Source organism: Papio anubis, chromosome 6 (assembly GCF_008728515.1).
Source record: "Papio anubis isolate 15944 chromosome 6, Panubis1.0, whole genome shotgun sequence".
In the NCBI taxonomy this organism is placed as follows: domain Eukaryota; kingdom Metazoa; phylum Chordata; class Mammalia; order Primates; family Cercopithecidae; genus Papio; species Papio anubis.
This window is the reverse complement of record NC_044981.1, coordinates 39,393,433-39,512,953: the sequence shown is the minus strand read 5'-3', so window position 1 is coordinate 39,512,953 and position 119,521 is coordinate 39,393,433. Positions and strand designations below refer to the sequence as shown.

Below are 119,521 nucleotides of genomic sequence, written 5' to 3'. Positions count from 1 at the left end.
AGCCCAGGCCCAGATGGCTTCACTGGTGAATGCTACTAAATATTTAAAGAATTTAAAAACCTACCCTTTACAAATTATTCTAAAAAATAAATGAGAAGGGAATTCTTCCTAACTCATTCTATGAGGCCAGTATTACCTTAATCCAAAAAACAGACAAAGAAATCACAAGAAAAAACAAAAACAAAAACACTACAGACCAACATCCTTTATCAATGGAGATGTAAAAATCTTCAACAAAATACTAGCAAATAGAATATAGTAACAGATAAAAAGCATTATACACCATGCCAAAGTGGGATTTATCCCAGGAATGCAAAGTTGATTTCACATATAAAAATCAGTCAATGTGATATTATACCATATTAATAGAACAAAGGACAAAAACCACGTGGTCACCTCAACAGATGCCAAAAAAACATTCGACAAAATCTGACACCATATCATGTCAAAAATACTCAACAAATAGGAATAGAAGGGAATTTCCTCAAGATGATAAAGGCCATCTATCAAAAGCATACAGCACACTTAAAGGTGAAAGACTGAAATCTTTCCCCCAAGATTGGGAACAAGACAGGAATATTCACTCTTTGCCACGTTTATTCAACATTGTACTAAAGGTTCTAAGAAAGAGAAATTAGAAAGGAAAAAGAAATAAAAGGATTCCAGACTAGAAAGAAAGAAAAGCATCTATTTTTAAATGACATGATCTTGCATATGTAAAATCCTAAGGAATCTAAAAAAAAAATTTAGAGCTAGTAAGTTCAGCAAAGTTTCAGGATGCAAAATCAATACACATTATCTAACTTGTCTGAGAAAAAAAGAAAACTGTATATACACAAAAATCAGTTGTATTTCTATATATACTTGCAATGAACAATTCAAACATGAAATTTAGAAAACAATTCCATTTATAATAGTATCAAGAAGAAGATGATATTTAGGCATAAATGTAACAAAAGAAGTCTAACATTTATACATTAAAATGACAAAATATTATTGAAATAAATTAAAGAAGACCTAAATATATGGAAAAGATATCCCAGTTTCATGGATCAGAGGACTTAGTATTGTTAAGATGGCAATTCTTCCCAAATTAATTATAGATTTGATGCAATCCCTATCAAAATTACAGTTGTCCTTTTGGCAGAAATCGATAAGCCAATCCTAAAATTCATATGTAAACACAAAGGACCCAGAATAGCCAAAACAATTTTGCAGAAGAAGAGTAAACTTGAAGGATTCACACTTCCTGATTGTAAAACTTACTATAAAGCTACAATAATCAAGACTGTATGGTACTAGCATAAGGATAGACATATAGACCAACAGAATAAATGGAGAGGCCAGAAATAAACCCATTCACTTAAGATCAACTGATTTTCAACAAGGGCATCAAGACAATTAAATAAGTGAAAGAATATTTTGTTTAAAAACAAATGGTGCTAGGACAACTGGATAGCCACATGCAAAAGCATGATTTTGTAACATGACCTCACATGATATACAAAAAGTATCTCAAAATAAATTGAAGACCTACATGTAAAAGCCAAAATAAAAAGTCGATTTTTCTCTCCTGGAAGAAAACATGAGTAAATCTTTGTGACCTCAGATTAGTTGATAGTTTCTTAGATATGACACTTAAAGCACAAAGATCCAAACTAAAAAATAGATACATTGACTTCATCAAAATTAAAAACTTACATTTTGCAAAATGATTTCGTCATGAAAGTGGAAAGACAACTTACAGAATTGGAGAAAATATTTGCAAGTCAAACCCAATAAGGGTCCAGTATGCAGAATATATTTTTAAAACTTGTAATATGCAGCAATAAAAGGCAAAAACTCCAATTAAAAAATGGGCATATAATTTGAATAGACATTCTCCAAGAAGATATACTAGTGTCCAGTAAGCTCATGAAAAGATGCTCAACATCATTAGTTACTAAGGAAATATAAATCAACATCATAAGATACCACTTCATACCCACTAGGATAGCTATAATAAAAAAGACAAACAAAAGCAAGTGTTGGCTAGGCTATGGAAATTGCTGGTGAAAATGTAAAATGGTACAGAGGCTTTGGAGAACAGTTTGACAGTTCCTCAAAAAGTTAAACACAGAATTTCTGTATGACCTGGAAATTCCTGGAAATGCCAAGATAGGTATATACTCAAGAGAATTGAAAGCCTATGTTCACACGAAAACTTATACATGAATGTTTACCATAGCATTATTTATAACAATAGTTAAAAACTGGAAACAACCTAAGTGTCCACCAACTGATGAACAGATAAATAAAATGTGGCATCATGTGCCACAATGTGGTACAATGGAATGTTACCTGGCCATAAAGAGTAACCCTACACCATAAATAAACCATGAAAACATTATGCTAACTGAAAGAAAAAGCCATGTATAATAATTCCATTTATATGAAATGTCCAGAATAGGCCAATCTTTAAAGACAGAAAATATATTAGTGGTTACAAAGATTGGGGAAAGAGGAAATGGGGAGTGACTCCTAATGGGACCAGAGTTCCTTTCTGGGGTGATAAAAATGTTCTGGAATTAGATAGTGGTGATGATTGTACAGTCTTACAAATATACTATAAAGCACCGAATTGTATACCTTAAAAGGGTGAATTTTTTCTCAATTAAAAAAATGCCAAAAGGGAATGCCAAAAAAAAAAAAAAAAAAAAAAAAAGGATGAAGTACTGCAGGGTGTTATTACCTATCACCACCATTTGTGGGAAAGAAGGTTGCAGTAACTATATACTATTGCTTACATGTGCATAGAATAATTTTGCTAGGGTACACAAGGAAGTGGTAACACTGATTATCTCTGGGGAGGGCAACTGGTGTCTGGAAGACATAGATGGGAGAGTTTTTCACTGTTATACACTTGTTTCTTTTGAATTTTCTACCACATAAATGTAACATCTACTTTTAAATATAAAAGCTGAACCAATAATAATAGCTACCAGTCACTGAGTGCTTACTATATGCCAGGTGCTTTATAATCATTTAATCTTCACATTGACAGTCTTTTGTCCTATTTTTAGGACAAGAGGATATTTTATCTCCATCTACAGAAAAAGAAACTGAGGCATATAGAAGGATAAATTATATGCCCAAATGAATGCAGCTAATAAGCAGCAGAGTTAGAATTTCAACCGAGCCTATCTGGTTCCAGAGTCCTCGTCTGGATTGCTACTCTATATTACCTCCCAGAAATTTAAAGGAATGAGGGAGGAGGACAGAAAGTGGGTGAGAAGAAGAAAGGAAGGAGTAAGATGGGAGGAATGCAAGGGGGAAGATGAAGGGAATAGAGGGACAGGAAAAAGAAAGGTAGCAAGAGGGAGAAAAGTGGAAGGAGGAAATGTATAGATTGCATGATTTAAAGGGTAAGTGCAGGCCTCCCTTTCATAAACGTCTCCCCTCCTGTCCTTAAAGTTCTGATCTTGGCCATTTGAAGAGAACAGTAAAGACTGGGTACAGGAAAGCCTAGTTCCCATGAAAGCCTGCATAGCCTAGCATAATCTCTGGAATCAAATCTGAGTTAGAAGCTCAGCTCTATCATTTTGTGGCTATGTTTGTTGGGGTAAACTCTTTCTAGGCTTCCATTTCCTCATCTGTAATATGGGATAATAATAGTACTTGACTCACAGAATTGATATAGGATTTAAACAATGTATTTCAAGCACAAGTAAGTAAATAACGAATTGCAGCTATCATAACATTAGCAAATTCACTCTATGGACACTAGATGATTGAGTTACAAAGTGTAAGAAATCAATGGGAAGATCATACTCAGTGGAAGAAGCACCATCAAATAGATAAAGGCCAAAGATGGCAACTCCAAAGAGAAGAAAAAGGGAGAAAGCTAAAGTTACACATACTTTGGCAACTTCGCAGTTTTACCTGGGAATGGCCAAATCACACAGCACAAAGGAGAAATGGATTCCCACAACCCTTTGTACCTCTCAAGACTCCTTGACTTCTTAGGAGCCCATCACCAAATCTGTGCCAAAAGAGGGCAACACGAAGGCACTCGCACTACCAGCCCTCCTTAAGTAATGGCAATTTCTTTATTAGGGTCATAGTTTTTCATCTGCTAATGGATCTCACCTTACAAAAGATGGAATCAGTTCATCTTAAAGCCTTCCAGGCCTCCTGTCTACTCCTGGTTTTAACTTCTGGTAGAGTTGTGCTAATGACTTTTAAGAGTTAAAAAAAATCTAAGTGGCACGTTTTAGAAAAAAATAGTCTTTTATTTTGATAAACATATAGATAGCAGTAACTATAAAGGCTAGTATACTTAATATGTACACTATATATTTAAAAGGAGAATCTGGGGCATTTCCTTGTGTTATATACAATAAGAGAATCATGGTCCCTTCAGGTTATTGTTCTTTTAACACATACATCTTGAGTTTCTTCTGCATCCTTGTTCTCCTTGACATCAGCCACTCTGTTAAATCCTGAAAGAAGGAACATAAAGAATGTGATAAATACAAAGAATGTCCTCAGCAATTACAAAGTTAATAGTGGCCCTGGGAAAGAAGGAGATTTGCAGGGCTCTGAGGAAAGGAACTATATTCTTTCCTCTCCTTTTCTTGCCTAATGTTATCATTCACCTTCACAGACATTACATTGTGACTTCTAAGACCTTTTTCTCTCCTTAGTGACCATCCAGTTATTCCAAGGAAACAACCCAATTGCTTTGGCTAAAAGCAAGGAAGAACTTTCTATGCCTAAGGGTTACCAATACTGAAACAAAGAGCTGAGAGAAGCTGAAGAAATTGCTGTTTAACAATAGAAGGGATTCCTATCTGTCCAGGCAGGGCCTAGCATTAGGAAGAGGATTATACTTACCTCTGGAGCAAGGACTAACTCCTTACATCTGTGTGTCCCTTTTTACTTCAGAAGTGCAGCCTTTGACTGCTCATGAGTAAGAATCTGAGACTGTCTTTATGTCTCTCACACAAGGGTTCCAGGAAGAAATGCTTACTCTGTATTCCTAAATTTCTTTTCTAAGAGTTATTTTCCTGCAGAAATTCTCCTTTTATCCAAATCCTGGTCAAGCAAGTGTCAAAAGGTCTGATGCTGTTAGTCAGGGACATGAATTCTCTCTTTTCACATCTCATTACAGAGGCCTTAAGCTCAGATACCCACTGGTGATAGACAGGGCAGGTCACACATCGAGAGAAGAACTCCTTAAAGTACTGAAAGGAAAGGAAGGTCCATTAGCTCTGGGATTAGTGCATCATTCTCCTAACATGCCACTTCATCAGAACTTACAAAGGTCCTCATTCAGCATATTCACTCATGGCTGAGGGAACAGGGAGGAGTTACTGATGGCAAAATAGGCCTGGAAAACTGGTTTTGGGATACAGAGGAATTGCAATGTGTTTTAGACTCAGAAGGGCTGTAGGGAGATGTGTCAAATTACAGACTGAACCATAGAGTACAGGTCCACTGAGCAAGGCTAAATGTTAATATTTTAATGATACTGGGTAGTAGCTGGCAAAGGTGGAAAGAAACCCAGTCCAGGAGTAGATACAATAATATCTGGCAGGATACATAAGGTAGGTGGAAACTTTCTAGGTGGAGAAACAAAGGATTCAAAGAGTAAAGGAAGATAGAACCAGTAAAAGGGAAAACAAGGAAGAGATGCAGGTGGTAGAAAGAGCATCACAGGGTAGAACTAAGTGAATTAGGTGTTAGTTGAAGGACAGCTGAGAAACAGGTACCTCAAGGGTTTGGCTGCGAAGCTCTAGAGGAATATGCATGAAGATACCCTCTGGTATTTTCTGTAACATTAGCACATGGCACTCTAGGAATCGGACAAAGCCATGTGCACCAAATAGCGAAGCATTGGTTCTTTTCACCAACTGGCAAGCCTTGGAGAAATAGTGCTCAAACAGGCCCCACTGTGATTCCTGGGCAAACCTGGAGGAAAAGAGTAATAGCTCTCAGCAATATCTGCTGCTTACCAACCATGACTTTTGCTTAAAATCGTCACTTCTTTAAGGCTCTAAGACCTTCTGGACAGTCAGAATTGTGATGCTAGAAAGTGATCAAGGCTACTAACTCACATACAAGGAAACTTAAAAAGAGACCAATTATATTCAGCCTTGCTATGGGTTACTCTAGCAGTTAAGTGTAACCCTAAATGTAACCCTTGACCTACAGGCCAAAACCTGTTAAAGGACAAAAGCCCTTTTAATAAGATGGGAGGGTATGGGAGGTGAATGGTCTTTAAAAGTTGGTTAGAGATGTTCAACAGTCCTGTCAGGTGGGGAGAGACAGCTTAAATGACTTAAATGTCTATCCTTTTCCACAACCCTTGAGTAAGACATTACCACATGGCCAGGGAGGAGTGGACCCCCAGCATGACATTGCTCTGAGAGAACAGAACACGGCTGTGCTCGTAGATTTGAACGAAACGCAGACACTCACTAAAGGGCCGAAACAGCAATCCTGTGGACAGAGAAGGTAACCATGCTAGTATATACTATCAGTGTAGGAACCAGGGTATAGAAGATATGTGATACAGGGAAGGAAACAAGACCCCAAAGGCAGACACCCCTGAATCACAACATGGTTCCGAGACTTTAAGGAGCCAGAGGTCAGGGGCAGAGGCCATGCCTGAGGGACAGGTTCATGACTGCCTGTATTCCAAACCTAGAGCCCCATCTGAGGTCTGAATCCCTCAGGAGTACAGCAGAGACCTGTGCAAGATTTACCTTTTCCATAGAGCAGCAGATCTAAGCAAGCAGAGTAAAAGCAGGCCAGGCCAAGGACATCATAACCCTGAGAAATGAGCGCCCACTGACTCTCCAGTACATGGACACACAGACCAAATCTGCCGAGAGACAGAGCTAGGGAGTGAGGGGGACCAGCTAGGGAGTGAGGAGGATGGGTAGGAAAGGAAGGGGTCTTACACCTTCAAAGCAGCCTAACATCCTTTAGATCTCTTCATAGCTCTATTTATATAGAGAACATCTATGCCTGGGATCAGACCTATCTCTAGGCAAAGGAGGTGGGAGGCTGCCACTGAGGCAGTTTCCAGGGTCTTCAGCTGCTGCAATTTTCTATCTCCCTGCAGAGTTTTTTTTTTTTTGAAGAAAGTTTGTCCATGAGCCCCCAAGTGCTGAGGAATATATAGTAGCTCTGACTCTGCATTTCCACTCCTGATTCTTCCACACTTAAGAATGTGGCTGGAGTGGCCAAGGGAAGGATATCCCGGGGTGTGGAAATGGAATAGCATCTCCCTCTCCACTCCAAACTTCTCTGGGAAAATATACACACCCCTCTTAGGAAACAAATACAAATGACAGAAAATGATCTTAATACTTCTTCTTCAGAAATGCAGATCTGAAGAGAACTGAGAGAACCAGATTCTCCAGAGCTGGTTTCTTGAGGTGTCTGCATATCTCACGAGCTTGAAAACCTGAGGAGGTTCAAGAGCACCGTGTGAGGTCCAGCTGTGAACATGTACTCTCTAAAAGCCCTAGACCCACCATCCCTAAGTCCCTTTACCCAGCTTGATGGAGAAGTCAAGATGGCCAAGGCAGAGCTTGGTGTAGGCCAGGGCCTGCATGAGCTGAGCTGTGGCCAACAATCCCTCCCTGGAGAACCAACATAAACTGCTTTTCTGAATGGCCATCTGCTCACAGTGCAGCCACTTGTCCTTGATGCCCATGCTCTGGGAGAACTGAGAGAGCTCCACATAGGTAGAGACAACCTGCAGGGAAACAAACACAGGGCAAAATATTCCCATTGTACATTCATGTAACATTTCCATTTTGTTCCTTTCCTATGTAAGAGCCTATTATGATGCCTTGCTGCTCACTCAGTCTAAACTCCTGGTATCCCACAACTTGCCTCCAACCCAGCTAGAAAAATATGCTCCTTCTCACCCCTACACTTCTAACTGGATCATTCTCACTGCCTGTTCTTTAAACAAACCACTTTCTCTACATGCTCCTGCTTTTCCTCTCCAATCCATGACTTTCCCTTTCAAAACACTGATTAAACTACCTCTTCTTTGTTTTCTAATTTAAGACCTCTGATATTTGCTCCATAGAGCTCTTCAAGGCTGCTGCCTAGATCTCTATGTAACTATGTGCACATCTGAAATAGTGTTCTATATAACTATGTGTGCACTTGAAATAGTGTTCTCTTCTTGGAACACTGTCTTCCCTAGCTTTCCAGCATGCCAGGCTCTGTTGGTTTTCCTCCTGTCTCCCTGGCAACTTATTCTCAGTTTCTTTTGCTGGTTTCTCCTCACCACTCTGACCTTTTAACACTGGAGCTGTTAACAAAGTCCCTGGAACTTTTCTATACTAATTCCCTTGGTGTTCTCACACAGTCCTGTGACTTTAAACAGTATTTGTACACTGATGGTTCCCATATGTCTATTTCCAGCTCAGACCTCTCCCATGAATCCCAGACTTGAATATTCACCTGGACTCATATTCACCAGACTTGTCTCCACCTCGATGTCTAATGGGCATCTCAAATAAAATATGTCTAAAGCCTAGCTCCCAAATCTTCCCCCAAATCTGTTCTTCCTACAGACTTCCCTATCCCAATTAAGAGCATCTCTGTCCCTCTAGAAGTTCGGGTCACAACTTTTTGGATTATCCTTGACTCTTCTTTCCCTCACATCCCAGAACTGATCCATGAGTGAATCCTATTGCCTCTAAACCCCTAACCTTTTTTCCCCACAATAATCAAAGCTATCACCATCTCTTGCTTAGATTACTGCATTAGCTTCCTAACTGGTCTCCCTGCTTCCTCCCTTGTCCCCTTCATGTTACTTTCAACACAGCAGACAGAATGATCTTATTAAAATATAAGTAGATACTGTCACCCCTCTTCTCAGAACCCATTAACGGCTTCCCATCTCTTTCAGAGTAAAAGCCAAAACTCCTACAGTGGCCTATCTAGGGTCTGCACCATTTGCCACACCACCCCTTCCCGGTCCTTCTGACCTCATCTCTTGGTTCACTCTCCTCCTCTTCCTCCCCTCCAGTCACACTGTCTTTCAAACACAGAGGATATACCTTGAGCATTCACTGTGCCCTCTGCCTGGATACTCTACTCCCAGACAGTCTGACTTTCTCGCCTCTTTCAGATATTTACTCCAATGTCACCTGCTCAGCAAAGCTTTCTCTGACCACCTTGTTCAAAACTATACCCCACCCCTCACCTCACAGAACTCCATATCCCCTTGCCTCCACTTTATTTTGCTCCACTGCATTGATTATCACCTAACATACTGTATATTTTACTTATTATATTTCCCTGGAGTCAAGATCAGTGCCTGGCATATAATAGGTGTTCACCAAATGGTTCGTTGTTGAATATGTGGATAAGACAGAGAGAAAGGTAAGACACTAAAATGAGGAAGACACATTTCCTTTTGTTTTTTTCCTAAATCAGCAGTTTTAAATCTTTTTTAGATCACAGGCTTCTTTGAGAATCTGATGAAAGCAATGACCCCTTTTCTTCCTCCTGCCAGCCCCCAAAGGTTCTTTTGAATATACACATAAAATTCTGCATTCCGTTCTGGGAGTTCACAGATAATCTTATACCTGGAAACCCATCTATAAACTGCAAACTGAGAAACCTCACTTGAACACATGATCAGCATTGTCTGGGTTATTGGAGAACCATGCTAAACCAGGAACTTGGTTTCTGAGTGAGGTCCAAAGGTAAAGCAAGGATCTGCTTACCTGGGCTTCATTTGCAAACTCCTCAGCTGAATTCTTCTGCATAAGAGTAGCCAGGCAGGCAAACCTGTAGCTACTGGCTGTGGCCTCCAGGTTATAGAGCTGCCAGAGTAGGGACAGGCAATGCACCTGCTGCTGCAGAACTGCCAAATTCTTCTTACTGTTGCAAGGCACAGGGTGGTTAGCACACCCTTATTCTTTACTAATGCCCAAAGTTCCCTCCCTACAAGAGCTCCAAGTCTACTCATCATGGGGCCATCTACAGATGTCCAAATTCAGAAATAGTCCTTGGCTCCCACTACTCCTAACTGCATATGCCATTTTAATTAATGCCTCTTGATCAGGAAAAGTTCAGAGAGAGGTTTCAAAAAAAGATTCATTCTTTAAATCCCTATTTGCTACATGTAATTGGCTGGGGGAGTAAGGTGGAAGAGTTAGAACTGTATGTTATATACTTATTTGTTACATGCATATACATATATGTTATATATCTTGTTATATATCTTGTTATCTGTTATATATCTTGTTATCTGCTTGTCTGTTAGATGCTTGAAGATTATTTGATAGAAAAAGAGTAGTTTTAGGTCAAAAAGGCAAAGCTCAGGCTAGTTAACTACAGTCTTAGGAAGCCTTCTCACTTCTCACTAGGGTTGTTTGGAGGTTGGCTCAGGGTACAGGGATGCCAATACTTTTCCAGGAATGTCTGGAAAAGGACACCAAACCAGGTCCAAGGGAAATTCCTTTTCAGCAGCCGAAGGGCTTTCCTAGCCAATTTTTTGGCTAAAGTGATGTGTCCCATGTTGAAACAGACCTGGAGATGGGAAAACAAGAAGAATTAATGTAAATACAAGGTTTTGGATATAACACACTGGCTCTTTCATTTTGAGATGTGCAGTTGGGGTTACTGAGGTGCTAAGAGTGAGCTGAGCTAGAGCATAGCCTGGTTAGCAGTCACCCTAACAAGCACCAGTATGGCCATAAGTGAGTAAAGGGTTGAGAAAGTAGGATTATGGAGAAAGTATCCTCCTTTCTCATCTCCCACACATTTGTCAGTGGGCAGTAGAGGAAGGCTGTGATTTAAAATGTGATGCTGCTAGACTGAGAAGGGATTGTCATTTGAGTGGAGACTCAGATGCTCTCACATGACATAGAAAGCATCTATAATATCACCAAATCCTTTATCTCTCTTCCAAAATAGGTTGACTCACAGTAGATGTGGGGTGGGAGCTGGGGAACTACCTTGAAGTTATCCTATATCTTCACATTCTAAGGCTGAATCCCTCAAGAAAGTGATAAAGTCTATGTGATTCTAGAACAAAGAACAATCTTGGGAGGACTGTACAATAACTCTCACTTATAAAGGGAAAGAATAATTATTTAACTTTGCTCTGAAGACCTCTTGGTTGAAGCATAAATAATGCAACAATGTGACAACTCTAATACTCCCTTTGGCCTTGAAGACATTATGTACCTTAAGTTTACTATCCTAACCAAATTATCCTAAGGTTTACATTAAAATTAGTTTACATATACTCCAATGAGCAAATTAGTTTATATCTACTTCAATGAACATGAATGGATAATTCACAAAAAAATACAAATGACCAATAAACCTAGAAGAATGATGTACCTTATTAATTAAGAGAAACACATTAAAACAATATAACTTTGTCTAGGAATTAGCAAGGTTAGAAAAGACTGGTAGTATCTGATGTTAGTAAGGATATGAGGAAATGGGAAAAACTTGAGTTGATACAATATTTTTGTTTGGCAATTTGGTGATGTATTTATGAATTTTAAAATTGTGTCTTAGCATTGCCACCTTTGGAAATTTCTCTTACAAAAACACTCTCACAAGGAGAGAAAGAGATACTTAAGAAGAATATTCACTGTAGCAATGTTTATAATAATCCCCAAAATAGAGATAACCTAAATGCACCCGAAGAAGGGAAGAGCTAAGCTATGATCTAGCCAATGGAGTACTTGGCAGTTGCAACTATGTGGTGGATCGGTATGCACACCAATATGTAAATAGGTTCTGTCTGTACTATTAAGAATAAAAGCAAACTGCAGGAACAAGAAAATGTAGAATATGATCCTATTAAAAAATAATGGAAAACAATGATATGGCTGTGTGTGTACAGTTGGTGGAACATGCATACAATTATTAATTATGGTGGGGGGGTGTAGGATTAGTGGGAGCTCTTTCACTTTCTACCTATTATATATTTCTATATTTTAAATGTGAATAAACCTTTTATCACATTATCACATTTATAATCATACACAAAAAACAATGAAGAGATTTTAAAAGAAATAATAGGGTAACCCTCAAGGAGAAATAGCCAGCACTTCAAGGTCACCCCTGTCCTCACCTCTGACAGAAGACGGCAGAAAGTAGCCTCCTCAAACTGACAGATCTTCACTTTGTGTTTTTTCAAAAATGAAAATGCTGAGGGTTGGCCCAGAAGACTGCTTGCCTTCCTTAAATAAAAGAAGGCCTCCAAACAGGGCAAGGGATAAAGAAACCAGATTAGGATTAGGATGATGCTGGTGTGATTAGGGCAAAGGCTGGAGTAAGGTTATGATGAGGGTCAAGATCAGAATTTGAAACAGAGTTGGACTTCAAGCTAGAAACAGGAGCTGGACTGCTTGTGCAAGAGTCAGGGGCAGTGCCAGCATGGGTTGGTGCTATTCCACTACCATATTCCCACTTCATGTTTTTTCCTAAATCCTTTCTAGCTCTTCTCTCTCTCCTACTTTCTTCCACTTTTCACTCATGGTTATGATTGTAAGAGATCTCAATCAAATTCTCAAAGTAAAAGGCTCAGCTGAAGGGCAGATTGCAGAGCCTGCTCACCATATAATTGTCTGACAGGTCCAAGGAGGCAGCCGCAGCCTCCAGCAGGTAATAAAATGCACAGGTCGTTTCTCCAATGACCAAGCAATGCTGGGTGAGGGGTGAGAGCACTAACTTCAGGATATCCTTACAGTGACAAGGCTTTGTGGTCAACAGGTCTTTCTCAGGGCTGGTCTGAGCCAGCTTCCTCTTCACTTGATCTAGGAACTCTTCCTCTGTTCTTTGTGGAAAGAAAATGAAAAACTGAGAGTGGCCACCTTTATTGGGGCATTACCAGGTCTCAAAGTCACTTTTTCCAGGAAGCTTTCCTGTATCATTCATTAATTATTTGTCTATCCTTCTCCTCAATTACTCCATAAAATTTTAAAAGTCAGGGACCAGAGCTGTAACTGCAAAGCTCTATTAGGAATTTTTAAAAGCTGAAAGCCAATCTAAATAGCTCAATCTAAATGGGGAAATACCACACTTGAATAGTTAAATAACAATCTAAATGTTAAATAAAACATAAAAATGATACAAAGCAATAATAATACATTTTTTCTGATAGCATATTTGAATTTTCTAATACCACATTTTAATATTATTTTATATATCATCATCTAATCCTACAACAACTCTCTCATTCAGGCAGGCAAAAATTACCTCTTTTAGGTCATTGAGGCTCAGAGAAATTACATATAGCTTCGTACTGAGAAGTAGAACCAAAACTAGAGCTTACCACTTTGACTTCTAATCTAGTGTACTTTTCACAGGCACGCTGAGCTCAAAAGTCAGATCTCTCTAAGCTATAATGATCTAAAAAAGTGGAGACTGAGGAGGGCCTTGAAGGATGGTCAACATACTGATAGGTGGAGAGATGTGGAGGTCACTCAGCATTTTACGAGGGAGAATTGTGTGAGCAAAGACACACAGGTTAGTGTGTCTTTTTGTTTGTTTGAAAACAGTAAGAAATTTTTTTTGATTTTTTTTTGAAATTTTTGTTTCAAAACAGTTTTTTGTTTGAAAACAGTAAGAAATCAAGTTAGATAAGTGGGATGGGAAACTGTATATAGAGTGGCTGGTGCACTCCAGGTAGGGACATTGAAACTGAAAAGCATTAGAGATCCAGGAGGTACATGGTTACGAAATGTATGTTCATTTTAATATCATCTGGGCTAAAATAATTAAGAAGACAAATCTATAGCTGGAAATAAAAATGCTACATATAAAATGCACTTAAAAGCTATTAAAAGGCTGGGTGTGGTGGTTCACGCCTGTAATCCCAGCACTTTGGGAGGCTGAAGCTGGTGGATCACCTGAGGTCAGGAGTTCAAGATCAGCCTGGCCAACATGGCGAAACACTGTGTCTGCTAAAAATACAAAAATTAGCCAGGCGTGGTGGCATGCACCTGTAACTCCAGCTACTTGGGAGGCTGAGGCAAGAGAATCGCTTGAACCTGGGAGGCAGAGGTTGCAGTGAGCCGAGATGGTGCCACTGCACTCCAGCCTGGGCGACAGAAAAAGAAAAACGTGTTTTTAAAAAGTTTTTCTCAACCATTAAGAAATAATTTCCCACCAGGCGTGGTGGATCATGCCCGTAATCCCAGCACTTTGGGAGGCTGAGGCGGGCAGATCATGAGGTCAGGAGATCGAGAGCATCCTGGCTAACATGGAGAAACCCCATCTCTACTAAAAATACAAAAATTACTAGGGTGTGGTGGCATACGCCTATAGTCTCAGCTACTCGGGAGGCTGAGGCAGGAATCACTGTGACCTGGGAGGCAGAGGTTGCAGTGAGCCAAGATCACGCCGTTGCATTCTAGCCTGGGTAACAGAGTGAGACTCTGTCTCAAAACAAAAAACAAAAAACAAAAAACAAAAACAAAAGAAAAAGAAAAAAATAATAATTTCCCTATAGAGAATCAAAAATTGCCTTTCCAAATATTCTCTGTTAACCTTAATACTGGGCTTAGTACAAGAGTCACCACTCCTCAACTGCAAGTGACATAAGTGGCTTAGTTTAATGGTCATCTTTCTGTCACTTTTGGTCCCTCCATGTTCATCCTCAGCATTTCTATCTACCTGCAGCATTCACTTGAGAAGGCCTCCTGAGTTCTGGATGGTTTCATCTGGAATGGAGAACTATCTGTAGGGAGAAAAAAAATATGATTAATTCTCCATGTTTGGATGAACTGAGGACATTTTAAATTCTTGACTACCTTTCTTCTGCAGTTTACAACACAAAATTAGGATGGTAGTTTGTAAATTCCTTCACAACTACTTGTGATTCAAATAGTAACTCTCATCATTCCCAAACCTTCAAACTAGTTCTGATTTTGAAGGAGGCACTCAGTATTTTCAAGATGAAGGAAAAATAAAGAATGTGTCCATCCTGGTTTGCTGGCTATTTCTAGTAGTGGAAATCCCTGAATACATATGGATCAGGGTCATGACCAGATCAGAGTGAACTGTAAAGGCTAAAACCAAGTGGAGAAAATTGTGATAGTATAAGATACCACAGTTCCCTAGTCAGTGACCAAGAGAGCTTTCCAGCTTTATGTAGCAGGCTTTAAATAGCCTTTATCCTACAGATTTGATTCTTGTTCTGAAGCTGCCTTCTAACAGATAACAGCAAATATTAGGAATGATGTTGAGATGTTACCCATTGCAACTCACAGCATGGATGGTGGGACTGATAAGGAGTCTAAGAGGACTGTTTTAGGGAGAACTTGGGTTAAGTAAAAGGACTGGCTTGCTGATGATAATGTTAAATCACAGCTAAGATAACTGAGGATATTGGCAGCTCTACTGCAGTACACAACTCCAAGAGGCACCCTCATATCATAGCCTCTGTAATAGTACCCTCTGGAGTCAGGCAATGCCAGGTCTGCAATGGCAATGCACAAAGGCCTCGGGTCTGGGAAGCCTCCTCAGGGTTCTGCTGGGCTGAGAAGGTCTTGAGCCTTTTTCCTATGGATGGACCAGGCTGTCTAATCCAAAGCAAAAAAAAAAAAAAAAACAAAAAAACCTGACCTTTTTATTTATTTATTTATTTATTTTTTGAGACAGAGTCTTGCTCTGTTGCCCAGGCTGGAGTGCAGTGGCTGGATCTCAGCTCACTGCAAACTCTGCCTCCCAGGTCCACGTCATTCTCCTGCCTCAGCCTCCTGAGTAGCTGGGACTATAGGTGCCCGCCACCAGGCCTGGCTACTTTTTTGTATTTTTAGTAGAGACGGGATTTCACTGTGTTAGCCAGGATGGTCTCGATCTCCTGACCTTGTGATCTGCCCACCTTGGCCTCCCAAAGTGCTGGGATTACAGGTGTGAGCCAACAGGCCGGGCCAAAACTGACCTCTTAAAAGCAAAAAAGTCACACAGGAAATATGAACAATAGCACAGTTTCTTCACAATACCAGACTTTGGAAAGCACAACAGGTACAAATGCACATAGAGCTCATCAACCAATGACTAATTGCTCCAAGTCATTGGTCCACCTTCACAGTCATGATGTTATACCTAGAAGAAGAATTGTATCATACACCAAATCCCTCATTTTAGCCTTTTGTCGACAACTATCTACCATTTTCCACATACCATCACCCCACCCCCAATACCAAACCAACTCCCTTTTATCAAAGTAGGGAAAGAGGATTTGGTTGGGTCTTGATAGCTATCTTCAAGTATGGAAGAGGGTATAACTATGAAAAATGGATGAAGCTACAAGGAGGCAGCTTACATCCTGATGAAAGAAGAAACTTTCTGACAGCTGGAGACGATGAGTTGTTCTGTAAGGTAAGCTAACTGAAAAGGCTAAACAAAGAGGAATGACCTCATATGTTTAACAGGCTATGGTGAGTATCTATTAACCAATAAAACCTTCTTCAGGTAGCTAACTCCTACTTATCCCTCAAGACGCAATTCTGACATTATCTACTTCAAAGGAGAATCTTCACTGACATATTTCCCCAGCTGAGTTAATGGCCCCGTCTCATTTTCATTGCTTTTACCATGCCATACTAGAATTCTCTATCTATATGTGTGTAGTAACCCCCAAAACAGATAGCTTCAGAAGTGCAAAGAGCAAGGCTTATTCACACCATATTCCTTGGTATAGAATCTGACACACATAAGGACTCAATATGTGTGTACTGAGCTGAAAAATAATAGTAATAATCAAAACAATAGCTAAAGGGTATTGAGCAATCACCGTATGTCTGGCACTGTTCAGAGCACACTACATATTTTAACTAATTTAATCCCCACAATGTCCCAGTAAAGTTGATATTATTATTAATTAATTAATTAATTTATTTTGAGACAGAGTCTTACTCTGTCGCCCAGGCTGGAGTGCAGTGGCATAATCTCGGCTCACTGCAACCTCCGGCTCCCGGGTTCAAGCGATTCTCCTGCCTCAGCCCCGCGAGTATCTGGGATTATAGGCGCCCACCACCATACCTGGCTAATTTTTGTATTTGTTGTAGAGAGGGGGTTTCACCATGTTGGCCAGGCTGGTCTTGATCTCCTGACCTCAAGTAATCCGCCCGCTTCAGCCTCTCAAAATGCTGGGATTACAGGTGTAAGTCACCGCACCCGGCCCGTGAAGTTGGTATTGTTACTGTCCCCAATTGATTGAGGTTAAGTAACTTGCCCAAGATTGCCAATCAGAACAAATATGATCTCTAAGGTAGTCTTTAACTCTGAGATTACATTTTTTTAAATCTCTAGTACTTAAAGAATAAATAAGTGGTTCTTTCTACCTACTTTTCTCCTTTAATCTGATTTCAACTTTTTGATGAAGAATTCCAAGTACATGAATACCCATATATCCTCTTTCTGCCTCCTGGGTTTACCTTGGGGAGATGGCAGCTGCAATTTTTCTGTGATCACTTGTGTTAGCACTGAGCCAGTATCTCTGTAAGGACAGAATCGAGAGGTCCCCTTGGAATTCTTAGTAGAACAAACTGCAAAACGGTGAAAGGGGACAAAGTCTCCTCCATGGCAGCTCCCACAGCGGCAGGCCAAAACTTGGAGAAAGCAGGCACATTCGAGGTGTAAAGCTATCTGTTGTTCCTTGGGCCAGAGCTCCCAAGCAGCTGCCTGTAGTAGAGGCACTCCAAATTCCAACACCTCAGTTTGAGGTAGGGATAATTCTTCTTTTAGCCTGAGAAGAGAGGCTGAACCACCATCTGAAATTTAGGAAAATCTAAGTGAGATTTTCCCTTATAATCCTTTGTGCTTCAATATGGCAAACTCTCAAGCACATGGCTGCTAGTGTGTATGAAAATTCTATTTACAACCCTAGGCTAATATTACTGCCTCCTTTGTATAAAAAATTTTGTACCATTCTGAGAGAGATACTGACCATATCTTGTATAAAGTACAACAGAGAAGAAATGATCAGTGGTACAAAAAAATCCTGTACTTCTATACCACTGATTTCTTAATTGTTTCTCCTAAATTGAGATTTTACTTCAAATTATTACAAATGCCAAATCATAGGAAATGCTCTGTTCAAATATAGGGCCCAAACATATTTCAAAGTCAAAGGGAAAGTATTTGTGAATTATATGTGCTTTGGGTAGTCCATGTTACAATCTTATTCTTTCATATGGAGAATTTGATATTGCAAACTATTTATATCTTGCTTTGTTCATGTCTGTTTCAATTCCACATGTGTTTGTCTTCCTTGTGAGTTTCTAAAATTGGGGATGGTTTATTCTTTTATCTCATTCTTTGTACCTAGAAGCCAATAAAAGATTATGTCAATATTTTCTGAACCAAAAATCAAAACACAAATACTAACACCTGGGTTAAAAAGGAGATAGAATTCCTGAAATGAAGACAAGTCTGAAAAATACAGGATATTTTTTCACTACATCCATGTCTCCTTCATGGTTTAAATGATAATTTTCTTTCTGTTTCTTAGCCATAGGCTTTGAGAGAGAGACCCTCAAACTGGGTGTGGTGGTATGCACCCATTGAGCTCAGGAGTTACAGCCTGGGCAACATAACAAAACTCCATCTTTAAACAAACGAATGAGAGAACCCCTTGATATATGATATTGATGGTCTTTCTGAACACAGATACCCCCACAGGGACTCTTTGTTCAGACCTGAGTAAAAGGGAACAGCCCTTCCTTACCTAACTTTGTTTTCTTCTCTTTGGTTTCATCAATTATGTCGATAGAGGAAGGCACTAATATGGGTTCAGCAGGAAGCTCTTGGCTCTTGTCGGGCCAGCAGAGCACATGTATATCCACAAGAGCTCTCAACACCTGAAGTAGCTTATTTTTATCCCAGCCAGGCAGGAGGTGCTGCAGCAAATCTATATGGAAGGAGTGCCCAATGATTGCAGCACACTTGACCAGCAACTGTTCCTCTGGGCTCAGTTGATCCAGTTGGCTTACTGCTATTTCTGCCAAAATCAATCAGTCAATCAGTCAAGCAGCAGTGAACAAGATTTCTACAAATCTAGAATATATCATGTTGAAAGTCTGTACAGTTTTTTTTTTTTTTTTTTTTTTAATTTATTTATTATTATTATACTTTAAGTTGTAGGGTACATGTGCATAACGTGCAGGTTTGTTACATATGTATACTTGTGCCATGTTAGTCTGCTGCACCCATCAACTCGTCATTTACATCAGGTATAACTCCCAATGCAATCCCTCCCCCCTCCCCCCTCCCCATGATAGGCCCCGGTGTGTGATGTTCCCCTTCCTGAGTCCAAGTGATCTCATTGTTCAGTTCCCACCTATGAGTGAGAACATGCGGTGTTTGGTTTTCTGTTCTTGTGATAGTTTGCTAAGAATGATGGTTTCCAGCTGCATCCATGTCCCTACAAAGGACGCAAACTCACCCTTTTTTATGGCTGCATAGTATTCCATGGTGTATATGTGCCACATTTTCTTAATCCAATCTGTCACTGATGGACATTTGGGTTGATTCCAAGTCTTTGCTATTGTGAATAGTGCTGCAATAAACATACGTGTGCATGTGTCTTTATAGCAGCATAATTTATAATCCTTTGGGTATATCCCCAGTAATGGGACGGCTGGGTCATATGGTACATCTAGTTCTAGATCCTTGAGGAATCGCCATACTGTTTTCCATAATGGTTGAACTAGTTTACAATCCCACCAACAGTGTAAAAGTGTTCCTATTTCTCCACATCCTCTCCAGCACCTGTTGTTTCCTGACTTTTGAATGATCGCCATTCTAACTGGTGTGAGATGGTATCTCGTTGTGGTTTTGATTTGCATTTCTCTGATGGCCAGTGGTGATGAGCATTTTTTCATGTGTCTGTTGGCTGTATGAATGTCTTCTTTTGAGAAATGTCTGTTCATATCCTTTGCCCACTTTTTGATGGGGTTGTTTGTTTTTTTCTTGTAAATTTGTTGGAGTTCTTTGTAGGTTCTGGATATTAGCCCTTTGTCAGATGAGTAGATTGCAAAAATTTTCTCCCATTCTGTAGGTTGCCTGTTCACTCTGATGGTAGTTTCTTTTGCTGTGCAGAAGCTCTTTAGTTTAATGAGATCCCATTTGTCAATTTTGGCTTTTGCTGCCGTTGCTTTTGGTGTTTTAGACATGAAGTCTTTGCCCATGCCTATGTCCTGAATGGTACTACCTAGGTTTTCCTCTAGGATTTTTATGGTATTAGGTCTAACATTTAAGTCTCTAATCCATCTTGAATTAATTTTCGTATAAGGAGTAAGGAAAGGATCCAGTTTCAGCTTTCTACTTATGGCTAGCCAATTTTCCCAGCACCATTTATTAAATAGGGAATCCTTTCCCCATTTCTTGTTTCTCTCAGGTTTGTCAAAGATCAGATGGCTGTAGATGTGTGGTATTATTTCTGAGGACTCTGTTCTGTTCCATTGGTCTATATCTCTGTTTTGGTACCAGTACCATGCTGTTTTGGTTACTGTAGCCTTGTAGTATAGTTTGAAGTCAGGTAGCGTGATGCCTCCAGCTTTGTTCTTTTGACTTAGGATTGTCTTGGAGATGCGGGCTCTTTTTTGGTTCCATATGAACTTTAAAGCATCCCCATCAAGCTACCAATGTACAGTTTTTTTAAAAACAAAGATGTGCTTTTCATCTACCCATGTCTACTGCCCCCACCTCAATCCTCCCTACTCTACTTAGCCAAACTTCTTTGCTTATGCTAAGAATAACCTCTGCTTGGGAAATTGAATTTGGACTGGTAAAACTGAATGAACTGGTGGTAAGCCACAGATTTGGGCTTCCTTGGGTATAATCATTCTTGTAAAAGGTCATGCCTCTTGCAGAGCCTGAAAGCGATGCCTGTTTGGGCCATTATAAGAGATACGGCCTTTAGTGGGTCCATGAGGCCTCTAAGCACCCATGAGTCATAGTTTCATTCCCCACAGCTGAGCTATTACTTGAGGCTCCAGAGAATAGCCCCTGGAGTGCTATGCAAACTCCTGTGAAAACTCTCACTGAAGAAGAGTACCTGCTGCTGTCCTGTTAGCATCCTGTATTTCCTTCTGAGTAAGAAAAGCCATTGCTAAGCATGGTCTATCACAGCTGTATCAGTGTAAACTGTCTAGTTGAACCTGAAACCTCCAGAGTAAAGAGCTTATAATATAATAGCTAACACTCATGGAATATTTATTATGTGCCATAATTTATTTAATTTAATCCTCAACTAGCCCCATGAGGCAGGGACTATTATTGTCCTCATTTGACTGATGAGAAGTTGACTAACTTATTCAAAGTTCCATAGCCAGTAAGTGCAGGAGTCCATGGTGCCCAGGGTTTTCTGACTCTAGAGCCCTGGCCCTTAACTACCATGGTGTCCTGAACTGCTGTTTCATGTGTGTGTCTTATTTTCTCAACAAGACCACACTGTACTTGAAGGTATGCTTGTTCATCACAATATTCCTCGAGGGCTTAGTATTAGTACCTTGCCCACCAAACACTTGAATAAAATATTAAAATAAGAAAAATTCATTTCTAAGAAGAACATCCCCTCTCCAACTATGCCTACCCAATTCTGATAGCTTCGTTATTCTTTATGGCATCAGTCATTCTACTTTGCACTCTTCCTTTTTATTAAACTCTTGCTATGTGCATAACACTGTATCTTCACTAACACCATGGATTTTCTTAAATCTTAGCAACATCATCTCCTTTGCTTACTGTCTACTCTGGAACAAGAATATGCACAAAGGGAAACTCTGGACCTATTTTGTATTAAATAATTGGAAAACTTTTCTGAGTCATCAGTCAGCCCCAAAGAGAACAATAAGCTCATTTAAGTAAAACCTTACTCAAGTAGCCTTACAAGTCTTCAAAGAGCTCTTCAGGCAATGCCAGAACTTATTTCTAGAAGGTAGATTTCTTTTTTAGAAGAAATGAAGCCAGAATGATAATGAGAGACCTACACTCAACTACTCACCAAATTACTAATTGCAATGATATCTGTAATTGGTTCACTTGAGGTCTTCAAGGGACTTACCTTTCAGAAAGGGTGGGAGAAGTACTGTATCCAAGTTCACATCATCCTTGACTGTGCAGACATAAAGTTCCTGGCCTTCTTCAGAGTTGGCAGGAAACATACTATACATTATGGATTTCATGGCATTGGCTATAAAGAAAACAGGCTATGACTGAGGAAAGCACCATTCTCAGTGACTGCAGTTCCAAAGGCACAAAAATATAATAATTTAGTCAAAAAAAAAAAACCTAAAGGATGAAGATGACTGGAGTGTACCATGGTTTAAAGTGTTTTACCCCACCTGTCTGCCTGTTCTCTAATTTTCTCTTATAAACTAACAACATTCTCTGTACCAATCAGTATCTTACAACTAATCACTATTCCTGTTCACCTTATAACAGCTCTTGCTTCTATTACATCACAGCTCTGGGATGCCTTTCTGCTTTTATACATACTTCTACCCTTTATTCCTCTCATAATTTCCTCCCTTCTCCCATCCCCCATCCAAATCCTCAAGTCAGCCTTCTCATCAATAGTGTACAATTCTTTTTTCTGGACTTTCATGTTTATAAATCCTAATTTCCTAGTCCCACCTCTTGGGCTGCTTATAAAATGAACTATTGTAGATTGATTGGATTAAGTTATCCAAAGCAAGTCTTGAGTATTTTCACCCTAATTGTATAAGATTTGTACAGTGTGCTTATCTGGGAAGGCCTAGTGTGGCCCACAATGTTAGCAAGGAAAAGGTATGTACCTTGTAAAGGCCAAGTGATGTCATGCTGGAGAATGAACTTCAGCAGCTGGACCAGCGTAGAACTCTGGGAAGCTAAGCTTACCTGAGAGGGTTTCCCACTTGCTGTTTTCCTCTTCCTCCTTTTGTAGGTCATGAAAGAGCAACATGTCCTTAGAGAGAAGGTCCTGGCATAGGACCTCGCAATAAAGGGGATTTCCAAAGCACCTGTGAAGGTAGCTGCAGGGAGGTAAGTAAGGGATTGCACATTAGAGATGACCACTTTAGGGGAGCCAAACGTAACGGTACTTCACTCTGAGGAATCTTCTTTTGTTAAAGTCAGCTCCTCATGACGTACACTAACAGAGGGGGACAGAGGCACAGAAATAGAAAAAAGTAATTTCTGATTGGCCTTGAAATGCATTTCGGCAATAACTTTTCTTTCTCAACTATTTTTCTTTTATTGATGTTGAAAGGAACTAACATTCCCTTGCTAAAGGGTCCGGCAGAAAGGGGCCTTATCACATATAACTGACACATAAAGCAAGCCACCCAAGTCCTAATTGTCTTGTGAAAACCTGGGTGGATAGCCCAGGGAGGCAGCCCCTTACTTGATTACAAGAAGACTGTCTCCCTTAAATCTAGTCTTGGGGCCTCATCATGGTTACTGATGCTATTCTCTCCCCCAACTCCAGTAAGACCTGTGCCTTCTCATTTATGTTATGGCACTGGTTCCTCCCTTAATGAAGTGCTCAGTTAGTCCTAGCCACTCACATCTGCAGCTCTTGGGGGATGCTCACCACCCCTAGCTCCCAACATGCCATTCTCAACAGCGAGGTTGTTGCCAACTTCGTAATAGGCATAAGGATAGCTTGAGGGCTCTGCAGGAAATGCTGGGCCCAGCCACACAGGGTGAAGATAGGGGTCAACGTCATCACCATCATGATGGGCATACTGGAGAGCAATGTTTCCAAAAACTCCCAGGAAGCTGCATCCATATACTGGGCCTCATCAATGAGGAAAATCAGTGGTGTTTCCCTCGCTGCCTGGAAAGAACAGCAAAGAAACAATAACCTCTGATTAGAAATGAAGTCACCTGGTTTTCAAATCTACCATAAATTTCCCATCAATAATTTAAATAAAATGTTAACACAGGCTAGAGTTTTCGGAGTAAAATATATTCTAAATCCAGGTAATATTTTACTTTATAAATATAAAATCTAGTTCCTAAAAAAAGTACTGGGTTTCTGTGGACAAGAAAATATTCTACCTGAAACATGAAATACGCATCAAAATATTCTCCAAATCAAACTTGAAGCTTTCAAATATTTCATTCTGGCAAAAGCTTCATTTGTGTGGGAACTCATAATACCTTAAAACAGCAATTTCCAAATCAGGCTATGCACTGGAATCACCTGGGAGTGCTTGCCAGCACTCCCAATCACCAGGCCCCACTCAAACAGACTTTAAAGATCTATTTACTTTTAATCACATTTGGAACTCCCACTCCACTCTCCGCTACCTCAAGTGACCATTCTAATGTGTTCATTGCATAGTTCTTTGTTTCTATGGTGTTCTTATAAAACATGCATTGTTGTTTTGTCAAGTAATTGTTTTTAATGTAAATGCAACTGTATTACAGATCTCATTATTTCTCTCTCTCTTTCTAACCAGGACTGTGTTTTTTAAGATCATTTCATATCACTATGTTTTTATATATTCTCCTGTTTCTAAATTCTGCATTTTATTCCATCATGTTCATGCATGCATTCATGCCGATACCTCCCTGGCCTCCACACTGTTAAGAACATACTTGTTGAGATATATACCCAGGAGTAGAATTGCTGGGTCTAGAGGATACATGTTATTAAAATTTGACTAGTTGCTTTTAGATTGCTTTCCAGAATGGTTATATCAGTTTCTACTCATACAGATTTTTGATTCCATAATCCTAGGTTAGAACATGAGTATCTGCATTTTTAACAAATACTAGATAAAATAGCTATATAACTGCATTTAGAAACTACTATTTTAAATTAAACTACTAAAATTTTATTTAGAAACAGGATCTGGAAGAGCAAAGATCTTTTCTTGTATGCCATGCTGTGTTGTAGGATGAATCTAAGCTTAAAAGTAGAAAATAACAATGAAGATATTGGCAAATAGGCAGGCCAAGAAATGCCTGAATCAAAGTGTGATGTGGACAGATTAAACATAAACTATCTCCACATATTAAGAGTTAGTGACATGTAGTGAAAGTACCCACCTCCTGAAGTACTTTAATAAAACATGCTTTAACCTTCTTTTGTCTGGCCACGTCATCCATGTGCGAAACTTTGAAGGACAAAGGAAACTGACCAGGAAAATTATTACATGTTAGCATTTAAAATGAAAATCCAATAAAAACATGCAGGTTCTCCAAAGGGAACACAAGACAATTCTATTTTGACTGAGAATGGGTTTCTGCAAGTTTGAGCACAGAGTTACAAGGGCCAATCCAACATTAATATATAGTTCAAAGGATGAGACAGAAAGTTCATGAAGGGTTAGAGACAGATATCTATCTCCTTTCCATACCAGACTCTAGTAAAACCCTTAAAGGGTTATGACTAAGGAGTAAATGACAGGTTGAACTTAGCAATGCCATTTTGGGCAGCTCCAGTATCCCAGTTATTCCAAGTATACCAGGATGAAATCTGTACGTGAGACTTGTCAGAATAAGATGCAACAGACATCACATAACATTGTTTCCTGTGCTAGGCTGAGGCACATGAACTACCAGGAACCTGAGAGCCAAAGTGAGATGACTGCTAATCTACGTAGGCAAGGGTTTAGAGACCCAAGCAAGGCCTGTCTTAAGAGAGCGATATGTTGAGGGATTAGACAGATCTTAGGGTTCCATTCCAAAATACTCTGCAGGGTGGGTAGATTAGGAGAAGTGATAGAGGATAAATAAAACAAATTGTGGACCAGTGAATTTTTAGCTTGTTCACTACTGGATACCCCATAAATCCTAGACCTCTGAAGGCTTTTGAGATCCAGATGCTGGTTTCAAATGATATATTCTGTGGTAAGGGAACAGGAAGGTAGGGTTAAAAAATAAAGAAATTGTAACCAACTCAAGAACACATGGATATAATTCCTGGGGATACGCCACTGGTGAGGGCCACCTTAATGTATTTAGCACTTTAAAATATACAATGCAATCTCTTAGATACCATCTCCTTTAAAATTCACATAAAAACATACAGTACTATAATTGTTATTTCACAGATGAAAAAGCTATGACTCAGAGAGGCTAAGTGATTTGCTCTAGGACATACAACTACCAAGTGTCAGGTTCAATACTAGAATTCACTCTCTTCAAAAGGAGAAAGCCTGAGTTTTGGTGTCAAAGGAATTCCAAATCTTGGCTCTACTATATATATATAAAATATGTATATCCGCAGGTTACTAGGTTAGAAAACAATCCTAGGTCTGACTTTCCACAAAATATAACAGTAACCCAATTCAGAAAGCCACTGCCTTCATTACCTTCACAAATAAGAGGTCATTAAAAAGGCAGTGAAGTTGTTCTTCCACTATCCCACGAAGGTGTCTTTGTAGGCACTCTTGCCGGTAATAGGCTGGGCATGTATCAATTTCAAAGAAGATGGCCATGAGGGTCTGGATGGCATAGAAGCACTGCTTGGAATCTGCTTCCTTCAGCATCAATGGCAATACCCTGGTGAATATTACTATGGTCATCAAGAGTCCCCTGTATGACACGTAGGTTACTCACTTCACCAGTCCAAGAATGCTGAATCTAATGACACGAGAGTCTCGCTAACAAGGGAAAGAGGCCTCAAGAGAAGTAGGTTCTGACTAAGAAAACAGGAGTCTTTACCTATGCCCTTCCTTCTGTGTCAGGAAGTTTATTTCAGCCAACAGCTGGCTTTTTCCATAGCCTTTTCCACCTTCATACAGAACTGCTTGTCCCTTCTTCTGGTGCAAACACCTCTGCTGTGCCATTTGGAAGGCTTCCAATTCTTTCTCCCGGTCTGTAGAGAAACAGGGAGTACCTAACACTCCTGGATATCAATAATCAACATTATTGATTGTTGCAGGCTTTTTGGTAGATACTCTATTGATTTGAATCAATTTGCAAAGCTAACTCTAAGAATGGCTTTTTTTCTCCAGAATTCCTGGAAGAATCTCATTCATTGATGGGGCTTCATATCTCCTTCCAGAAAATCAATTCTGAGTTAATATATGCTGGTCTTGAGGGCTTATTCCAGAGCCTAAGTAGTAACATTCAGAAAAATTAGGCACCTTGTGGACACAGGTGTCTCTTAATTTTTTGTAAAAATTTTCTTAGTAACAATTTAGTCTTCAAAATCTGTCACTACTATGTAAAAATAATGGACTAATAAGTATAGACTAAAATAAATATAAAGATAGGGGATATACAGTGTGGGTGACAACAGTCTTGGTGCTATTTTCATTATTCTAAGGATGATGAATTTTTCTCTAAAGATGATCCACAATAAGCTGTCTGATCTTAATAACTAAACTCTAACTTACAAAGATTAAATATTACTAAATGTTGGTGTTTCTCAGGCAGTTATAGGACTTCACCTGAAATCTGAATACTTGACATGGAAAAGAAATAGTAAATCCTCTTCAAAATGAATATAATTTCACTAAGAAAGTTGCTCTCTATTTTTTAACAAAGCTTAAAAGCATTTAGTCTTACACTGTTTTGTTTTTTTAAATCACATTTAGCTGTCTATAGCTGAAACAAATATGATTTAAGTTACAAAAGAAAACATACCTAACAAAGGGCGATTTTTGTTTCTCTTTCTTGCCAAATGTCTTTTTCCAAACATTCTGGGAAAAAGAACAAAGTGAAATGTATCTGTTAAAAATAGATTAGGAACAACTATCTTCATAAACAAATACTTTCAGATAATTAAGAAAGTACAGAGTTCTGAATAAAAAGGTTTTTAAAAACTAAAAATTTGGGGGGAGAGGGAGTAAAGAGGGAATATTATTGACTGTTCCAGGCTCAGGGAAGTAAATGAATGGTGAAGTACACAAAGAAAAAAAGAACAAAGATCTGGGTTAGTGACCTATTGCTATTCTCTTCCTGTTGGAGAACAGGATATTCACTGAAGAACTAGCTAAGAGCTAAACATAAAAGCTAAATCTCTCAGACACTAAACCCTCCTTTTGTGTGTCTTATTTTAGCATGCCAGTACTAGCAGCATCTTTTTTTCCAATTTTATGTAATCAAAAACTTACTGTTCTGTAAGAGATGAGAATGAACCTATCACACAATGATACTCACATACATCTTCTGTGGCCAAGATATTCATATATCTTCCCTGGGTTGGAGATGTTTTTCATCATTTTCTCTGGGAGTTTCTTGAAGTTGTAAGCAGGTAGCATGGATCTTAGATATGTTATCTCATCACAGGACACCAAACCTGGATAAGCAGTTATCATTCTGGCCGCAAGACTCACTTTTGGACCAATAACTGTGTCAGAAAGACAGGTGGAGAATTTTTGGACCATGTCTTCCACCTTCCTCCCTTAACTCACAAAGATAACAGTCCAATGTCCTATTCTACCTGTGTATTCGTGTCTTGCTACTGCTCCAACCACGCCACAGAATACTGGTCCATTGGTGATACTGATGGAAACAAGTCTAGAGATCAGAAAAGCAATAATGGATAAACATACAGTCAGAAGCCTCCAAGTCAGGCACTAGATCTGCTGCTCCCTAAATCCAGAAGTCTAGTTTTAGAGCTTAGAGCTTAGAATGGAAAATGCCAGAGGTTGCTGTCAGTCTATATAACATGAGGGGTACAAAGTACTGAATATTACGGAGAGAACCAAAAGAAACAGAATGGTTCCCCTAATTCAGGAGTTTTAGTTTTAGTTGGGGGTTATAATTAGTAAAATATTTTTTCTTTTTTTGACAGGGTCTTGCTCTATCACCCAGGCTGGAGCGCATTGGTGCAATCTCAGTTCACTGCAACCTCCGTTTCCTGGGCTCAAGTGATCCTCCCACCTCAGCGTCCCAAGTAGCTGAGACTACAGGCACACACCTCCACATCCAACTAAATTTTTTTTTAATTTTTGGGAGAGATAGGGTTTCATTAGTTGTCCAGGCTGGTCTCAAACTACTGGGCTGAGGCAATACACCCGTCTTGGTCTCCCAAAGCACTGGGATTACAGGCGTGAGCCACCACACCTGGCCAGTAAAAAATTTTAAAAAATTTTACATCTGGGCCAGGCGCAGTGGCTCATGCCTGTAATCCCAGCACTTTGGGAGGCCGAGGCAGGTGGATCACAAGGTCAGGAGATTGAGACCATCCTGGCTAACACTGTGAAACCCTGTCTCTACTAAAAATACAAAAAATTAGCCGGGCGTGGTGGCAGATGCCTGTAGTCCCAGCTACGCAGGAGAATGGCGTGAACCCAGGAGGCGGAGCTTGCAGTGAGTGGAGATCATGCCACTGCACTCCAGCCTGGGTGACAGAGCGAGACTCCATCTAAAAAAAAAAAAAAAAATTTACATCTGTGGTAGGGCAAATATTTAAATACCATTTGAGAAAAAAAAATTGAAGGGGTTAACTTTCCCAGAGTTATATAGCAAAAGCCAACAGTAGAGTCAGAATGAGAATCCAGGCCTCTTGCCTCTTAGACTGATATTATTTTTACTATATACCATGTTGCCTCAGATAAAACTGAAAAATGAAAGTAGATCAAGAGATATCAATACAGGGTTAATGGATCAAATAATGCTAGAATGTCATAGTTAAAGAATAATCAGAATGTCAGGACTGCAGACAGAAGGCTTTCTGAAGTAAATTTACATTTGGAACAAAATTTTTCTAATAAGTAATATTTTAAAAATTCATTCATGCATACATACATTCATTTCATTCACTAAGCACTGAGAAGTGTGCAAAGTACTGAGTATTTGGCTGGATGTTTAAAATATCCTGCCCTAGAGAAGTTAAGTTTGGGAAGGAGGGTGGTAGGTTTGAGGGAGGTAAAGAGATACTTATATATTACCAAGACAAATGCTCCATATTAGAGACTGATATAGCACATTAGCAGAGCAAACAGAACAGATGCACTAATTCACACTGAAGAGTAGATACAGTATTCATAAAGGAGAGGACATTTGGTTGGACCTTGAAAGTTGAAAAAACTGATAAAGTGGGGGAATGGTACTATCTGGTGGGAAAAGGTAAAGGCTTTGAGATGCCTTGTATGGTCATGAAAAACTAAGTGCTTCAAGATGGCTACAGCACAGATATGAACAGAGGTGTTTGGAGTAGAGAGAGGTAATGGGAGAAGTAGTCTTACCTCTCTAGGGACGGAAGAGTATTAGATAAATGAATTATTTTAAAAGAGGGCATATACTGTTCTAGGTGAGGCAAAAGCCCAAAGGTGGCAAGGAGCAATTCATACATAACAAAATAAGTAGATTTACTCACTGACATGAAAATTTCATGTGACAGGTAACAAGATATGCAGGTGGAGAAAGATATGCAATGACGCATAGTCTCATATTAAATCTATAAACAATTTTCAGTGGTTCAGAGAGAACATGAAAAGTAGCAATCATGTTAACACTATTATCTCCTAAGCCATCAAAATTATTTGTCTTCCTCAAAAGACAGGATTAAGGGCTCTTGGCTGGGTGCTGTGGTTCATGCCTGTAATCCTAGAACTTTGGGAGGCCAGGGTGGGCGGATCACTTGAGGTCAGAAGTTCGAGAGTCCAGTCTGGCCAACATGGTGAAACCCCATCTATACTGAAAATATAAAAATTAGTGGGCGTGGTGGTGTGTGCCTGTAATCCCAGTTGAGGGATTCTGAGGCAGGAGAATCGCTTGAACCCAGGAGGCAGAAGTTGCAGTGAGCCGAGATTGCACCACTGCACTCTAGCCTGGGCAACAGAGTGAGACTATGTCTCAAAAAAAAAAAAAAAAAAAAGTATCTTACCATTTATTCACTCAGCTCACTGCCCCCAGGGTGAAAAAAAGAGACACTTAAGACAAGAAGACCATGCTGTCAGTTCTGCTGCCATATGAAGAGCAAGACTGAAAAATTTTTAATATTTCATGATGCTTCCTCTGCCTAAATACCCTTTCCCATCTTCTCCATTTGCTGAACTACTTTTCTTCTCAACCTGTCTCAAAAGTCATCTTTATAGTCAAGATTTCTTTGGTGCCTCTGGGGAGAATTAACCATTTCTTCCCATAGCACATTGTTGTAACTCCTACAGCATTTTATTTCTGCACTTCAATTTCATTGTATTAAAGTTAGTTGTTTACTTAGCTGAACTGGTAAAATCTTACTTCTCTTTATGTCCATAGCACTAACACAGTGCCTGGCTCATAACTGTGTCCAAGGAATGCTTGTTGAATGAATGCATTTATGCATGCCAGAAATTCAGCTATTAACAAGTCAATCATGAACAAATAATACTTTTATCATTTAGTTATTTCTTATTTCTTTCTATTATACTTTATAATTCCTCCTTGCTTTTCTCAGCAATCCATATTCCTTCTTTCCTTTAAAACCTTTCTGCACTGATAAAGAATGTATTCTTTATTTGATACATGTAATTGTATATAAAGTATTTCTGGTACTGAAAAACCATAATAATGACATTCTGAGACTGCACTCCCTATGTCTCAAAAATATCCTGAAGAAATACTCAGGGAATCATCTTTCCTCTAAATGAGCTAAAAGCTGAAGCTATTTCTCAGATTAGAAAGAGGAATTCAGAGGATGTCTCAAGGTGAACAGGGTCTTTGAAAAAGAAGACATGGAAAGTAGTTTTGGGTCTGAGAGCTGATGTGATGCAGAGAGAAATGAGCAATGGTATCTGCTACCGAGGCCATGTAGGTACCTCTGAAGCTTTAGCGTCTGCTCAGCATTTCCAAAATTATCTTCCTTAGAACATTAGCTCCTCTGGATGTTTATAGGTCTTTCTGGAGAAAAGTGTTTGATGACCAAGTAAATTTGGGAAATGCTGACTAAAACTAAATATAACACATTTCTTTCCCATAACACTACTCAGAACCTTTGGTATGTTAATGTTCATTGTGAACCTTGAAGAAGGAAATATAATTTGCGACACTTCCCAGACATATTTGGTCATGAAAATCTTTTCTTTTTTCATGAGCATATTAAGGGATTAATAACATTCTAACAAACACACTTTGGGAGATACTGAATTAGTAATTATCTTCAAGGAAAAAAATCACTGACCTTGAAACTTAGCTTTGAGGCTTTGACATCTGTTTGACTTAGCAGCATAACCTTTCTGGATCTTAGTTTCTTTAAAGAGGTCAAATTTGATGAACTCTAATACCCCATCTAGTTCTTAACATCTATTATATTCTAAACTAAATAAGATGGAAATGACCAAGTTACAGCCTAAGAGTGACAGAAGACATTCTTAAGGGCATTGTAAGACAGTCTCTAAAGGCCAAAGAAATGACTCTTTTAAGAGTAAGGGCCAAGGGTGGGACCCTTGAAGGCCACAGGGCAATACAAACTTCAAGAACAGAACAGACCAGCACTGGAGGGGATGGCCCATGTGATGGTTAATACTGAGTGTCAACTTCATTGAAGGATTGAAAGTATTAATCCTGCATGTTTCTGTGAGGGTGTTGCCAAAAGAGATTAACATTTGAGTCAGTGGGCTGGGGAAGGCAGATCCACCTTTAATCTGGTGGGCACAATCTAATCAGCTGCCAACGAATATAAAGCAGGCAGAAAAATGTGAAATGAGGGAGACAGGCCTAGCCTTCCAGCCTACATCTTTCTCCCATGCTGGATGCTTCCTGCCCTCAAACATCGACCTCCAAGTTCTTCAGTTTTGGCATTCGGACTGGCTTTCCTTGCTCCTCAGCTTACAGACAGCCTATTGTGGGGCTTTGTGGTCGTGTAAGTTAATACTTAATAAACTCCCCTTTTTTATATATATATATGTTCTATATAATATATAACATAATTATATGTAACTATATATATATATATATTAGTTCTGTCCCTCTAAGAGAACCCTGACTAATACTGCCCAGCATATCCACACTAGAGACAAGACTGGGAGGTAGGATGTAGGAGTATCTGCAGATCCCACCAAACCTGAAAGAAGTGTTAACAGTGTTAACATGTATTTGCCTTGGGCAAAGAGTCTGAGCATCTATTAAGCAACTGTAGCATCTTTCTTATTTCTAAAATAAGGCTTGGATCAGATCATCTCTAAATTCCTTTCCAATATTAACATTCTATGAGTGTGTATCTATAATTATATCACATTAATAGCATATTTGATTCTTTTGGGGAGCATTTGCATTTTATAAGAGGCAGCTGGGGGATAAGTAATGAAACAACACAGGATTTGAAGACTGAAGATCTGGGTTTCATTAAAAGCTCTGCTATACGCTAGTAACTTCTCTTCTGTGACCTTAATTTCCTTAATGTATAAAAGAGGGGCTGGGCATGGTGGCTCACACCTATAGTCCCAGCACTTTGGGAGGCTGAGGTGGGAGATCACTTGCACTCAGGAGTTTGAAACCAGCCTGGGCAACATAGCAAGACCTTGTCTCTACTAAAAAAAAAAAAAAAAATAGCCCAGTGTGGGGCGTGTGCCTGTAGTCTGAGCTACTTGGAAGGATGAGGTTGAGGATGCAGTGAGCCGTGATTGTGCCACGGAACTTTAGCCTGGGAAACAGAGCGAGACTCTGTCTCTAAAAAACAGCAAAAAATAAAGAGGGATACAAATTTTCACATTGGTAGCATATACTAAAGTATTCTATAAATGTTAAAGCACTATTTACATGTTTGATACAATTTTTATCCATTTTGAATTAAGTTATGGCAAGCAAACCAATCTGATTCAATGTTAACACTGGAAGTAACTATTTTAAAAATTCATTCATGTACACACTTTCTCCATAGCTTTCTATTTTAAAAAGTCAATCGAAAACTTCCAACCAACTTTATCATAATGCAACTAGTGGGAAAATAGATTTTTCTATACCTTCATCTGGGTTAGGTTTTGTGAAAGGTGGTTCGGTGAGGGGTGGATGTGGAAGAGGGAGATCAGTTCAGTTTAAGGGCCAGAAAAGGCAATAAGATCTGTGAAAGACCCAGAATGAAAGCCAAGACAGTGCTAACCAGCTATGGTTCCTTACTATCTAGGTAATCTCTCCACAACTTCTCTCATACTCTCTCTTGTAGACAGGCAGCCTTTATTCTGTATCCTCTCCACCGGGATGTTATTTGCATCATATTAATTTACACATTTGCTTGTTCCTTTGCAGTGTTCTCGAATCTTGGTGTGTTTGTTCTGTTTCTCTCCTTTTCCTGACCCGCTGAATGGGAATGTATCTTTATTTCCCCTGGGTATTCAGTACAGAGATCTGTATCTGGTGATTTCTTAATAGATCTTGTTTGCTCACTTTCCTTAGCATGTTCCCTTCACATTAGGCAAATTCTGGACTACTTGAATCCCTGCCACTTGTTACTGCCTCCTACCCTGCCTGAAGAGCCCCTGGGGCCTGAGAAGCTCCTCTCTGCCCCACCTTCCTCCTTACTTGGTCTTAGCAGGATTCTCCCAGCAGAAACTAAAGATGCTAAAGGAGCTCTCCAGGGCATGTGCACACTCGTCTGGCTTCTTATCACCAGGAAGGCCGAAAACACAGAGGAACATGCAGCCCTGGGATAGATGACAAACAAAGAAATGAGACACTTACCTGGGAAAGGAATATGGCTTGCCTAAACTAAACCAGCTCCCCTGAATGAACCCAGACCCTATCCTTGAACACTCTCCTGTTGGAAATATAGGATTCTACATGATTCATAAAATGGAAACTCTGGGCCACAGCAACATAGACTTTTTTTTTTTCTTTTTGAGATGGAGTCTCACTCTGTAGCCCAGGTTGGAGTGTAGTGGTGCGATCTCGGCTCACTGCAAGCTCCGCCTCTTGGGTTCATGCCATTCTCCTGCCTTAGTCTCCCAAGTAGCTGGGACTACAGGCACCCGCCACCATGCCTGGCTAATTTTTTTGTATTTTTAGTAGAGACAGGGTTTCACCGTGTTAGCCAGGATGGTCTTGATCTCCTGACCTCGTGATCTGCCTGCCTTGGCCTCCCAAAGTGCTGGGATTACAGGCGTGAGCCACCGCACCTGGCCAGCAATGTAGACATTTAAAAAATCTTGATTTCACTATTCAAAGAGCTGAAATTTAAAACACAAGAAAAACTGCTATCAAGAACTTTTCAAAAATTTAATTTCTAGTATATACCTTGAGCTAAGTCTATCTGCCCACATTTTCATCACTTATAACGTCAAGTATTAAGATTCTGCTTTTTTTCAAGATCCTTAATTATCTGAGAAAGACCTGATTACATTTACTTTACTAATAGAACCAGAAAAACATTCTTTATGCTTCACAAGGATTCTTCAACAAGAATTCAATAAAAAATGACATGGAGAGTAACCCTCAGTAACCCTGAAAATTAAACTAACAAGAACATCCCATTTCTTAATTAGCATTAGTTGAAGTTTTAATGTAATATAGCTTGTTACAAAATAAGTAGCAGGGAATTTGACTTACACTTGTGTTATGTGGGAGGACATCACTCCTCACTCACCTTTAATGCTGATGGGTCAAGTTCCCTTGTACTTACTTTCTCAAACATAAAGATCCGACTCAGCTGGCCACCCCCTTTCTCAATGACTGTGGAGATGTATAAGGCAGACTCCTGGATAAGATGACACAAATGCAACATCCAGGCTGTCTTGTGGAACTCCAGGCTGACCAAAACCAGAGTCACCGTACGGAATTCAGATACATACTCTACAGGCTGGCCTTCATCAATCTGTAAAGACACATTGAATTACCTACCTGTATTTTCAACTATCAGCATCATGTTCAGGCATTTTCATTATGTATTTCATGGTATATATGAGAAAATAACTTAAGGGTCTCAGCAAAAACTTAAAAGAAATTTCAGTATAGAAGATATACAACCCAATGCACTTGGAATTAAAACTGACTAGGCAGAATTCACTGATGAAATCTGTCAAGATTTACTCTCTAAGAGTTAATTTGACACATCCATTAGTCATTACACTCTTACTAAGGAATTCACATATATGCATATATATATACAATCAGTCAACTTATATTTACCAAACATACACACTATACCCTTCTTACAGTGTACTAAATTGTTGAAGAACAAACTAAAAAACAAATATGGTTTCTACTTTCTAGGATTGAGAAATCTAGCTAAAGGTTTAAGACATGTTCATCACCGTATTATGTTGGCACAGATGGGTAAATCTGCTGGAATTACAATGGGGTGCTGGAGATTAACTGGGTAATACAAAAAAGTTGTCACTTACAATTGTACACCTGTTTATATGTACGCGTGCACACACACACACACACACAGACTATACGAGGATTCAAGAACTAGGAAATAACCTTCTTCAAAAGGTTTTTCATTATGTGTTTCCGCAGCTTTTGGTCAAGATCAGAGTGTGGATCCAATTCCAGTGCAGTTCTTAGAGTCTCTGAGAAAAGAAAAATAAAAGGTCCCTGGCCATGTGGAAAATTAATGTTTAAAATTTGGGGCTTAGGTAGAAAGGACAAAGTAACTTACCAGCACTTGTACGGTAATGTGGTAGATAATCGAGGCACTTGTCAAAATGCTCATCAAAATCAAATGGGTCAATGATCCGCATATCTCTTAACTACAGAAAGGAAACTGCTTAATTCTGTGCCCCCACACAAGAAAGGCTGAGGATTCTATCACCCTTGTTTGCCTTTTATCTCCTCAGCCTCACTGTTCTACCTCATCCATCTTCACAGGAGAATATTCCCAGCCTCCCTCCTAAATTGAGTTCCAATGGTCGTTGGTTTGGCCAGGCAATATGTGAACACTATCAGAGCATTGCCCTGTGTAATAGGAAGGCCTTTTCAGGATGTGAATAGATGAAGCTAGCCTCCTACCTTCACAGCTTCATCCTCCCTCATGATTTCCACTTCAAACATATACTGCTCGCAGAGCATCCAGCAGTTCCAGGATAGGACAATCTCATTTGCCTGAGCCAAACGCTGAGCTAACCGGACATCATCTACATCCCGCCCAATCACCAAGAGGTATTGCTGCCGCTCATCTCCAACAATAACCTGGGAAATCCGACCCGCAGACAGACCTATCCAGAAAAAATGAGATAAATGGAGAATAGTCAAACTCAATTGGGAAACTATGCAACAGGAGGGGTCTGGAATCCCCACATGGCTTTATGCATCATGCCAATCTTGTTATTGCCCTCAGCTGCAGAAGTCTTAGGCGAGCTAACTTTTAAAAATAATACCTTACGGGACAAAAAAACCAAACACTGCATGTTCTCACTCATAGGTGGGAATTGAACAATGAGAACACTTGGACACAAGAAGGGGAACATTACACACTGGAGCCTGTTGTGGGATGGGGGGAGGGGGAGGGATAGCATTATGAGATATACCTAATGTAAATGACGAGTTAATGGGTGCAGCACACCAACTTGGCACATGTACACATATGTAACAAATCTGCATGTTGTGCACATGTGTCCTAGAACTTAAAGTATATATATATATAAAGAAAAAAAGAATGGAAAAACAAAAAACAAACAAAAAAATAACAATACCTTACGACCAGGTGCGGTGGCTCATGCCTGTAATCCCAGCACTTGGGGAGGCCGAGGCAGGCAGATGACCTGAGGTTGGGAGTTCGAGACCAGCCTGACCAACATGGTGAAACCCCGTCTCTACCAAAAATACAAAAAAAAATTAGCCAGGCATGGTGGTGCGTGCCTATAATCCCAGTTACTCAGGAGGCTGAGGCAGAAGAATCGCTTGAACCCTGGAGGCAGAGGTTGCAGTGAGCTGAGATCGCGCCACTGCATGCCAGTCTAGGTGACAGAGCGAGACTCCATCTCAAAAAAAAAAAAAAAAAAAAAAATTCTTCCCCCAGATTTCCTTCTCTTATATAATACACCTGGAGATGGACATTTTGTCTGTCTGGAGATGGTGAAGGAGAGTAGTGGAAGAAGAATGTACAAAGGGGCACAAGGAGACTTTTTGAGTGATAAGTATGTTCACTATCTTTATTGTGGTGATGGTTTCAAAAGTGTATAAATATGCCAATGTATAGTATCAATTATCCTTAATAAGACAAAAACCAAAAGAAATGAAATATGGCAGGACAAAAGAGATGCCATATAAAACAGAATATAATTCTTTACCACTGCTCCTCAAAACATAAAAGAACAGCTGGAGCCAACTTTTGCCCTTAAAGAGGTTTCTGAACCCTTGTGAAGGAGCTTTGTGTATTGAACTTCCCCTCCAATCCTGACTCTGCCGTTGGTGAAACTTTGGCCTCTGTATATAGCTTTTTTTAATTATATTGTGTTATATTTTTGATTCTGTCAAGCACTAACATAGTTCAAAAACTAAACTATAAAGAATATATATTTTAAAATCTTGCTTTACCTACATGCCCATCTTTACTATTTTCCTGATATTAGTAATTTTATTAGTTTCTTGTATATTTTTCCAGTGTTTCTATTTTCCTCCTTACACAGATGGTAGCATACTAAACACGCTGTTTTGTATCTTACTTTTTTTCACTTAACTATATCTTGGAGATACTGCCATGTCAAGACATCTTATTTTTTTTAAAGTTGCAGATAATCTTATTGAGTATACATATTATTTACTTAACCAGTCTCCTATAAATAAGTTGTTTTCAATGTTTTAAAATTACAAACCATATTACAATCAATAACCTTGCACGCACAACATTTCATATGTGTGTAGGCATACCTATAGGATAAATGTCCAGAAGGATTGTGAGGTTAAGGAATAAATGTACTTGTAAGAGTAAATAGTATAGATGGTATGTAAGTGAAAACAAGACTTTTTAATATATATTTTTATATGGTTTAGTTTTTCTTGATATAAAAAGTACAATAAAGACAATAAAAATAAATATAACAAAGATTGCCAAGTCACCCTTATACCATTGTTCACTCACAGTAAGAAAAAGCTCATTCCTCAGACTCACCAGAGTACATTGTCCAGCATCTGAAGTTTTGCCTATCTATAGGTAAGAAAGGTAGTCAGTGTACTTCCAATTGGCATTTTTCTTATTAAGAATGTTGATCATCTTTTGACGTGTTAAAAGACATGAGTTTCCTTGTCTATATACAATTTACTCATGGCCTTTGTCCACTTTTCTCTTAAGAGTATTATTCTTGATTTCTAAGTGCTCTTTCCCTAGTAGAGCAATTCACCCTTTGTCTATATGAATTGCAAATATTTTTTTTCCCAGTTTATCATTTATCTTGAGGTTTTTATAGTGGGTTCCCCCTCGCCCAGCTGGATCACTCTTTTAGGAGGTACTACCTATCTTTAACTGCAGGTCCTGGCCTTCTCTGGTGTGATAGATCCCAAATTTCTCCTGTATCTCCAGACTGCATTTTGCCACCAAGGTAATGATGTCACTCAGTTGATTTTGTTCTACTCTCCAGAGTGCCAGGAGCATGTTCCCTGCAGAGACACAGGATAGGCTGACGGGGACCAAATATCTAGTCTTACTTGGTCCAGGGCAAAGTCCCAGTAACGTAGAAGATCAACTTGACCCAGTGTGGATATTATGTAAGTTATCAGGCAAGGTTTCTTGGTTATATACATTATGCTAGGTTAAAATACTGCTTCAGATCCTCAAAATCATCCAGTACATAAAAACATAACTAGGTAGAAGTTTAAATGATCCTAAGGATATTTTTGGTAATCTTCCTTCCACCAGTATACTAACAGAGGAGGAGAGGTACTAGCAAAAGGTTCATAAAAAGTGGGTTCAAGTTCATATCTAATTTGATGGCTGGTTTTATTATGTTTAAATAAGAAGACAGGCCAACTCCGGGGCATACAGCTGTTAGTGATCTTGAGTTCTCCAGATAGGACATGCTTGACTCCTCCCCATCTCATGCTTAGCTTCTGCTATTAATGACCAAGTTTCTCATTAGTTTTCTCAAGAATGCTTTATTGGCACTTATTTTGCTGTCCTTCAATCTAAACAAAAATGCAAAGCATGTGAGAGTTTAATTTGGGCAAAGCTTTTCCATTAGACTGGGGGATCCTTTGAGGCACAGACTATGTCTTCCTCATCTTGGTATCCAGTACCTTTTAATCAAACAATGCTGAATAAACCAATACGCTGAATTCCACCTAAATATAGTCCTCCTCACTCACAGTCTTTTAAGTGTTTAGAAAAACTGAAAAAATACCTGTGATATTTAGGATATCCCCTCCAAAACAGAGAACATCTGAAATCAAGTAAGAAAGAGAGAGGAAAATGAGTCAAAATCAGATATAAACCAGATCAGGGAAGAATCATATATGGTCAAAAGAATGGCCTACTGAGTTTATCCTCATGTCATTCTTGTCCATTTGCTCACTCCAAGACTCAGGTTCCTTCTTCCTTCTAGTCATTTTCTCCCCAAATCTATCTGCACCTACATACATCTTTTCTAAAATGGAAGTATTCCTGCTCTCTTCAAAGCCACCCCATTTGTGATAGGAATCTTATCCCCTTTTACCTTCTCGAGAACTTCACACTGTTCCTAATCTCTCTACTGAAACATTCTCATCATAGCAAAACACAAAACCAAAACACACAAAAATAACCCACATATTCTTGGCTGTACCTTCTCTTCTGCCTATTAGCTCCATTTTTTTTTTCCTGCTATATTCACAACAAACAAAACCCCCAAATCTCAAAAAGTTGGCTACATATATTTTCCTCATAAATGTTTTCTCTGCCATTCTTTTTCTCAGCTTACTCCAATCTGACTTCCATCTCCACTACTTCAAATTATCAAGGTCATCAACAGCATTAATCTTGCTAAATTCAATACTTCTCTGACCTCACTGTACTTGACAGCTGTCATTTTCAACCCAGCTAGCTGCAGCTTTCTTCTAGAGACACTACCTCTCCTTTGGCTTCAGGAACACCACAATATCCTACCTCACTGGCTGTTTGTAGTCTCTTTTTCAGGTTCTTTCTCCCTTATCATAATCCTTCCCTGGAGTTCCTCAAGCCTCAGCCAAAGGCTCTTTCTCTTTATTTACGCTCTTCCAACATGAACTCAATCGGTTCTTAAGTCCCACTTTATGCCATCAACTCACATTTTCATCTCTAACAGGGATCTCTTCTCTGAGCTCCAGGCTCAATCATAGCTGGATTCTCCAATTGAATGGAGTCATTCTCCACTTGAAAGACTTACTGGCATCTCAAACTCAACATATTCAAAACAGAACTCTTGATTTTCTTTCTCAATGTTCAGTCTTTCCTGTCTTGGTAAATGACATGATCAATTCATTTATGAAAGCCAAAAAACTGAGTCCTTTTTCTCACCAGTTCCCACTGAAATTTAATGTATTAGCAACTCCTGTCTGTTGAACCTGCAAAATATATTTCAGGTTAATCTACCCCACGCAGCTCCCCTGCCATACCTCTACACCAACAATCTTCAGTCTTGACTGCACATTGGAATTGCCTATGAAACTTTAAAAGATCTTATTCCTGGGCCAACCTCAAGAAATTCTGATTTAAATGGCCTGGGGTGAAGCTTAGGCATTAAGATTTTTAGTTAGACAAGGTGGACGGTACCTGTAGTCCCAGCTATTTGAGAGGTTGAGGCAGAAGAACCTTTTAAGCTCTAGAGTTCAAGACAAACTTGGCAACATACTGAGACCCCAGTCTCTTCCAAAAAAAAAAAAAACAAAATATAGAAAAAAGAATAAAACAATCAAAAAGCTCCTCAGGCAACCACCGCTGAGGTTGAGAACCACTGCTCTAGACCAAATCTCCATCATCTTTCCAGGACAATTGTCTCTTCCAGCTTCTATTCTTAAATTCACTCTCCACCAGCATTCAATCTCCACACAGTAGCCAAAATCAGTTTTAAAGTGTTAATCAGATCATATTACTCCCCCGCCACTCCTTTCCAGTTTTGCTTTATACAGAAATATATAATTCCAACTCTTTACTATGGACTACAGAGCTTGGTGATCTCATAGCTACCAACCCCCAACCTTGCCTCAAACCACTCTTCACCGTGCAAGCTACGTTTTGGCCTGCACTGGCCTTCTGTTAGCTCCTGGAGTGTGCCGAGCTTTCTCCTGTCTCAGGACCTTTGCACTTGGTATTCTGTCAGAAATGCTTTACCCCTAGTTCTTCACAAGCTGTTCCCCTCATCCTTCATGTGTCAGCTTAAATAATACCTCCTCAGAGGAGCCTTCTATGACCACCCTGTCTCATACACTCCCCTATCCTAAAATTATTTTGTTTTTTTTTTATACCACTATACTATGTTTATTTCCTTAATAGAATGTAGAAGCTACAATTATTGTTTACTTATTGTCTGTCCCACTAAAATGGAAACTAAATGAAGGTACTCTGTCTTACTTTGCCCTGTATTTCTAGTACCCAGCAGTTGCTGGTATTAGAGTACATACACGATACAGAATTTTTATCTTCCCCTTCATCCAAACCTATGAGAAAAAGCAAACACCCTTCCATATGTATTCCTTAAGGATAAGAGGTAAGTCAAATAATCAAATTCTTAATGGAGATGCCACAAAGTAATTATTCTGGTGAATCTCAGAATGATGGATAGAAACATATAGCGAGCTGTCAGTAAAGGATGAGAATGTTACCTAAGTACTAAAAGGTATAAGGTCAGAGTAATTTCTGTTGGGTAGGCCTAACCAAAAAGTCCAAGAGTGGGTTCTTGCCCCGCCTACACCTATTACAGTCCATGTCACAGAGTAGGTACTCAAAACATGGGTACTGCACAAATGAGTTTTTTTCCAGATACTGGAAATTTGGCAAATATCTAAAAGCTTAATACATGGCAGAAAATAAGAAAACATCCTATTCCTTCCTCACAGGATCAAAATATAATAATAGAACAAAAAGATGTTTTATAAATTTGGTCTAAATACACACTTGAGATACATTATTGTTAGAACACTTTATTTTGAAATAAAATACAAATGTGCAAAGTAAATTAGCTCCTCCTGCCCCACCTTTGAACAATGAGTCAATAGAATGTAAGACTGGGTAGAATGGCAGATAACAGGCAAAGGTCTAGCTTTTCAGTGGCAACTTGATGAAACCAAAGATGAATGATGCTAAAGGAATGACCCTTTAGTACCTGTTTTAAAGTACTTCCGGCCACCTTCTTTTATAAACCCTCAGGAGCCCAGCACCACACCTTGTTACCCTACAATGATCACTCACGCTCCACGATGTCACTAATGTAGTAACTGAAGATGTGGGCCAGTTTGTCCATGTCACGTTCCGACTTGCAGGTCAGGCTGAACCTGTCCATTAATGCTGTAAACCCTGACCAACAAAGCAGAAATTACCATGTTAACTCCAAATCCTAACTTTTTGGCCCCTTTCTCCCCACACATCAGCCTGGTGTAAAGGAAACAGATCTCTTCAAGCTGAGTAATTCCTTTATCCATTAACATGGTGTAACTTAGAAACTACTAAGGGCCAGGTTGGTTGCCGCTGCCACTGGGAATCCAGAGGACCACCCTCTCTGCTTCCAGGAGCTGGAGATGGTGCCCTTTTCATCTGGAGCCAGCTCTTTCCCCCACCCTCTTAGGCAGCTGCCTGGCTATGGGAAACAACAGGATCCCTCCTTATGTCTGGCCAGAGAATCACTCACACGGTGAGGACAGGCACCTGGTATTACCCATCTTCATATCCCTGACACAGAATAAATATTTGTTAAATGAACAACTCTAGGAGTGGCTGCTAGATAGCTACGGCCAGAACAATGGCAAGCACATACTTAACGACGCCAAGAATGAATTAATTGAAAGAATAAAATAACTGAAACAGAACGCTTAATAGAAATTGCTCGGGGTTGGGAGACAGGGGTTCACAGCCCGCTGCGTGGTCCTGTAAAAATCCTTTCCTCTGAGTTTCAATTTCATCATCTTTGAGGTGAGCTCAAGGGCTGAGCTGGTTCATCCCAAAAGATGTCTTCCCACGCTAAAACGAAGACCCTCAAAGTTTCCTGCGGAAGCCGCGGGACGAAGTTAAACTGTGCCTTAGCTCGCGGGAGGCTAGGTCTGTAACCGTCGCGGCCTCCAGGGGCTTAGACCCAACGGCCGCTTTTCCCGCAGGCCAGGAGGCTGAAGTGCCGGCCATCGCCCTCACCCGTCACATGGACGCCTAGGAGGACTCCCTGGGCCGTGGCCAGCTCGGGTTCCGATCCCCTGGGCTTCCGAAAGACCAGTAGGTCGGGAAGCAGTGCCGCCAAGCGGGCCTCCACCGGCCACACAGGCAGCTTTGCATCCCGCCTGCCAGTCACCATAGCTGCCCGCCCAGGTACCGGAAACAGGGTCCAGCAGCGTAGCAGCCAATCCGCATGGCAGGCTCTGTTGGGGGTCCTGCCGCCGACCAATCCGCGCAGGCTTCCTTGGGGCAACGCCAATCGGAAGCGGCTGCAGTCCCCGCCCCACCACTTTCCCACAACCTTCGCGGGCCGAGTTCCGCGGGGAGAAGGGGCTGGAGGTGCTGCAGTCCGCGCTTTCAAAGGAGCAAAGCTGTCTTTTCTACAGGAAACGGGAGAGGTGTAGACGCTCCTGCGGTAAAGCCGTTGATGTGAGATAAATATCGAGAGGTCTTTCCCCCATACCAGAGTAGAATCTTGGGTCATCTCTGAATTTGTTAAGGACAGGTTCTACTGGCATAAATCTAAGCCAAACCTCAAGCACAGTTTGACTAAATCTATCGAATACTGTCAGTCCTTTTCCTTCATTGTTGTGGTGAGCTTCTCCTCTTATCTGCCAGGGCAGGTCTCCTGCTCTCATCATGAATGCTACCCGGGGCTGTTTGTCTCTCGTGTGTGACAATGGCACATCGGAGGCTTCTAGTCTTTGTTGCTTAGATTACCAGTGACCGTAAGGTAAAACAGTAACAAGGTGAGCATGCTGTGGATTTTTAACCATCAGAAAAGTACTTTTGTTTTGGTCTTCTGCCAAAACAAAATCTAACAAAATGTAAAAAGTACATCTTCACTACCTGTAATTCTAGAATACTTAATCAAGGCTGTTTTTGTGATAAGGGCTAATTTTCGTCACATTTTGATAAACTCAGTAGTAGCATCAAATGTATGATCAGCCTGCAATTGACAGAAAATATCTCCTCAACAGGGTGGAAGGGCCAAAAGGGAAGAAATTAAGGGGAGATAAAGCTAAGAGGCCCAGACATTACAAGTTAGATACTGTTTAAAGAGACACCGTCCATGCAGACATGTCTTGTTGGCAGAGGTCACAATTTCAACATTGGAAACACAACCTAGAACCCAGGAGTTGCAGATTCCCCAAAAGTCACATTACTTTTTGGTTATTTTTATAAATTTATTTTTAAAAATAACAATTGCAATGACATTAATGATCGATCACCTGTACACCCCCATACTGCGGGGGGAAAAACCTTCGATATAGTTGAGTCCCAAAGAAAAATCAAGACATTATTACCAGGCACCCTATAGCCACAAAATGCTCTGTTGGTCCAGTGGCATCGACACTGACATGTTCAATGTACCAGTGCAGTTAAAATATATACACTTAAATTATCCTGCCAAAAAAAAAGCACTCAAGTTGCATAACTAGGCATTAAACCAATTATTCATTCATCCATTCACTCTTTCTCCATCTGTGAAGTCATCACTACAGTCACAAATAAAAATCAATAAAAGAACTAGAATCAAAGAAAAAATCTAAATGTCAATACCCTGCCCCCACTTTGTGGGCTACTATGGTGTGCTAAAGTCACCACAAGAAAAGGGTCATGAGCGACTTGAAATGCAATGACAAAATGACAACTGAAGCATTTCAAACAAAATTCAAACTCATCCCCCACAAATAAAAAATTCAGCAACAAGGTTGGCATTACTATGTACAAACTTACAGACACAAATAAATAGCATCTTCTAACTGTTGGCGGCTTAAGCACTCAGAGTTAGGTCTGAGTAATTTCTTTCTGAACTCTGCATCTTAGACTCCTAAATTAACCAAGGAATATAAATTCCTCATTGTTAGTAATCTATCCTCTGAAAAACTTGGGACTTACTGAATAACATTAATATCCCAAACTCTTGTAGAGAGCCAGAAGTTTCTAGTGAGCTTACCAAAGGATCAGCCCTTTGACATCTGGAAGCCAGGACAGATTACCAGATCCCTGGGACTAGGAAGATTTCACTTCCTGTTTCCTTTGCATAGCTCTGTACCTCTATTTCTATCATTACAATGATCTCTCTTTGTGGTGTTTTTAGAGGGCTTAATTTCTGTCTTAATACAGTTAAGCTGAAGTCAAAGAACCAATTTTTATTCTTGGTATTTGACCCCCAATGTTCCTCAGAATTATTGGGTTTTCCTTGTTTCCAGAGAAGGCAGCCAACTCTTCTGAAATATCATCTTAGTTCTCTCAGGGTTCAACATCTAAAAGAGAAATAGAATTCTGAGGCACAACCCATTCTGGGAACAGTGGCCCAGTTCCTGACCCTGCAGGCATGTTTCTTTCTAGTCTGCAGTTTATTCTCACAGTACGGATGCAATGAGAAAACCTTTCTGCACAAGGCCTATGGAGAAAACATGAAAACTGGCACCAAAGAATCAGCTGCCATGGGAAGAATGAAAATGCTCGCTTTCTAGGGCCAGCATTGTGCTGCGGGAGTGAAGCCAACATCCACCTCAAGCTTTAGTGGGTAACTTGGACTCTGTTCAGGACAGCGTGACTGATCAGTGCTTTCCAGAAATTGCCAAGGACCAAATCTCAGGCTTCTTCCTTTCAGTGCTTGTTAAAGGTTCTAGAGTGTGAATTACTCTCTTCATCTTAATGATCCATTCCAGGTATCCATCCACTGGAGAATCGTGCTCTATGATAACATATGGGTGTACATGCTCTCTCTCTCTCTCTCTCTCCCCCACTCTCTCCTCCTAGGACGAAACACATGAACCTTTCAGCTCCCCAAATGCTGTCACAAAGTCTATGATTGAAAATCTCTAGTTTGGCTCTCCCTTTAGGAGTACTACAAATGTCCTCAGTGCTTCAGCAAAGAAGTTGTTGAATAGTCTTGTTCTCTACTTAGGAAAGGCAGTTTCAAGGTTCAATATCCTCTACATTGTCTTAGAAGAAGCCACAGCAAGTACGATGGTCCAGATGACCAGTCAACAGAGGGACAAGCAGGCCACAACTTTTCAAAGCTAGAAAAAGAGATTCGGCAATGTATATTTTTAGTGCTTGAGGCTTTTATCATTCTATCCCCAGAGTTAGCTTTTTCTTGGCTAGAGTCCAGAAATACCAACCTACCATCTAGGCAGACAGGAATTCTTATTACCACAGATTAGAAGAATGTATCTCAGAAATTTATTGTTTCCATATCACAAGATAGAACTTCCTTGCTTGGAAGCCATCTCTGAATACAAAGCGTCCATTCAGTTAGTCAGTGTGAGATTCCCCCACCAGAGGGATAAATACTGTCTAGATTCCATGGGAAGGAGTGGGCTGCTGCTTTCCTGATTGCAGTTTTGGTTGAGAAGGTTGTTTTTCCCTGCTGAGATGGCTGGCTCACGTCACCAGTCAACATAAGTGCTTTGTGTACTGCTGGGGTGGCATGTGTCTCCCTGCATCATCCGAATCCATGAAATGTCAGTGTGATCAACAGTCTGAAATAGGTCCTGACTGAAAGAGTAAGACAAAGGCTTGCAACTTCAATTTGCCAGGCATTGCTGCAATTGTAATACTGAGCCACTTATGAAAAACTAAGTGGTTTCCGTCCTGTAGAAAAGGGCAGAATGTGATCGTCAATGTCCCATTGGAAGAGTTGATCAATTTCCTGGAACAGTGAGAAACTGGTGAGAAACATGACCTTGATCAGCTCCATCATATGGCCTGGGGTTAGGACACTCGGATGATCTGTGTCATTGCTTCTTCATCGGCTTGGTTTGGATCCTAGAGACAAAGATGACACGATAATTAAAGTCCTTTGCAAAAGCAACAGGACTGATGGCTCACTACTTATCCTCAAGAGAATACGCATAACTTTACGAAGTAAATCAAAGGCTTGTAATACATCTTAAGTCTGCATACATGGCTTAAGTGCAGCCCCATTAGGAAAGAAGAGACAATAAACCTTATTCTTAAAAGAATTTGAAGTCTGGCCTGCGCTCCGTGGTGAAACACTCCGGAACTGTTAGTGTATCTCTTTCCTAAGAACCTTGTGTTGTTCTCTATACTTAAGGGTTAAGAGTATTCAGGTGGCTAAGGAAAAGATTCAGAAAACCCATGTCATGCTGTATTTTTGTCACTGTTTTTTGATCATCATTTAAATACTAAGTACTTAGCAGGGCTGGAAAGAATCATTAGAATCTATACACTTTAATGTACTCATTTTACAGATAAATCTGAAGGCCAGATGGGTAAAGTGATTTGCCTGGACTAGGGTCAGGGTCAGAAAGTTAGGAGCCCAGCAAGGGCTAACTCCCAAATCTCCTGACTCCCATTTAATCTTCTTTCCACTAAACTCTATATGCTGTTTCTCACTTAAGACCTACAGTGTTAACACAAGGATAAATCCTTGGAAGCTTTTTGCAACACTCCGCAAGAACCACCTTTAGTTCCCCCATACCAAGGCTCTGAAGCCTTGGTAGGCAGGATCTGAGAAAAAGCTGAAAGAGTTCTGGAGATGGAAGACTGGAACTGGATCTTGAACAATGAGCAAAAACAACTAGCATTTACTGAACTCACCATGCACTAGGTATGGTGCTACATAGATGCCTAATGTGGATTACTGAATGAAATCTCTACAACATTGCTATGAAGTATCAACAGTATTCCACTTTACAGATAAAAATAAAGAGGCTGAATTGACCAAGATCATATTGTTAGCACAAAGAATGAGGAGAGTTCCTGGCACAATGCCCTCCTATAGCTGTCAGGCCCACATTCATACACTGTATGAATGAACAGCAATGAGAAAGGAGGGGCTCTCACACTACAGGTGAGGACTAATAGCACTGAAAGAGTTGTTAGTGTTCATGTGTGGGGACACCGAGGAAACCTAGTTTGACTGTTGAGAGGGGTGATAAGGCAAAGTTGCTCAGACGTTATACAGAAATAGTTTGAGATTTGATGCAGTTAAGCATGCATTCTTGACCTGGGGACTGGCAGGTTAAAAAACACACTTTAACCATCTGGCAGTACTATATAAGGTCAATTAGAGGAGATTGGAGATTAATTTAATGGATATTGCAATAGTGCAAGTGGAATGTGATGTTAATATAGAATGGAGTATCAGCAAATGGGAGGAATCTATTAATTCAAGAAACACTGATTGCTTGGTTCAGAACTGGATACCAAACCCAACAAATACATCTAAGTCAGTACTTAAATACAACTTACTTAAATAGAACTAAGTCCATAAATATAACAGAGAACAAAACAATCCTGTATCCTCTATACAACTTATAGTCTAGTGAAGGAAACAATCTCGAAAAATTCAACAACTTAATTATTATTACACTGTAAAGAAAAGGGCCAAGTGCAATGGTGTGCACTTGTAATCCTAGCACTTTGGGAGGCCGAGGCAAGAGGCTTGCTTGAGCCTAGGAGTTTGAGACCAGCCTGGGCAACAAAGTGAGACTCCATCTCCACAAAACTTTTAAAACTTAGCGGGCATGTGGTGCGTGGCTATAGTCCCAGCTACTCGGGAGGCTAAAGTGGGAGGATCACTTGAGCTGGGAGGTCAAGGCTAAAGTGCGCCATAATCACACCACTGCCTCCAAAAAAAGAAAAGAAAAGCTGTTGTAAGAAAATACTGAGAGAGAAGAGACCTACTCTAGATAGGGTATTTAATTAAACCCGGACCTAACAGATGGGGAGATAGCCATGAAAAAGATAGAGCAAAGGGCATACAGACTGAAAATTCTAAGGACAAAGGCCCATGGCAGGAAATAGACCAATGAACAGTAAGCAGCAGCATAGAGACCAAGAAGTAGAAATGAAGTTAGACAGGAGCTGGAGCATGCAAGACTTTGCTGGGCATAGTAGTAATCACTTTGGATGTCAGTCCAAGTGCAAATGGGAAAGGGTAAGCGTTGAAGGAGCTTGAGCAGAACAGTGACTTGATAGGATAAACATTTTAAAAAGATGACACTAGGATGTGGAGAGTAGGCTAGAGGGGGACAAGAGTGGAAGAAGGGAAACGAAATTAGGCAGCTATTTTATAAACCTAAGCCAAAGAAGAGAGGATAAGGCCAGGCTCACATCAGTTAGAAGGGAAAAAAGTAAACATTCAAATTATATTTGTGATAGGGTAATAAAACTTGCTCAGTAAAAATAAAACTTGTTTCTTGAAAATTAAGAAAAGTGTGACTTTCAAGAAAGAATGGATAGTAATAACTGACAAAGATGAAGAGCAAAGAAAGACCACTGGATTAAAAACCTTTAGTACTCTTTTTGAGACAGGGTCTCACTCTGTCACTCAGGCTGGAGTGCAGTGGTGCCATCTTGGTTCACTGTAGCCTCAACCTCCTGGGCTCAAGTTATCCTTCCATCTCAACCTTCCAAGTAGCTGGGACGACAGGCATACATCACCAGGCCTGGCTAGTTTTTGTATTTTTTTGTAGAGATGGAGTTTTGCCATGTTGCCCAGGCTGGTCTTGAAATCCTGGGCTTCCCACTTCAGCCTCCCAAAGTGTTGGGATTACAGGCATGAGCCACCAAGCCTGGCCTAGTGATTTCAAGATTAAAGAGACATAAGATTGCGTCTAGTTTAGAGAATGTGAGTAGTCCCAGAGTATGAAAATAGCAAGAGGACACTGCTGAAGTCTTCAACTCAAGTCAATACAAGGTAATAAAGAGAAGAATAAAAGGTATATGTATTCCTACCTGCATATGGGGACTATCCTTTTCCTTTGGAGAGAAAAATCGTCCACCTTCACCACGCTTCCGTGCCATGGCATGACGGTGCCGAGACTCATGCAGGTATTTCTAAAATGAGAAATAAAACCATTTAACTATTAATACTATCCAGAACCAGCACAATTATCTAGTGCACAAATTCCATTCTCCAAAGTTTAAGACAGCTGGGATCAAAGCCACAAGGGACAATTATGACTTAGAATGATGATGAAAGCTTTGGAGAAAACACCTAGTAAGTAAGATAGCTAACCACATATAATTAGTAAGAATGTAAGAATGTGAATGCTTACAGTATGAATTTTTTAAAAAAAATAACAGATTACCACCTATACTTCCCAATATACCCTTCCCTCTGCTTTAATAACAGGCCAAATTTCATTTGAGCAAATGAGTGTTCAGTAAAAAGACTTTCCTAGCATTAAAGTTTATTATTATTTTCTAGAAACAGGGTCTCACTCTGACACCCTTGCTGCTGGACTGCAGTGGCATGATCATGAATCACTGCAGCTTTGAATTCCTGGGCTCATGTGATCCTCCTGCCTCAGCCTCCCAAGTAGGACTACAGGCATTTGCCACCACACCTGGCTGGACTTTCCTAGCCTTATCTGCATGTTAAGTGTGATCAGGTAACTAAATTCTGGCAGTGAAAGGTACACGACTTCTTGAAAGTTTCCTTGAAAGAAAGGGTACCTGGCTGGGTACGGTGGCTTACGCCTATAATCCCAGCACTTTGGGAGGCCGAGGCAGGTGGATCACTGGAGGTCAGGAGTTCGAGACCAGTCTGGCCAACATGGTGAAACCCCACCTCTACTAAAAATACAAAAATAAGCTATGTGTGGTGGCGCGCACCTGTAATCCCAGCTACTCAGGAGGCTGAGGCAGGATAATCACTTGAACCTGGAAGGGAGGTTGCAGTCAGCTGAGATTGTGCCACCGCGCTCCGGCCTGGGTGACAGAGCAAGCCTCAGTCTCAGAAAAAAAAAAAAAAAGAAAGAAAGGATACCTTTCTTGTTCCCTTTCTTCCTAGGCTGGAGTCTAAGCAGGAATCTTGGACTATGAACAGCACACTAGCAATATTAAAGCAGTGAAACAGGTCTTGAGAACTGTGAAAATGTGCTGCCAGTCCAAGATAATTTATCTCTGGACTACTTTTATGTATGAAAAAGAGTAACATCTTATTTAAGCCACTGTTTGTTTTCGTTGTTATAACTGCAGCTGCATACAGTAATAACAAATGCTAACTCTTACAAAAGAGATAAGTATCTAACGTCAATTTTTTGGAAGGTACATGAGAAAACAAGCCATATAAAAGATAATTTCAAAACTAGAACCCTGCTATTCTCCTCTCCTATATCCTTCCCAATGTTATACATACCCTTCTTTCCTTTGGAATTTTCCCTTCTGCCTCTAGTTTAGCCCGGGCTTGCCTCCTCTTAAGAATACGGTGGTATTGTTTGGCATTCACGTACAGAGGCTCTTCTTCAAGCATCTCTGCTCCAGGTAGAGGGATTCTTTGGATAGCAGGCACAGAGCCAGCCCCAGGAACCATCTGTGTGAACAGGAAACCAGAGCTTATTGGTGGCATGAAGTATGGACATAGAGTTTCTTGGTTTCTCTTCATCCATTTTTTTCTAAATGCCACAAAAAGTAATTTGTATAGGGTACTTGGGTAAATGCAGATCCCTGGAGAAATTTAAGATCTGCACTTTAAACAAACACCCCAGATAACTGTGTCATAGGAGGTTCAGGTGCCACTCTGAGAAACTATATAAGCATGCCCTAATTCATGTCTACCCATGGCTGTAGATATTTCTGCTGCCATCTAATGGTCAGGAACAGTAGTCATAAGACAAAAAAACAGCACAAAAATAGATGAGACCAAGTGCTACTAAATGCCTATATTTATAAAAATAATTTAATAGTTAACTTATAGTTCAATCCTAATTTTTCTTAAAAAACACCAAAACACTGTACTAAATGTGAAAACAAGTAACAGAGTCCTGTACCCCACAGCTCTTTCCCAGATACAACCGCTTTGAATAACTATATTAATCTTTTATAAAAATTATTTATTTATCATTTAGTTCGTAGAAACAAGGTCTCATATGTTGCCGAGGCTGAGCTCAAACTCCTGGACTTAAGCCATCCTCCTGGATTAGCCTCCCGAGTAGCTAGGACTACAGGTGCATGCCACTGAGCCAGGCTTGCTTCTGTTTCTTTTCATAGCTTCCTCCACCTCTGTGCAGACTTCTGTTACTCATTCTTAATCTATGCATTTTAACATACTATTTTGACATATGAGGATTTAGCTTTCACTCACACCACCCAAGTCTTCCTATCTTCCCAATACATTTATATCATACTTTTTTTTTGGTTTCTCTATCAATTACAATCTTTCTAATTTTTAGCTTATTTCTTATTTTGTCCATTATGGGCAATACTACTTTCCACTTCTCAAAGATTAATATATTATTCCCTTCATTATTTGAATTCTGAAAAGAATTGCATAAAATCATTATTTATCCATTGCTTTATCTCCAGCATCTAGAATAGTCCCTGGTGAATAGTCCCTGGCACACAGTAGGTGCCCAGAATGAATTATGGTTTGTCATAATGTTATTGTAAAAGTAGATTACTGACTGCCTTAAGGATCGATCTCAATCCCAAGAGGTCAACATAATAAATTTTAGGAGGCATCAAGTTGCATGTTCAAGAAAATTTCGAAGACAAAGGTGAAAAATACATTTTCTTACCATGACCATCCCTCCTGAATTGACCACATTGCCTGCCACTGGTAGTGTCACAGTGACAGTCCCTTGCCCACTGCTGGTTGTGTTGGTATTGGCTCCTGTCTGAACAATCTGTGCTCCTGCCAAACTGGCTGCTGGGATAGTGATCATGCCTGAAACAGGGACTGTAACTTTAAGAAAACAAAACATAAAACAAACAAAAAACAGGCACACAGAACAGAAAGAAGGGAACATAGTTAGTCCCTCTTCTATCTGGTACACACTCACTGATCCTGGCAAAACACACTGAAAAACACAAGGGGAGAAAAAGCACTCTCCCACTCTGGTGTGCTATATATAATCCAAGTAATCACAATCTTTGAAATTCTATTAACTCTCTAGGTCCCAGTTTTGAGTAACTCTATCCTTAGCAGTTTTCAAAAGGTGAAAAGGTTTGGTGGTCTCTTCTTCTACAGGTCAGTCTGACTATAGCTGTACCTACTGCTCTTGTACATATGAGCAATCTGCTTCAGGACAGAGATTTTAAAACTTATACTTTGTTTATCTCAAACTGACAATGAGTCAGTTGTAGTATTAAAACTTAAAATTAAACCAAACATTCCAAGTCCCCAGACTATCAACAGCAGCACTTCAGGATTTGTTCACCATTCTGTTTGAGCTCTTGCCTGGGCTCAATCCAGTTCAGGGCCTCCCCCGAGTAATACAAGAGCACACAGTGCACTCTCTGGATCTTGTATATTGCAAATTTTCAATCACAAAGTCATGGAATCTAACAAAGATGTCCTTTTTTGATTTAACTATTTGACTAACAAGCGCTTCCAAAAGCCTTCAAGTTCAGTTTGTGCACTCCTCCTCCCAGACCAAACAGATCTCTCTATTATTTATGTTATCTATTCCTAGAACATACTTCCATGAGGGCCCTGCATTGTATTTATTTGTTCACATGTCTCTCTTACTAGACTAGAGGCTCTTTGAGAACTCTTCTAAGTAAAAGTGCTGTATACGTAATAGTCATTTAAAGTAATGGAGTGACCCAGAAAAAAACATAAGCAGCAACAGCACTCTAAAGTCAACTTGATTTTTGATCTATTTCTCTCTTTCCCAATAAACTCCCTATTTCTAATCTTCTGTTTAGAAACACTTCTTCCCTAAAAGCTTACACAATCCCTAGATTAGCAACCACTGTAGAAACTGCTACACATGGAATCACAGTTGGTCATGGATGGTGACAAGAAACCAACAATCAATGGAGAGCTAGAGGAAATCTTTTTTTTTTTTGTCCAAAAAATATGCGGTGTCAAGTTCACCACTCAAATTCTAAAGGTATCAGTTGCCTAAAGGACAAAAAAGTTGCCCCAAGAAGTCCTAGGGAAACTTATGAGTACACTTACCTTGCTGGAGAATGGTGCCATCTGCATTAACTGGCTGATAGACAATGGTCTGCCCTTCAGCAGTCTGTGCCACTTGCTGTCCCTGGACAGCGATCTGCTGCTGTGTCTGGAGGAAATAAATAACGACCCAACTCAATAGATCCCAAAGATACTAACAAAGAACCATGTAGTCCTTAAAAAAAAAAAATTATTTTTTTGGGACGGAGTCTCACTCTGTTGCCAGGCTGGAGTGCAATGGCACAATCTCAGCTCACTGCAACCTCCGCCTCCTTGGTTCAAGTGATTCTCCTGCCTCAGCCTCCTGAGTAGTTAGGATTACATAGCATGTGCCACCATACCCAGCTAATTTTTGTATTTTTACGGGGTTTCACTATGTTGGCCAGGATGTCCTCGATCTCTTGACCTTGTGATTAGCCTGCCTTGGCCTCTCAAAGTGTTGGCATTACGGGTGTGAGCCACCATGCCTGGCCAAAACCAAATTTTTTTATGGTTTTCATCCCCTTTTCTATATACATGCTATACATGAAATATCTGACTCAAGTTATCTGACTCTTCCAAATCAGTTGTGCTCCTGTGTGACAGAGCTAGTGGAATTACCTGAGTCTGGCCAGCAGTGACGGCCGTCTGGGGCTGCTGGATGATGATCTGCTGTGTCTGGCCCTGCTGGCCCTGCACTTGCACAGCCTGTCCACCCTGGATCTGGATCTGTCCAGGTGGGACCAACTGTATCTGCAGAAAAGAACATAAAAAAGGATTGTACTCTACTGACACTGGTCTCCTTTGGTCCTGAGAGTTATCCACATTTCTCTAGAAAGCAGAAAATGTTCTGAAGAGGAAAAAAGAAGTCCTGCTCTGCCCTCCATTATGAAGTAGAGACAATTTATTTTCCATTTATGAAACAATCAGGGAATTTTGAACACTGTCTGGATACCTGATATTAAGAAATCAATCTCAGTTTTCATAAAAGATAGCAGTGGTATAAACATATATATTGAAAAGCATGTATATTTAAAATACGCTCTGGGCCGGGCGTGGTGTGGCTCATGCCTGTAATCCCTGCACTTTCGGAGGCCGAGGTGGGTGGATCACTTGAGGTCATGAGTTTGAGACCAGCCTGGCCAACACGGGGAAACCCTGTCTCTACTAAAAATACAAAAACTAGCTGGGCACGGTGGTGCATGCCTGTAATCCCAGCTACTTGGGAGACTGAGGCAGGAGAATCACTTGAACTGGAGGCGGAGGTTGCAGTGAGCCGAGATCACACCACTGCACTATAGCCTGGGCGACAGAGTGAGATTCTGTCTCAAAAAAATAAAATAAAATAAAATAAAATATACTCTAAAGTGCTTTATTATTATTTTTTAACCTTGCCATTTTGGTGAATAATGAAGTACTTTTTTACAGAGGAAATAATATATATATTAAAAATGTTGACAGCCAGGCACAATGGCTCATGCCCGTAATCCCAGCACTTTAGGAGGCTGAGGCGAACAGATTAGGTCAGGAGTTCAAGACCAGCCTGGGCAATATGGCAAAACCCTGTATCTACTGAAAAATACAAAAATTATCCAGGCATGCTAGGACATGCCCGTGGTCCCAGCTACTTGGGGAACTGAGGTGGCAGGATCATTTGAGCCTGGGAGGCAGAGGTTGCAGTGAGTCAAGATCTGTACCACTGCACTCCAGCCTGGGCAACAGAGCGAGTACCTGTCTCAAAAAAACAAACAAAGAAAAAACCCAAAATGTATTCTACCCTAGTCAAATGTGATGACTACAGCCCAGGACAACACCTTGATAAGGGGCTTGAGAGGACCTTGAAAGAATCCAACAAAGCTGTGTCAGGATTCCTAACTCACAGAAACTATCAAATAAACTTTTCTCTTTTTTTTTTTTTTTTTTTTTTTAAGAGGGGGGACTCCGCTTTTTCCCCGGGGCTGGTGTGGTGTGGTGTTTTCTCCTCTCACGCCCCGCCTCCCAGGTGAATGCCATTCTCCTCCCTCACCCTTCCAGGTAGCGGGGCTTACGGGGCCCGCCACCATGGCTGGCTAATTTTTTTTTTTTTTTGTATTTTTAGTAGAGACGGGGTTTCACCGTGTTAGCCAGGATGGTCTCGATCTCCTGATCTCGTGATCCACCTGCCTCGCCAAATGTTTGTTGCTTTAAGCTGCTAACTTCTAGGATAATTTGTTATACAGTAATAGATAATTAAGGCAGTGTGACACATTATATTCCTCCTATTAGTTTCCAATAACCTCACCAATACTTACTACTGTCATTAATGTTTGTCAAATTTTTGTTGATTTAATTTGTATCTCCTATTTGGTCCTAGGATTGGCTAGCTAAACCTTAGAAAGCAATTATGGAAAGCAAGGGATCATGTGCTATCCAAATCTATCTTCTTTCTTTTTTTAATGGCTATAGCCACTTTATTAGGAGTATTATCAAAAACCAGACAAGAATCTTGAAAAATATTTCTCTAAAATTTGGAACTAAAAAAACTGCAGTACAACCCTTTAAATGTTGGGTGTACAAAATCCTATTTTCATATCACTAGTGGATACATTTTTTTTTTTTTTAGGCACAAAAGAGAAAGCAGTGAGGAGAGCCCCAGAGCTCAAAATTTCTAGTATTTTATATTCAAGAATACCTCCTAAACTTAAAAGCCAGAATGCATGGCTACTACTAAGTAACCTTTTCTTTACCTCTTTGACCATTAATTCCATCAACAAACTTTTTTTATTTGAGCATTGCTTCAACAGAGATGGCAGTTTGGAAGGAGGATACTTTCAGAAAGCTAGATTTTTATAGCCAGGTCACTTTCCATCCACAATTTCAACTTGGGAGCACCTTGGTCTGGAAAGAAGAACATGTCTAGAATCTGAAGTTATCACAAAGTCTACCAGCTGATAGGAAAAAGGACTACTGATGGAAGGAAGGTGAAAAAAACAGGTCAATGGGTTCCACGTCTTAGAGACATTCATGGATCCTACTTTGTTAGGGGATAGATTGCCTAGGTTTTCTTAATTATTTTTTCCAAATACTTAGCTAATTGGCATTTAGAAAGTATTGGCAAATAAGTAAACAAATTTATCTGGTTATGTGAACCAACTTCATTTCTAAGTTTATATTGGCTATTAGGATTTCCTCTATCTATTTATATTCTTTGCCCATTTTTCTATTTTTGTATAAATACATAAAAGTTATTTATACATATTCTGAATACAAACTCAGTTATATGTATTAAAAATATATTTTCCAAGTTTTCACCTTGTTTACTTTTATTTGATGTATTTCAATGCATACTATGTTTTAAAATAGTCAATTTGTTTTTAAAAAATCCTTCTCTGTAGCATAAAAATTCTCTTATAATTTTCTTTTGAATTTTCCAAGTTTACTTTTCTACAATTAGATCTTTAATCCACCTAGTGAATACTTTTTAAAATACAGTATGAAGTAGAAATCAATTTCTTTTCTGTATCATTCTTCAGCCATTTCTTCACTGATATGTTTACAACACTTTTATTATATGCCAACTTCCAATATTCTTCTATTTATTTCTTGGCTCTCTCTGGTTCCAGTGTCTTTCTCAGGCCAAGGATTTTAATCTAAAATTATATGCAGAATTTTTCATGAGACTGGACATCTGTACTTTTTCTTAGAGGGTGCAAGCTTTACTAGGATTCTAAAATAGAGAATACAATTCAAAAAAGGTTAAGAAGTACCCTTCTTTAAAAAATGGCTACGCAAAGAACACTAATGAGGGAAAACAAAAAACAAAAAAAAACTCCTATACAAAGGGGAGTAAAGCCTTAAGCATTATAAGGGAGGCTATGGAATCTCACCTAGAGAGCTTTACTTATGTAACAGAATATATTTTTTTCAGCTTGATTAGTTATAGCCTTATTGGAAGCAGGGAAATAACTCTTTGAAGGTTCCTTATAGCAAAATAAAACCCCATAAAAATCACAGAACTTAGAGCTAGAATGAACTTTAGATATCATCTCATATAAATTTTATTTTTAGATGAGCAAACCAACAATTAAATAACTTGGCCAAGATCAGAATGCTTATTTAATGGCAGACCTGGTAATGAAAGCTGGATCACTACACTCACAGTATACTGATCCTAACAATACCACACTGTCTCTACTCAACAGTGGAGAAGGCGCAGCAAGCGGGGCTGGAGAGGAAGCAAAGAGAGAAGAACAGAAAGGATATAGCAATAGGGAATTGAGGAAAGCACATGTTGAAAAGATATTTAAAGCCTCATATATTTATGCAAGGAGAAATGTGAAAACTATTTTTAATCCCAAGTACAATTCTGTCTAGGCAAAAATATGCCAATGGGCTCAAATATGCCCTTACCGTTTACCCAAGCAATCCCCAATCCAAAGAAATTATCCTGAGAATTCAGTTGAAAAATAAAACTATTGTGCCCAAATATGTTTACCTACAAAAGCAAATGAAAACCAAAATCCTTGACTATATTTTATAAATTAGAAATTCTGATTCATCAAGGTGACTGAACATTATGAAAGGATTAAAAAACAACAACAACAACAACGAAAACACAACCCCACATGCATGGTACAGTTATGCCCAAAAATTATGCATGAAAACACAAGAGAATACACAAAAAGTACAAGTTTGATTTATGAGCAGTGTGATCATGGCTGCTTTTTTCAACTTAAAATTCCTTCAGAAAACTAAGACATTAATATGACTGCTATAACTGTTGAAACAATACAAAGATTTAGATAGAATAACTAATAGTTCTCTCATACTCCCTTTTACATGACTATAAACATATACTCATGAGGGGTTGGTCATGAATTACAAAGATGAGATCACACACTATTTCTCTGCAAATTATTTTCACTAAAAATATTTCAATATTAACCCACCCCAAGTCAACAGTTCATTTCTTTTAACGATGATGCAATATTCCATGTGAATATATTATGATTTATTCCAACCATTTCCTTATTCTTATTAATGGACACTCAGATTACAATTTTATTTTTTGCTAGTACAATGCTATGAAAAGTGTCTTTATAATTTCTCCCTACTATTGATGCTTTTCTTCCTATAGGACAGATTCTCAGAAGTGGGACTGCTAGCTCAAATGTTCGTTGTATTTAACAGATAGTGAGTTGCCTTTCCAAAATAACTCCACAGTTTGAAATTACCAAAAATAATGATAATTCTTTTTCTCCACATCCATCCTAGCAGTGGATATAATGATTTTTTTGTTTTTTTTTTGCCATCTTGATGAGAAATATCTAATTTAAAAATTTGATACCAGAGTTGTATGTAACATTTCTACATATTTCTGTTAATCTCTTCTTTTTTTCTTTTCTTTTTTTTTTTTTTTTTTGAGACAGAGTCTTGCTGTGGTGCCCAGCCTGGAGTGCAGTGGCACAATCTTGGCTTACTGCAACCTCCGCTTTCCGGGTTCAAGAGATCTCATGCCCAAACCCCCCAAGTAGCTGGGATTACAGGCGCCTGCCACCACGCCCAGGTATTTTTGTATTTTTAGTAGAGATGGGGTTTTGTCATGTTGGCCAGGCTGGTCTTGAACTCCTGGCCTCAAGTGATCCACCTGTCTCAGCCTCCCCAAATGCTGGGATTACAGGCGTGAGCCACCGTGCCTGGTCTTCCTTTAATCTCTTCTACATCTTTGCTTACTTTTGTTTTCTGTTTCTCAATCAGTCTTTCAACTGGATTTACCTGTTTTATTGGTCTGCTTAAATAATCTAGATTTTATATATCCTTTCTATACGTCAGTTTTCTACTTAATAAATTTGGACCCACTTTTTGCTCATTTTGTTATTTTTCTAACTTTCTAAATATTCATTTTTGTTTCTTTTAAAATAAAATATACTATAAACTAGATTCTAACCTCTTTATATACTTTACAGCAATTCAAGATCATGTCTAATATCTTGGTCTTTACTGCAGCTGTCCAATTTCTGCATAGTTCTAGTTTATATCACTGGTACTATAAAGGCAGAAAATCAACTGAATGCAAAATGTGGGTTAGAAAGCAGTTAAATGCATTATCAATTATCAGTTTGTAATAATCTATTCTTTGAAACCTCTCCTCTGATATACTGCTCAACATTTTTAAATACTACTCACCTGCTGCAAACCCTGTGTTCCAGAAACAGGTACTTGCATGATGGTTTGACCTTGTCCACCAGGGACAGCCTGGACCATGATGGGTTGGCCAGTTGATGTGATTAGCTGGCCTCCACTGACCTGCACCATTAATGGCTGCCCTTGGACCTAGAATGAAATAAAATAAGAACAATGAAATAACATAAGACACAAAATGGTTTTTACCAAAAGACAATCACTGGAACTATTCTGCTGTCTTGCTAGAAAAGGAAAAGGTAGAAAAGACTAAGAAAATATATGTCTTAAGTCCTCAAGTTATCTTTAAATATCTATGATACCTGTTACTAAATGCCAAGCTCAATACTTTAAGGTCAGACATAATGGAGAATATCCAGAGTCTTTGAGAAGTCTCAGTAGATATAAGGCATTTGTCACCAAACACAGGCTAAATCCATGACAAACATTTAATCATAATGGCAAGGTTAGTTGCCTGTTTAAATCAATCCAGGGATGGTCTCTGTGAAGGCTGGAGAGGAGGCAATGAGAGGGAAAGGTGATGGTGGTGATGGTGGTTGAGTACAAATTCTAAATAAAGTGAAGAAGGTAAATAAAACTGTACCCAGCAATGACTCCAGGAGGCTGGGTAGCAAGCAGCTCTGGAAGCTCATGTAGAGGATGACCCTTTTCTCCCTATAGTCTCTCAAGCTAAAATGAAATATCAAATGTATACCTTTACCCTGCTCATTTTACTCTGTGAATTCTAGATATGTGTGTTGTTTAAAGAGCTCACTACTAAAGATTTCTTAAAAATACTTTCTGGTCAGTTTGCAGTCTCCATGGTGGAATTCCTCACACTGACCTCTATAATATCCACATGGTTATTTTAGCTTTATCAGAAGCAACAACAAATATTGAAATTACACAGAGCAGTCAAGTGTACAAATTTCAACCTCCTATGAGTAAACAGACTACTGTAGAAGCCAGGTCACTACAAGTGCTCTGTCACATCTTAAGTCCCAACACAAAAATACCTAATAGAATGCTTTCTGGAAGTGCTTTAAAAGTGCTTTAGAAGTAAACTGGAATGATCCATGGAATAGTCCAAAACTTTCATTTTCAGACTCTATCTTTGACAGAAATTACTTAGAACAGAATATTCATGGCTGAAATATTCACACTTAATGTATGTGCAAGTAACAGCAATTAGTTAAAAGATCATTCTGTCCTAGATGAGTAGGTTAGATAGTGAGGTTTTCCTACAATCACCACCACCACCGCCACCGCCACTAATGTATTAAAATCACCAGGAATGCTGAAATCCTAAGTTTTGTTAAACTGTCCAATGAGAGCCTTTACTTTACTTTTTTAAGGACTTTACAGCCTGACTCTCTCATGCTATCTCCTTCCCTTATTTCCCCATTCCCTTTGCTACATCAAATGCTTGCATATTCTGTATCAAGAGAGATTTCTCAGAATACATGCAGCATGAATAAACAAAATAACTATTTAAAATTCTCCCAAAATAATCAGATCCCTAGAGGAAAGGTCTCTATTATTTCCATATTGTTTCCACTTATTTTAAATAAAATCTATGTAAGTAGGAAACACAAGTTTTAAGATACAACTATTAATAATTTTCTATCTATTCATCATCTTAATTTCCTCTCCAACTGATGTGCTATTCATGCACATGATAAATGATTTGAGACTCCAAAGAGCTCACTGTATTTACAACAGAAAAATGTTACAAAGACACATGCATCAAACAAGAAGCCATACAGTTAAGAGCATGTTACATTCCTATTCCACAAGGGGTTAATGACAATCCAAAATACTGTTTTATATATGAGTAAGATGAAGCAAGCATGAAAAACATTAACAAGCTGTTGGACTGTGAGATTTGAACAGTTTTGGAGTGCCTACAAGCTCAGTTTCTTTCAGCTTAATTTATTTTCAAAGTTGGTTGTATATCATTACCAAACACTATTGGTGGCAGGGGTAGGGGTGGGACTGAAAGGATAAAGTGAAGTGATAACAATAAGAGGTAGTTATCTGCAGGATGTTTAGCAGCACTAGCAATAAAGTGAGATGCCAGTTCTACATTCTAGATTCTACTTTGAATCATTTCCAATTCAATGGAGGGAAAAAGTAGGGTACCCAAATCTTGCCAATTTTTCAAAAATACAGTCATTTTAATAAAAGTAACCTACAGATACAGAGTAGACTAGTGCTCCTACTCCTGTTTCTTATAGGAACTGGTCAAATTAGAACCCAATTTAGTATACTTAACTTAGCCATACACAATGCTAAAGAACTGTATTGATTAACCAAAAATTATCACAGTGGCTTTAATACCTAAGACTTACAGAAAGCATATCCTGCTTCTGCCTAACCAAGAGGTATCTGGGGTAATCTTTGCAGATCTAGTAATAAGACAGGTCACTATTTCCCCAGGAAAGGTAGTGGAAACAATAGCAGTTAACAAGAGATTAACAAGATTCAGTGCTTAGATAAACCTTGCCAAGTGTAATGATTATTTTTCAGTTGAGTTGCCCCTTGAATAAAAATAAAGCACAGCCTAGCCTAGTTTATGTGTGTCTATATATGTATATATTTCCTTCTCCATTATAACGCAAATACACAAAATTTTTACCATGCAATTAATTGGATCAGAGTTTGAGCCCTGAATAAATTCTAATGTCACTTATAAGAATTTCTTCCTGTCACTTACATCATTTCTTTTCCAGGCGTTCTCAAAGAAACATGCTAGTCAAATCCAATTCTCAGAAAGTTGATATGGGGTCTCTATATGACTTGGCACAAAACATTAGGAAACTGGCATCTGATAAGCCTCAAAGACAAGTTAGCAGCATCAAAGACATGCAACTGACTTTGCCATTCCTACTGGAGATCCTAACACAAACAGCACCAGACATGAGGAGAGGAGAAGTTCATGCAGTGCTCACAGAGAATCAGAGAGGGTACCACTACCTGGAGGGTCTGGACTTGCTGGCCTGAGGCGGATGCCACCTGGGCCTCAGTCTGCAACTGCACAGCAGTGACACCACCCTGCTGCTGAGAACAGGAACAGGAAGAGCTTGAAATATGTCAGGAAGGAAATGTGTAGTTCAAGACATGAGATCACCTTACCTCTTGGAGGAGAGGGAGAGAAGCCTGAAGGACTTTCAAAATGTACAGACTCCCTATACTGAAGCTGTTTTGTTGAAGGTAGTAGCATTAAAGATATTAGCCCTTTGTCTCTAGAGTGGACCTCAAAATGTGACTCAAAAACTCAAAACAGTTGTCATCATTAACACAAAGATTTGTAATGCAATCTTTCCCTCCAGAAACAGGAGTCTGATACTTCTACTTACACAATTATTTAGTGCTCTTTTTATCTCCTCAAATGAGTTCACAAGAAAAAATGACTAGGTTTTAATAGCCCTGAAACTACCATAAAAAAAATTCTGGGCTTAAATGCAGTCACAAAGAAAGGAGAAGTAATCACTGTGAACCGAAATCATCTTCATGACGTCAATGCTCTTATGTCCCAAAACTAAGATTCTTTTTTTTTTTTTTTTAACTTTATTTATTTACTTATTTCGAGATGGGGTCTTGCTGTTTTGCCCAGGCTGGTCTTGAATTCCTGGGCTTAAGCCAACCTTCCTGTCTCAGCCTCCAGAGTAGCTGGGATTACAGGCATGCAGCACCATGCCCAGCTTCAAAACTAAGATTATTTCTACCCAACTGGACTGCTTTAAGAGCCATTTCAATGATTCAACCTTATTTTTACATCCACTAATGGCAAATTCTGAAAGAATAAAAACCCACCCTCCGGAGTACTGGTCTGAATGGAGGGCCCTTTGTGGAATCCCTTTCTCTAAAAAGGCAGTTAAAGGAACCTGCCAGGGCCACAGCAGCTGTATGGAAGGGAAAGCTATCAAGGGAGTTTGTCTTTTAATTAAGAGTAGCTCCTTCCTTTGATCATTAGATGGGAACAACTCATCATCAATACTTCCTTTGCTTTCCCTACTACCTTTCTATATTAGCTAAATTCCATTTTGAAAACAAAATATTTCCAAAATATCAATCTTGGCCTAAGGTCAAATAGAAGCATAATAAATTTCTTCTAGGGGTGGGAAAAAAGTGAAATTTTACTATAATAAACCCAAGCATAAAGCATCAGAAAATTTAACCTGTGTATAAATTCAAGAAAGCAATCTATTAATTAGGAATAAACCAGCAGCAGGGAATTCCTTTCTAATATGTGCTTATCCATAAGAACGACTGTCTAAGTATTATCCTAATGTTAAACCAGAGCTTTTCTGAATAAAAAATGTGGCAGACCAAATCAAAGAACAGAAGATTTCTTGGAAGCTATATTGGTTTGTCTGTTGTGGCCAAAGCCTTACTAAATCACAAGTTAGCTCAAACAAGAAGAGAAAAAGACCAAATAGAATCCAGAAAAATTTAAAAGTCCAAATTTCCATCTGAAAACCAGACTAGATGTTTTTACTTATAATGAGATAAAAGAGGCAATTTACTATAACTAGGCACCCATGAAGAGTAGATTCTAAGTGGTCATGGGCTAGACATGGCATTTCAGCACAAGCCATCAGACCCAATATTTCACAAGATCTGGTACCTTTCAAATAATGCCCCAGGGAAATAGACCAACCAATTGAGTGGTGCTGTTATCAGTTTCATTGCTGTGATGTTTAAAGCCGTTTTACTTCCATACCTGCTGCTGAATCTGTCCTGCCTGGACAACAATCTGCTCTGTCGAACTATTGCTGTTTGCTGTATACTGCTCCATGGTCCCTCCAAGTGAGATTCCTGTCCGCTCTGGAGATCCTAGAAGGCTGTGAGGTACACTCCTATTAGAAAGGTAGGGAAAGAAACTAAAGTGAGATTGTCAATAAAGGCCTTACCAGACAATTAACCTGGATAATTTATCACTGTACTTTATTTTCAAGAAAACAGGATAAGAGAATAGGAAATGCTTATATTCAGTATCATTTTTTTTTTTTTTTGAGACTGAGTCTCGCTCTGCCACCCAGGCTGGAGTGCAGTGGCCGGATCTCAGCTCACTGCAAGCTCCGCCTCCTGGGTTCACGCCATTCTCCTGCCTCAGCCTCCCGAGTAGCTGGGACTACAGGCGCCCGCCACCTCGCCTGGCTAGTTTTTTGTATTTTTTAGTAGAGACGGGGTTTCACCGTGTTAGCCAGGATGGTCTCGATCTCCTGACCTCGTGATCCGCCCGTCTCGGCCTCCCAAAGTGCTGGGATTACAGGCTTGAGCCACCGCGCCCGGCCTCAGTATCATTTTTAACTAGGATTATATGGCACAATCATAACATAGTACTATTTTCACGTTTCTAAAATGCTTTCAGTCATTTCTTATTGACAACCTTACCTTTCAATACTGTCAGAGCACTACCTGCACCTTAGAGATACTCATTAAGCTGCAACATCACTTTGATACAAGGCCTACGTAACGCTGATTTTCAGGTTTGCACATATACTTTAGAGAATAAAGGTTCTTTAAAGTTGTAACACATAATTGCTTCCCACCAAACAAGTTACTCAGGTCCACTACATATGGTAGCCAAAATTTACCCTTCTCATAGAGTTGAAGATCCGCTTTCAAAAATAAGGATACAATTAGATAAACTGAATGATATCTGAGAAGCTTATTAAAGACTTCATTAAACAATTAAAATGATATAAATTAGCAATGGGTAACTCATCTTGGAAATATGGGAGGGAGGACAGATATATAAACAAAAATGTAGATAGGTCTTTCCGATTTTTCAGTAGGCCCTCATAAATTCCAACATCTGAATAATAAAATGACGTGGCCTAACTGAGCTGCTCATTATAGTGGCAAAGCAGAGTACCACTCTCCATAAGTCCACACATGCTGGTGGAATTCATCATTTGCAAGGTGTCTCAAGACAGTCTGAAAGAAGAAATCAAAATATGTGCAAGTATATGTCCAGCTATTTAGAAAGAAGTGTATTGATATCTAAAATTTACTTTGAAATGCATCAAAAAAATGGATGAATGGGTGGAGAAATATCTGGTAAGGCAATTATAGTAAGATGTTAATAATAGACCCTAACTGGCAAGTATACAGGTGTTTATTTTCAAATTTCTTTGATTTCACTGCATACTTGAAAATTCTTATTTCCCAAATGAATGTTGGAATGTTGGGAAAAATATAACAAAATTTAATCAAAATAAAAATTAATCAACCCCATTACTCATAATCAAAATGGATACAATATAAGAATCTATGAGCCATAAATAACAGGCTATGTCATCACAGCGAGCGGACTTGCGGCCATATGGTTCTCCAAAGCACTGCCCTTGATCTAAGGGAATGCTCACTAGGTAAATATCTAACTATAATTTGGATTTACATATAGATTGGCCAACAGGGAGCAAATATATTCAGCAACATGAACAACTGGTTTTCTGATTTTTACACCAGTCTTTTTGGAATTGGTTGACTAAGTCTGCTCCTCAGAGATTCTGGGTATAGAACAGAAAATCAGGTTTTCAGCCAGACTGTGAATCTGTTAGGGACACTAACAGCCTTCCCTAAATTCTATCTTGTCTCAATACACAATATATTTATGTCTGTAAACTAATGAAATTAAGGTTATGATGTAAAAGAATATATATGATTCCATTTACATAAAATCTCCAAAAGACATCAGTAATCTAGAGACAGAAAATAGATCAGTGGTTCCTTGGGAGTGGAGAATACAGGGAGACAGGAAAGAGGGAGGTTGACTGGCATGGAGCCTTAGGAATATTGTAGGATGATGAAAATGTTTTATATCTTCATTGTGGTAGCGGTTGCACAGGTGTACAAATTTGTCAAAACTCATCAAAATGCACACTTAAAATTATTACACTTTGTATCTAAACTATGTCTCAATACATTTATTTTAAAAATAAGGATCATGAAAGGAATGTCTTTTAAGTTTCAACACCTTCCCAACTCCAAATTTCCTTCTTATATGAGATTTTTTCTTTGACTAATATCCAGAAGTTTACATCTTTACAAGACTAAAATATAACTTGAAGCACATGATAATGACTAATAGATGTAACATATTTTCTTCTTAACTAGTTTATCCTGGTAATACAAATGAACCAATTTAGCAATACTTAAATCTGTACTTTGAAGAGTATAAAGATTTGAAGAGCAGCTTCAAATCTGGCAGCAATTCTCTCTCACATTAATGACAGTGATTTAGTCTGTATCATGATAATGATACTATTAACGGTTAATGCTATAAGCAACTGGCTTCAGTAAAGTCGTATGTTCCTACTACTGTGAGATTCAGTCAGCAAGACTGCAATACAATTCAAGTCTTTCCCAAAGTGCCTCTTTGCCCAAGATTATGACAAACTTAAGTTAGCCAGATTTAGTCTGTCTAGCTCTTGCTCTTAACACAAAGTTTTGAATGGTTTTTCCTCAAAGAGAGAGAAACAAATAATAAGAGTGTTTATTCTGGCTAGCATGAAAATTATCTTCCTAGTGCATTCTCTTCTCAGTGTAATTCTCTTTGCCCCACTATTCCAAGGTGCAAAAGCTGAAATTTAAACAACCACTCACTAGGAACCCATTCTATGTGGACCTACACACACTCCAAAGCTAAAACCTTCAGAAACTCAACTAGTGTAAGCATATGAAAAGACCTAGGATAACCACAGCTGATAATCACTACCAGGCAAAGCCTAGAACAGTAGCTTTTTAACTTTTTTGATCACAACCCTTAGTAAGAAACACACTTCATTATCACAACTCAGTGCACACATAAAGCATAAAACGTAACTGAAACAAAAGTTTCAAGTATTTACCCTTATACAACACAAGATGCACTTTGATATTTTCTGTTCTTTTTTTTTTTTTCTTTTAAGAGAGGGGGTCTCCCTATGTCACCCAGGCTGGTCTCAGACTCCTCAGCTCAAAGGATTCCCCCCCTTGGCCTCCCAAAGTGCTGGGATTACAGGCGTGAGCCATCATCATGCCTGGCAGACATTTTATATTCTATTATTTTAAAATCCCTAGCATTGGCTCACTGAATTTCTTTCACAACTCAACAAGTGGGTCCTGATACATGTTAGATGAAAGACTAGACTACAACAAAGGGCTGTCCAGCTTCCCCATCATCCTACAGATTTCTGGATTGGAGCTTTCTAACGCACTTCTCTCCACTAACTATATACCATGTGCCAGACGCTGTTCTGAAGGTTTTAAAAATAAAAAGAAATCTCTGATGAAGAGTCTAACTTCAAAGAGTCTTTAAGTTTAGTAATGGAGTAAAAACCTATACTGGAATCCTAAGAGATAAAGTGATATGGGAATTTGGAGGACAGAGATTTGTTCCAGCTGGGGATAAATCAACAAGGCTTAAAAGAAAAGGTACTATTTGAACTTTTTTTTTTCTTTGCTGTCAGAGGCCTGCAGGATGAACTGGTCTTAAGTGTGAGAAAGATTTAGCTATGTGATGATGTGGAGGAAGGTGAAGTACTACAAATCAAGAGAGCATAAAAACAAGAACAGAAACATTTCAGCATGTGAGTAGCAGACTAAACGGGAAGAAAAGCTTGGGGCCACACTACTGTCTCTAGAAATGTCAGACAAATTCTTCTGCAGATTGGTGGAAGCTTGAAAGATACTTAGCAAAAAAGTTACCAGATTAGAATGCCTTTTAGAAAGATGCCAAGCAAAAGTATTTAGTGATTTTGAAGTGACCAGAACATACCTATGTTTAAATACTAAGGTTAAAACATCTATTTCAGGCCAGGACGCAGTAGCTCATGCCTGTAATCCCAAAGTTTTGGGAGACCAAGATGGGAGGATGGCTTGAGCCCAGGAGTTCCAGGTTACAGTGAGCTATGACTGCGCCACTGTATTCCAGCCTGGATGATAGAGGAAAGCCCTGTATCCAAAAACAAATGAACAAAATTTCCAAAGGCAAATATACATGCTTTTTAGACTATTTAAGCCCTATCATCTCTTCTGCTAATGCGGATAATGTGACAATCAAATGAGTTAAGAAAATGATTTAAGCAACAATGAAAAACTCATCCTAAAAAGTGAAAATAAAACCTGTCCCCGAAGCTTCAGTAATGAAAGAGCACTGGAATACTGGAGTTTTCTGAAACCTACCAGTTGTATAGCATTAAATGTGAATTTAGAAATGGGCACCAGATACTGAAGACCTCTATGTGCCAAGGAATGCACTAGATGATTCACATGAGTAAAAATAATTTTCAGAGTCCTAGGACAAAAGTCTTCTCCTCTTCCCCAAAGAACTCAGCCACTATCACGGGGCAGAACCCATAAAACAAGTCAGAAACTTGTTTTTTCAATCTTATGAAAAAAATATAGCTCTAGATTCCTTCTACTTGAACCTCCATACAAAATAATAACTGTTTCCAAAATATTCCTTAGCAAGATATACAAGTATTTTACCAACTGGACCTTTCCCCCCTAAACTATCACTACTACTGCCCACTTCCCTATCCCATCTTCCTGCCTCAGTGTAATTTGATTCCTCCGCACATGCTTTTCTTCTCTTCAAGTAATGCTCTTCCGTCTTTCTTGTGGAAGAATTACCATCATTCCTCAAGGCCAGTCAAAAGTGCGGCGGTGATAAGCCTTTCACGGAGGCTAGTTCACGCATCGATACTTCACAGCACTGAACTTGGCCCCTTTATAGCCCTAACCGTTAGGTATTAACTACCTGTTCACCTGTCAATTTCCATCAGGTGGGCACAGTTCTTATTGACCTCTACGGACTCGCTCCCCAACACATGGATTATACCTGGCATATACTGCTGGATAATTGGTTGCCAAAGCAACCTCTCACCCTAAGGAAAACTCCACTACACTGTTAAAGCTTCTAAACATCTGCTGAGAAAACGTTAACACAGCATTATAAAGTGTATCAGAAAAACATAAACCAAGAGATGAGTGGACTGGGTCAAGCCTGATACAAAGTAACATAGAAAGGCGAAAGCAAAAACAAAGGAAAAAAAAAAAAACCCGAAACTGTACTACATTTCCAACGGAGGGAGATTTCACAAAATGAGCAGTGGATAAGATTAGTAATATGAACAGCAAGTTGTGCAGCCTCCGGGAAAAAGAATGCGCAAGGGTATCAATCTTCTAAGAGTGAGGTTCCAGGCACCGAATGGACTAGTCTTACAGCCCCGACAAGAAAAGGAGACCGCTTGGTTGGACTCCAAGACGGAGGTGTGCGGTCCTGCCACTGCGAACGGGGCGGGGAAGAGAGGAAATGACGAGCCAAAAGGGGTGGTAACGGCGCCGGGCCGGAGACCCGGGCGGAGCGGGCTGGGAGGAGGGGCGCAGCGGAGCACGGGGAGTGGGCGAACTAACGGCCCCCTCTCCCCACCAGGAAGACAGCAGGGGCGGGCCTGTAGGGCTCCGAGGCGAGGGCGGGCCAGCCCCGTTGCCAGCCGCACTCGGGACCCCGCGGCCAGGGCGCGCACCCTCCCCAGGCCTCCCTCCCGACCTAGTGGGGCTGCAGATAGACAGACCCGGCTCGCGGGGAGCGGGGGGCCTGGGGGAGGCTTCCTGCCCCAAGGGCCGGAGAGTAGAGAGAGCAAGGGCAGGTTTAAGTTTGCGGCCAGAACGACCAGGAGGAAATCGCCGAGGCCCAGGGCGCGCATGTGTCCCCTAGTGTAGGGCCATTCGTGGCCCCGGGCCTGGGGCCTGAGAACCTGGGCCTAAGAGTCGGGAAACGGGGACGCATTCCCAACTGATCCTGGCACCCGGCGAGGGTCGGAGCCCCGAGGTGCCTGCTCCCCGGGGCGCCATCCCAGTGCGGGGCGGCCCCTGCAGGCCTCGGCCGGGAGTGCCCCGAGGCGCTCGCAGGCCCCGGGCCGGGGCCGCTGGCCGCCCTGCTGGGCTAGGCTCAGCTCGACTCCCCGGGCTCGACGGGCGCCTGGGCCTCTCCTGAGTGGTCAGCGAGACCCGCCAATCGGGGCGCTGGGGCCGGCTCTGGGCCGCTGGATATTGGCTCCTCACACTCACCGTGCCTCGCTCCCCCGGTTCGCTGCCCGCGCTGATTGGCTCCAGTACCGGACTCCGAAACCCAATCAGAGGCTCCAGCCGCCGCCGCCGCCGCCACTGCCGCTGCCTAGCAAAATGGCGAACCCGAACAAAGGGGAATCGGGCCTCCCTCCAACCGCCTCCGCGCAGGCGCCTCTGAGACCACGCCCACTAACTCCAGTTCTGGGCTCGCCCCACCCCTTTGGAGGAGCAACGCGCAGGCGTTCCCTGCAGCCACGCCCGCCTTCCTGATTTGACACCACCGCCTGTCGAAGGAATACGCAGGCGCCTTCGAGACGCGCCAGCTCGTTCAACTCAAAACGCTCCCTTGAGCTTAGTACTACGCAGGCGCTAACTAGCCCCTTTGCCAGCTGCCCACCGCTTTCCAAGTGGCCACTAGGACACACCCGTGCGGCTAATGCGCAAGCGCCACTTTTCCCGACTCGTGGTGGGCAGTTTCATTACGCATGCGCGGGCGGCGGCGGGACACCACGGAATTTACTGCCGGAAGTTCGGCGGCCTTCGCCAAAGAGTGTGGGCTCGGCTAGCAAGCTAGAGGGGCTCGTTTCCGCCCCGCTACCGGGCGGGGGCGGCCATCTTAGACGCGTGCAATTAAGGGCTTTGGTGGGATTGGCTCAGCGTTTGGGCTGGTCCGCTGCTCCCCACCTACCAGGGTCGGATCCGGAGCCCTTCCCCGCGGGGCGGGGACCTCCAAACAACCGACTCCTTTCCAGGTGAAGGGTGACTTGGGTACGTTGGGGCTTTGAGCGAGCCTCCCCGCACCCTCCCATAGGACCCCAGGACAGACCCTGCGTCCTCGCTGACCCGCCCTAGGGTAGGAGACAGAGAATGGGAGGCTTCTCTAGACTCTTTCCTTCTCCTACGCACCCCCCCATAAAAGTGGGGGGCTGAACGTTCCTTGAGAGGCGGCCTTCCTTTCCCCACACCTGGGGCTCAGCACGCCACTACCTTGTACACTCTGTGGTTGCGGCTTAACGGGACTATGGCCAAGTCCCTTCTGTTTTCCTAAGCTAAACCCACTGGGGAACTACTTTTGCGTCGTGCACAGAAAAGGGGAGCGTCCTAAATCCGCCTTGCTCGGGAGTGGCCCTGGAGAAAGGAGGAGGCGTGTCTTGGGGATGGGCTTTGCTTCCGCTGACGGAGCGGGGCGCTCCAGGAAAGCGCGAAATGAGAGCGGGTCGCTAAGCATTCTTCCTCTTTTTTGCCCCAGAAGAGTTTTGTATTACGTACCTGGGACCGAAAAAAACTCACATTCATCGATAAACGTTGGGGAAAAAAGCCTATTAAGCTAGTGTACAGGGCAATCAGAATATTATATACTAAGGCTGCCTAAGCATTTTTACTTCCTTTTCCCTTCTCATAGCTGAAGAAACACTTAAATTCTGGAAATAGCGACTCAGTATCATGGCCAGCAGCCTTAATGAAGATCCAGAAGGAAGCAGAGTGGGTAACAACTATTAACCTATTGGTGAACTGAAATTCGTAATCATGGAGGTCAAAAGCATAAGCACTTTTTAATTAAATTAATGATTGAATTATCTCTTTTTTTCGCTAGCTGATTTACTTAAGAAAGGCTCAAAATTCTAGGCAGGGATCATTCATTACTTTCCTTTTACACATGCTGTAATTGATTTGGCTTTAAATCAGATTGCAGGAAGGGGTGCCGGGAGAGGTAGTCGTGGGGGACACGAAATACAGAAAAATAACTTAGTATTTTTCTGTGTCTAATAAAACTTTGTCTTTTCCTTTGCACCTTTTTTAGATCACTTATGTGAAAGGAGACCTTTTTGCATGCCCTAAAACAGACTCTTTAGCCCACTGTATCAGTGAGGATTGTCGCATGGGCGCTGGGATAGCTGTCCTCTTCAAGAAGAAATTTGGAGGGGTGCAAGAACTTTTAAATCAACGTGAGTTTTGGAAAGCACTTACCTGGTTTGCCCTGGCTAGAGCACCTTTTAATCTGTTACACTTTAATAAAGAAAACATGCGGGTAAAGAGGGGATTCCTAAGAACCAAATGTTTTTAGATTTTCCTCCCCAAGAATGGCCTCTAGTTTGGACCTTTATACTTATCAAACCTGAACTCCTGTGAATGTTTTTAATCTCTTCCTCTTGTATCATAAAACTTTCTTGACGATATTACTGCACTTCTCTGAAACTTGAAATAACTGAGGTGCTTAGTCTATAGGTTGGCATTCAAGATCCCCTCCTTACCAATATTCTGCTTTTTCTTCGAAGAGGAATTTAGAAACCTCTTCTTCCTTACAGACCCCTCCCATCACTTTCTACGGGTGACTTTAAACCAAAAATGTGCACTAGAATCCTATGTAAAGCTTCTGAAACAGTCTCTCAGACCACATTCCAGGCTTAACAGACTCATTGTCCACAGTAATTCTTAGCCTTAGACAAAAGCAATTCTTACTGCTTTGTATTATAGTTATTTGTAATGATGATACCGTCTCTGGATTGAAAACTCCGTAATAATTCCTTTTTTCTGTGTCTATATTCCTCTTAATGCCTTATACAACTCTTTGTATGTAAAAAGATAATTATTGAGTAAATACACATTTGGCAAGTAAAAAACTATACATTATAAAACAATTTCAAGGCAATAGACAAAGTTTGTGGACAAATGAGGTTATATTTGAAAGTAGTAGTGGGATCAAAGGTGGGTTGTGAGGAGACATGATTGTAAGAAAGCTGTAAGTTAAGGAATATAGTATTTGGGAATGCTGATAAAAAGCAGAGTGTTTATGGGAGACAATAGATCTTCCGTATTCCCTTCTTCAGTGGTGAAAATTATTTCTAGTTCTGAAGTAAACTCAGATCTGTAAAGATTTTAAAATCTTAGAGATCAGTGTTTGGTTTTCTTTTTCATTTCTACTATTAAATAACTTTTTCTTAGAAAAGAAATCTGGAGAAGTGGCTGTTCTGAAGAGAGATGGGCGATATATATATTACTTGGTAAGATGGGCCAATTCCTTTTTTTTTTCAGGGCCAATACTTAATACATTTTGAGGATTTGTAAACAGATGGGCTGTACTACATTTGTGTTGATCATGATGGTCCATTCTAGACAACTAAGGATGTCAAAAAGCTTCCATCTTATGACAACTCCAGTACAGTGATGGCGGCTACTTGGAGCACTGGGTTAGAAAGAAATGTGAGACTGCATCCCAGCTTTGTGGGAAATTCCTGTGCCATTTACCATAGGCCTGTTCTAAGACTTGGAAAAGTTAGGAATGCCTGCCATACTGTATTTCCTAGGCATTGTGATATAAAAGCAATAATGTCTCAAGAGACAGATTTCCCAAAGGAGCTTTTCTCTTATTCCGTGTCAACTAGCACACTGCTAGCAAGCGGGTGAATAAAAACAAAATAAAATAAGTACAGTCCCAAATAATACCTAGCTCCTCTCCTAACTACTGCCTGAATGTGGGGTTCTTCGACAGTCCAGGATGGCATTTGGTTCCTGAAAGGGGGTGACTTCTTTAGTGGTGGTGGTGGGTAACTTACAGCTAACCCACTACAAGCCTGATCTGGATGGCAAATTGAGTGGGGAGATGTCCTAGCCCCTTTGAATTCTGTCCTTAAAGCTTATGTGGCTTCCAGTGTTTTAACTTTGGGACCCTACCAGTTTTTTCTGTTGTTTTATATAGAGAGACAAGAAGCAAGCAAGCACAGTTTCTAAATAAATAGAGGCTTTTAGCAGGGAATTTTCAGGTGGTATGCGTTCTTCGCTGTTACAGATATGCAGCTTATCTCTTGGATGTGGCACAGAGACTTCACTTACCTTGCTTAAAAATATTGACAATAGGCACCACTAGCTAATCTCATGGGTTTCCTAGGAAAAGGAAAGATTACTACGTGGCAGAGTCTGGGTTTCTCCATCTCTATTTAGTGGATTTTCTGGAGGCTCTCCCATAAAAATGTGCTTACTCTTTTACTTATCAGGATGTTGGGGCAATGTGATGACTTTTCTTTGGCTATCATTTTGGGATGATGAAAGTTTGAATTCTTTGTGTTCAGATTACAAAGAAAAGGGCTTCGCACAAGCCAACTTACGAAAACTTACAGAAGAGTTTAGAGGCAATGAAGTCTCATTGTCTGAAGAATGGAGTCACCGACCTCTCCATGCCCAGGCAAGGAAATCCAGGCCCTAAATGGAGATTTAATTGATTGGTGGGGTTTACTGTCTTACCCAAAGACAAACAAAAGCTTAACCCAAAATACAGATTTAAAGGTGGACAAAAGTCAAAATTTTGTAAAACCACCAGTGAACCAGTTGTCTGGTCTTAGGCCAAGGCACAGCCATTTTCTAGCTTGAGTTGAATGAATCAGGACAATTACCTTGAAGTATACATCTGCCTGAGCCTGCTTAGCTGAGAGCGACCGTTGTCATTGAGCCACATTTGTTGAATTCTCAGCACCCTCTGCTTGAAGCTTGGCCTTTATTCCTGAAGCAATATGAGCTAAAGAATCAAGACTGAGCAATGGTGGTTTCCCTCTTGGACCACTTCCCATCTCCCAAACCTATTACTTTGTGTCAAGAAAGTTGTAAATTATCATTCCCTTTTATACTGCATGCTTCTTTTGGTCAGTATGGGTAACAGCCAGAGGATCTGTCCCTGATGTAACTTCTTAGACCTTAGCTATTGGGAACTTAAGGGAATGACATTGAGGGTTCGTTCAGTAGTCCCTTTACTTTCTTTTCAGGCAATGGGCCTCACCTCTTTTCTTCCTGTCACCCTGGTGGATTTGAGTCAATGCTGAGCATACATGCAATTTTGTCTCAAGCCCCACATTACTTTGAATGTGGCCTCAATGTCCGTTTACACGGGTCTTTGATATATTTATGGTGTATGTGTCAGAAACTATTTTTTTATCACAATTCCTTACGGACTTAATTATCACATTCTGACATGAAATTAGCAATTTTAAGTGTCTTTTCCCTAGGGTTGTTGAGGATCACTAGAGTAACATCTTGGGAGGTGCCAGGTAGTAGAGTTTTATGACTGAGTTTATTCTTACCAGGGTGTTGAAAAGACCTTACTCCTGGATTGCAACCATTTTGCCATTTCCCAGCATTCCATCTTGACTATTTTTTTTTTTTTGCGGCTCCTGTACCTCATTCCTTTTCTCCTTATTTTCGTTAACATTCTGTTACCATAAGTGCATTTTTAAAATACCAACCTTTCCCCATCCATCCACAGCCAATTTTAGTCAGTAGTCATAGAGGGATAATGAGTCTCCCATGTCATGACAGTTATACATTTCTAAATGTAGCATGAAATAGTTGGAAAGTGGTATTTTATTAGGCAAACAGAAGTGATAGTTTTTGGATGTCAGAGCTGTCTAGGAATGGTCTTAGGTGACTCACAACAAGAACTGACTTCCAAACTCCTACCATGGTTGCCTATAAAGGTGTCAGACTAGATTATTTGTTTTTATGCTTTGAGTGGATATAACTTGAAAGAGAGAAGGAGCAGTTTCCTAGACACTTTCATTACCATCAATGGAGATATTTTGTCTTTTTCAGGATTGGATGTGGTCTTGATCGTCTGCAATGGGAAAATGTATCTGCGATGATCGAGGAAGTATTTGAGGCAACAGACATCAAAATTACTGTGTACACACTCTGAACCAGTGAATGTTTTGGATGTTTCCGTGTTCTCCTGTGTCATCTCTACTGGGCCATAGGACTGGGCAAACCTACCGTAAAATAGGCAGAGGAAAGTTTCATGAGAAGTAGTGTGTTTAACAAGACAGACTTTGGTTGCTGTATTCAAGTATTTGGACTATGACTGTGGAGGAGGGGTTGCTTAGGATATGTTGCTGTGTTTTTTTTTTTGAAGAAAAGTAAGGAGTAGGTGGCTTGATAATAGGCAGGGAAACCAGATTGTTGGGACTATGACCTTCTTCTCCAGTATGCTACCTGATTTGTTTGGCTGGCCACTAGGTGGCAGCATTGGTTCTACTTCTCTGCTTTTTAAGAGAAATTTCAGGAAGGATGATCAGTTAGTTTGGCATTTTTTGTCGTTTGTGCACCTAACTTGGTGTTATTCTTATGTCATCAGATTCCTCCTAGGGGAGAGTTTTTGTTTTAATTACAAAGTTAAATTCTACATTGTTAAGAAATTTGTGGTGATAAAAATGGAAAAATAAATATTTGGGTGGGTTTAGTGAGGTTCTGTGCTTATGTGTGTGTGTTCTGGACGTGGGTAATGGAAGATTCACCTACAACTTAATTTCAAACAGTCAGACAAAGGGTCAAAGTGGGAGGAGAAACAAAGTGAGAAATAAGAGATAAAACGACAAGTCAAAAGGCAGTTTTTTAGAATCTCCTCATGGTGAACTTTTCCTCTCTTTTGTCCACTGCTTGGTTTCTGTGATTGAACCTTTCTGAATTTAATCATGAAAACAAGTGAAATAATACATGTTAAATGCCTGTTAGAGTTCTTAGCACAGAGTAGTGACCCAGTGAATCAGTGATTCTCAAAAATCCTTATGAACCTTCTTTAAAAAAATAAAGGCAACTTCCTCTCAAAAAATTCTCACATCTGTCATCCCAGCACTTTGAGAGGCTGAGACTGGAGGATGACTTGAGCCCAGGAGTTTGAGACCAACCTGGGTAACATAGACCCTGTCTCTACAAAAAAAAAAATTAAAAATTAACTGGGCGTGGTGGTGCACACCTGGAACTACAGGTGTAGTTGAGTTGAGGTTGAGGCGGGAGGATGGCTTGAGCCCCGGAGGTTGAAGTTGCATTGAGCTGTGATTGTGCCACTGCACTCCAGTGTGGGCAACAGAGCAAGACCGTATCTTAAAAAAAAAAAAAAATTGGTGGTGGGGTGGGATGGCCACTTTTGTGTTTTTAACAAGAAGATTTGAATGTACAGCCAACTGGGGTCTAAATATTAGTCCTCATTTCTTCCAAAGCTGCAAGGACCAGTCCTCTATTGTGCTTATGGTAGGAAAATAAAGTTCATGGATTTAGCCAATGGTTCAGTATCAGAGCTATTTGGGAAACTAGACGTTTTCTTTTTTTCCCCTTACTGTGGTATTGAGAGTTAAAACGCCAGACTTGCTATTGATTTTCTCCCTAGAGTGACTTTGGGTCTGTTACAGGACTTGCTGCTTTCCCAGGTATAAAAGAAAGAACAACTGTATTTTAGAAGGGGCTGGTTAAAACACCAGGAAAGTACTGGTTAAATATGATCTTTGTACCTTAGACTGTGTTCTTATCACAAATCAGCCTGATAAGAGGCAACAGTTTCAAAAAAGTATTGCACTTTTGTATTTCTAGGTGGAACAGACAAATTCTTCATGTTGTTGGGGTAGGGGCAGTGGAGGGTCAAGTTCATTATCAAACTTTTAGACTGAGGCTTTTCTTGAAGCACTGCGTTTGTCCACATAAAATTGAAGGGAAAAAGGAAGGAGAGATTGTCTAAATACAAAAAATTGAAAATGAGAGTGGAGGATAAGAAACTTACAGTATTTTGCTTAACTCTGCAATTACAGATGTTCCTCAACTTATGTTAGGGCTATGTCTGGGTAACCACATCTTAAGTTGAGTTCAGTTGAAGAGTATACTGAATGTGTATGGCTTTTGCACTGTTGTAAAGTCAAAGAATTGCAAGACAAACCATTGTAAATTGAATACCATCTGTAAACCTTAACACAAGTCAAAACATGGATTTTCTAGGCTTCCTTTACTTTTTTAAAGAGATTATGGTTATCATTATTATTTTTTTTTTTCGTGGCGTTTGAGCCTAGATTCTTTAAACAGAACCTAGTCTCATCCAGGACTGGCTGTCAGTGGAATTCTGGGACTCAGCAGGAATGTGATAAAGCACTTCTTCATTTGCTGATAGTAGTCTTGGGTCAAATTCCGATGACTTATCACACTTGAAGCCTGGGGAAAGGAGGCATGTCCTGGTAATCAGGGTGAACACATTATTCCTGGAAACCTAGTTAGAGTTTGGCAAACACCCAGGAATTCACCTGTGAATTTTTGCTTCCACATAGGACTCAAACCTTTAAAAAAAAGAGAGACTTGACATCATTCTGCCATTACCATCAAACATCATGTATTGAATACTTTTAAATGAGTGTATATCTGAACATTAAACTACTACTTTTCACCCGCTCCTCTCTAATAAAGAAGCTAGTTGCTTTTTAACTGGCATTTGGGATGTGGCTACCATAGATTTCTCATGCTTTTTGTTCCACCTTCTGCCAGATTACTTGCCTTCAGAGAAGGGAAAGGCCTTCATTTGATTGTCGTAAGAAATCTGTATGGGAGAGTTATTCTACATTGTCTAGGCAAGTCCTGGTTTAACCATGGCTTGGTTCATAGCCTGGGGTGTCCCCGTGTCTGGGACTGGCTCACTGGTCTGTGGCAACTTCCAAATGTTCGAGTTTCTTAAAAATCTGGCCACGGGAAAAACACACCACTTCTTTTATTAATGTTGCTGTTTTTCTTTTTTTAAAAAATACCCAACTTAACATAAACTGCATATTTCAGAAATCTAAACCTTGGGTCTGAGGCTGTTTGTGTTAAGCAGCCCCCTTGGTTGAGCAATTAGGACCTTCAGTCCCATAGTTGACTGGAGCCCATGGATGGTTGCATTTCTCTCCTTGCAGGTCGCTTTCGTCCTTCCCAAGAGCAGCATTAGAGAGAGAGGCACAGCCTAAATGAATTACAGCATGAGAAGTATATTTCAGGTCCTCTAAGGGCCTTGTCCAGTATGATTGGTTGGTGTCAAATGTTGTCCAGCTCCAAATGATATTAGGAAGACAGGCATGTCCCAGATGGCTATACATGTCACTGCTGTCTTGGTGGCAACAGGAAGACCTTGGTAAAATAAACAAACAAAACGTCTTACTGAGAGCCCTGCTGACCCCCAACAATGACTCGTTTCTTTTTGAACTAAGGCTTCAGTGTGCCCTTCCCAACAAGTCCCTTAATTTCTCCTCCAGAGTTTCCTTTGGTTTCTGATTTACCCAGGATTGACTAAATCAGAAGCCAGTCTTTCGTTCATGTTTTGATGTAGTTTACACAGAAAAAGCCCCAGAAGAGATCTGCTTTAACTCTTGGTCTTTTGACTAAATATAGGATTAAATACTATTTTGTCATTTTTTTAAAAAAACAAAAGATGAAATAAGAAATGTGTAAAATAAGACACTTTATTTAACAAATGCTCATTTCTCAAGATTATTTTAAGTAAGCAGGGTTGTTGTTTTGGGCTTTTAGATTAGAACTGTATCTCATGCCAGTTTTTTTTTTTTTTTTTAACTTAGTGTATCTTAACCTTTCCCTTCAGAACATGAGCAATTCAAATAGAAGACAGGGAAGCATGTTAATGGGTCCAGATAATATAGTTATATTTAATGGAAGGAGGGTTATAATTAAAGATGTCTAGTAATATTTTATTTAAAAAGAATCTGACTTATTTACTTTTTCCTCAGTGATTTATTTCTTTTACTTCTGTTTAGATTAGTGTAAGATACAACCCTCAATCCAAAATTTAAACATATTTTAAATCTTCTTTGAAATGCTTAATTTTAATGAAAAAAAATCACTGAAAAAAAAATTTTAAAAGCCCTAAGGACTTGCTAGTTAGGCAGCTGAGTCCTTGACTCTGAAAGCTGTTTGAAAGGAAAGTATACTGGGATTAAATTTTAAGCTGCCGGTTAAGTCTGTAGAATCTATGTTGGGTTTATAATTACAGTGATAGTACATACACTAAGAACATCTTCAAGGAATTCTAAAAGTTAAATTTTATATTTTCAGAGGGCACCCTGAGAAATCTGTTTTGACTACTGTTCACCACTACCAAGTGTCTTATTTTATGTGAGCAGAGTACCACACAGTATACCCTACCATAGGCTCACTGACTTCACTGACTGAGTCCTGCTTTTTTAAAGAAATGGCTGAAAGTCGTATCTTCATGGGTTGGCAAATGCTCAGCTTGAGAATGATCAGGTGCCCATGCGCATGTCTGATAGAAAACACCTGTCAACATCAAGCCCTGGAACACTGATATTTCCTAAACGTGTCTATGAAGTGACATCTTCTCTTAAGTGTGTTAGGAGTGAGAAAGACCAAAAGTAAATTATCTTCATGGAAGCATGTTGTTTTCATGTTTTAGTAATATGTGAGTTGTTGCAGAATTAAAGTCAGGTAAGAGTGTCGTGAGGACCCCTCCTCTATTACTGGAAGATTTTGATCAGTAACTGGGACCTTGCAGGGGGGGCTTAGTCATAGCATTTCTGTAGGTGCAAACTCCATCAGACTGCAAAAAAGGATAGTAAAGGATCGTTTAGCCCTCTTTCCTGAGGGTAATTGGCCTGTTTCTGTTAAGAGTTTAATTTACCCTCAGCAAGGGGCCAAATTGGCCTTAATTGTGTCCTAATTATTTGCTTAAATAGCTAATCTTTCTCCTATCACCTCTTGATATCTGTGAGAGGTTACTTCTGAGCTGCTGCCTAATTTACAAACATCTTTTTTAACTCTTTAAATATTTCTGCATGGACCAGCTTGTTACTGTATTATCCCCATTCCTGCATTCAATGTCCTTCATGAATTCTGCTGAGGTCTTCTCAACATAAGGAAAATGTTCTCGTATTATATTTTCACTCAGCAATTATTGGTCTCCTTCAAAGTGTAGCCATTTGTTTGAAAACATGAAAGCAGGTCTGGCTAAAAAAGAATTAAATACCAGTACATTTGGGGAATTTCAAAATTACCATAAGTGAAAAAATTGGCCCTGAAGGACTGAAAAACATTCATTAGAGAAAAATGGAATGGTAAGGTTGCCAGTGGATATGGGAGCGGGACATCTAGAAGGTGTCTAGAGTTAGTAAGCTCTGACATGTACACGGGGGCATACTCAGAGGATTTCAGTATCTTCTCTGCTGTGGTTCAGTAGCAGGTCCTTGCACATCTCAATCTTACCAAAGAAGGTCATCTTGTCTCATGAAAGTTTTAGGATTCCTGTCAACCTTGAGTATTGTAAGTTAGGGGAAAGTTACTTTGATACGGAAGTGTGGGAGGGAAAAGTTTAGAAAGGGATTCAGAGTAAAGAGACATGATGTTCTAAACTATATTTACAACCAGTCAAAAGCAGAGAAATGAAACCCTTCCAAAGGAAAATCAGATGTATCACTCATTCTACCTGATCTCACACCTTCTACTGCAGTTAGCATCATAAAGTGATGGTGCCATGGCACCATGAAAACTCACATGAGGCCGAGCCCAGTTGCCCTACTTCAGGATGTCTGCCAGCTTCTCCTCATAGTATAGGAAGTTCTCCTGAACGTCTTCCCAGGGCTGAAAGGCCTTGGATTCACCCTCTTCTTGCTCCACAAAATTCTGCCAGACGTATTCGAAGTCCTGGGGCTTCATGATGCGCAGTTTACAGCCAGCCTCCTTCAGCTTCTTCAGAGCAGCCTGGATCTCCGGCTCCTCCCACATGAAGAGTCGCCCCACCAGAATGAGCAGACGCAGGTTCTTGGTCTTGCTAAGGGTTTTGGTAATGCGGTCAGCGCACGCCGCACAGGGGCTGGAGGACACGTACCAGGTGACATTGTACCGCAGGGCTGGGTCAAAGGCTGGCAGGATGGTGTTGAAGAAAGCTTCCTCTGCATGGGCAGCCGCATGTTCATCCTCTAGGTATCCCCGAGATGCCTGCACTTGGCCCCCCTTGCCCTGTGCTTCAACCACATAGCAGAGGAAGGTCTTGTTCCTCCCGGAACTGTACTCCACATTCCGGAACTGGAATTTAAAGAAGTTGGCAGGCAGCCGTTCTCTGTAGGTCAAGGAGACAAAAGGACAGGAAAGAATAATAAGTTCTTGTTTCTAGAACCAGCCTAGAGTAGGTAGCTCTTCCAGATCAGTATTTCAGATATGCATTCACTCTTACTAGAAATAGGTCTTGCCTGTGGTAACATGAGTGACCAAAAAAAAAAAAAAAAAAAAAGTATTAAAAAATCCAAAAGGGTCTCTCTGAAGGAGAGGAGAATTTGGATTGAGGTGTGCATTCTGGTAACCCTACTAGGAAGGGTCTCCAAACATTGTCTCCACCATCTCTCTTCCAGCACAACACACCCCTACATTTCTAAATCATTGAATCTTTAACCTGCCTATACCTTAGAATCACCTAGAAGACTAAGAATGTTAATGCCTGGGCCTCATGCCAAACCAATTAAATCAGAACATGTGGAGAGTTGGTCCAAGCATCAGTATTTTTAAAAAGCTCTTTGGATGATTTCAATAAGTGGCCAGGTAAGTAGCAAGCATATAAAATTTCTCAAGACAGAGCAAGACAAAGATTTTGCAGGCATTTTATGCTTTCTTTTCTCTTCCTTGTAACTCATGTAAATTGCATCTTGGCGTGAAATGGCCTAAAACTTGCAATACCATGCTCTCCTAGTGACTACTTCTCAAGTCTGTGTTAACTTTCAGGTAAAGGGATTGTCACATGGTAAGTGTCCAAGAAATTTTGTCTGTGAGGCCAGACTACTCAAGGGTATCTTGGGATAATTAAGCCTGTATTTAGTATTGAGTCACTTCAAAATCTTAAAGGACTTAGTGTCTGCCCTCCAGATGCTTATAATTTAGCAGCTAGATTGCAGCTGGACAGAGAAGATGTCAATGAAACAGCTGAGAACATTACAAGACTGCTAAAAATGGATAGGTACAGTAGGGGAAGTATTATGAAGGTTCTCTAAAGTATAGCCTTGATTCAGGAGGCAGTAGAGAATTGTTACAGGTTCTTGAGAAGAAAAACAATAAAAGTGATGTCCATGCAAGATTACTCTGGTGGCAATAGGCATATGGTGTGAAGCTGAGGAAAAACCTCAAATTGAACAAGTTCAGTAGGTGTCTTAGGACACTAGACTCGGTGATGAATTGTGTGGGTGCCTTTGAGGAGGAGATGGATGGTTCGGAAATGAAAACAGCAGGATTTTTTTTTTTTCCGGAACATTCTACCATCAGATTTGTTTAAGTAGCATGATAGGTCTAAGTATCATATTTAACTATAGCGGGAAAAGGCCAGGAATTCTGAAAATTTTGGTAATAACAAGGAGAAGAAAAAAGAGTTGAAGATTGTTTTTACTTTTATGTGTATGTGTGTGTTTTTCTAAAATAGGCAAGATTTGTGCAAGTTTGAAGGCCAAAGAAAATGAAGTTTTAATAGGAGAGATGAAAAATGTCAGGAGAGGAAGAGATGAGTACCAGCTAGAAAGACTCAATGTTTTCCTTTTTAAAAATGTAATCTCTCTGGCTACCCCAAGAGATAGCTATGGCACCATTGATTCTACTATTGCCTATCTCCACCTCTTCTCTTTATGCAAAGAAGTCACCAGACTCCTTGGGCTGCAGGGGAATCCCTGGTATCCCAGGGCCTTGGCTGCCTAGGGATAAGCAGCAGATGCCAAAGATATGAGTAAACTTGACTTATTTCCCTGCAGGATTCCCTCACCCCCGCCCATCACCAAAATGTGTCCACCACCCAAGTTTCCATGTCCCTTGCTGTCAGGTTCGTTTTCCACTGTGGAGATGGATGTGTTTGAGGACCCAGCCCCAGGATTCCTTTAGGTACTATACTTAGCTCTCTAAGCCCCTCTGTCCCTAGTTGGAGGTGTTTATTGTTTACTTAACATTTTAGGAGAATGGATAGCCTGATGTTTCCCTGCTCTTCTTCTCAGTCCCTGTTAGGCGTTCACTTATAGTGAGTGCTCCCTAAAGGTACTGACCCCACCAGACCACTCCTGAACTTTACCAGTTGCCAAATGGTCCCTTCAGTTCCTGGAGTGCCTTTTTGCTTTTGAGAAGCACAGAGCTTACCTTTCCTGCCCAAACTTGCTCTTCAAGCCCTTTTGCCCCCCTCCCCAAGTCTAATCCAGGGCCACCTATATGATGGATTGTCAGGTGGAACCCTTGCAAGTATTCATGGCTACTCAGATAGCTTGGAGGCTTGAACAGTAGTTGCTGTGTGGTCCCTCTTTTCCTTCTGAAGCTCCCAAAAGCATGGCTCCAACTTTGCTCAGTATAGCCCAGCTGAAAGTATGAATTTAGGCCAGTGTGAATTTGGCCCAGCATGCAATTGCAAATTGGCTTGGATGGTTGTGAGGTGACTGTTTCTTTCTGCCCTTCTTAAGCGCTGACATTTTCCCCTTCTCCTCTTCCCTAGGCAAGAGGAGAAGACCCAGAGAAACTTGAAACCTCAGGGAGAGGAAGAAAGGTCATCTCTATAAATACCTGTTTCCGACCCCTCTGGCGAGCAGCCCTAGAATCTACTCTGTCCCTCAGCAGAGCCTTCTGGACTAGATGCCTCAGGAAAAGAAGTGCTTTCAAGGAGCAAAGGAAAGGCAGGGAAGGTTTGGTTCCTAGTCGTTCCCTTGGGCTTGCTCAGAGACTAAACTTGTTTGATTTCTGAATGGGTTTCTTGGTCTTCTAGAAGGAGCAAAAAGGTCAGATGAGATTCTTTAGGCCTCTCACATACTGAAATAGCTAGGTCCTGGGGGAAAACTAGGAGAACAGAGGTAGTAGAGGTCTGGAATTTCTACAGGGAGCTAGACAACATGGCCATCTCGGGCAATTTTGTAGACTCAGAGAATAAATTAACACTATTATGCCCACTAGTGGAAGGAAGTAAATAATGACACCTACTTGTTAAATAATCACCAGCAGGTTTTTTAAAGTAGCATGATAGGTCTAAGTATCATATTTAACTATAGTCCTTTACATTTAACCCAGAAAATATTTTACCAGTAGAGGTGTATGTGTGTGTGTGTGTGTGTGTGTGTGTGGTGGTGGGCTGGGGGTGGTGGTGGTGGTCAGGAGAGAGATGCTGGTAGTAGATTTCTTTCCCTGATCCAGTCACTTCCTCATGCATAGAAAGCTACAGCCTGATTTCTATTCCCTCTCCCCAGCCTCTGATAGCACCTTGTTAAGCACTGTTTCCTGATACTTTCTGCAAACAAGGCCAGTCACACTTCATCTACTTAGACCCAGGCTACTGGGCATTTCAGTTCACTTGGGAGGAAACAGAGAGTCCAAATATCTAGAAAAAAAAAATGGGAAGATAATCTTCTTGATGGAGGGAGAAGGAATGTGAGTAAATGTAATACATTTTTCTCAGGTTCACGTTCAAAACATTTGAATTTTTTAAGCATAAATCTATACTGTGAAAGGAAGCAACCCAGAGGGCAGTTGAAGCTGGGCTGAGATTAAACATTTGCTCTAGAATAATCCATGAGTGGAAAAATCTACTCACAGGTTATTATGTGTTGACTTGTTTCAGCTTTCCCTCACTAGACCTACTGGTGACTGGCGTGAAAGAGGGAAGATTGCTGGTTTCGTTGGCCTTCTGCTTTCTCAGAGCACTTTTCCAAGCAGATATCAAGAAGTGGACATAATCAGAAAGAGTAGTAAGAGCAGGAGCAGAGCATTCTAGCAGCCTGACTCCCTAGAGCTGAGAAGGGAGCTCCAGATTGTGGGACTGGATGGGATTTTGCCCAAGGGAAGCCCTGGACTTGCCTGTTTTCCCTGGGAGGCATGGTCTTTACACCTGAGCTTTGACCTGCCCCCAACCCACTGTGGAAGGCAGGTTGGCCAGTCAGTGGATCGCCTTCTTTTCTTGATGACACACCACCCAGCGTGCTCCAGAGGCCAGGGTGAGGGTAAAGGGCTGTGTGTGATGTTAACTGGTATCGAAGTCCTCTCACTCCTTATCTCGCCCTTCTCCTCTGGACACTGCCTCTCTGTGTTCCTTACATGGCCAGAGTAAACTACTGGTAGCTAAAGAAGTGGTTAGAAGAAGAATCATTCTGTGTGCCATTTATCTTTGTTCCATAATAATCCCTTGGATAGGAGGTTCTGCTTTCTGTAAAAACATACACAACATAACTAGAGACAAAGCCAAGCTCACATCAAGGGTGTTGCCAGGCAGAGTCACAGTCACTTCTCACTGGGTTGGAAAGCTGGGGAGCAACCAGCTCTAGTGCCCCAGAGCTCCACTAAAACGTGCTGTGTCCAGAAGCAGGCATGAGCCAGGGGAATTCTTACCTAAGCCTCATGCTGCTGGATCTTCATACACCCTGAGCTGCTGTCCTCAAGAAACCCTCCCCCAGTTCACTCTCTATCTTGTCTGACAGAGAGCCTAAAAACCACACAAGAGGTTCTTATTCATTAGGTCATTCATTTATTCAACAAATACGTATTGAGTACCTATCAGGAGCTTGGTGCTAAGGATAAAGCAGTGAAAAAGACAAAGTGCTATCCTCGTAGAGGTTGAATACTAACGGGGGAAACAGGCAGTAAATGATCAACTCCTATTCAGTAAATATAAAAAGAATCCTCTCTGGTTTTTTGGATGCAGTGTGATGATTTGGAGTCAGACAGTCCTGGGGTTCACATCCTACTCCATCTACAAGCTTTGGCCATATGACTTAATCCCTCTGAGGTTTAGTTTCCTCACCTGAAAGAGTGAATAATCCAACTTCTAAGGTTTTGGACAACAGTAGACACTCAAAGCTAGTCTGGGCACAGTGGCTCATGCCTGAAGTCCTAGCACTTTGGGAGGCTGAGGCATGAGGATTGCTTGAAGCCAGGAGTTTGAGACCAGCCTGGGCAACACAGTGAGAACCCATCTCTATAAAAAATACAAAAATTAGCTGGGCGTGGTAGCATTCACCTGTAGTCTTAGCTACTTAGGAGGCTGAGGCAGGAGGATCACCTGAGCCGGGGAGGTTGAGACGACAGTGAGCTGTGATTGCACCACTGCACTCCATCCTGGGCAACAGAGCAAGAAGCAATACCCCATCTCCAAAAAACAAAAAGGAAATTGATGTATGATACATATGATGCCTTCTCCAGGCCTCAAATTGTATCCTTTGGAGCTCCATCTTAAGCATTACCAAACTCGATCCATTTTCCACTGCTCTTCTTCTCACTTTCAGAGGTTTCTGGTTTTCAGTGGTGTGCTGGTAAGTGTAACGCTCAGCTCTCTGATAGAAGGAAGAATCCCTGATTTCTAAAGTTTGCTGATTTCCATAAGGTAAGTACTCCCATTATGGAGATTTCAAGCTCCCGAGGTGATATCACTGGATGCAGAATTGGGAAGAGACTTATAAACCAACAGGAGCTGGCTTCAGCACGCTACGGCAGTCCTAGGCCCTTTTCCAGAACATTCTACCATGTTATTTTGTTAATGTGCTCAGTTCCACTTTCTATCCTGAATGCCCTATTCAACCATGAACTGGGCATCTCTCCTTCCTACCAGCTACGCCCTCCTCATGTCGGACTGTTTCCTGAAAAGCCACCTGCTCTTCTGCTAGTTTGTGGCCCAAATATAAGGAGCACTAAAGATCTTCACTATTGGAGACCAGGCTAGAAAAGGAGCTGCTTTGGTGACCCCCTTGACTCCAGGAGGGATTCCTGGGGTGAATGCATCTCAAGAGGGAAGGAGAGGAAAGCTGTTCCCTCAACCTGTCCCTGTACAGACCCAGCTGCACCTCTGGGCTATTTTAAGCCATCTGTTTACCCAGAGGAGCCCAGGAGACAGCTCTCCACAGCCGTTACTTGTGGCCAGGAAACACTCAGGGCTCTACCTCCCACCTGAACTGCTCACAGAATGCTCAGAACGCTGCCCCTTCTGTGCCTCTTTTTCTGAGCCTTGGGTCCTAAGAAGCCTCTGATCCTCTCTACCTCCCAGATGGAGATAACGTGGAGCTCTGGGAAACCTGGAACCCAGAATGAATAAGAGACCAGTAGAAAGGATACTTTGCTGGGAGTCAGAAGATGTGCCCGGTTCTGTGGTTTTGGACATATCATTCAATCTTCCTGAGTGTCAGTTTCCCCCTCTGTAAAGTGGCAATAATACATCTCCTTCTCCTACCTTTGTGCTGAGTGTTGAATGGTCTCATGTTCATGAAACTATGTTGTGATTATAAAGCCCTGGACAAATAGAAGTTATGTCAGTGGACTTAACCCTTCAGGATCCATTGCTCTGGGACCCCCAAAGCATGTTTAGCTCAACAAACAGTCTAATTCTGTTCTTGACCCACCTTGCCTCTGTGTTGGAATGCCACACAGAGTGTAGTGTGCACACGCGTGTGTGTATGACTAAGGATAGTGTGTACCAGCATGCTTGAGTGTTAGAAAAAGGCTCTCCTTCCATAAGAAAGCCACTGGAATTGAGGACTGTCCTGGCCAGGCTGCCCTAGGCTTTCCCTGTGTCTATATTAATCTGTGCCCAGCTGCTCCCTTAATCCTAGGATGAGGGTGAGATTAGTTGGGTGGGCATGGGCAAATGGAAGTTCAGGGGCTACTCTTGCCTCAGGAAATAGGATGCATTTTCCCTTAGGTTCTCTTGGAAATCAGAAAACATCTGAGCTGGAAGGGACCTTACTAGTATAGGTTCTTCATGTTATAAGTGCTAAAATTGTGGCTGACTGGAAAATCGCTTGCCAAGCTTGAAATATCAAGTCCAAATTGCCATTCAGGGCTTCCTTTCCCCCTTGAAAGCATCATGCCTCCTTTCTTCCTGAAACTTCTCTTAGTCTCGCACCCACTCTGCCTGTGGGCATTCCTGGACACCCCATGAAGGAAACGTTTGGTTCAGGGAGGAAATGTGGCCTTATAGATTCCTTTATTCTTTGCTCAGGATTTAGCAGGGTCTTCCACTACAGGAATAGAAAGGGAAGAGGAAGAAGCCTACTTAGTTTTCTTCTTGGAGATGACATAATCTGGGTAAGACAGAGGTACCCTGCACACAGCCCCCTCCTCGCAGTCTGTAGAACCTTTTCTTTGGGTCCCAGTTCCTCTAGGCAGTGCCTGAACATGTTGGAACAGCTCCTGTGTCCATAAGCTCCTGGGCTGCGTTATCTGCATGTAATTTCCCTGTTTCTCTATGGAACAGCCCCTGAGGAGACTCAGAATAGATTTAATAAGAAAAAAGCTGCTTCTGAGTCTTGGGAAAGGATGGATCTATCTTTCCTGTCTTGGGAGCTTCTACTCCAGGAAGGAGCTCTAAAGAAAGGGCTAGAGGCCTATGGCTAGTGGAGAGACCCACTCAGGAACAGAGAGAGAAGTTGAGGGGAAGGGGTGCTTTGACCAGAGCCACATATAGATGTGCCAGTCTCATCCTCTGTCCTCACCAAACTCCCTGGGACTAAGCCTCTACCCAGAGAGGCAGGTGGCTTTCCCAATACCAGGAGGCCTGAAGGGTAGTTTTATATTCTGGGCTCTTGCCTCCAAGGAGCTCCTCCTACCTCACCCTGATTAGAGAGCCCAAGGTGTCACCCTAAGAAGCCATGAGAATTTGCTGCTGGGTCCCCTACCACCCCTGCCGTGCCCACTGGTGCACTCTCACTGCTGCAGGGTTGTAGCTGGCCCTGACGCCTAATAAAATACCATCCTGAATTTCCACAGCCTACCCCAAGCCTGCACTCTTCTAGGGAGCAGAACCCTGGCCCACATCTGAGGCTTACCCTGTGACAATCTCAAAGGGCGGCAGCTCAATCAGCTCTTTCAGCTTCTCAGGGTCGTCCAGGTTCTCCAGATCCTCCCCATTCTGGGAGGCAGCCTCAGCGGCTGCAGCAGCCTCTTCCTTCTGGGCCATGGAGGGTCTGTGGCTCAGGAGTCACTGAGAGAAAGGAGAGGCAGGCAGATCTGGGCCAGGCTCTGGCGGCAGAGTCCCAAGCAGCTGTCAGCAGCTAAATCTGGCTGGGAATGACGGGAAAAGGACCCAGCAGGCCAGACTTCGTGCTCTCCCCACTTAGCCACAGGCTTTATAGCCAAGGCCTCCTGCCCCTCCCCCAGGCTCTCTCCCTCTATCTTTTTTTAATTGAGTGACGGCGGGTGCTGGGGTGGGGGAATGGAAAATCTGGCCATTAGTATCCCCTATTTATCAGTAGGCAAAGACAGGAACCTGGCAGGTGGGTATGGCTTGGCCTGCTCTCCTCTCCCTCTCCCTTTCAGCTCACCTCATGTTCTCCCCTTTGTTTCCCACCCAACTTCCCTAGCTCCACTGGGGGAGAGTGTGGAAGGGGCCCCAGGGCAGGCATCTTGAGATTTAGGAGGGTGGCCTTCTGAGATTTAAGCAGGAGGAGATGTGTGTGAAAGGGGATGACTGCAAAAAGACCCAGACCATTTCCTCTGGGGGAACGTGGGTTTAGGAAAGGAGGGGCCCGGGAAGAGGTGGGATCAAAACTGACAATTTGGAGAGAAAGTGTGTGAGTTGTGACTCAAAAGTGGCGGGTGCCGATTTGCCTATTACGAAGCCATAATGTAATGTCAAATCGATCAGGAGCCTCCCTGAGTAACAATAGCTGCCATTTACTTAGCTCAGAGATTTTGAAATAGGCCAGGCAGTGGGTTTAGGGGTTTAGATGAAATCAGATGTATGCTTGCCACAGCCGTGGGAGGAGATGTGTATTATCCCACGTTACAGGTAAACTGAGACTCACAGAAGTGTGCAGAGCCAGGATTAAAACGCAGGCCTTTGTACTTCAGGCCAAATATTCAACCTCCGTGCTATGTGGCCTCACAGTCAGTCTTTTATTCATCTTAACAAATATTTATTGAGCATCTAGTCTCTGCCAGGTGCTGTTTCAGGTACTGGGAATATGGCAAAAGAACAAAGCAAATGAAAATCCCTGCTGTGATGATTTGTGGAGCTTGAGGGACTGGACAACAAATAAGATAAGTAAAATACATGGTCTATTTGGTGCTGATAAGTGCCAAGGAGAAAAGACAGGAAATGGAAACAGGAAGTGCTAAGAGGTGGGGTTACATCCTTATAGGATGGCCAGGGTGAAAGACTTTGAAAAGGAGACAATTGAAGAAGGTGTGACGGAGGCAAGGGAACTAATCATTTGGATATATAAGAGGAAAGCGTTCCAAGGAAGGGAACAATGTGAGCAAAGGCTCTGAGAAGGGAGCATTCCTGGGGTGTTTGAGGAACTAGTGAGGACATCTGGGTGACTGGAGAGTTCTAAGAGATCAAACCAAAGAGATAACAAGGCTAAAAGGGACTGGGGCCTTATGGGCTGTCATAAGTACCTTGCTTTTTCTCTGAGTGAGGTGGGAAGCCTTTGTCTCTGAACAGATGAGACAGGTGGTCTGAGCACTTGGGAAGAGCAGAGGCAGGGGACCAATGAGAAACCTACTGAGGCCGGAGAGAGATGATGGGGTCTCCTAGAAAAGACCCTGAGCTGGAACAGCAGCAGAGAATGGCTAGATGATTTTTGCAGCTCTCATGATGGGTACTTAGCAGGGGCAAAAGTCTTTGTGTTTAGAGCAGTGCAAACACTCTAGGCCATTCTCAGGGAAGCAGAAGGAAGGGGTCGGGGTCACTTGTAGGTTGAAAATGAGGAACCCAAGAACACTGGGGAGTGGATCTGAAAATAGCTCCAAGTGGGTTTGGCTGGTGGAGATGAGAGGGTAGGGCACCCTTTAGAGGGTCTGACTAGAGAAGAGGAGTCAAGATGGCTTGGAAGATTTGGGCTCCCTCCTCCAGAGAGTGAGCAGCAGAGTGCTCCGTTAGTGTGATGCCCAGCATTTTGTTTGCCAGGATGCTCATGGTTTCTTCCTGTTGTCCAGACATAATTACTAATAGCACCCCTTTACTCCCAAAGGTGTCCTGCTGTGAACAATAAATTATATGGTCCCCTACCTTTTGGATTTACTACTAAAAGCTTTTTTTTTTTTTTTTTTTTTTTTGAGATGGAGTCTCACTTTGTTGCCAGACTGGAATGCAATGGCACGATCTTGGCTCACTGCAACCTCCGCCTCCCGGGTTCAAGTGATTCTCCTGCCTCAGCCCCCCAAGTAGCTGGGACTACTGGTGCGTGCCACCACGCCCGGCTGATTTTTGTGATTTTAGTAGAAACAGGGTTTCACCGTGTTGGCCAGGATGGTCTCCATCTCCTGACCTCGTGATCTGCCTGACTCGGCTTCCCAAAGTGCTGGGCGGCATGAGCCACCGCGCCCGGCCACTGAAAGCATTTTTATCCACATCTTATTTTTTCAAACATTTTTCCAGGAGAATAAAGCACAGAGTAGAGGTAATAGTTCCTGTGTCCACAATAAAAAGACAGTGGCAGCTGATAAACTGCAAAGAATGTGTTATGACACAAACATCCCACGTTTAAATGCAAAGAGTTTACTTCATTTTCTTGTTCAGTCAACATTTATCAGAGGTTCCTATGTTCCAGGTGCTGTGGTAAATACCAAGAGTACAGAGATGAATAAGGTGCTGCCTCACCAGGGGCTCCCAGCTTTTATCATATTTGGGGCATTAATCAAGCACTCAAGCATGCATTATCTCATTTAGTCCTTACACCAGTGTCACATGGGTGTGAATTATGGACCTCATTTTGCAAGTTAGGGACTTGTGGCTGAGAAAAGTAAAGTGATTTGTATAAGATCACACGGGCTTTGAGTTCAGGTCTTTGGAGCCCAAGTTCAGCCTAGTCCCAGGGCTGCACACAGCTACCTTTGATAAAACATCTCTGAAGCATTATAAATGTGCATCCGTCTCCCACTTCCCAGGCCCAGCTACGGTGATATGCCTGGATCAACGGAGGAAGAGTAAAATGTCTTGGGGAGGAAAGCAAGGAGGATGGATCCTTTCAGTTCACTGTTCTCCTGCAAGAAAGACTTCCTCCCTGAGGACAGGGCCTTCTATTTTGGCTGTCATGTATAACCCTGGATTAGGAGGCAAAAAATATTCTATGTTCATATCCCCATCTTAGCCCCTGATTCACTGTGTGATTTTGGACAAATCACTTGACATCTCTGAGCCTCTGTTTTCCCATCTCTGACACAGGCTGTGCTATTGATTTCTATTTCCAAATGGTCAAAAAGCAGAAAATAGGGCGCAGAGTGGGCTTGTGAAGACCACAGGTGAATGGTGTGACGAGAATTTCCTGCCTCTCCCAACAGCTCAGAGTGAATGGTGCACAGGTGGTCTCAGCCTGGTCCTTTCTTAAGAGTTGACCCCTTTCTTCTCTCTTACTTATAGACAATTTTCCCTTTGACCTTTGGGAGAGGGCCCTGGGTCTGCCCCCAGACTGATGACTGACAGCTTCCTTTTTCACTGCTTCTTTGAGCCTTCCTCGTCTCCCAACCTGCCATCCCTGGAGGCCCTCTGATCTGCTCTGGCTATTTATGGCACCTCCTGGGGGCCTGAATTCCTGGCTGGTCTCTGGCTCTCCTTTCCAAGTCATACCAGTTTACCCTGCTCACCCCAGAGTGCAACAACTAATCTGGGGGATCAGATGCCAGCAGCTTGACTCCTCTCCCTACAGCTGCCTCTATACTCTTTAGGACTGGCACACCCCATCCCCAGTGTTAACCCTGTTGGGTCAGGTTCTATCAATAGTCCCCCTCCTGCACAGGAGGATACTGGGCAGTAAGGTATTTCATTCAAGGTCACACGTGGAGTCAGTGGGGTGCTGGGATTTGAACCCAAATCTGTCAGCTCCCAAGTTCCATGCCTCTCCTACTGTGTCATATTCCCTGGAAATTAGTCACAAGGAGAGCTGACATCCTGACATTGCCCTAAAATATTATGTAGGTTAACTCATTTATTCCTCACAAGGATGTTTGGGGTAGGTACTATTATTATCCTAATTTTTCTGGTGAGGAAATTGAGACCAGAGAGGTTAAGTGACTTGCCCAAAGTGATGCAGCTAGAGAGGGCAGAGCCATGTGCTTCCAGAGTCATGTTTTACCTTCTTCACCATTCAGTCTCAACTGCTGCCAGCACCCCTGAGGCCCAGCTCTGGGAGAAGGGAAGGACAGAGACCAGTGGGAGTTGAAGGGGCTGAGAAGGAGTTCTTGCAGGAAGAACAGACTCTAGGAAGTAATTGGTACATGAAGGGGTGTGTGTGTGTGTGTGTGTGTGTGTGTGTGTGTGTGTGTATGTGTATGTGTGTGTGTATATATCTCTGTGTGGTGGGGGTACAGGTTAAGAGACACCAGACAGCTAGTATCTGGGGATGGAAACCAAAATTGGAATCCTCCCATCCTGTCTCTGCCGGTCCTTGCCCCCTTCTTGTTGGGATGGCAGTGGCTGGAAGGAGCTGGGTTAGGCCTGGGATACATTGCAGCATGCCTCTCCCTGTCCCATTTCCCACGGTCATTTCAGAAAACATTCAGAGATTCCAGGAGGTGGTTGAGAAGGAGAGGACAGGGTCAGGCACGGTTGTTCCTTGGATCTTGGCCGGACGTGGAGCTGCCCTCATTGGGAAGGGAGCAGAGAGGCCAGGAGGGGGGCTGGTGGAAAATAGAAGCCTCACCAGAGGAAGGTTTAAATTCTCACTCCCTGAAAGAGGATACCTCAGGGGTGCATTGATGGAGTTGGTGCTTTATGTGCAGGGACAGCTGGGACCCCAACAGTGCGTTGCCCCAGAGACCCAGCCCAGGCGTGCCTGCCCCTCCGGTCACTACTGAGACAAGGTACACAAACAACAGGCCTCGGGCACCAGACACCCCTCTGGAGGGCAGGAGGCTGCTTCCTCTAGCAACTGCTCTGTTGATATAAACACGAGGTGTCCAGGGCTTTGAGCAGCCTTGGCCAGTGAAGAGGGGAGGGGGCCAAGGGTCTCCCAGAGTCTGAGGCTGGGATTGGAGAAGGCACGAGAATCACAGGGCAGGGCAGGGTTTACAGTCTTCTGTACAGGACACAATCCTTGCCTTGCCATGTGGGACACACCACCCTGGGTAAAATGGTGACTCCCGGGACGTGAGTCCTGGTCACCATGGTTTCCATTCCAGTAGCTACTCCTGGCACCACCCAGCTACTGCGGCTGGCACTTTCAGTCTTTGAAGAAAGTGATCTGATAAGGATCATGGACATTAAGGTGACTAATAGTATTCCTCTTTGGCGCGGTGGCTCAAGCCTGTAATCCCAGCACTTTGGGAGGCCGAGACAGGCAGATCACGAGGTCAGGAGATCGAGACCATCCTGGCTAACACGGTGAAACCCCGTCTCTACTAAAAAAATACAAAAAACTAGCCGGGCGAGGTGGCGGGCGCCTGTAGTCCCAGCTACTCGGGAGGCTAAGGCAGGAGAATGGCGTAAACCTGGGAGGCAGAGTTTGCAGTGAGCTGAGATCCGGCCACTGCACTCCAGCCTGGGCGACAGAGCGAGACTCCGTCTCAAAAAAAAAAAAAAAAAAAAAAAAAAAAAAAAAAACAGAGAGAGAGACACAAAAAAAAAAAAAAAAATAGTATTCCTCTTTGAAGGGGTGTTTGCAAGGCCAAAGAACCTACTGGGAGGAGGTGACAAACTACAGTCAACTTTTGAGAGGAGAATTTCAGCCCTTAAGATGAGAAATGTGTTGGAGTAGGTGCAAGTGGAAGAGCTAGGGGGATTTTCTGGTGCTTCTCTTAGCAGATAATCTCTGTGTGGGCCATGGGACCTTGGAAAGGGATAAATGAGGCCCTGATGAATATGACCGAGGCCCTGGTATGACCAGGGATAGCTTCCCCTGGCTTCCATATCAGAAGAAGAGCCTAAATGTATGGCGTGTCCTCGACTTTGTAGGGGTGGGGGGAGAAGGAGTCTGGGAGGTGGGTAAATGTTTTGGTGGGCTCTACCTGAGGATAGAAGAGGCAGGTGGAGATCTGAGGAAGTTCTCAGCAAAGTTGGGCTTTGGACTGAGTACCTTGTGAGCTGCTGATGAGAATCAGCGGTAAAATCCTTAAAAGGATTGTGTGCTTGTGTTCTGGAACTACAAGAAAGGGGACCTCTGGGAAGACTCTGAAACTGGGCTTGGGGTGCAGGGGAACCCCAAGAGATAGAGCAGATGGTGGCCATTCACAAAAGAAAAGAGACTTTGGAGCCCTGGCCCAGAACTGACAACATTCAGGGGCCTCCAGGCTTCTCCTACGCAGCAGCTCTACCTGCCTGTAGGTAGGAGGGGCCAGAGATGTGCAGAATAAATACATCCTGCACTCTGCCCCGTTCCTAGCCCAGCTGACCAACCTTTGTCCACTGGGCATACACCTACTAGTCTGCCATCTCACCTAGCCCCTCTATGTCTCCATTCTGCAGAAATTGGCAAAGTGAGGAAGAGTGAAGATTTAGAGGAGGAAAGGATGGACTAGGATACAAAAGAATGAGATATGACACCTCCTGGATCTGCTGTTTTACCTAGTAGCTCTGCAGCCACTGGACGGGAGATCTGCAGAGCCTTATGATCTTGTCTCTCTCCGACTCACCAAATCAGAGGCAAATGGAAAAATACTGCCTCAGAACAAAAATGTGCACACAATCTGAATGGTGGAATCCTGGGACACACTTGCAAAGAGAAGAGGCAGCTCCAAGTCTATTTAGGCACAGCTCTTAAGTAACAAGAGGGCCAAAGGCAGGTGTCCACTAGGCTGGGCTCTGAACTGGGAAGTGGGTAAGGGGAAAGACAAGAGTCCCAGGAAGGTTGGGAGACTGTGGGATTAGAGGCTCCCTTCACTCAGGAAGCAAGGAACTGGGGCAGAGGGGGATTTTAAGGACAACTTTGGAGTCAGAGGATAAGAGTTTGGAGTTGGGATTCTGCCCTTTCATGCTGAGTTTCTGCACATAGCCAAAAATCTCTTTAGCTTGGCTCATGCTGTATCAGGCAGTCATGCCAGCCCAGGGCTTGGGACACTGCCCAAATTAAGCTTTCTTCTAGGGCTAAGTCCAAAGCTAGAGGCATGGGTTAGTGGTTCCAGCTTGCCTTGGGGAGGTCAAAGTAATACCATAGGCATCGTACATCTTTATGGAGGTTCCGCCTAACTTCTAGAATTAGCTGGTAATGAATAAAATTGGTAGCAAATATTACAATGCATATATTATTATGAGATGATAGTAATGGTAATGGAAGATAAAGTCTGGAGTACCCACTTGCCAAGATCACACAATGGTAGTAGAGCTGGGGTAAGAACCCATGTATTGTGGGTTCCTAGCCTCTCCTCTGTCAATCAGTATTTATAGCCAAAAGTTGCACCAGGTTACCAGTTAATAGATAACAGAGTCAGTATCCAACCCCAGGTTGGTCTGACTCCACGACCAGAACTGCAAGTCACCATGCCCTATTGCTCTCACTCCCCAAGATGATCTGATTTCATGGGTCTGGAGTCCCAACAAGTGTCTCAGGAGGTCTCTGGGGCACATTTTGAGAAGCAGTGTCCTGCAGCAACGGGTCTCAGTTTGGTTGCACATTAGAACCAGGAGTTTCCAAAATGATTTAAGCCTTTCCATTCTTTTTTCAGTTGTTCCAGAGTAGGGGTGGGGGTAGGGGTGGCGGCAGGGTGCTGGTCAGCATTTGTTTTTGAAGTATGACAATGTGTTCATGTATTCATTAAATTAATCAACAAATAAAAAACATACAAGCACCTACTCTGTGCTCTGCCCTGCCCTGGGGCTGGAGATACAAAGGTGGGTGGGACACTGTGTCCTGGGGTGCCTGTGACCTGACCCACTGGGCTGAGCATGCCCTTGGTGGAGGAGGGGAGGCTGCAGACTCCCTCTCTTGGGTGAGCTCTGGAAAGAGCCACTCCCCTTCTCAAATTATGCTGCCCTGCTGGCTTCTCACCTGAGAGCACACAGTTTGTTTCAGCTCTAAAACTCAGCTCACGAAACCTCAGATTGTCAAGGCTAAACGGGCCCTGATAAATGATCTGTGCCCAAAGCACTCAAACTAGCTAGCAGCTGACAGAAGTGCTCAGGATGCCAAGAGCCCACCCACAACATTCTCACTTATGGGTCTTGAGTGGGGTCTGAGGAATATGCATTTTTTTAAAAAGCACCAAACAGCTGTGGTTCTCAGCCTTGGCTGCACCTGAGGAGGTCTTGGGACGTTTTAAAAATGTTGATGCTCAGGCCTCCTCCCTGGAGAGGCTGATGAGGATTTTTAAACACTGCTGGTGATCCCATCATGCAGCAGGTGGAGACCCCCTACTGCAAGGTGTCTGGGTCTTCCAGCTGACCTTGTTAAAGATTTGAGGAGGCATACTCAGGGGCAGTCACTCCTTGCCACTATCAGGGCTTTGAAACAAGGACAGAAGAAAATCAGAGAAGGGAGGAGACAAAAATTAAAAAGCCACTAAGAAGGTTTAGAAAAAGAGAAGCAAGATAGAAGGCTGAATAAGAAGCTCCTATGAATTCACCTGTCAGCACTCTGAGGCATAATCTCTTTGTTTTTCAATGTTCTTTGCCTTATTCTAATAGTGATTAATTGATGTAAAATAAAGAAAGCATAGGAATATATGAAAGCAAAAAAGAAGGTCTATAATCTTATTTATCAGAGATGCATCACATATATATCATACAACGATAGTATATGTTATAACGAGATACTGCATCATAAATCCGATATATAAATTAATGTATAATATATACTATATAACCTTAACATGTATAATTAGTATCCCCACTTTTTTTTGAGATGGAATCTCACTCTGTTGCCCAGGCTGGAGTGCATTGGCATGATCTAGGCTCACTGCAACCTCCACTTCCCCGGGTTCAAGTGAATCTCCTGCCTCAGCCTCTTGAGTAGCTGGGACTACTGGTGCGCACCACTGCGCCCAGCTAATTTTTGTGTTTTTAGAGACAGGGTTTTACCATGTTGGCCAGGCTGGTCTCGAACTCCTGACCTCGTGATCCACCTGCCTTGGCCTCCCACAGTGCTGGGATTACAGGCATGAGCCACAGTGCCTGGCCCTCTAGTACCCTTTTTATAAAGTGTATTTTTCTGTTTTGGCTTTTTTGTCAGTTTAAAAGCCTTTTGTTTTTCAGGCAATTAAACATCTGAGTGCTAAATCTTTATGCCAGGTGGGGAGGCATGTGAGTGGAGGTGAGCTGGTGTGCCCATCCCTCCCCCATGGGCCTTCACACATTCATTCACGCACACACACTCACACACAGGTCCAGAAGCTTCCATCCCACTCTGCTGCCCTAGGCATCATATTATGCATTCAAATACACACTTCACATCATACCTTCAGAGTTACTAATAGGATTTTATTATTTAAGTGTGAAATCGCTTTCCCCCCTCTTTCCCATTTCTTTGATTTCTAAGGAAAAACGGCACCAGGGAACCCAGGAGGGTGGTCCCATTGGGGTGAACCCTAGCTCCACAGCCCTGCTTGCAGACTCTTCCTCCCCACCCTGGCCGTCCCTCCTCTTCCGTGCCCTAAGGCCTCAGTCGCTCTTCTCCGTGGGTTGAGGCTGGTGCACTGGACAAAGGCTGTCCCTCCACAGGTGGTAGGTGAGGGCTGAAGTCACGGTGAGCCAGGCTAGGTAGGGCAGCAGTAGCAGGGCAGCCAGTTTGTTGATCGGATGCCAAATCAGTGCTGTGCTCACCACCAGCCCATACAGCAGCAGCAGGTGCAGCAGGGCCTGGGCACAGGGGCCGGGGGTCAGCTGGCCGCCCAAGAACCAGCACCTCCACCTTTCTGCAGTACCCAGCCCAGCCGCAAGCTAAGTCCCTGGGGCTCTGTGCACACCATGGAAGTGCAGAGAAGTCTGCCCATCCATTACCTGCCTGCACTCAATTGCTCTGCCAAATTATGTGCTTCTGGGGCCAGGTGGTTTCACCCTCTCCCACATTACTTCTGCTACTGATCCCCGTGTGCCTTACCAGACCAGGGTTGTGGACTGTGAAAAAGAGAACCAGGACAGCCCAGCTGATGGTGAGCTGAACAGCATAGAGGCCAAGAGGCAGGGCCAGGGGCCACCCCAAGCCCCCTCCCAGGTCCTTCCACACCAGGTAGGAGGCATAGCTGTGGAGAGATGGTGGCAAAATCATTCAATGGGAGGTTCCACGGTGAATGGAGGAGGCTCTCTGGCATAAGGACTCTTGGATGGGCTGAAATGGGGGCGAATGGGTCTAGGCATCATTTAAGGGCTAGGGAGGGAGTTGGTGGGAGGAGCTGGGCACAGCGAGGTTGGGGAGGGGCTGGGAGACTTAGAGAGGGTGGAAGAAGGGCTAACTGGAACCCCAGGCAGGCATAGAGGGTTTCTTACTTTCTGGAGGACCCACCATAAGAGGCAAGCCAAAGTGCCTGCCTTTGGAGGCCAATATATGGGAGTAATTCAGATACAGGGGACTTGTTCCCACCCCACTGGGTACCAGGGCCATGTGTGAGAAACAAGTACTTACCCCACGACAGAGTAGATGGCTGTCTGTACAAGCAATACGACTTTGTGGAGTGGGCACCAGGACAGCATCCTCGGGCCCTCACACCAACCAGCCATGTGATCACGAGTGAACAGCCAGACCAGGATGGGCCCCAGGTGGGGCAGGAGCACAAAGATGGCCCCTTGAAGCTGCATTGACCTTGAAGAGGCAAAATCTGGGGAGGAAGAGAACACGCTAGTGATGAGCCTTCCCCTGCGGCTCCTCGTCTGTCTCTGCCTCCTAACCTGACTCATTTCCTGGCCTGAGCCCCTCAGAGGAGGTCTAGTCATGGAGGTCCTTCCTCTCTCCCTGGTCCAGCTCCAGTCCTGTACCTCTGAGCTCTCTCCAACCCCAGGCCCCACGTTGCCCATCTCCTGGCTTCCATGGACTTCTTTTCTCCACAGCATTCCTCTGGCACTTGGAGGACACTGCCCAGCACTGGTAACTGCTTCTGAGTGAAAGACCTTCCTCCAAGTGCTTCTGACTCCTGGAGATAAGGTCCCGGGCGACCAGCTTTTCTGCCTCCCACAGTGGGCAGCACTTAGCCAGGTGTGTAGCTGGCCCTCATTGAGAACTGTTCTACCTAAGCTGATCTACCAACCTGGAAAGATCACAATCTGAAGGCAGGAGCCAGAGATTCCTGGGGGCTCTTTTCTAGTCACAAATACGGCAGCCCATCTGTCCCAGGCTTATCTCACCATATTAGACTGGCACACTCATGGGGCACACCCAGGCTTATCTCCTGCCCAAATTCAAACTTGGCCTGTTGACACTGTGGATTCCTTTTTCTGAACCTTTAGCTCTCTTCTACCCCTGGATCCAGGGGGGATGAGCTTCCTGCTCCATCTTTCCATTCCCAGAGTGTCAGGATGTAAGCACAAGTGTTCAGGTTTCTTGTGGCCTGACTTTTCAAGGAAACAACTGCCTGGTCTTTGATTAAAATGCTGCCATGCTGATTGGCATGTTGCTTTGCATGTCATTTGCATGTGGGACAATGTACAGACCTTCCTACAACCAAGGCCCCTTTTGACACAGAGTTTCATTCTTGTTGCCCAGGCTGGAGTGCAATGGTGCAATCTCGGTTCACTGCAACCTCCACCTCCCAAGTTCAAGTGATTCTCCTGTCTCAGCCTCCCTGGAATTACAGGCGTGCATCACCATGCCTGGCTAATTTTGTATTTTTAGTAGAGGCGGGGTTTTGCCGTGTTGGTCAGGCTGGTCTTGAACTCCTGACCTCAGGTGATTTACCCACTTTGGCCTCCCACAGTGCTGGGATTACAGGCGTGAGCCACTGTGCCCAGCCCTAATCCATCCTTTTCTGTCAAGGGTCGAGGACACTGGTCCTGGAGGATCTGGGACACAGCTGAGCAGCGTGCCCACCTGTGCATATTTCTACTTGTCTTTCTCTGCTCCTCACTGTCCATTTGCTCATCTTCTGCCTTCCTGTTTTTCTACATTTCTGTCCAGTGGTGGAGGCCCCCTCCCTGACCCTCCTTGCCCCCATCCTCTTTTCTCCTGACACCTGCCTCTCCCAGTACCTCCTCGTTCCCAGGCCTGTGCTCCCCTTACCTCTGGCAGCACACCTTCCTGGTGGGGGGCCTGACGACATATGATGTATGGAAGGCAGAGGAGGGTGGGGCTGGGAAGAAGGTGGGGCTGGGAGGAGGGTGGAGTGGTGCTCCCAGCTGGTCTGCTTTTCTCAGATGAGAAGGGTGGTGACACTGGCTGGGAAGTCCAAGTTGCTGTTTCATGGCCCCAAAGAGTTCCTCTCAGGAGGAGCCCCCTGGCCTACTAGACTCTCCTTGGTGCCTGGCCTCTGGAGGCTACCCCTTGATGGAATGTTTGAGGGTTTGTGCTGAGGGTTTGACACTGAGAGACCTGGCCCTACTGTGACAGCCCAGCCCCCAGTTATAATGCTATTGATGCCTGTGGTCTCTGCATCCCATGAAACAGCTCTGTGGCCATGGGAGTGAGTGGTATGAGCCTTCAGATTTCTCCAGGAGCCTCCTTATAATTGGGATTGTCCCCAAGAGCGGCAAGCACCAGCTTTGGAAGTGAGTTCATAATCCATGAACACAGCCCCCCGTTATAGCCTCCTGGTTGGCATGACCTTCCTGGCTTAGAACCCTAGCTCGACAGATCTTTCACAAACCCCTAGGACTTTATGACTCAGAGGAGAAGGCAGCTGACAAGTGGAGGTGGGTGGGGAGTCAGGGAGGAGTGACCTGGTGCCCTGGCAGAAAGTCCTGCCTCCCAGCCTCCCTAAAGAGGGGTAGGGAAGAGTGTCCCTATCTGTTGGCAAAGTCCAGCCTCCTGTGTGACTCAAACAGAGCTTTGTTAAAGACGAACATCCCTACCCTACTCCCTTCGTTCCCTCTCAAAGTTCTGAGCAACCCTTCCTGGCTTGTCTTTAAGCATGAGGTCTGCTTCCCAGGTTGCCTGCTCTCTACCCATTCCTTTGATACATGTCTGCACTTTGGGGTACTGGGCTCCTGTGGGAGGTTTATTCCACCCTCTCACCTCCACCAGGGAAGGAAGCAGAGGGGAGGGGATTGCAGTCAGAGACAAGAGGCTAGAGAATTATTAACTGAGACAAAAGCAGAGGAAGTTACTTATTTTCTACGGGAGATGATAACTAGTGGCCTAGGGGCGTTCACCACGCCTCCTCAACTGCAGGAGGCCAGACCCTGGTGATAACATTTACCATCTATTGACCACCCATTCAGTGGTGGGCATTTTACATTTATTAGCTCAATAACGACAATTATTATCTCACACGAGGTAGATATTCTTATCTGCATTTGACAGACAAGGGAATTGAGGCTCAGAGAAATTAAGTAGCTTACCCAATATTACATAGCCGACCTGTCGCTCACCTGGGCTCAGTGTCGGTCACTTGGATCCAAAATGCATCCTCTTCCCTCTCAACTTCTTCACTCATTCATTCAAGACATCTTTATTGAACACCTTCTATCTATCAGGCTGTACCAGGAGCTGAGGAGACAGCAGAAAACATGGGAAAAGTTCCTCTCCACAAGGAGTTTTCATTCTGTGGTGCCATCGCTCCTAGTCAGAGTTTCTCAGAACTCAGAATGGCAAATGGCCCCAAAGTTCAGCCATCTCCCAAGCGGTAGTGTTTCTGCCAACTTTGGGTGGGGGAAGTAGAAAGCACCTGGTGTAAAGAACAGATATGGATACATCTCAGGTACACCAGCAACTGGTGAGTCATTTACCCTCTCAGTGCCTCCATTGTCTTCTCTGTGCAGGGAGCGGGTGGAACTAGATGCTCTCTAAGCTCCCTGGACCGGTTGCATTGGCATCAGCTGGGAGCTTCTTTGAGCTGCAGAATCTCAGGCCCCACACTAGACCGACAGATTCAGAGCCTTCATTTTAACAAGATCTCCCAGGTGACTGCGGGGCACATTATAGTTTCAGAAACTCAGATGAAAGTTCCCTCCTCCTCCTATCTGCCATTTTAATTTAATAATAGCCTCTGGCTGGGGGCAGCCACTCACCAGCAGAGGGCACTGTAGGGAGGGGTTTCAAGGTGCAGCACCTACACCCAGGTTGTCTCCCTCCCTCCCTCCTTCCTTGCAGACCTAGACTGGCAAGGTCACTGACTTCTGGGATCCTCAGCTACTCCCTTACCTGGGCTGGACTTTGCCAATAGAGAGGGACATTCTCCTTCACCCCTCTTTAGGGCAGCTGGGAGGCAGGACTCTGCCAGGAAATGCCAGGCCACTCCTGCCTGGATTCCCCGCCCACCTCCACTTGTCTGCTGGCCTGTCGACTGGGTCTGGCTGATCCGTTTCTCAGAGAAGGAATTGGACCAGCCAGCAGCCTCTAAGAGCACCTAGACGGTAAGGTGAGCACCCCCTTGGGGCAGCTGGAGAGGGGATGGGCATTGCGATGGGGTTACCTGGAGCTCCAGGGAGGAGCCAGGCCAGCTCAGCCTGCCTGCTGGAGTGTAGGGACCCTCTGCTGGAGGAGGGGAGGAAAATGGGACTTGGCCAATGGGTATGAGGACCACTGGGATGATCTGTGTCCTACGGAAATGTCTACTATACTAACAAATGCTGTTCATGACTTGTGTTTGGACCATCTATCCCAGTACTTGTTATGTTCTGCAGTAACTGGACATCTATCAGGCATTGGGGAGGCACAGAGAGAACCAGTGAAGTGGAGGAAGGGTTGAGAGTTTTCTTAAAGGGTATGAGCAGAACTTTGCAGCAGGAGTTTGGATCTTTGTGCTGGAGGATGCAACTGCCTAGGGACAGATGATGGCAGCATTCTAAAGAACTCTTGTTTTGGGGACCCGCTATCCAGGGTGATCTGGGGTCTGGGGCAAGACAAACTGGAGGAGTGGGTAATGAGGAGTCCAGCATGGGGTTGGGAAGCTCCAAGTCACACTTGAATGGCTGCAGTGCTATAGATGCCATTCAACCAGACTCGGGACCTTTCCCCATTCTGGGGCCACAGGGAGGATGGAGTGAGGGCCAGGGCAGCCTGGAAGAGCTGTCAGCCTGGGGGACCTGGGGCTGGCCCAGGAGGAGTTATCCTGCTTCAGGCCAGGTAAAGGAGGGAGCTCCCATGAGAGGCCCAGTGGGGCTTTGGGAGTGGTGCGTGCCAACTTCTCCAGGGTCAGAGGTTGAGCCAGGGGACTCTGCTGCACCACCCAGTGAGGTGCACCTCACTGGGGATCTGGACTCTGGTCTTTGGTGGCCCCAGGCAGGTTACTGCTGTGTAACCGAGGTGGGGCCCCTCCTTTCATTCCTTTAGCTATTCCATCCCCTGCCACTGGTGCCTTGGTGGGTGGGGATGTGGGTGAGGGGGTAGGTATTACCACAGAACTGAGGATGTACCTTTAGGTCCTTCTATTTGTTTTTACTTCACTTTTGCTTCTTTCTCTTCCAACTTTATTTCTTCTAGAGAAGGAAAGGAAGATACTTGGGGAAAAAGAAGGGGTGGAGAGAGAAAGGGGGTGTCTCTGGAAGGGTGTTCATCTTCGCTCCTCTTTCCTGCCTGTCTTCAGTTGTTTAGTAATTCCCTATCCATCCTCACTGTGGGGAGAAAGCTCGGATTCCTTATCTGTGAAATGGGGATAAAAATAACACCTCGCTCCTAAGGCTCCTGTGAGGATGAGATGAGACAAGCCGTGGAGAGAGCTTTAACACAGTGGCATTGAGTAAAGCTCTGCCAATGTTAGCTATTGTTATTACAGTTGGAGTTATAATTATTACTAATGTGAAAGAACCAAAAGGAATGATGGGACATCAAGGGTAGCTTGCTGCTCCAACCCCCTTCTCATCAGCTTTGGGGCACTGCCAATTTACCTGGTTCACCTGTGTGCCCTCTAAGAGGCCTGGTTGAAAAAGGCTAGTGCATTGTCTGTCGGGTTGGCTCTTTAGGCAAAGAGAACAATGCCAATCCCCCGCTTCTTATTCATGCTTTCAGTGAGGACATGGAGGAAACAGGTACTGCCCCAGTCTTCAATCCTGAGGATACGGTGGAGGTTCTGCCCCAGTCTAAGAGGCACTAGGAAGGGGCTTTAGTTTTCATGGTCCTGGGGATGGAAGGAAGAAGGTGGGCCAAGCCTCAGTTCCAGGTGGGTAGTGTGAGTGAAGGGCATAGGGAGGACTGGACACTGGAAGCTCTTCCATTGCAGTCTCTAGTGAGTTATCCAGAGGGGCCTCCCAGGGCTCTGAAGGAGGACGTTGTGCCTCACAGAACTCAGCTACCAAGCCAATGAATTCCATTTCTGCAGAAGCTGCTTGAGAGCGGAATAAGACGTCATCTTTGGCAGGATTGAACTTCCCACAGTGTCCGATACACAGCCAGTGCTTAGAAAATGTTCATTTGAGTGGGAAAATCACACATGACAGCACATAATCAAGAATGACTCAGCATGGTGGGATGGCTGTGGAGAGAGATTTTGTGAGCTGGAGGCTGTCAAAGGCTGGTGTGCCAGCGGGAGGCGCTATTGAATGGGAGGGTCCACATAGGGAGAAGAAACAAGTGGGGAGAGCAAGTGAGTGGAGAAACAGAAAACAGCATGAGCAAAAGCCAGAGGCTAGAATTAAGCAGGTGTGGGAAGCCTGGGCAGGCTGCAGGGCAGGGGTGTTGGAAATTGTAGGGACTGGAAGAGGGGAAGTAGGAGGAGGCGGAGGTGGGTTCTGGAGGGCCTCAGGAAGAGCTTCTGGGAAGTCTCAGCCTGTGGCCTGGCTGGGTAGCCAGGTGAGCAGGAGGTGAGTGTTTGCTTTTGCCCTGCCTCATTCCAGCTTCACTGTAGGCTCGCATCTTTGTTTTTCATCTTCTTCTTTTTTTTTTTTTGCTTCCAGTTTTAGCTTTTGTTACTCCTCTATGTCACCTGTCCCTGTGAGCTACCTTCAGGCCTTTCTGGCGGAAGGAGGGGCATAAAGAAACACATACATTTGGACAGTGCTTTCTCATCTACAAATACTTTTCACATGACCTTATGCCATCCTCACCATTACCCAAAGAGGCACTTTTCCCCCACTTTTAATAGCTTCAGAAAAGAATTACAAAGGTAATACAAACTACATGCTTGATGTGAAAAATTCAAAGTACAGAGAAAAGGATTTTTAAAAATACAAAGTTTTTGTTCACACCTTCCACCTTCTCAATTTGTCATGACTCATGGGAATAGTTTGGGGGTGTGTCCTTCCAGACCTGCACAGTCTAAGACCAGACTCATTAGTACACGTGGCTACTGGGCACTTGAAATACAGCCAGTCCCAAGTCAGCTGTTCTATTCATATAAGTTACACATGGATTTCAAAGACTGGGTATGAAAGAAGAAAGTAAAAATATCTCATAATTTTATATTGATTGCCTGTTGAAATAACATTTTGAATATATTGGGTTAAATAAAATGTATTAATTTCTCCTGTTTCTTCTTTTTAATGTGGCCATCAGGAAATTTAAAATTACATGTGTAGTTCACATTATATTTTTATTGTACACCACTGCTCCAGACCTTTCTCTATACCTTTACATTTACATATATAACCCATAAATACGTATTTATATGCAGTTTTGTTTTTCACATTAATGAGCTCAGAACATTTTATCTCTCTGTGACTTGCTTTTTCCACTTATAGATTTTTTTGTATCAGCATTTGTAGATCAAGGTAGATATTTGGACAGATGAGGAAACTGAGGTACATTAAGCAATATTGAGGCAGGAGGAGGAAATTGATTCCAGGCCAGATGGAAAACTGGCTGAAACAGGGAAGAGGCACCAAAAGCACCTCTCCATAAGACATGCCCACCAGTGCCATGACAGTTTACCACTGCCATGGCAATGCCTGGAAGTTACTGCCCCTTTCCATGGCAGTGACCCAAAGCTACCATCCCTTTTTCTAGAAATTTCTGAATAACCCGCCCCTTATTGCATGTAGTTAAAAGTGGACATAAATATGATGGCAGAAATGTCCCCAAGCTGCTACCCTGGGCACACTACCTAGGGTTAGCCCTGCTCTGCAGGGAGCATACCTCTGCTGCTGCTATACGCTGCCACTTCAGGGAAAGTTGCTGTCTAACACCACTGACTCACCCTTGAATTCTTTCCTAGGTGAAGCCACAAACCCTCCCAGGCCAAGCCCCAGTTTTGGGGCTGTCCTGCCTTACATCAATGTGATAAAACTTACCCAGCCATAGTGACCAAGGTGGCATTTGAACTCATGTTCTCTAACTGTAAACCCAAGCTCACTCTGCTTCAGAGCAGTTCACAGAGAGCCAGGGTAGGTTCTCGAGTAAGAGAGACAGGTTAAAAGAATTGGTGTGACTAAAGTGTGCAGGGTGCGCTGGGATGAAGACAACTTGCAACTATGTGGAAGTCAAGCCTTGACCTCCACAACTTAAAAGGGCTTACCCTGACACTGACCCCTTCTTCCCTACCAGGCCTTTGGCTTTGGCTGGCACAGGGGTGAAGGAGAGCCAGCAGCATTGAGTGACCGGGCGAATGTGCTTCCAGGAGAATTCATTCCAACCCTCCCAGTTCCTACTGCTGGTGGGGGTCCCGGTGGCAAGTGTCCTCCTTCTGGCCCAGTGCCTCCGATGGCACTGCCCTAGAAGGCTACTGGGGGCCTGCTGGATGCTGAATGGTCAAGAGGAACCAGTGTCCCAGCCTACCCCTCCACCAGAAAATGAGGTCTCAAGGCAGCACCTGCCAGCCACACTGCCAGAGATGGCTGCCTTCTATCAGGAGCTGCACACACCCACTCAAGGCCAGACCATGGTCCGCCAGTTGATGCACAAGCTGTTGGTGTTTTCAGCTCGAGAGGTGGATCACCGCGGCGGTTGCCTGATGCTCCAGGATGCAGGCATCTCCTTGCTCATCCCACCAGGTAACAGCTCCCGGCTCTCTTCTCCACATACAGTTGCTCAGACTGTACATCAGGTCACCACATCTGAGGGAGCAATGTTCATAGACACTTTTTACTTCTGATAATTGTTGTATTGTGAGTATAGTTTTATTGACTTCAGGGATGGACATATTACATATCTTTTAGGACAACTTCCTGGCAGGTGGAAGTAAAGTGCCTTGTTCTAATGAATCAGCATGCTGTGACAATTCTCCAGTAAAGGGAGGCAAGAGCACCATTTGCAAATTCATACTAGGCACACTATGGGCTAGCAAAAGCCTGGGTGGAAAGGGGAGTGTCTTGCTTAGGGTTACACTACAAGTCAGCTCCACAGTCATCTTACTCTTGTTCACACCACCGCCCTGTGTGCCTTGCTGGGGACGTCTCTCCTGGGCTTCTGCCCCACCTCCTTTCTCTCTGGCCTGGCCTCTTTCAGGGGCAGGGGTGTGCCTGCCTACCAGGCCCATCTCATCTCTCCCTGTCCTCCCCAGGTGCTGTGACTGTGGGCCGCCAGGAGCGGGTGTCTTTGATCCTGGTGTGGGACCTTTCGGACGCCCCATCACTGTCCCGAGCCCAGGGGCTGGTAAGCCCTGTGGTGGCATGTGGCCCCCATGGGGCCTCGTTCCTGAAGCCTTGCACTCTCACGTTTAAACACTGTGCCCAGCAGCCCAGCCATGCTCGTACCTACAGCAGCAACACTGCCCTGCTCGATGCCAAGGTATGGAGGCCCCTGGGGCAGCCGGGGGCCCACGCCTCCCGGGATGAGTGTCGCATCCACCTCTCCCACTTCAGGTAGGCACATGCCATTGGCCTGTCTTCCCACACCCATCTCTCTGGGGACTGTCTTTCCTGCCCACTTTCTCTGTCTGCCTTATCTTCAGCTCTCTGTATAGAAGATGGTCTGCAAATCCTTTATACCCTGGTGACCCTTTCTGGCCCCTCTGTCCTAATGTCTGTAGCAGTTTTTCTCACACTAATCATGTCCAGGACTGCAAATCCCACCGCTGTATCTGTCTGTCTGGAAGTGTCTGACTCAGCCCCATCTCTCCACCTAGAAGGGACCTGTCCTTCTCCACCTCTCTCTATCTCTCAAATTATCTCTCTCTACTGTGTGCCTCTTTCAGGACTGTCCCCAAACTTAGTGCCAGTTCTCTAAGACTCCATTCCATCTTTGTCCTTCATCTCTTTGTCTTTCTAGAGTCTTAGGTCCTCTGCCTCCCAGCCTCCTTGCTAGCCATTGACAGGAGTAGAGCCATGTGCAGGTGCCCTCCCAAGCATGGTCACCCTGAGCCCACTTCCCCTCTTTCCCCTGCCAGTTCTCCTCCCCATTCAGTCACCAGTCACCATGATGTACTCACTTTTCATCCCCCCCACCAGTTCCTCCCTAAGTGCTCCCCTCGAGTGCTCTCCGAACCTCCCTGAAGGCCCCACAGAGGCCCCTCAGGTGGCAGGAGGCTGGTGGCAGTGTGCTGGTGTCTTAGCCTTCCCTGCACATGAGTGCCTGCCAATGGCTCCCTCTGCAGCCTCTACACCTGTGTGATGGAGGCACCTGTGGGGCGCGAAGCTCGCAAATGGCTGCAGCTGGCCGTATTCTGCTCACCGCTGGCGCCAGGACAGTCCCACCTGCAGCTGCGTATCTACTTCCTCAACAACACGCCCTGTGCCCTGCAGTGGGCACTGACCAACGAGCAGCCCCATGGTGGGCGCCTGCGTGGGCCCTGCCAGCTCTTCGACTTCAGTGGGGCCAGGGGTGACCAGTGCCTGAAGCTCAAGTACATCTCAGAGGGTGAGGGAGGCAGTGGCCTGTGGGAAAGGATGATCAGGAGCCCCACAGGAATGAAGGGTTCTGGGGCTCCCTTGGACATCTGGAGATCTGGGGACCCCAAGTCTCTTTATTTTTTTTCCCTGAGTCGGAGTTTTGCTCTGTTGCCCAGGCTGGAGTGCAGTGACATGATCTCGGCTCACAGCAACCTCTGCCTCCTGGGTTCAAGTTATTCTCCTGCCCCAGTCTCCTGAGTAGCTGCAATTACAGGCGCACACCACCACAGCTGGCTAACTTTTTTGTATTTTTAGTAGAGACGGGGTTTCATCATGTTGACCAGGCTGTCTCGAACTCCTGACCTCAAGTAATCTGCCCGTCTCGGCCTCCCAAAGTGTTGGGATTACAGGTGTGAGCCACCGCACCAGGCCCCAAGTCTCTTTGTGACCTCTGGGCCAGCAGTAGCCTCATGGAGCCCCCAGGACTTTGACCACTCTGCTGTCTACTGAGCCCTTGCCACTCACTCCTAGGACAGGGTGATGCCAGGTGGGAGGCGGGAGGAGAGGGGTTATACCCCACAGAAGCAGGAAGGGATGGAAGGCTTTTACAGTGCAAGGGCCCTCTTGGGGTCCCTGCCCAGGCTCTGGGGATTCCCATCCCCTTGAGACCCTCCTGCCTTTGTTCTGTCCTCATGCCTCCCCACAGCCCCCTTCAATACTTGTGGAAGGCCCCACTCTCTGAGGCCCTCTCCTCTCTGCCTACTCGCCAGGTTGGGAGAATGTGGATGATAGCAGTTGCCAGCTGGTTCCCCATCTCCACATCTGGCATGGAAAGTGCCCATTCCGCTCCTTCTGCTTCCGGAGAAAAGCAGGTAGTTCGGGAACCCTGTGTGTACCTCCTCCCCTCTCTTTTCCCCTCCCGTCTCCTCTTCTCCCCTCCCAGTAACCCTGGAGCTCTGCAGACCCTGATGCAGCCATGCACACAGACCTTCCCTGAAAGGCCAGGAGCCACACAGATCTTTGCAGAGAGAAAAATGCAGTGTTGGACCCCAGCTTCTTCAGATTTTCCAAGTCTTACTATAGAGTCCCTTACCTTCTCCTCCTCTTACCCCAGGCCATTTCCTCACTCACTGGCCATGCTCTCACCTTCTCTTTATAGCCAATGAGAATGAGGACTGTTCAGCACTAACCAATGAGATCATTGTCACCATGCACACCTTCCAGGATGTGAGTTGGAGCTGAGGGGCAGAGGAAGGGCAGGGCCTGGGGGGACTCCTAGGCAAAGTGGGCACAGGGTATGGTGCCCAGTAATTATGGTCTTAATCACATAGGTAAATATGGCATTTTCCATAGAGACCCTATACCAGCTCTTTGAGGGGCTCAGATCATCTGGGCTCCAAGTTACCCTCATCCCTGACTCTCCTTGTCTGCCGGTGGATGAATCCAGCGGGAGGCTAAAAGAACCAAACCCTAGTTTAACCTCTTCTGCCAACTCAGAGAACTGGGGCATCAAGTTGATATGGTTTCTTTCTAGGTTGATTTTCTACATTTGAGAGACGATGTTTTGTATCTTCAGTGTGGGATTTGAGAGACGATGTTTTGTATTTTCAGTGTGGGAAGTGGCCAGGAAGAGGGTCTTGAGTAGGCGGGATGGGAGTTAGGTATCTCTCCTCTCCTGCTGCACCAAGGGAAGATGCGAAGAAATCAGAGTTGAGAGTCTTTGGGGAACCATAGTGGCACCTTATTGGAGGGCAGGCAGATACCCCGTTGTCACTTGGAGAAGAGGCAGGGAAGGTTGGAATGGAGGAAGGGAAACATATGGCTGAGATCAGTGTCTCTATGGTTGGATGACCTCCCACTGCACCATGGCCCCTCCCAGGATTTCCCCTGGTGGCTCAGGATGCATCCTGTTTGGTCTTCATGTCCCAGTTCCCAAAGAGCTCAGTGGGCAAACATAAGGCTGAAGGTGGGGTTCTGAAGTCAGGGAGACAGTGGGTAGAGGGTGCTGGGTGGAGTGGGGTTGTATCTCCCGGTAAGGTGGCTCTAAGTGACAGACTGAAGGAGAGACATGAGGAATGGAGGCAGGACTCCAGCTTCTTACTCAAGGGGATGCCTTGTGACCCCTAAGTATGTTCCCTGCCCTGTGTTGACTCAGGGCTTGGAGACCAAGTATATGGAAATCCTCAGATTCCAGGCATCAGAGGAGGAATCCTGGGCAGCGCCGCCCCCTGTCTCCCAGCCGCCCCCATGCAATAGGTGAGATGGGGGTTGCTTGGGCTGTTGCCTGGGGGATGTTGGGTTCCTACCCTGGCACCCACAGGGTGACTACAGCATTTACGGTGTATATGGGAGAACCAGAGTGGGTCTGTTTGTCCCTTTCTTCCAAGAACACCTTTTTCCCTGCCTCAGACTGCCCCCAGAGCTCTTTGAGCAGCTGCAGATGTTGTTGGAGCCAAACAGCATCACAGGCAATGACTGGCGCAGACTAGCCTCTCACCTGGGGCTTTGCGGCATGAAGATCCGGTAGGAAGAGGGGTGATGTCTGTGGATGGTAGAGGAGGGTGGGCTGGGGCGAGGGTCCTCAGAACACTCTGGAGACTGGATCACAGGCAAGGGAGTGACTTAAAAGTCAGAGAATGGCTACTCTCCATCCTATTTCCCATAAAAGGGCAGCTCTATTAATCACTGTATCATCAGTACCTAGAATGATGCCTGGTGCATAGTAGGTGCTCAATTAACATTTAACAGTGAATCCATTAACATGGAAGTTATTTGGTACATGTTGAGTGCTTGCCATGCTATGCCCTGAGGAGGAGAAAGACAGATTATAGGATAATGTGTGTAAAGTATGTAGCGGGGTGCCTGACACTTGTTAATTCAATAAATGTTAGCAATAATGGTGACAGTGCAGTCATGATCCCTGTCAAGGAACTCAGAAAGCAGTAGAATACCGAGCTAAGCTCCAGAAACTACACTATGAGTGCAGCGGTCAGGGAAGACTTTATCCAGGTGATGGGGCTACAGCTGGACCCTGAAAACAGGGTGGATTTTTATTTATTATTATTATTATTATTTGAGATGGAGTCTTGCTCTGTTGCCCAGGCTGGAGTGCAATGGCACAATCTTGGCTCACTGCAACCTCCGCCTCCCGGGTTCAAGTAATTCTCCTGCCTCAGCCTCCCAAGTAGCTGGGATTACAGGCATGCGCCACCACATCCAGCTAATTTTTGTATTTTTAGTAGAAACGGGGTTTCATCAGGTTGGCCAGGCTGGTCTCCAACTACAGGGTGGATTTTTAAATCATTCATTTAAGCATTTATCAAGTACTATTATGCCCTGGAAACTGTACTAAGCACTGTGATACAAGAGGAATGAGGCATGGTCCCAGCGCCTAGGAGCGCACACACTAGTAAGGGGTTCAGAGAGCTTGAAAAATAAAGGCAAGTGTTCCTTGTGCCTTCCTGTAAGAATCCAGTATTGTATAACACATCGAAGAGAGACAGAAAACAGCCGAAGCAAAAATAATAATGAACTGTGGGCGTTATGATCAGAAGTCTGAACTGGGGGGTGCAGAATGGTCTCTTCCACCTGGGAGGGGTGAACTAGAAAAGGCTTCAGGGAGGAAGTGATGGAGGAGATCAGCTATTCTGTTTTGGGGAGCAGCAGAGGTGGCTGTGGGTGTAGTGTTTGCAAGACGAGAAAGGGAGAGGCCTGAGCTAAGGAGGTTCAGGATGGGAGAAAGGAGAGAAAGCATAAAGACAGGGCAAGGCCAGGTGCTGGATGAGCCGGAAAGGCTCATGGAGCATGGACTGGTTAGGAAGTGAGAGACTCTGGAAGGTTTTTGTGGACGGGAGGATCGTGATAAAAAGCCATGGTTTATGGCAACTGTTTCCTTAGTAGTGAGCAGGATGTTGTGGCCTAGGAGAGAGGCAGGAAGGAGGGAGTTAGGAGGCTAGGGGGAGGCTAGGGCTGTATTTGGAGTAGGGGAGGTAGAGAAGGCAATTACAGAACATCAGAGCTGGAGCAAACTTAGAGGTCCTCTTATCTAAGCCCTCAGTTTAATGAGAGGCAACTGAAGCCTAGAGAAGAGTAGGGCTCAGAGAGTTAGCCTCCAGGCGAGGACAATCTCAAGTTTCAAGGGCCTGGGGCTTCCCACCCCCTGTCCCCTGAAAGGCAAGCAAGAGCAGGACGAGGACAAAAGCTACAGAGTGGGGGAGGGATGGACCTCGTGCTGCGCAGCCGAGGGAGCCTGCAGCAGGGAAGGAGCCCCTCCCTGCTCCTTCCCCCTTCTCCTCCTCCCCTGCCTCGGGCCAGGTTCCTGTCCTGCCAGCGCAGCCCCGCAGCGGCCATCCTGGAGTTGTTTGAGGAGCAGAACGGCAGCCTGCAGGAGCTGCACTACCTCATGACCGTCATGGAGCGGCTAGACTGCGCCTCCGCCATCCAGAACTACCTGAGCGGGACCCACGGCGGCAGCCCAGGCTCCGAGCGCGGGGGCGCCCGGTATAACCAGGGCCTGGAGCTGGACGAGAAGCTCTGAGCGCCCAGCGGGCAGGGCTGAAGGAGGTGTGGCGGCGAGAGGGGTTGTTCCCCCATGCCTATGAGGAACACAGCAGCTGTTCCTGGCTGTGCCCACCACCCTTCCCAGAACCCTCGGACGGTGCCCGGGGCTGCCCGCGAAGCCGGAGCGTCCTCGTCAGCCTCCCAGCAGCAGGCGCGCCCTTCGGGCCGCGATCTGTCCCGCGTGCGGGTCCCCTCCTGGCCGGCAGAGGGCGCAGGAGCCCAGGAGATGGCCTCAGCGTGTGGCCCGGCTGCCGAAAATGACCAGGGGATGGCCACGGTCCCCGCGTGCACTTTAGGGCCAGTCAGGCCCCGAGTATTCACTGAGCGCTCAGGCAGACCGGACATTGGGCTGGTGTCATGAAGAATACTGGAAATATAGGAGGCAGGGACTGGAGCCCTGACAAGCACACAGTTCTTTTGCAGGAGTCAAGATGTTCTCATAGCAGCCAGGGGCAAACTCGAAAACAGCCCTGACCTGTGGTTGGGGGATGTGTGTGTGGCTTTAGGAGTTCAGAGGGGAAGAGCTGAGTGCGGGCTGGAGCAGCGAGAATGCTTCACGGAGGATATTGGGGAGAGAGGATTTGACTTGCTGAGTGGTTTGTAGATCTTTAGGTGCGTGTGGGGGAAGAGGGTGGCTGGACTTAGGTAGGAGCCGAGAGTGGGCATGGGAGCCCAGCCCCATGGGTGTGAGGCCTGGGTAGGACTTGGCTTCCCGGCTAGGCACGCCTGGCTGTCTGCCTCTGCCTCTGCCTCTGCCTCTACTAACTTCCTTTGTCTCTGTATCCTCCTGCTCAGGTCTTGTCTTCCCCTCTCTCTGCCATTTTCTCTATCAGAAAACATTAAAGCTGAGTAGAAACTTCAAGATGATCATTCTGGCCCAATCCTTTTATCTCTCTATCTCCAACGGTGTGCGTTTTGAGTCTCTCTGACTTGGTTTTTCTGTCCCTATCTCCCGCAGTTGTTCAGTCTCTGCACCTGTGTTTCTGTTTCTCTCTCTCTCTTAGATCTTTTTGTTTCTGCCTAGTCTCTGTGCCCTGTCTTTGTTTCTTTCTCTGTCTGAAACCCTCCCTCTTTTCCCTTCAGGCATATGTCTCTAAACCAATGTTGTGTGTCAAAGACTGTTGAAAGAGACAGGGCCACTCTAGGAATGGATGGGTGGGGATATTTTCCTTCCCCATGGATTAAGATCCAGTTTAGGGTCAGGAAATAAAGGATAGGGATGAAAGAGCACCCTATTCAGTCAGCAGATACTTATTCAGCACCTACTATGTGTTAGATACTGTATACAAAAGACATGAATGGGCTGGGTCCTGAACAGAGAATAAAGGGTTTGACTCCATTCTGGAAATGCTTTTGTTTGCAAACAGGTGTTGTTAATTTGTTCAAAGGCAGGCAAACAATCTCTCTGGCAACACAATTTTCTTCTGTATTTAGTTAAAAAATATTAAAGCTTTTTTTCTATGATGAATGATAAAATATGAAAATCGCCTTTCTTTGTTACTAACTGTAGTTTGCTCAGATTGGCAAATTTGGATGTGAGTATCGATGATTTTATTTGGTAAAATTGTACCTATGGGGATGGGTTGGAGGGAAGCATTTTGTAGACTGTGCTTCCAGTATGAAAATTATCTGGGTCCCGCATGGTAAGTCAGGGAGGTTCCCTTCTTTTCTGTTAGATGCAAGCCTTCAGAAGCAGGCCCTTCCATCCCTTCCCTGTTCCCCTAGTGCCACCCGTCCTCTCCTACCCTTCTCATCTGTCCTCCTTACCCCACCAGGGACTGCCAGTCATGCCAGATTAGTGCCCCGGGCTTTTCCCCCTTCACTTAGCTCAGGATTGAACTGTGCAGTAGCCTGGCACTGTTTAGCCAAAGACATCATTGTGTTTCTTCCAACCCTGGAAAAAATCATTTTAAGAGTTTCACGTCTTCTGGAGTTGCAAATAGAAGCCACAGAGATTCCTGTGATGGGAATAGAATGCTTTCTGGCCCCGACTCCAATTTCTCAAAATGGGTTTCCAGTGCTGGCAAAGGGAGGCTTGGAAATCCTGGGGTAGTTGCAGGCTGAGTGATTCCTGCAAGGCAGACCCTTCCTTTCTCACATCAAACGCAGTTGGCATGTTATGTATTGGCACCTAATGCTGAGAGATGGTGTGCCCCACTGGGTATCAGGAGACTTAACATTTAGCCCTGACTCATACTAACTAGAACAGCTCTTCTTTTGGGCTTTAAACTCTTCCTTGGAATGAAGCTACCATGTTAGAGGCTGTCCCAGGGCCTTTGGTTTCACAGACTTATGCGGAGGTGGCACACTGGTCACCCAAGGAATGTTCACTTGGGGATTTTTTTTTTTTTTCTTTTTGAGTTGCCTTCAAATAGAACAATTGATCACT

At 42.9% G+C, this 119,521-nt stretch overlaps 6 protein-coding genes across 46 annotated transcripts; 2 read left to right on the top strand and 4 right to left on the bottom strand.

Annotated features, from left to right (window-relative positions):
• Positions 1-4,250: 4,250 nt before the first annotated feature.
• LOC101022784 (adenylate cyclase type 10-like) lies at positions 4,251-44,770 on the bottom strand. Of its 25 annotated transcripts, none has more exons than XR_002521546.2 (32): positions 44,093-44,261; positions 43,160-43,264; positions 40,140-40,178; positions 39,256-39,399; positions 36,814-37,019; positions 36,464-36,554; positions 36,286-36,374; positions 35,483-35,674; positions 34,387-34,508; positions 28,385-28,461; positions 28,102-28,291; positions 27,586-27,641; positions 26,659-26,842; positions 26,307-26,496; positions 25,039-25,125; positions 23,547-23,818; positions 22,879-23,012; positions 22,064-22,192; positions 18,725-18,997; positions 17,433-17,768; positions 14,665-14,728; positions 12,604-12,823; positions 12,119-12,244; positions 10,382-10,554; positions 9,747-9,903; positions 7,546-7,750; positions 7,360-7,456; positions 6,750-6,868; positions 6,366-6,483; positions 5,754-5,952; positions 4,876-5,225; positions 4,251-4,481 (listed from the first exon to the last, which is right to left on the bottom strand). XR_002521546.2 is itself a non-coding variant. In XM_021937227.2 (32 exons), exons 1-31 carry the CDS (start codon positions 44,247-44,249, stop codon positions 5,034-5,036), a joined length of 4,743 nt encoding a protein of 1,580 aa, XP_021792919.2. In that variant the 5' UTR covers positions 44,250-44,261; the 3' UTR covers positions 4,251-4,481; positions 5,012-5,033. The 25 variants fall into 25 exon arrangements, 23 of the variants coding, with proteins under 23 accessions (XP_021792919.2, XP_021792934.2, XP_031522938.1 ...); XM_021937227.2 differs by having other exon boundaries at positions 5,012-5,225; XM_031667078.1 differs by lacking the exon at positions 44,093-44,261 and adding an exon at positions 44,268-44,770 and having other exon boundaries at positions 4,364-5,225.
• Positions 44,771-45,283: 513 nt separating this feature from the next.
• NFYA (nuclear transcription factor Y subunit alpha) lies at positions 45,284-72,658 on the bottom strand. 11 transcript variants are annotated; one of them, XM_021937249.2, is made up of 10 exons: positions 72,207-72,658; positions 65,866-66,001; positions 64,113-64,199; positions 61,146-61,292; positions 55,602-55,733; positions 55,005-55,110; positions 53,617-53,765; positions 52,239-52,412; positions 50,831-50,932; positions 45,284-47,893 (listed from the first exon to the last, which is right to left on the bottom strand). In XM_021937249.2, the coding sequence occupies exons 2-10, from the start codon at positions 65,938-65,940 to the stop codon at positions 47,840-47,842; spliced, it is 1,026 nt and encodes a 341-aa protein (XP_021792941.1). In that variant the 5' UTR covers positions 65,941-66,001; positions 72,207-72,658; the 3' UTR covers positions 45,284-47,839. The 11 variants fall into 11 exon arrangements, with proteins under 11 accessions (XP_021792941.1, XP_003897632.1, XP_009203369.1 ...); XM_003897583.5 differs by having other exon boundaries at positions 53,617-53,783; positions 72,207-72,656; XM_009205105.4 differs by having other exon boundaries at positions 53,617-53,783; positions 64,113-64,196; positions 72,207-72,656.
• Positions 72,659-72,683: 25 nt separating this feature from the next.
• Positions 72,684-78,431, top strand: OARD1 (O-acyl-ADP-ribose deacylase 1). 3 transcript variants are annotated; one of them, XM_003897581.3, is made up of 6 exons: positions 72,684-72,958; positions 73,609-73,688; positions 74,008-74,152; positions 75,150-75,208; positions 76,274-76,386; positions 77,784-78,431. In XM_003897581.3, exons 2-6 carry the CDS (start codon positions 73,650-73,652, stop codon positions 77,884-77,886), a joined length of 459 nt encoding a protein of 152 aa, XP_003897630.1. In that variant the 5' UTR covers positions 72,684-72,958; positions 73,609-73,649; the 3' UTR covers positions 77,887-78,431. The 3 variants fall into 3 exon arrangements, with proteins under 3 accessions (XP_003897630.1, XP_003897629.1, XP_009203373.1); XM_003897580.3 differs by having other exon boundaries at positions 72,684-72,974; XM_009205109.2 differs by having other exon boundaries at positions 72,684-73,059.
• A 1,881-nt stretch (positions 78,432-80,312) lies between these two features.
• On the bottom strand, positions 80,313-92,036 carry APOBEC2 (apolipoprotein B mRNA editing enzyme catalytic subunit 2). Its single transcript, XM_003897579.5, has 3 exons — positions 91,748-92,036; positions 83,493-84,057; positions 80,313-81,101 (listed from the first exon to the last, which is right to left on the bottom strand). Exons 1-2 carry the CDS (start codon positions 91,876-91,878, stop codon positions 83,514-83,516), a joined length of 675 nt encoding a protein of 224 aa, XP_003897628.1. The 5' UTR covers positions 91,879-92,036; the 3' UTR covers positions 80,313-81,101; positions 83,493-83,513.
• Positions 92,037-101,247: 9,211 nt separating this feature from the next.
• TSPO2 (translocator protein 2) lies at positions 101,248-106,163 on the bottom strand. Of its 4 annotated transcripts, XM_017957852.3 has the most exons (5): positions 106,076-106,163; positions 105,304-105,421; positions 102,410-102,602; positions 101,888-102,029; positions 101,248-101,646 (listed from the first exon to the last, which is right to left on the bottom strand). In XM_017957852.3, the coding sequence occupies exons 3-5, from the start codon at positions 102,580-102,582 to the stop codon at positions 101,449-101,451; spliced, it is 513 nt and encodes a 170-aa protein (XP_017813341.1). In that variant the 5' UTR covers positions 102,583-102,602; positions 105,304-105,421; positions 106,076-106,163; the 3' UTR covers positions 101,248-101,448. The 4 variants fall into 4 exon arrangements, with proteins under 4 accessions (XP_017813341.1, XP_009203339.1, XP_009203338.2 ...); XM_009205075.4 differs by lacking the exon at positions 106,076-106,163 and having other exon boundaries at positions 105,304-105,500; XM_009205074.4 differs by lacking the exons at positions 105,304-105,421; positions 106,076-106,163 and adding an exon at positions 103,997-104,094.
• Positions 106,164-106,209: 46 nt separating this feature from the next.
• On the top strand, positions 106,210-118,602 carry UNC5CL (unc-5 family C-terminal like). Of its 2 annotated transcripts, none has more exons than XM_021937226.2 (9): positions 106,210-106,287; positions 110,351-110,796; positions 111,306-111,606; positions 112,338-112,600; positions 113,343-113,444; positions 113,732-113,799; positions 114,728-114,828; positions 114,982-115,095; positions 116,887-118,602. In XM_021937226.2, the coding sequence occupies exons 2-9, from the start codon at positions 110,412-110,414 to the stop codon at positions 117,107-117,109; spliced, it is 1,557 nt and encodes a 518-aa protein (XP_021792918.1). In that variant the 5' UTR covers positions 106,210-106,287; positions 110,351-110,411; the 3' UTR covers positions 117,110-118,602. The 2 variants fall into 2 exon arrangements, with proteins under 2 accessions (XP_021792918.1, XP_031522937.1); XM_031667077.1 differs by having other exon boundaries at positions 106,213-106,292.
• The last annotated feature ends 919 nt before the right edge of the window (positions 118,603-119,521 follow it).

Bases quoted from the DNA above. Each gene is read 5' to 3' on its own strand.
- LOC101022784 (XM_021937227.2), bottom strand. From the start codon at position 44,249: ATGGTGACTGGCAGGCGGGATGCAAAGCTGCCTGTGTGGCCGGTGGAG. The intron at 36,375-36,463 runs GTAAGTTACTTT...TTCTTTTCTCAG, and splicing joins ACATTACCGTACAAGTGCTG to AGACTCTAAGAACTGCACTG. The intron at 12,245-12,603 runs GTGAGCAGGCTC...CCCTGTTTGGAG, and splicing joins ACCTGTCAGACAATTATATG to GCCTTCTTTTATTTAAGGAA.
- NFYA (XM_003897583.5), bottom strand. From the start codon at position 65,940: ATGGAGCAGTATACAGCAAACAGCAATAGTTCGACAGAGCAGATTGTT. The intron at 61,293-64,112 runs GTGGTACCCTCT...ATTTCATTCTAG, and splicing joins AAGTCCAGACCCTCCAGGTA to GTCCAAGGGCAGCCATTAAT. The intron at 50,933-52,238 runs GTATGTATAACA...TTCTCATTTTAG, and splicing joins AAATTCCAAAGGAAAGAAGG to AAATACCTGCATGAGTCTCG.
- OARD1 (XM_003897581.3), top strand. From the start codon at position 73,650: ATGGCCAGCAGCCTTAATGAAGATCCAGAAGGAAGCAGA. The intron at 73,689-74,007 runs GTGGGTAACAAC...CACCTTTTTTAG, and splicing joins AAGATCCAGAAGGAAGCAGA to ATCACTTATGTGAAAGGAGA. The intron at 74,153-75,149 runs GTGAGTTTTGGA...ACTTTTTCTTAG, and splicing joins GCAAGAACTTTTAAATCAAC to AAAAGAAATCTGGAGAAGTG.
- APOBEC2 (XM_003897579.5), bottom strand. From the start codon at position 91,878: ATGGCCCAGAAGGAAGAGGCTGCTGCAGCCGCTGAGGCTGCCTCCCAG. The intron at 84,058-91,747 runs GTAAGCCTCAGA...CTTGACCTACAG, and splicing joins CCCTTTGAGATTGTCACAGG to AGAACGGCTGCCTGCCAACT.
- TSPO2 (XM_009205074.4), bottom strand. From the start codon at position 104,036: ATGTCGTCAGGCCCCCCACCAGGAAGGTGTGCTGCCAGAG. The intron at 102,030-102,409 runs GTAAGTACTTGT...ATCTCTCCACAG, and splicing joins GCCATCTACTCTGTCGTGGG to CTATGCCTCCTACCTGGTGT. The intron at 101,647-101,887 runs GTAAGGCACACG...CCCTGTGCCCAG, and splicing joins CAGTCCACAACCCTGGTCTG to GCCCTGCTGCACCTGCTGCT.
- UNC5CL (XM_021937226.2), top strand. From the start codon at position 110,412: ATGTGCTTCCAGGAGAATTCATTCCAACCCTCCCAGTTCCTACTGCTG. The intron at 114,829-114,981 runs GTGAGATGGGGG...TCCCTGCCTCAG, and splicing joins CAGCCGCCCCCATGCAATAG to ACTGCCCCCAGAGCTCTTTG. The intron at 115,096-116,886 runs GTAGGAAGAGGG...GCCTCGGGCCAG, and splicing joins CTTTGCGGCATGAAGATCCG to GTTCCTGTCCTGCCAGCGCA.